At 44.2% G+C, this 144,179-nt stretch overlaps 1 protein-coding gene across 1 annotated transcript; it reads left to right on the top strand.

The window, feature by feature from the left end:
- The first annotated feature begins 66,393 nt into the window (after nucleotides 1-66,393).
- On the top strand, nucleotides 66,394-103,507 carry FBXO32 (F-box protein 32). Its single transcript, XM_055431681.2, has 9 exons — nucleotides 66,394-66,866; nucleotides 72,898-73,010; nucleotides 73,845-73,894; nucleotides 74,949-75,041; nucleotides 88,576-88,669; nucleotides 89,496-89,680; nucleotides 96,187-96,369; nucleotides 97,404-97,547; nucleotides 98,190-103,507. Exons 1-9 carry the CDS (start codon nucleotides 66,751-66,753, stop codon nucleotides 98,277-98,279), a joined length of 1,068 nt encoding a protein of 355 aa, XP_055287656.1. The 5' UTR covers nucleotides 66,394-66,750; the 3' UTR covers nucleotides 98,280-103,507.
- The last annotated feature ends 40,672 nt before the right edge of the window (nucleotides 103,508-144,179 follow it).

Here is a 144,179-nt window from a genome sequence, read left to right as displayed (position 1 = left end):
ACCTCTCAGTCACAGGAAAAGAGAGAACAAGAAGGTCCTGCACCAGGGAGTCTGTTGAAAGATCTGCAGTTTGGATTCAAAACAGAGGGGTCTGGAAGATGCTGGGAAAGTACGTACTTGTACAGTTTTCAGTCCAGATATTTGCAGAATTATGAAGAGGGCTTCTAAAAATGACTTGTCTCTCTCCTATCTCTGGCTTGGTCCAATTAAATGAGTCTCTGTAGGTAGGATATCCTAAGTGACGCTAGTGGTAAAGAATCTCCCTGCCAATGCAGGAGACACAAGAGACATGGGTTTGAACCCTGGGTCAGGAAGATCCCTTGGAGAAGGAAATGGCTACCCACTCCAGTATTCTTGCCTGGACAATCCCATTGGCAGAGGAGCCTGGCAGGTTCATAGGGTTTGCAAAGAGTCGGACCCGACTAAAGCGACTTAGCACGTGGGTAGGGCCCAGACACTGGTATTTTGGGGATTTCAGGGTTATCTTTTTCTTGGTTGTACTATGCAACTTGCAGGCAGTTTGTAGGATTTTAGTCCCCCAATTAGGGATTGAACCCAAGCCCTCAGCAGTGAGACCGAGGAGTCCCAACTGCTGGACCACTAGGGAATTATCAGGCACTGATATTTTAGAAAGCTCCCCAGATAGTCTAGGGTGCTGTCACTTGACTTCGAGTATCACCTCCACAAGGAATCCTCTTGCCTCACCATCCAGGCAGGACCCTGGGTTCCCAGCCCCCTCAAGTGGGTTCTGCAGCCTCATCACTTCTCCTACCCCCACCCCCTTAGCACTGCCTTCTCTTCTCACACACCTGCTCCTGTTACACACATGTACGAATATACACACACTCATAAACACTCACACTAACACAGACTCTCACACACAGGGACCCACAGAACAAAATGCTCAGCAAGTCCACGTGAGTCGTAAGAGGTTCTTGGGTGGGAGTTCTTCTCTTAACTACACTGTGAGCTTCTGGAAGTAACTGCGTCTTCGCACCATGTGAGGGTCCCCACAGCATCTAGCAGAGTCCCAGGCTCCAGGAACTTTAAGCGCTAAATGTCCAAAGGGTCCACTGATCCGTTTAGCCAAGACTATCAGTGGACAATTCACCTCCCTGAGCCCAAGACTTGGTATCCTGAAGTAGAGTCACACAGCTACTGAATATTCCATACCATACCCTGGGTTTGCATTTTGGCTCCAATACTTATGAACTCTGTGACCTTGAGCTCAACCTGTTCTCTAGGCCTTAGCTTCTGTAGCAGCCAAATGACAATAAGAATGGCAATCCACTCTTTGCTGGTAAATCCCATGGACAGAGGAGTTTCGTAGGCTACAGTCCATGGGGTCACAAAGAGTCGGACATGACTTAGTGACTAAATGACAATAATTTTTTAGAGTAGTTTTGGACTCACAGCAAAATTGATCAGAAAACATAGACAGTTCCCTCCTCCCCACAGACTCTCCTGTTATGAATGTTTCCCAACAAAGTAGTACATTCATAATAATTAATTAATTTTTGACATATGATTATCACCCAAAGTTCATAAATTGTGTTACAGTCTGCTTTCGCTGTTACATACTACTACCCACATCACAGCTTGTTAGATAATACTACAATCAAAGTACTTTGCAACTACATGCATGCTAAGTCGCTTCAATCATGTCCAACTCTTTCCAACCCCATGGACTATAATCCACCAGGCTCCTCTGTCCATGGGATTCTCCAGGCAAGAATACTGGAGTAGGTTGCCGTGTCTTTCTCCAGGGGACCTTCCTGATCCAGGGATCAAATCCACATCTCTTGTATAAGCAGGCGGGTTCTTTACCACTAGCGCCACCAAAGTGTCTCGCAGAAAGAAAACACTCAATGAATGTTTCGATGAATGGTTTCAATAGTCACACCTACAGACCAAAGTTTGCTCTGAAATGATCCTTAAAACCCAACTTGAGTGTGTGTAGCATCTTCTCTAAACAGGGACAACAGCAGAAATGGTCTCCAGATGGTACAGTGCCCAGTGCTGGTGTCCTAGCTGGGTGACTGTAGCTTGGGCTCTGACTATTTTCAGTGGGTAGCTTATAACAGCTACCCAGGAAGGGTAGATCCATGGCTCCTCTGTTTCATTCTTCCCCTGTAAGGGAGTACAGAGCAAGTGGCAAAAATGTTTGTGATTAATCCTAGAAACTGGGCCAGTCTCACAGATGCTGGGCTTCCCTGATGGCTCAGCTGGCAAAGGAACCTCCTGCAGTGCAGGAGACACAAGAGATGCAGGTCCAATTCCTGGGTTGGGAAGACTCCCAGGAGAAGAAAATGGCAACCCACTCCAGTTTTCTTGCCTGGAAAATTCCATGGACAGAGGAGCCTGGTGGGCTACAGTCCATGGGGTCACAAAGAGTCAGACTGAGCAATTAAGCACACATGCATGCTTAATCAGCCACAAGGCCTACGGGGGGGAGGGTTTAAGTGTGAATGACCTCAGAATCACTGGCAGAACTTGTTACATGGACAAGGGGTGGGTTTCACAGTCAGAGACTGATTCCAGAGGTCTGACTCAGTGATTCTTCCAAACAACAGTCCAGGTGATTCTGGAGCAGGTAATTCAGATAACTGTTGAAGAGACATGGATCTCATAGGGTAATCAAGACAGAGGAAATGAAGGGGGTTGTGGAGGAATGTGGTTCTGGTGTCAGACACTTCAAGTTTGAATCAGTTACCTAATCTGTGAGTCCTAGTTTTGTCATTTGTAAGAGTAATAAAACCCATTTTGCAGGATTATTATGAGTGTCAAATGCCTGGCATTCCCACATGGGAATCTATAAGATGGGAAGAGGAGGCCAGTCGGGAAAATACTTAAAAGTATCAGTCTTCAGAATCCAGGTGCAGGATGTGTCTTGAAGACACGTGGGCTGTTTCCAGGCTTCTCTCTAGTTGTGGCAAGGGTTTAATTGTGCCACAGCATGTGAGATCTTATTTCGCCCAAACAGCAATTGTACCTGTGCCCCCCTGCACTGGATTCTTAACCACTGGATCACCAAGTAAGTCCCTCTTCTTGTGTTTTTTTAAGATGGTACATATAGGAAGGGGGCTTCCCTGGTGACTCAGTGGTAAAGAACCTGCCTGCCAATGCAGGGGACACAGGTTCGATCTCTGGGTCTGGAAGATCCCCTGGAGAAGGGCATGGCTACCCATTCCAGTATTCTTGCCTGGAGAATCCCATGGACAGAGCAGCCTGGTGGGCCACAGTCCATAGGGTCACAAAGAGTCTAACACAACTGAGCATGAACATAGGTATATATGACAATGAACATGTGCTATGAAGGGAATCATCCAGAATGAAGAAGAAAACGTGATGGTGCAGAAGGAAGAGGAAATAATTGGGAAAGCAAAGTGCTAGAGACGGTGGTGGGAGCTGCACTCAGTGTGTTGTGATTGCAAGGCTCAGTCTTGCCAGGGAGCAAGGACCACAGAGGGCTGGAGCAGAGGGAACAATTGTTGGGAGCTTTGTAGAGTTGGCAATGAAAGGAAGAGGAAGCTTTCTTCTAATTGTTTCTGTTTTCTCTGTGAAAATGAGGATGCGGGAGGAGATGGGAGAGATTGGAGATTGGTGAAATCACCCTTTGGGAGAGTGGGACAAAAATTGACCAGAGAAATAAAGTGGAAAGGCTGTGTGTGTCTGAGAGCCCTCTTAAAAATGATGGTCCCCAATTTGAAGTGAGGTTACTCAACATTACTGAGTGCTTTTCTCCAGCCTTATTCAGCTCACTTGGTGTACAAGTCAAGAAGAGGAGTCGAGGTGGACTCCTGCCATCTAACAGAGGGAGAGAGGGCAAGGGCTGATTGACGCAGCGATCACAGATTCTAAGCTGAGCAAGAAAGTACGTGCAAACAAGCACACGTCACGTTCACCATCACCGCCATCTTCAGCTGGCAGATCAGTTGTTACTTTCACTAGTGTTTTAAAGCTACGAAATAGAATTTACTACAAGATATAGCATTTTATTTGCTTTTAAAACTTATTTTTAATATCTATAAAGATATGAAAGACCTTGGGAAAACTGGATTTTTTTTAATCTGTCATGATATACTCCTGGTTTTTTGGGGTGTTGTTTTTTTTGACAGAGTACATAAGATATAGGAAAGCCTGGGAACGACTTTCTCATGCAGTCTTTACCCACATAAGGGTCCGTTTCCAAGGAACCACGTGGTCTGCTGATGAACAACTCAGGTAGCAGCGGGAGGCAGATCTGGCCTCCAAGCCACTTTCGATCACTGACTGACTCTAGCCAGGTCCCTTCACTTTTTCACCCCAGTCTTCTCAGTCATGTAATCAGGAAATAGTAGCATGTACCTCCTAGAACTGCAATAAGGATTAAGTAAGAAAATCCATGTAAAGTGCCTAGCAAAGTGCCTGGTATATACCAAGCATTCAGTAAATGATAATCCTATTCCTCTATTAGATACTGACTTTCCCAGTCTCCCTTGTGCCTAAGAATGTCTATTTGACCTTGTTATGGCTTATGAGAGATTAAGAGAAGTCATCTAAGAGGCTTCTGAATTTTTTTTTTTTTGGTTTCCTATAAAGGAGGCAGGCATGATATAATACACACGAGTCCCCAACCTTCGATGCACACACACACAGAGAGACATTTTCTTTTATCTTTCTTCCTTGAATTGAGATGAAATGCTTGGAGTTGTGGTAGCTATTTTGTGACCATGAAGTGATAAACATGAAGACAACAGTCAAAAGCTAAAGACAGAAAAGCTGAAATGAAGAATTGACCCTAGATCCTTGATAAGACCATAGAGCTGATGAACCAACCTTAGAATGCTCTCCTCCAGAGTTCTTAAGTGAGATAATAAATGCTTGAGTATTTAAGCCACTATTAATTAATTGCCACAGGACTTCCCTGATGGTCCATGGCTTAGATTCTGAACTCCAAATGCAGGGAGAGAGGTTCCATCCCTGGTCAGGGACCTAGATCCCACATGCTGCAACCAAGAGTTTGCATGCTGCAACTAGGAGTTCTCATGCCACAACTAAAGATACCAAATGTAGCAACAAAGATCAAAGGTCTCGCGTGCTGCAACTAAGAACCAGCATAGCCAAATAAATAAATATTTTTTAAAAATTAAAAAATCAATTGTCACTCACAGCCTAAAACATCCCTAACTGATTCAATAATGTTGTCTATTAGCATTTATTCCAAGCTCCCATCATTGGTCTTTTTTTGACTTGGAGCAGGGAGCCACATCTCTGAGTACCAACCGGCATTATGAGAGGCAGTGCTTTAGACCAGGTCATCCACAGTAATGTTGAGCTCCCCTATTATTTTCCATATAGTCCTCCTCTACAAAGGATCCAGTGATAGCTTACAGTGACTGATCTCAGATTCGTCACCTCCAAAGAGGATTTAGCTTCGGGACCAGGGACCAGGTTTGATCACTCAAGAGCTTTTGTATAGCAGAGTTTTATTAAAGTATAAAAGGGACAGAGAAAGCTTCTGACATAGACATCAGAAGGGGGACGGAGGGTGTCCCACTCGCTAGCCTTAGCAAGGCCTTATATACTTTTACCAGACCCACTCCCACAACATGTATCTTAAGATAACAAGATTAGTCAGAAGGTTCTTGTTAAGGAGAAACATGTCCTTGAGCAAGTTACATTGCTATATTGACTAAGACAAAACAATGCAGAAAAAACATTTGTCCTTTCCTTCTCCTTGAGAACCCCAGACCCCTGTCTCTTTCTCAAGGGCCGCGGACTGCTTATCAACCTACCTAAGGATGAGCTTTCTCACCAGTACAATCAGCAAATGAGGGGCTCTTAGCCTTGCATGACTCAAAAATGCGTCTCAGAGATTCCTCCTTGTGATACCATATTTGTAGGCCCCCTGGACCAATCCCAAGTTTCATGTGTCTCATATGTCATATTAATACTGTTCTCACTATTCTGGGTCATTTCCTGGGTATTCCACTCTGCTTCAGTGGAAAAACTTCTAATTCTGAGAACCAGGTTCCACAACTGCCCACGAGGGCAGAGAGAGGGGAACATGTGAGCAAGCACTTGGAAATTTAGCACAGTGCTTACTTAGCACAAGGGCTGGTCACAGTGGTCTCTCAATGAAAGGCCACTGTTATTACCATGATCATGACCATTACCTGTATACAACACAGCGGTTGTCACTTCTAAATTCAGCTCCTCCACAAAGGGATAGACAAGCCCTGTCCTTCCAAGTCCACCCACCCTCTGTGACTTAGAGATCAGGACTTCTGAGGTGGTGTGTTCCCAGGGCGGGCGGGGAACCCCAGGTGCAGGGACCTGATAGGTTACATGAAGAAAGAGGCGGGACTTAGACTGACCATTCAGAAGATGAGTCAGAGCCATGGTGAAGAATCACACCCTATCTTCCCAACCTGGGCTGGAAGTCAAGATGAATTTTGCATTATTCATCACCCAACAAGTATTTATTGAGGTACATGGCAAGTGCTCAAAATTGTACTGTAAAATTCCCCTGGAAAACAAGGGAGACAGTGAGATATATCCTGCAGAGGGGATTTATGGCTTGATTAAAGGCATTCATTCCAGGAAAATATCCTCAGGTCTCAGCCATTCACTTTCCCGGAATCCTAACGGAGGTACTAAGCTGGAAGATCCCCAAAGATACACACCAAGCTTCCAATGTACTCTCCTCTAACACATACACTGCAGCTCTGTAAACAAGCCAATCCAAGGCAACTAAATGATGATGTGGTGGGACTCCCCTTTATTTGGTGCCAAAGCAATAAGCAACCTCCTTGTGCACTGGTCTCTGCTCTGCCCCAGTGGGGAAACACCCCAGTCAGGGAAGTAGTGTGAGAGAGCAGGACCACAGCCAGGACACCTGCATCTCCACTGGCAAACCACCCCACCACCTCCACCACTGAATTGCTGCACAACTGCAGGCAGATCACAGAGCCTCCCTGGACCGCCATCTCCCATCTCCTTATGTGCCAAGTGAAGGGGCTGAAATCAATGACTTCTGTGATGGTTATTTTCACATGTCAATGTGGCTAGGCCATGGTGCCCAGGTATGTAGTCAAACATTATTCTGGATGTTTATGTGAGGGTGTTTTGGGTGATACTAACATTTAATCTGTGGACTTCGATAAAAAACAAACGTATGGATACCAAGGCAGGGAGGGGAGTATGGAATGGATTGGGAAGTGATTGGGATTGACTATATATACTGTTATGTATAAAATAGGGCTTCCCAGGTGGCACAATGGACTTCAAATAAAGCAGATTCACTTCCCCCAAGCAAGAGGGAATTCTGCCAGCAAATGGTCTTTGGATTCAAACTCATCTCTTCCTGGGTCTCCAGCCTGCCAGCTTACCCTGCAGATTTATTTTATACTCTTTCTGAGCCTCCATAATTATAGGAGCCAATTCTTTTTTTAAAGTATATATGTGTGTGTCTATATTATATATAATATGTAAATGTATGAATGTGTGGTTGGTTGTTGGTTGTTTCTCTAGAGAACCGTAACTAATACACTCCCCCAAACTCTTTTCTAGTTCTAAGATGCTGGAGTCTGGCTGGTGGCAGAGGGGAAGGTGGAGGCCCATTTCTCAGGCTGTGGCTCCCCAGGGCAGGGATGTCAAAATGATCAGGACAATGTCCTCTTTCAGGAGGACTTATGCAATAGGCCTCCTCGGCACAGCAATAAATACCAGTAGTTCCAGAACTGGGACACTACGTACTGTGGGGTATGGACAGAGATAAATTGATATGAATGCAGCCAAGAGGAATCCAAGATGGGATGTTAGGCAGCCCACCGGGTTTGCCAGCGGCTGTCAGGGTCTCCCCAGGTACTCGCTGCATTATGACACTGTTACCCCAGAGGCAGGAAGCAAGGTTTTTTGGTGTTGTTGTTTTTTTTACTGTGATGGATGAGGTGTTGCTGTACAGCAGAGTGTCTGCTGCAGAGTAGACAAAGAGCCTGCCTCTGCGAGACAGAACTGGGGGAAGGAAGAGGGAGGGAGAGCAGACTGATACTGAAACCCATCTGAAGACCACAGCATCAGAAGCACCTGCCGCACACCAGCTGTCATCTGGATGCTCTGGGACTGTTTCGTGGCTCTTTAACAACTCCAGGCAGATCCCCGCCATGGCTCTCAGAACTGGAGAGGCCCACAGGTGGGAGAAGGCAGCTCACTCTCAAGCTCCACTGCAGTCTCTTCTTCCTCCTTAAGTCCTGTGTGTCCTGTGTTCCATCCAAGGCCCTCTTCTCTTCCAGTCTACACCCTTCCATGTTGTCCCAAAACTTCACCCCTGTTTGGATGAACCCCAAGTCCAGACATCCAGCCTTCCTGTGCTCCTGTGCTCCTGATCAGAGTTCCCGGAGAATGCATCAGTCATGAACACAAAGACAGTCACCTCCTGTTCTCTGCAATGTCCCCAGCGCCTGGGACAGCTTCTGGACCATAATCAGTGGTTAATAAGTATCTGTTTGTTAATCTATGAACTGATGAATGAACTGCACATAGTCACGTGGAGACATCTCTACTTGGGCTGTCCTGGACTCAGCGTGTATAAAACCAAACACTTGATTTTCCCTCAAAACCTGGGATTGTCATTTTGATGGCTCTCTCCACCACCCATTTTCTTGCTAAGACCTGAAATCTGGGCATCACTTGAATCTCCTTTGCTCTCTTCAGTTCAGTTCAGTCGCTCAGTCGTGCCTGACTCTTTGCGACCCCATGAATCACAGCACGCCAGGCCTCCCTGTCCATCACCAACTCCCGGAGTTCACTCAAACTCATGTTCATCGAGTCGGTGATGACATCCAGCCATCTCATTCTCTGTTGCCCCCTGTCTCCTCCTGCCCCCAGTCCCTCCTAGCATCAGAGTCTTTTCCAGTGAGTCAACTCATCGCATGAGGTGGCCAAAGTATTGCAGTTTCAGCTTTAGCATCAGTCCTTCCAATGAACACCCAGGATTGTTCTCCTTTAGAATGGACTGGTTGGATCTCCTTGCAGTCCAAGGGACTCTCAAGAGTCTTCTCCAGCACCACAGTTCAAAAGCATCAATTCTTTGGCGCTCAGCTTTCTTCACAGTTCAACTCTCAAATCCATACATGACCACGGGAAAAACCATAGCCTTGACTAGATGGACCTTGGTTGGCAAAGTAATGTCTCTGCTTTTTAATACGCTATCTAGGTTGGTCATAACTTTCCTTCCAAGAAGTAAGTGTCTTTTAATTTCATGGCTCAATATGCCAGCAAATTTGGAAAACTCAGCAGTGGAAACAGGACTGGAAAAGGTCAGTCTTCATTCCAATCCCAAAGAAAGGCAATGCCAAGGAATTCTCAAACTACCGCACAATTGCACTCATCTCACACACTAGTAAAGTCATGCTCAAAATTCTCCAAGCCAGGCTTCAGCAATATGTGAACCGTGAGCTTCCAGATGTTCAAGCAGGTTTTAGAAAAGGCAGAGGCACCAGAGATCAAATTGCCAACATCCGCTGGATCAAGGAGAAAGCAAGAGAGTTCCAGAAAAACATCTATTTCTGCTTCATTGGCTATGCCAAGGACTTTGACTGTGTGGATCACAATAAACTGTGAAAATTTGCTCTCTTATCACCTTCCAATTTCAATGATTCTCCAAGTTCTAATCTTCTTAATATCTCTTACGTGTTCAGTTTTCTCTTCCTTCACCTAGAATGAGGAAGAAGGCACCATCATTCCTTTTGTAGTATAGTCATCTGTTGACCTTTCTGCTTCAGCGATCAGACATGTAACAGCAAAGCCCTAAAGTTCTGACATTTATCTGTATGCATGAAGGGGCAGTGGTAGAGGAGGTAGTTCCCAGAATCTAAATACTCCCTTCTTATTTGCGGAAAATCCTCCACTAAGTGGGAGATGGTGAAAGGCCGGGCCTCTGACTCCCCCCAACAAAAGTCAAGGGAGCCATCGTTCCCTCCCTGCATTCATGATCACATGACTTGGCCCCAACCAATCAGAGGCCTCCTCTCCGGGAATAAAAATCTGGTGGGAGGAAAGCAAAGAGGTAGGTTCACTCAGAACTTTTCCGTGCTCCAGCCTTTGTGGGGGCTGTCCCAGCAGGGTGGTGCTGGCGGTGAGTCCTAACCAGCAGACTGCCCCTGGGGTAAGCCCTGGGCTATGTTCTCTGCAGCCTGGCTCCCTTGGCCCTGCCTGCTGCCCAATTCCTGCTCTCCATCACTCTGAGAAGTGAGCAGTAGCCTTCTGACACATTCCTCTTATTAGTAAGTTTACTAGAATCAGTTTCTGGGCTATACCTAAGAACTCTGACTACCAAACCTGGTGTTACCTGCCCTTAACTCCAGCATCTAACAGAGTGCTTGGTTGTTGTTGCTGTTGTTTAGTGGCTCAGTCGTGTCCAACTCTTTGTGACTGCATGAACTGTATCCCACCAGGCTCCTCTGTCCATGCTATTTCCCAGGCAAGAATACTGGAATGGGTTGCTATTTCCTTCTCCAGGGGATCTTCCCCACCCAGGGAATGAACCCATGTCTCCTTCATTGGCAGGTGGATTCTTTACCACCGAGCCACCAGGGAAGCCCAGAGTGCCTGGCAGCTAACAGGTAATGCGTTAGGGATGAATTAAAAGAGGAGGAAAGGAAGCAAGGGAAGGAAGGGAGAGAGAGGAAGAAAAGACAGCCATTCTTATTCATTTTTGACCCTTGGCAATTAGGTGAGCTTGGAAGCAGGGAGAGAAAGGTTGGGAAATTATGGACCACTCTGTATATGAGCTTCAGTGGGATTTGTGCTGTTTGTTTGTTTTGCTGTTTTATTTTGTTGGGTTATGTTCTGTTTTGTTTTTCAGCACTAGAATTCTCCTCTCTCTTCACTGGCTGCATCTGGGAGTCCTTAGGAAGTGTGAGAAAATGTACCATCCCAAATTCTGAGAAATCACTAGCATTCAACAACCTCCAGGCAATAAGTTGACAACCAAGTAAACAGTGACTCCAATATGACTCCCTGAGCAGGGAAAGCAAGGCATAGAAGGAGTAGAACCTGTGTGATTATGGAAGGAGAGGAGAGAGCTGAGATTCTGGGAAGGCACATAAATAGAGCTTATAAAATTCCCACACTTTATAAAAACCAGCTGAGAGTGTAAATAAGTTTTCCAAAAATCATTCTGGCATTCCCTTGGACCCAGTAATTACATATCTAAGCACCTATCTTAATGAAGCAATCAGAAATATGGACACGTGTATCACAACTACTGAAGCCCAGGCACCATAAATCTGTGCTCTGCAACGAGAAAAGCCACCGCAATGAGAAGCCCGTGCTCCACAACTAGAGCGTAGCCCCCTCTTGCAGCACCTGGAGAAAGCCCAAGAGCAGCACCATGGCCCAGAGCAGCCATAAATAAAATAAAATCAAAGCAAAATATGGACAACAGGGAATTCTCTGGTGGTCCAGTGGTTAAGACTCCATGCTTTCAACGCTGGGGGCATGGGTTCAATCCCTGTCTGGGAACTAAGATCCCACATGCCACAGGGTCAAAAAATAAAAAGAAATATGGGTAGCTTTTTATGTATAAGAATCATCATGTTAATATTATTTATAACTGGAAAAACAACACTAAAGAAATAGTTGAGTAATACATGTCTCTTTGATACAATGGAACATTAGGCAGGCATTAAAACTAATATTCACAAAGGGGTATTAAAGGTTACAAGAAAATGTGGTGACAATGTTATATGAAAAAGACATGGGAAAGGAGCATCTCTTCAGTAAATGGTGTTAGGAAAACTAGACATCCATGTGCAAAAGAATGAAATTAGACCACCATCTCATACCATACACAAAAATCAACTTAAAATGGATTAAAGACTTGAATGTAATACCTGAAACCATAAAACTCAGAGAAGAAAACATAAATGACAATCTCCTTGATATAAATCTTGGTGATGATTTTTTTGGATTTGATACTGAAAGCCCAGGCAACGAAAGCAAAAATAAACAAGTAGGACTACATTAAAGTAACAAGCTTCTGCACAGCAAAGAAGCCATTAACAAAATGAAAGAGCAAATGGGAGAAAATATTTGGAAGTCATATATCTGATACGGGGTTAATAAACGACGCTTGCTCCATGGCAGAGAAACTTCGACCAACTGAGACAGCTTATTAAGAAGCAGAGACATTACTTTGCCGACAAAGGTCCATCTGGTCAAAGATATGGTTTTTCCAGTAGTCATGTACGGATGTGAGAGTTGGACCATTAAGAAAGCTGAGCACCGAAGAATTGATGTTTTTGAATTGTGGTGATGGGGAAGACTCTTGAGAGTCCCTTGGACAGCAAGAAGATCCAATCAGTCAATCCTAAAGGAAATCAGTCCTGAATATTCATTGGAAGTACTGATGCTGAAGCTGAAGCTCCAATACTTTGGTCACCTGATGTGAAGAACTGACTCATTGGAAAAGACCCTGATGCTGGGAAAGATTGAAGGCAGGAGGAGAAGGGGACAACAGAGGATGAGATGGTTGGATGGCATCACTGATTCAATGGACATGAGTTTGAGCAGGCTCTGGGAGATGGTGATGGACAGGGAGGCCTAGCGTGCTGCAGTCCATGCGGTCGCAGAGAGTCGAACACGACTGAGTGACTGGACTGAACTGATCCAAAATATATAAAGAACTCATACAACTCAATAGCAAAAACAAATAATCCCATTTTAAAATGGAAAGAGAATAGACATTTTCCAAAGACATACAGATGGCCAATAGACACATGAAAAGGTGCTCAGTGTCACTAATCATTGGAGAAATGCAAGGCAAAACAACACTGAAATCACTTCACGTCTACTGGAATGGCCATTATCAAAAAGACAAGAAATAACAAGCGCTGGCAAGGATTTAGAGTAAAGAAATCACTTGCGCACTGTTAGTGGGAATGTAAATTGGTGCAGCTGCTGTGGAAAGCAGTGTGGAGATTCCTCAAAAACACTAAAAACAGGACTACTATATGACCCAGTAATTCCATTTCTGGGTGTTTATCCAAAGCAAACAAAAACAGTAACTCAAAAAGATAAATGTACCCCCCTGTTCACTGCAGCATTATTTACAAAACCAAGACATGGAAGCCACCAAAGTGTTTATCATTGGAGATGAATAGGTGAAGAAAATGTGCTATATGTTTATAATGGAATATTATTCAGCCATAAAAAGAAGGTTCAGTTCAGTTCAGTCGCTCAGTCGTGTCCGACTCTTTGCGATCCCATGAATCACAGCACGCCAGGCCTCCCTGTCCATCACCAACTCCCGGAGTTCACTCAAACTCATGTCCATCGAGTTGGTGATGCCATCCAGCCATCTCATTCTCTGTCATCCCCTTCTCTTCCCGCCCCCAACCTCTCCCAGCATCAGAGTCTTTTCCAGTGAGTCAACTCATCGCATGAGGTGGGCAAAGTATTGCAGTTTCAGCTTTAGCATCAGTCCTTCCAATGAACACCCAGGATTGATCTCCTTTAGAATGGACTGGTTGGATCTCCTTGCAGTCCAAGGGACTCTCAAGAGTCTTCTCCAGCACCACAGTTCAAAAGCATCAATTCTTCGGCGCTCAGCTTTCTTCACAGTCCAACTCTCACATCCATACATGACCACAGGAAAACATAGCCTTGACTAGACAGATCTTTGTTGACAAAGTAATGTCTCTGCTTTTTAATATGCTGTCTAGGTTGGTCATAACTTTCCTTCCAAGGAGTAAGCGTCTTTTAATTTCATGGCTGCAATCAGCATCTGCAGTGATTTTGGAGCCCAAAAAGATAAAGTCTGACACTGTTTCCACTGTTTCCCCATCTATTTCCCATGAAGTGATAGGACCAGATGCCATGATCTTTGTTTTCTGAATGTTGAGCTTCAAGCCAACCTTTTCACTCTCCTCTTTCACCTTCCTCAAGAGACTTCCTAGTTCCTCTTCACTTTCTGCCATAAGGGTAGTGTCATCTGCATATCTGAGGTTATTGATATTTCTCCCAGCAATCTTGATTCCAGTTTGTGCTTCTTCCAGCCCAGTGTTCCTCATGATGTACTCTGCATATAAGTTAAATAAGCAGAGTGACAATATACAGCCTTGACGTACTCCTTTTCCTATTTGGAACCAGTCTGTTGTTCCATGTCCAGTTCTAACTGTTGCTTCCTGACCCTCATACAGGTTTCTCAAGAGGCAGGTCAGGTGGTCTGGTATGCCCATAGTATTGCCATTTGCAACAACATGGATGAAACTTGAGGACATTGTGCTAAGTGAAATAAGTGAGATGGAAACAGACAAATACTGTATGGTCTTACTCACATGTGAAATGAGAAAAAAAAAAAAAAAACTAAACTCATCAATAGAGAAGAGATTGGTAGTTACCAGAGATGAGGGTGGGGAGCAAAATGAATGAACGTTGTCAAAAAGTACAAGCTTTTAGTTATAAAGTAAATGTCAGGGGGCTTTAATGTGCAGCATGCTGACTATAGTAATATTGTGTTGCATATTTCAAAGCTGTTAAGAGTATAGATCTTAAAAGTTCTCATTCTATAAAAAAAAATTGTAACCATGTATGGTGATGGCTGTTAACTAGGCTGATTGTGTTCATTGTTTCACAATATATACAAATGTCTAATCATCACAGTGTACACCTGAAATTAATATAATAGTATATGTCAATTATGTCTCAACTTTTAAAGTAATAAGATACAATTTAATAAAGAAAAATGCATGCAAAATAATGAATAGAGCAAGGTCACAAACAAAGAAAAATACCTATATGAGAACAAAGACTGAGAAGAAATGATCAAAATGTTATCAGGGGTTGTCTCTACATAATGGAATTATGTAACTTTCTATAGTTCTCTACAGTGGGTCAATATTAATTTGTTGATCAAGAAAAAGGAAATACAGTAAAATGCTGGAGTTAAAAATGATGAAAATTAGATCACCAATGCTATATTTTGTTTTCTCATTTTTCATTATTTTATCTATTTATTTAATTAATTTTATGTGTGGCTGCACTGGGTGTCTGGTGCTGTGCACGGGCTTCCTCTGGTTGCAGCGAGCAGGAGCTCCTCTCTATTTGCAGTGCACGGGCTTCTCGCTATGGCTTCTCTTGTTGCTGAGCACAAGCTCTGGAACACAGGCTCAGCAGTTGTGGTACATGGGCTTAGTTGCCCTGTGGCATGTGGGATCTTTCTGGACCAAGGATCAAACCCATGTCCCCCAAGTTGGCAGGTGGATTCCCAACCACTGGACCCCCCAGGGAAGTCCCCATGTTTTGCATTTAATTCAGAGCTTTTGGGTTGATTCTGAGGCTAAAGAAGCCCCACCTCCTCCCCAATCACCTGCCACCTGCCACCTTCCTCTCAGGTGAAGTTTGAAAGAAAGTTTCTGCCATCTCCTGGCACATAGTTCCTTCCTTTCCCATCATGATTCTAGTCCGTTTCTCTCACCGCAACTTCACCCCCACCTTCTCAGATCTTTAGTACGGATTCATCAACCTGGTCCACGGGTGACGCTTCTTCTAAGGAGCTACTCTCTCAGGTAGGTATGTCTCTAAAAGGATGTGACAAAATAACTCATTTTCAGTGACTAGGACGTGTGGCCTGTGTCACAACCATCCACCACTTGAAAGCTTTGGGAGGACAACCCATGACTTAGCAAGACTCATCAGTTCCACCTAGACCGTCTGTCTGAACTCTGAGGAGTCGCTACAGGTTTATTCACTCATAGGTCCAGCACCTTAGCACATCTAACGCGGAGAGACAGTTATGCACATCCTGTCACAGAATTAATATATTTCCTCATCAAATACACAGTTGCTCTTTACTCAGTTTAATATCACAACCTTTGTATTAATCCCAGTTTCTTCTTGCAACAGCATATTCTTCTTGCAATAAATGTTAGAACAAAGCTTGTATAATTAAATACCCTTGTCACTAAACTATTATACAGCCAAGTTCAACTACTCATCAGAGCTGCTCCCGCTTGTTCTGAAATTGTACATAAAATAGACTGTTAAGTGTTAATCGCCTCAGTAAAAATAACATTTATAATATAATAGCAATGGCTCATTATGTGCCAAGCACTGTACCGAACTCATAATATCCTTTAATGTTCACAAGAACCCACACAGAAACTGAGACACAGAGAGGCTGAATAACTTGCCCCAAATCACACAACTAATAATAGTGGAGCTGGGCAGTCTTTCTCAGAGCACCCTATGCGTTCTCCTCCTCTTTCACGATTCTATCCCATCACCCTATCTGTGTCTCCAAAAGAGAGATAGTTCCTAACATCCCCAACAAACAGCACTCTTGAACTTCTGCTTTTGGTATCCTAAGATTCTCTCTGTTTTGCAACTCAAAATTAACTGTTCTAAAACCTCACACCTTCAGGTCTCCAGTGTTTTCATTTTTTCAACTTAAGTATCCATCTCATTTTCTAATGTTATTCTTATGCATTATTTTTAGCGTTTTTAGAAAGTTTTTTAAGTGCTGAATACCCTCTCTTAAAATGTTTTTAAATTTTAAAAAGCCTACCTAGAGGAAGCAGACTAGAATCATTCTAGAAGTTGGGTACATGGTCAAGTAAATATTATTTTAATAAATGGGAAAAAAATTAATGAAGCCAAGAATATGCATGGTGGAATTTGGTTTGTTGGCAGCAGTCTACTAAAGAAGATATTTTGGAGTTATCTTCCAGGGAAAGCAAAACAAATTAAACAGAAACTAGTGCTCTTGCCACTTTTTCAGGCTCAGGAAATGGGAACCCATGGAAATTTCTACCTAATGATTTGACCGGCCAGGAATTTGCCCTGTCTGCTTTCAAAGGGTTGTCCTCCGAGGTCTGGTTGTGATAAAAGTGGCAACCATCAAGAAGTGACTCCGAAAAGAGAAGAATGAGACAGGAAAAGAGAGGTAGTAGGTCATGTGACTGCTAAATTTCAACTGCAATTGTAAGATGCCAAGAACTATTGTCCAATTGATAAGATATCATAAGTCAGAAAATAAACATGTGACAACATTTAGGTTTATGGTTGTAACCATAATGTTAATTTATAAAAGTTAACATTTGAAGATGGGTGAATGTGCACCTCTAAGAAGTGGGGTGGTGAGGTCAGGAGAGAGCAAAAAGCTTTTTTATCTCACATATACCTTCTGTATGATTTGAAATCTTAAACAAGGAATAGGTATTGCTATTGTTCTTCAGTAGCTCAGTTGTGTCCGACTCTTAGCCACCCCATGGACTGCAGCACACCAGGCTTCCCTGTCCTTCCCTATCTCCCAGAGTTTGCTCAGACTCATGTCTGTTGAGTTGATAATGTTATCCAACCATCTCATCCTCTGCTGCTCCCTTCTCCTGCTGTCAATTCTTCCCAGCATCAGGGTCTTTTATTGTTGATATAATAGAAAAATAAATTGACCAAAAATTACAATAATGTATATACACATATAATATATCTATGAAGGAAATGGCAACCCACTCCAGTGTTCTTGCCTGGAGAATCCCAGGAACGGGGGAGCCTGGTGGGCTGCCGTCTATGGGGTCGCACAGAGTCAGACACGACTGAAGCGACTTCACTTTCACTTTTCACTTTCATGCACTGGAGAAGGAAATGGCAACCCACTCCAGTGTTCTTGCCTGGAGAATCCCAGGGATGGGGGAGCCTGGTGGGCTGCCGTCTATGGGGTCGCACAGAGTCGGACACGACTGAAGTGACTTAGCAGTAGCAGCATATATGTGTATCCGTTCCGTTCCGTTCCGTCGCTCAGTCGTGTCCGACTCTCTGCGACCCCGTGAACTGTAGCCTACCAGGCTTCCCCGTCCATGGGATTCTCCAGGCAAGAATACTGGAGTGGGTTACCATTTCCTTCTCCAGGGTATCTTCCCAACCCAGGGATCGAACCCGGGTCTCCCGCATTGGAGGCAGATGCTTTAACCTCTGAGCCACCAGGGAAGCCCATATATGTGTATACATGTGCATATATGCATGGAAACATTCCTACCATGAATATATGCATATGTGTGCATTTACATACATCTTTTCAAATATACTTTTTCCTTAGGGTGGTTTGTGAAGCTCATATGGGTACCTATTTTCACTTCATCAACTTCTGTATGCTTTCCAAAAAAAATGAGTGACTCAAAACTTTTAGTCAAAGATCCTTCTATTTAGATAAAGAAATAAAAACACACTTTCCGCTGACATTTACAGAGAAGCTACGATTACCAGAAGGCAAGGTGCTAGGCGTCGAGATGCAGGGATGAATAACTCCAAGGGTTTCTGATTAAGACGAAGGTAAAAAGTGCAAATGGCTAACCATGATGATAACACAAATGCAGTAAGTGGTAGAACTGAAGGAAAGAGCTCAAGAACTCCAGATGATGCCAAAAAGAACATCAGTCACAGGTACGAGCTCTTCCTTGGTGGAGAGGGGAAGTGTCTGGAAGGCAGAGAGTTTGCAGTTACTTCCACTTGTCCAGAAGTTTGGGAGCTGAAAGACACCCACCTCAGTTCTCCCCATTTGTCATCCTGCTTCAGTCAGGTCAAGGCCAAAGCAGAAGCCAGGATCCAGACACAAAGAAATCCTTTCCCTCCCTCTGCCTCTCTGCAGCCGGTTTATCTTTGGAGCCAGGAAACTAGAAGACTTTCTGACTCTCCCTAGAGCCTAGGTCCCCGGAACTCTGGACCGACAAGTGAGTCTTACTCTTTTCCAGGAACTGAGGGCTTCTGAAAACAAGAGGCATACAGACCACCCCGTGCTTATGAGAAGTTGTGGAACCCTCCCTAGTAACCACTGACGTAGCAATCTGGTGCTTCCATTGTTTGCTCATCAGATGGGCAGAATTTTCAAAGACTGGGCAAATTTATGTTGTTGAGGGTGCAAGATAAAGGACACACCCATTCATTGCTGGTTAGGGTAGAAACTGGCTTAACCTCTTGGAAGGGCAGGTGGAAGCAACTCCATTAAGTTCACATGCAAACCCACAACTGACAACCCCACAAGGACATCTTTGCAGAAAGATATATGGACAAAATTCTACCACGGACGCTTGTAATAGCAGAACACTGTAAACAACTGAAACGACAGCCAATGAAGATATAGTTAAATTGATGGCAACATATCTATCTTAGGGAATACCATGTGCAACAATTAAAAACAATAAGGCAGATCTCTGTGTCTTGTCACAGGTAGGATGACAAGCAAAGAATGCAAGCATCATGTACAGGATGTGATCTGACCTGTATTTTTAAAAATATATGTGTTAGTGTGAATTCAAGTGTCAGAGAAAGTGTCCCTTGTTATCTAAAATTTTATTACACGTATTCATATTTCACTTACTGAATTTTTATAGTGAAAGAAAAATAAGAATATTTTAAAATTCCTATTTCACTTATTGAATTTTGCAAAGTAAAAGAAAGAGTATTTTAAAATATGACAAGAGAAAGTGGAAAGAATTTTTTTTCTCTTTTTTTTGCTGTGCCATGTGGCATATGGGATCTCCCCTGACCAGGGATTGTTCCCCCTGCATTGGGAGTGTGGAGTCTTAACCAGTGAACTGCTGGGGAAGTCCCAAGAATTTTTAAGTCCAAGGAGACCAGTGGGCTGCCCAGAACTCTAAGTGGTGAATTCAGCACGGTCCAGGTGTCGGTCTTCGGCCCAACAGGCTAAGTAGACTTTGCTATACCAGACCTGAGAGTGGTTTAACCTCCCAGCAGCAAATTCAAAGTAGCTAAGCTTAGCGGTGATCCATGGAGAAACATGGACTTGTCATCTACAGCGAGGTGTCTCAACCTCCGCACTGCTGACTTTGGGGGCGGGATGACTGCTGTGTGTGGCAGTGACATCATGACACATGCAGCAGCATTCCTGGCCTCTGTTCTCCAGATGCCAGTATCACATCTCTTCCCCAGCTATGACAACCAAAAATGTCTTAGATGGTACCAAACGTCCCCTGAGGGGGTGTTGCCAGAATTGTCCCCAGTTGAGAGCCACTGATTTACAGTGAGAAATGTAACTGCCAGGAAAGCCAGATGCTGCTCTGCAGGAAAATGACAAGGGCAACCAAACTACAACGGAAGGTTGCTAGGAGAGCAGGAAGTCAGGACAAAGGCAGTTAAAAAAAAAAAAGAAACTATGATTTAAATATCTGATGACTTTGACATGGGAGAGCCTCACACTCTCCAGAGGAATCTCTGTCTCTGGACAGTTACCTTGGTTGGGCACTGCGAGCTCTTTCCCCTCTGACCCACACTAACGAATGGTTCCCCTTCGATCAGCACTTTTATCCCCCCAGAGAACCAATGTGGTCCATTGTGTGAACGCTCCTTAAACAGACCCATGACCTTGAATGATGCAGGAGGGTAAACCCATAGAAGCAGGTGACCTCTGAGGGCAACAGAGCTCCAAATGCCCCACCACAATTGCATCCTTGCTTTGAAACTGTTTCATCTTAAAACTCCATGTGAGTTTGCAACTATACTTCAATTAAAACATAAATCTAGGTAAGAATCTGAGAAAAAAGACTATGTGATTTTGCCTTCTGCTCTGCCTTACATGCATATTTTTATTTTAACAAAAAGCAAATACATTTCCCAAATCCTAAATAGTAAACTTTGGGACATCATGTTGCCGACGAAGGTCAGTATAGTCAAAGCTATGGTTTTTCCAGTAGTCGTGTACAGATGTGAGAGTTGAACCATAAAAAAGCCTGAACACCAAATAATTGATGCTTTCAAACTGTGGTGGTGAAGACTCTTGAGAGTCCCTTGGACTGCAAGGAGATCAAACCAGTCAATCCTGAATATTTACTGGAAGGACAGATGCTGAAGCTCCAATACTTTGGCCACTTGATGCAAAGAGCTGACATTGGGAAAGACCCTGAAGCTGGGAAAGATTGAGAGCAGGAGGAGAAGGGTGCATCAGAGGATGAGATGGTTGGATGGCATCCGATGCAATGGACATGAGCTTCAGCAAACTCTGGAAGATAGTGAAGGACAGAGAAGCCTAGTCACTGCAGTTCATGGGTTGCAGAATCAGACTCAACGTAGCGACTGAACAGCAACAACAAACTTGGGAAGCTACATAAGTTTCTCCTGTGGCTTCATGCTTTCCCAGGCACCTGCCAAGGTATAAAGGATAGACAACTTCCTGCTCTTCCCTCATCTCATCCAAGGAGAATATTTCCATGAGCTTGAAAAAGGTTCAAAGTTGCTTGGGGAATCTTCTTTCCTGAGGGCACCTTGTGCATCTATCTGACTTCCACAAGTATACTGTTTACACTCCCAGGTCCAAGGAAAACCCTTTCATGGTCACCTGCACTGAGTAGCTCACAGCCTCTGCAGCAGCTGAGCTCCAACAGCAACACAGACAAGAAAATGACGTGCTAAGCTTTCTCTCTCTCCAGTAGAATTCTAGTTAAGACAAATGCTGTATGATTTCATTCATCTGTGAATATTTAAAATTTTTTAAATAAAATGTTTAAAAGCTAAATGAACAAACCAAACCATACAAAAATGAACACATAGATGCGAAGAACAGAGCAGTGGTTATCAGAGGGGAACAGGGATGGGGGAAAGAAAAAAGTGGTTAAAGAGGGTCAGTTGTATGGTGACAGAAACTAAACCTTGATGAGCATGCTATAGTCTATGTGGAAGTTAAAATATAATATTGTACACATCAAACATATAAAATGTTATAAACCAATTTTTTTTTTAAAAAAAGACAACCAAGTGACTCATTATAAGCAACATTGTTTCTTGAGATTTTTTTTTTTTTTGGTAGAAATTTCTCTTAGCAAGGAAGAAATTGGGGTGGGGAGGATGGTACATGGGAGGCTCTATTTCGAAATCAGACTTCCTTGTAATTTTATTTTCTCTTATCTGAGGGATTTCGTGTTTTAATGCGGGGTCAGAGGGCAGATTAAATATATTTCAATCATGGCTCATTTAAAGCTTGTGTCAAGACTGACTTTTGCAGGAGATGGAGCACTCATGGTTGACGAAAAACCACAGGAGGGGAGCTGCTCAGGAAATGCTGAGTTCCTTCTGTCTGTTCTCAGGTCACAGTGTTGGACCCTGCAGTCTGGGACAGGTCTAAGATGTTCTGAGACAAACACTTTTGAGGTTTCAGTCATGACTTCATCAACCTCACTTTAGTATCATTTGGAAGCCTACATTTTTTTTTCTTGTTCCCATCTCTCCTCATCCAATCCCTTCTTTATTTATATGCCATAAATACAGAATCTGAGAAAGGACAGAACTAGTCACATCCGTTTCCTCTGATTCTTCCCAGAACTGGGATGGAGTTTCATGTTTTGCTGTTGCCTCCCTTGCCAATTCCATATGTGATTTTGATGTACTTTCATCGTTAATAATTTCTTGGTAGAACAAGATTTTCTGTTTTTATAATTTCCCTGAAAAATAGCTAAGAGAAATGGGCCTTGGATCTTTACCTTTTCTTCCCTTCAGAAAGACTCAAATCTCCATCCTCTTATTCTCGTCAGTAATTGGAAACCCTCTTGAAAGTTAGCTTTGTGGAGAGATAAGCAAGACATTGGTTCCTGCAATTTCTAGGCCCATGGAAAAAAAAAACTCAGCCACACCAGGGACTATTTACACAGACAGAAGGCAGAGAGAGATGAGAAGCATAGTTCTGCAAAAATGGGTTTCATGTTAAGAAAAGTAAGGACCAGCATGAATTAGGCAGTATGTCAGAGCAGAAAAGTAATCCAGTCCACTTCAGCCTAGAAGGAGAAATCAGACCAAAAGAAGGCCACAGTGGGATTTCCCAGGGGTGCAGGTTTGATCCTTGGCTGGAGAGCGAAGATCTCACATGCCTCCTGACCAAAAAGCCAAAACATAAAACAGAAGCAATATTGTAATAAATTCAACAAAGACTTTTTTAAAAATGGTCCACATCAAAAACAAGGTCATACCAGGATGGGACCAGAAACATCTGAGGATTAAGGATGTCTGTTTTGGACACAGACAACTTGGGTTTGAACCAGCTCTGCCACTGTATTAACTACAATTGCTCAGGCTCTCTCTGCTTTGATTTCTCATATGTGGAATGGTGACAATAGTGCTGCTTCATCCAACGAGTGTTTATGAATAGCTGGTGTACAGCAGGCACTCTTCTAGATGCTGGGTGGTGGGGAGGGGACAACAGAAGGCAAAACGTTCGTGATCACTGCTCTTGGGAGTTTACAGCCCAGGCAGGAGTGATGAGAACACAGAACAACAGAGGATGATTTCTGTAACAAATGCTATAAAGAGAAGCAAACAGGATGACGTGACAGAAATTGGTGAGAGAAAAAGGGCAGTGAAACACTAGAAAACCAGCTGACTGATGGATGAAGGGTGGAAACAAACCAGCCACGATGAGGAGAAGCACATTCAGGCAGAACCTGCTTCAGAGGGCATTTCATAAGGACGCAGTGAGATAAAGTGTGGAAAATCTTAGTGCAGCACCAGACACAACAAATGGAAGTTACTCAACAAACGGAGGCAACCATTGTGATTCAGAGGACTTGGGGAAATTCCCAGAGTCAGGGCATGAGGAAACTGGGTGAGGGAATGGAAAGGACATCAGGGAGGAAAGCGAAGCCGGAGGGTTGACGGTATATCCTCAACCACACAGGCCCCATGGAACAGAGGAGTCGTGGGAGGCCTGGGAAGGACACCACGACAAGCTGCAGAGCTCAGGCCCCATCGAGAAGGAGCAGCTGGGACGCACTCCACTTCCCTCAGTTACCCTGATCCCTGGGACTTGTCCTTCTGGTCTGCACACAGCAGGACTCTCAGCTCACCCTACCCATGCACCTCCCCACCTATACCTGGGAGGCCTCTGTCCTTTCTGGTCTGGATGCTTGGGCAGGAGGTAGGCAAACAGGTCAGACAGCACCTGTCTAATCTCCTGTTTTATAGATAAGGAAGCTGGGGTCCAGAGAGGTGATAAGATTCTAATGGGAAACACAGCTCCTCTCTCAAACCTGACTACAGCTTGTGCCTCCCTCAGTCAAGGAGGTTGTCTTTTTCCACCTCGGCTCTCCCTGTGTCTGTCCTGTAGCTCAAGAGGTGGCATGAACAGAGCAGCATAGAGATGGGGGTCACCTGCCCTGCCAACCCACCCTGGTTATCCATGAGGTCACTGATGCCACAGCGAACTATCCCCCACACCCAGAGAATGAAGCTCCAGTGCACCTAGTTTTCAGAACTGTGAGAAGAATCTTCTGGCAGGTCATAGGGATGGAGAGGAGACCATGATATAATCAACATCGAGGGCACTGGTTGAGCAGGCCATGTACCTAGCAGGGCAGGACGGTGGGGACCAGCCCTAAAAAACAGATATGGTCAAAGGAACAATTCAATCATCCAAACAGTATCAGTGGTACAGCCTCAAACACAGAGCTGCAGGGACTTCCCTGGTGGTCCAGTGGTTAAGAATCCACCTTCCAATACAGAGAAGGCAGGTTCAAACCCTGGTTGGGCAACTAAGATCCCACATGCAGCAGGGCAACTAAGCCCAGGCATCAAAACTAGAGGAGCCCCCGCGCTGCAATGATGAGCTGGCACACCACAATAAAGACCCGGCGCAGCCAAAATTTTTAAATTAGGAAAAAAAACACAAAACTGCAGAAGGTAAGAGAAATAGTGACATCCCCTTCCATTTGAAAACTTCTTTCTGGTCCCACCCAGATGGCTTACAGAGGAGACAACCACAGCCCAAGGAGGTTAACTCAGATGTTGTGATCCCCCATGCCCTGCTCTCATGAAGTCAAAGCCCATCATACTGGAGTACACCTTCCATGGATGAGGAACACAAGGTTCCCATCCATGAAACCATGAGGCGACAGCACCACACACACAGGCCCACCCCAAGAGGACCTGCTGGTCAGGGCTCCGGACTTCTGAACCACTTATACTTCCTGGATGACACCACGCACTTTTCATCTGCAGACTTTGCAAATACTCTTTCCTTTGCCTGAAATCCTATTCCTCACGTCTCTCCCCAACATGAACCTCATTCACCTGGCTAAATCTTATTTATTTTGTCACAACGTAAATATCACCTCCTCCAGGAAGTCTTCAGGCTTCCCTGATAGCTCAGATGGTAAAGAATCCATCTACAATGCAAGAGACCTGGGTTCAATTCCCAGGTCAGGAAGACCCCTGGAGAAAGGAATGGCAACCCACTCCAGTATTCTTGCCTGGAGAATCCCCATGGACAGAGGAGCCTGGCAGGCTACAGTTCATGGGGTCGCAAAGAGTCGGACATGACTGAGTAATTAACACAACCACAAGCAACCAGGAGGTCTTCTCTGACACTCATGGTTGGTCCCGCATCCATGTGCCTCCCTGGTACTTGATGCCTCTGAGAACACTCAGCAACCACACTGTCCTGTAATGGCTTGACTGTGTTTCTGTTGCATTATGTTACACTACATTCCATGATGGCACAGGCTCCGTCGTATTTGCTGGTATATCCCCTGGCCTCGACAAGCGCTTGGCCGGTTGTCATCTAGAGAATCATAAACAAGGGCAGAGCCCTGCCCTCTCAGGGCTCACAGTGTGGAAGCTCACAGCCCAGGATGTTTATTCCACAGCACACTCACCCTGAGAGCCCCAGGCCTCTTATGGCTGTCTCACTCCCTCTTTTAGGAATGTCTACCCTCCCTCATCGTCAACAACTCCATGTTAGTCAGATGGGATCTGGATAATGGCAACCGGCTCCAGAGCCAGCCAGCTCCTTGCTGCAGACTGGGCACCAGTCCATCTGATTTTCTCCCCTCCGCTGGCATGAGAGGCCCAAAGGCAGCCAGAAAATCAGCCTTGGGACTATTTGGCCTTTCCAGGCCCTTGGGATTAGAGTATGAAACTCTGGTCCAGGGAGACAAGCTAACCACCGTTTCCCCTGTTGATTTGTGGGACCTCCTTGCGTTCATTTAGCTGCCTGGACCCACTAGTTTCTCTCTCTCTCATTCTCCCAGTCTTATCACCATTTGTAGATTAACTTTTATTTTTGGTGGCAAGTCTATGTATAGGCTACGGTGCACCTTTTGGGGTGTCTGCTGGGTCAGGAAGATCCCCTGGAGAAGGAAATAGCAACCCACTCCAGTATTCTTGCCTGGAGAATCCCTTGGCCAGAGGACCCTGGCAGGCTATAATCCACAGGTTCTCAAAGAGTTGGAAATGACTGAAGCAACTTAGCACGCACACACGCTGTTTATATGACTCCTTAAGCTCAGAAGGTAAAGAATCTGCCTGAAATGTGGGAGAACCAGGTTCAATCCCTGGGTCAGAAAGGTTCCGTGGAGTCGGAAATGGCAACCTACTCCAGCATGTTTGCCTGGGAAATCCCATGGACAGAGAAGCCTGGTGGGCTACAGTCCATGAGGTCGCAGAGTCAGACACGACTGAGCGATTGAGCACACACACATTGTTAAGGGGAGTGCTGAAAACGCACACCTCTCCCCACCCCAAAAAAGGAGAGTGATGAACAGTCTGAAGCATGGCCTAGGTTCATTAACGCAGAGAAAAGAGCTCAAATACCAGGGATAATAAGCAGAGGGAAGGCTAAGAAAGAAAAGGAGCAAAGACAGCTGCGTGGGGGTAGAACGAAGAACAATTCCCTTTGGTTACCTAGACACAGAACACCAGGAACATGGGAGGCAGAAAGCCAAACAAGGGTATCCCCAAAGTCTTGCATGAAAGCCAGAGAAAGGTGTGTGCCAGTGGATGCAGCAGTGGTGTGCTGGCCAACGTTTAACAACCACGCTCGGGGGAAAGCCCTGGTCGCGGCATGTGCCCATTTCTGGGGTGTAAATACTCCCAGCATGGCTGATTTCAAGTTACCAGTAGCAGAGCTGGGAAGAAATGCTCACAATTCGCACTCTTGAACCAGCCCTAACATACCCCTGGCCAGCCAGGTAACCTGAGTGGGTTTTGCAGTCTGGGGCATCCAGGAACCCTACGTGCTTAACATTCACACTTTATCTTTGCCATATATGTCAATAATAATTAATAACACTATCTGTGAATTAACATTCTACATGTGGGAGGTGGGGGGAAAGTCGTTTGTACTCTACCCTCCCTGCCTCCCCAGGAACTTGAATCCCAAAGAGGATGTGTCTGGACAGCTGGAGAAGCTACCAAAAGTCATGGAGAATATTTGGGCAGGGAGGAGAGATGAGGTTGCTGGTGTTGACAGTGGAACTTTGGAAAAAGAACGAAGATGCTTAAAAGGGGAATTCTTTTTAAGTTTTGCTTTGTAGTATGCATTATCATCCTCCAGATTTCCCTCAAGTAATCTTGAGTAAAGTCTGCATTTTTTTTCACTAAAACTTTTGGAATTCAATTTGATTTGAGGAGGGATCCAGTAAGGTGCTGAGTTTGGTCTCAGGGTGGGTACAGAGCGAGAGAAGGGGCTGCCCAAAGGGGCCCAGTCACATTAAGAGCAGATGGAAAATAACAGTAGTAACACATAACAATAACATAATAACACCAACACTGCTTGCTGAGCACCAACCACATCTGGCTCTGCTCCACTCGCTTTATGAATATTAACATATTTCATCTCAAACATCCCTGTGTGGTAGGAACTCTACAGATTAGCAACTGGTTTGAACCCAAACAGGCTGGTAGCAAAGCCCAAGCTCAATTGATTATTATACTTCCTCTCTGGGTAGTATATGGAACACAGTGTATATCTTAATTTTTTTATTCATTCTACTCTTTTTTAGAACAGGAGAAATATTAATAACCTCAGATATGCAGATGACACCACCCTTAATGCAGAAAGAGAAGAGGAACTAAAGAGCCTCTTGATGAAAAGGAAAGAGGAGAGTGAAAAAGTTTGCTTAAAATTCAACATTCAAAAACCTAAGATTATGGCATCTGGTCCCATCACTTCATGGCAAATAGATGGGGAAATAATGGAAACAGGGACAGACTTCATTTTCTTGAGCTCCAAAATCACTGGAGATGGTGACTGCAGTCATGAAATTAAAAGACACTTGCTGCTTGGAAGAAAAGCTATGACAAAAATAGTCAGCATGTTAAAAAACAGAGATGTTACTTTGCCAACAAAGGTCCATCTAGTCAAAGCTATGGTTTTTCCAGTAGTCATGTATGGATGTGAGAGTTGGACCACAAACAAAGCTGAGCACCAAAGAATTGATGCTTTTGAATTATGGTGTTAGAGAAAATTCTTGAGAGTCCCTTGGATTTCAAGGAGATCAAACCAGTCAATCCTAAAAGAAACCTAACTTGAATATTTGTTGGAAAGACTGATGCTGAAACCGAAGCTCCAATCCTTTGGCCACCTGATGCGAAGAACTGACTCACTGGAAAAGACCCTGATGCTGGGAAAGATTAAAAGCAAAAGAAGAAGGGGACGACAGAAGATGAGATGGTTGGATGGCATCACCAACTCGATGGACAAGAGTTTGAGCAAACTCCGGGAGCTGGTGATGGTCAGGGAAGCCTGGCGTGCTGCAGTCCATGGGGTCACAAAGAGTTGGACACGACTGAGTAACTGAACTGAACTCTTTTTTATTGAAGAATAGTTTATTACAATATTAGTTTCAGGTGTACAACATAGTGGTTCAGTATTTCTGTAGATTATACTCCATTTAAAGTTATTATAAAATATTGACTATATGCCATACAGTGTATCTTTTTAGAGAAATTGTCTATATTTCAATACAGAACACCTTAGAGCTCTGTGGTTAGGATGTTTGATCAGATATTCCCAGGAGAGGGACTTCTCTGGTGGTCCAGTGGCTGAGACTCTGTGCTCCTAATGCTGGGGGTCCAGGTCAATCCCTGGTCAGGGACCTGGATCCCACATGCCACAGTCAAGAGTTCACATGCGGCTATTAAATATCCCACATGCTGTGGTAAAAATTGAGGGTCCCATGTGCCACAACTAACAGCCGGCACAGCCAAATTAAAAGAAAAAAAAAATATATATATATATATATTCCCAGGAAAGCTAGAAACCTAATGTACCTTTTGGTAAGCATTCCTTTGAAGAGAAAATGAGAGTCTTACATGGACTGTAAGGGAGAGAGGGGGTTTTGGTCATCAATCACAGAGCTGGATATTGTCTCTCTGAGGTTCCTGAAATCACTGCAGAAATGCATTGTGCAGCAGCTGCATACAATTCCATTCAACAGACATTATTAAGCACCCTTTGAGGGCTACTCTGTGCATCGCACCCAGCCAGAGGGGCGGGCCCAGGAGCGGAGTGGAGAGCAGGTACACCCTCACCTCTGTGACGGGACAGGGACGTGGGTGTGTGAGAGGCAACTAGGTGAGTGAGGCTCAGCATGTGAGGCAGACATCATGAGAAACTTCGCGGGATGATAAAGCCCGGGCTCGTCTTTGAGGGATTCCAGTAGGGTACAGGTGAAGGGAGAGGGAGGCCGTTCCAGCAAAGCGGGGAAAAGCCCGAAAAGTGCAGGGGTGGCACAGGCAAAGGAAAGAGTGGGACCACGAACCTGAGGAGGAAGCCTCAGTCATGGAAATCAGATGCTGTTCTCCAGAGTTCACAGTCTTCTGCACGTTATTATTATCTTTTAATTGAAATGTTCTTAATTTTTTTTTTGTTTTTTTGGCTATGCCACTCAGCATGTGGTATCTTAGCTCCCCAACCAGGGATCGAACTCTCGTCCCCTGCCTTGGAAACTCAGAGTCCTAACCACTAGACCACCAAGGAAGTCCCTCTCCACATGATTTTATAATTTAGCTAAGAGATTAAAGTTATCATGAAAGCCTAAAAGATCAACAGGACTATGTTCATCCTGACCAAATAAAGAGCACCCTAAAATGGAATGAAACATAATAACACTTCCACTAACCTTAACTCATGATAATGAATAATGAACCAGCTGGTCAAGGCTTAAAATTTCCAAGGCAGAGCAGAGTTACTGTGTGCAGGTCAGTTTCTAAGTACCTCCAGCCCTTTCCCCTGCTCCTCCCTCTCAATTTTTCCATCCTTCCCCCAGTTCAGATCTTAAAGCCCCACAACTCTGAATTCCTTCCCTCTGGTCCTTTCTAGGTTGAACTTTCCTGATCGTGTCTTTTCTATCAAAAAATCATGTCTTTCCTATCTTCTGTGTTCCAGGCCCTTGCAGTCTGAGATAGCCCTAACTGGAGCCCAGGTGATAATAAGAGATCATAAAAATTATGGTCTTCAACTGGGAAAATATTGGCTTTAGAATCAAAAGTGCAGGAAATGGGAGAATGTCAGACCATGAAGAGAGATCAGGGCAGGGTCTTCTAATTCCTTTCAAATCATACCCAATAGGAGACTCTCTATTCTACCTACAGGGCTGGCACTGTTTGGGGAAATTGCTTTAGGAAACCAACAGCCAGATTTCATAAAAGAAAAGATAGCCCATGGCTGCAGAGTGTCCTCTCTACCTCTGGGTCCCTGTTTTCCTTCCACCTCCTCCCCCCGCCGAGGAAACACAGAGATGTTTTTGGAATGTAATTCTAGATAACTCAGGCTATCTATCAAATTACATTTCATCTGGCAATCCAGACCGGCTGGATGAGCCAGCATAAAAAGAGACCAGAGGTGGGGGAGGGAGGAAAAAGCCATGGGGAAGAGCAGGGGAAAAAAGAAGGTGATGACAAGAGGAGCTTATAGAAGCAAAGACCTGGAAATCTGGACCCAGCAGGTTCAGCTTCTGAGCCCGGTGTCCATCTGAAGGCCAAGGGCACTGCCAACAGTCCTATGGGCATCTCCAGCATTTCCTAATTGCCTTGGCCAGAGTCCACTGCAACTCATATCTCTGGACATTTCAGTGTTTACAGAGCCCTTCCCAGATAGACAGCCTCCCCATGGCCCTGTGACAAAGACTACTGCTATTAATATACCCATTGTACAGATAAATAAATTGAGGCTGAGCAATCCAATGATTCACCCAAGTTTGCTCAGTGAGTGAGAAGGGAAACTAGGACTCCATTCCAGCTCCTCTCATTCAAGAGCTCCCACCTTCTCCTCCTTCTCCACTACTGTAATGACTACCTAGAATTTCTACAGATTCTATTTAGCTGATGTCCTCAGATCGACTATGAACCAGTACCTGGTAGTAGCCAGTGTCATAGGAAATATAGAAAAGAGGGGGTAGAGAACTGTCCTCTTCCCTCAAGTTACAAGACTGGGAGATTTTGAAATAATGGTAAACAGCCTTCTGGCCACTGTGCTTTCAAACACAACCTCTCCTTCAGAACTTTGCCCTAAAGTCACTCATTCAATAAATGTTTATTGAGTACCTGCTCTGTGCCAGGCCCTTCCTAGGTGCTGAGGTTACAATGGGGACCGTTAAGGCCATTGCTCTATATGGATGTGAGAGGTGGACCATAAAGAATGCTTAGTGCCAAAGAATTGATGTTTTCAAACTGTGGTGCTTCAGGAGACTCTTGAGAGTCACTTGGAGAGCCAAGAAATCAAGCCAGTCAATCATAAAACAAATCAACCCTGAATATTCATTGAAAGGACGGATGCTGAAGCTGAAGCTCCAATAATTTGGCCACCTGATGCGAAGAGTCAACTCATCAGAAAAGACCCTGATGCTGGGAAAAATTGAAGGCAGGAGGAGAAGGAGGCAACAGACAATGAGATAGTTGAATGGCATCACTGACTCAATGGACATGAGTTTTAGCAAACTCCGGGAGATAGTGAAAAACAGGGAAGCCTGGCGTGCTGCAGTCCATAGGGTTGCAAAGAGTGTGACAAGACTTAGTGACTGAACAACAACTCATGAAGATTAGATTCTAATGGCAAGGGACAAGTAAGAAACCAAGAAAATAAATAAGTGTGTGCCAAAAGAAAAACAGATGCAAATAGAGCTTCTCTTGGACAAAAACAAGTTCAGATCGTATGAATGTCAGGCTGAGTTTCACAAATCAGCCTCCAATCTTCTAAATTAATACCAAGTTGGTTCTCTATTTACCAGATCCTATAAAAATAAGCCTCCTTATTACAAAACCACAGAAAACACCATGTGAGAGCCCCGGTCAAAAGTCAAACTGGGAAAGACAGCTGCAAGACCCAGGGAAAGATGTTGCTGCTGATAAACCACAGCCTCATCTTCAAGGCAGGAATAGATGTGAAGCCTGAGAAAAGGGCAGATTCGTTCACGCTGGAATGATCTGGGAAGATGACATTATCATTATGTCTTCAGGGTCGAATTGGAGACTCTTGTATATCAAAATTAAATTATTCGCTTACAGTATCACACACAAAGACTTCAACTTCCAGGATGTCCAGATGTGTTTGTTCACATGTGACTTTTATATTTCAAAAGATAATAGCTTCAGAAAGTAGCCAAGCCCACCCCATAGAGTGGGGCATTTGACACACACTGTGCTTGTTTGGCAATTAAACACACACTGTCCATGAACTTGAACCGCTGTCTTGCGTTGTTCATAATCTCTTCCAGGGTTGGACTTCTCATGCAGTGATGATTCATCTCTACCAGCTGGGATTTATAGGGATCACCTCTCACCCTTGGGGCTTCCCAGGTGGCTCACTGCAATGCAGGAGATACAGGCAGACCCGAGTTCAATTCCTGGGTCAGGAAGATCCCCTGGAGAAGGGCACCCCAATATTCCTGCCTGGAGAATCCCATGGACAGAGAAGCCTGGCGGGTTACAGTCCATGGAGTGGCAGAGTCAGACACGACTGAAGCGACCTCTCACCCTTGCACTGTTTTAACCTTGCGCTATAATATAGCCTTCATTTAGTCCACAATGTGTCAAATTCCTATTATGTGCTGGGCACTGCATTAGACATTGGGGAGGGTAGACTTCTGGGAGATGTAGTCGATAGAGACAAACATTAGCCATCACCCAAATGAGTCTATAGTTAGATATTACAGACTGGGACAAGCAAAAGGAAGGGAAAGAATTCAATCCAATGAGAATGGATCACATTTAGGAAATATGATCTGGACTGGAGGGAAGGAAAGGATTCCCTATGAAAGTGGCACTGGAGCTGAGAAGGAGAGCAGAGGAAGAAGGCAGGAAGGTCCTGGGTGGGAGGAGCAGCGGGTCAACACGCGCACTGTGTGAACGTTTGCATGGTTGACAAACTGGACCACAGCAACAGGACCGGGAGCTAGAAGGGAGCAAGGCAAGAGACTTGGATGGATCTTTGCAGAACTTTCCTTAAAAGCAAGGAGAAGCCCTTAAGGTGTATGATGTGTCATAGGGTTTGCACGTCAAAAAGGTCTCCTACCTACTAGGTGGAGCATTCTCTAAACACTGGATTATACATCCTTAAGAGTAAAACTGTTTTATGTAATTTTATGGGTTGTACATTTGTATATTCATATATATTGTATAGTTTGTGTACATTATCAAACATACAAATATAGACGTTTTTAAAGGGAACTAAGAGTTTTCAAAGTCTTGTCTTGGCAAAATGCTGGTAATTGTTGAAGCGGAGTAGTAGGTACATGTTTTCAGTGTATGCTTGAAAATAAGCACAAAGAAAAGATTTTCTTGAAAATTATGATGATGACTATGTATTATCATTAATTAATATCTCAAAGCACAATGTACACTTAGGGTGAGGTTTGTTACCAACAACAATAGATGTTTGCCCATATTTTATTTTGGACATGCTGTGGGGTAGGTGAGATCTTAGTTCCCCTAGTAGGGAGCAAAACTTTGCCCCTTGCATTGGAAGCACAGACTCTTAACCGCTGGGCTGCCAGGGAAGTCCCTTCATGTGATGTTTTTGACCACTCTGAATTCGGGGGCCAACTTGGTGTCTGACTTGATTAGATCCAAAGACTTGATCATTGTCATTACAAGTTCAAGGAGATGTAATGGCTCAGCCACTAGCCTTTCACTCCCCCTTGCTTGCTTTAGGTATTCAATCTACAGCTATGAGGCAGGAATCTTTTTAAGTTTCTTGTCCATATTTTGAAAGCTCATTTAATTAAAGTTACTTAATGGAATCCATAAATGGCTTCTCCTGGAGAAGATACAAAATGTAGCACGTTCTAAGACACTGGGACAAATGGGCAAGGGAACCTGAATAGACTTTGCCAAAGATGGCATACAGATGCCAACAGGCACATGAAAAGATGCTCAGCTTCACAAATCAGGAAAGTCAAGTCAGAACCACAGTGAGAGATCACCTCACACCTGTTAGGATAGCTATGATCAGAAAAATGAACAGTAACAATGGTTGGTGAGGATGCAGAGAAAAGGAAACCCTCGTACACCACTTGTGGGAATGCAAATTTGTACAGTCACTATGAAAAACAGTATGGAGTTTCCTCAGTAAATTTAAAAACTACCATGTGTTCCAGCAACTCTACTTCTGGAATATATCCAGAAGTATATCCAAATGAAATGAATTCAGGATCTCAAAGAGGTATCTGCACCCCATGTTCACTGAAGCTTTATTCCCTATAACCACGATATGGAAAAACTTAAATGCCCACTGATGGATGAATGGGTGAAAAAGTGTGACACCCTTATTACAACGGAATAGTAGTCAGCCTTGTTTTTAAAAAGGAGGAAATCCTGCCATTTGCAACAACATTAATGGACCTAGAAGAATTGTGTTAAGTGAAATAAACCAGATGCAGAAAGACAAATATTGCATGATCTCACTTATATATGGAATCTAAATAGTCAGTCATAGAAATAGTTGAAGGGTGGTTACCAGGAGCTAGAGAACAGAGAGAGGTTGGTCAAGGGAACAAAGTTTCAGTGACGCAAGATGAATCAGTTCTAGAGATCCCATCTATACAACAATGTGACTATAGAATATTATACAGTACACTTGAAATTGCTAAGAGGGTACATTTTAAGGGTTCTCACCACAAAAAAAAGGTAGCCTAATGAGATGATGGGTATGTTAATTAGCTGATTATTGTTAATTAGCTAATCACCGAACTGTACACATTAAATATGTACAACTTGTAATCATCAGTAAATCTGGAAAAAAAAACCAACAAGCAGAAAACCATGAGGGCATCCTTGAGCCCTGCCATGTTCTGGAGCCTCCAGTATGCCTGTCAAACCAAACTCTCAAGACTGTCTGGTACAAGGATTGGGGCAAGGAGCCCGGGTAAAGACACTTGTTGAATATAAGTAAAATGTTATTCCTAATATTAATTTTAAAAAGTTCTAGTATTTTCTGCATGCACCCCAATGGATCACATGGCACGCAAAGTTTTGGAGACTCTGCACTAAAGACTAGACAAGAAGGATCCAGTCAGGACAGAGAGGAGGCCACCTCAGTATGGAATGGAGTGAGGATGGGGTGACAATGGCAATAATGGAGGATAAAGTTGGATTCAAGAGATATTTATAAGCATGCCAATGCCAGATTAAAACAGGGATGGAGCAGAAGAAGGACACAGAAACACTTCTGGGTTTCTGTCTAGCACAGAGTTGTACCTTGTACAAAAATGTATATTGATCCAAATGCTGAATTAAATTAACACAGTGTCATAAAACTGAAACTTATTCACATTACTTAAATGAGGTATTCATTACTTACAAAACAAACACTCACAGACTTCAAGAATGAACTTACAGTTGCCAGGGGAAAGGATTAGGGTAGGGGATAGTTAGGGAACTGGGGATCAACTTGTACACTGCTGCTATATTTAAAATGGACAGCCAACAAGGTCCTACTGTATAGCACAGAGAACTCTGCTCAAAGTTATATGGAAGCCTGGATGGGAGGGGAGTTTGGGGAGAAAGGGTACATGTATACGTACGACTGAGTCCCTCTGCTGTCTGCCTGAAACTATCACGTTGTTAATCAGCTGTACCCCAATAGGAAACAAAAAGCTTTCAAAATAAATAAATAAATGGGTTGTTCCTACTAATAGTGCTAACATAATACTTTCTCTGTTTGGGTTTTTTAATAGTTCTAGAAAGTGCACCAGGTTTCCACTTAGCTAATCTCACTTGTGGGAAGCTTTTGATTTTGAACCCAGAGTTCAGGCAGAGTGTAGGAGATGACAGTGGACAAGCTGCACATTCAAGCCTGTGCAGTGCAGCTCGCATCCTGGGCACCTTGGCTCGGGTGAGAGGTCAGCCGTAGCCAGAACGAGCTTCCCCAACAGAAAGTTCCATGTGAGGCCATATCATAGTCAGGATGACAGGGACAGGCTATAGGCTGAGCCACAGGTATGGGCCGAGCAAACCACCACCTCCTCTAGTTTAACCGGAGCGGCTCCAGGAAGCTCAAGCCCCAAAGGCCGCTTCTCTTTCCTATTCACCTGGCATCACTACCTGAGAGTCCCTCCTCAGAAATGAATTCCTCTCACTGAGTATCAGCTCCGAGCCATTCTGAGAGCAGTGAAACATTATCATTGACCCTTCATATGAGTGGGTTTATCAGATCGCTTTTCTCAGTGGCAAGAAAAGCCCCGTTTCACAAGAACACTGTATGTATGAGTTTGAACAAGTTCCAGAAGTTGGTGATAGACAGGAAAGCTGGGTGTGCTGCAGTCCATGGGGTTGCAAAGAGTTGGACATGACTGGGCGACTGAACTGAACTGAACTGCATGTATGGCAGAGCACAGAAATTAGCATGCAAGATGCCCCACAAATACAACATCTTGCAGCGTCCTTGCCGCATTCCCAGGCTGCAGAGGATAGGCAGACAGAGGTACCCCTTTCCTCCTCACAAGCCAGTTCCCCCACCTAGGGAGATGATGCTGTTCTAGAATACAGAACAATAATGATACTATAGTTAAACTTTTACTATAGTAAAAGTTCTAATTTACTAAGTAATTATGTGTACCAGGCCCATGGGGAAAGCACTTTACAGCTAAAATCCCTTTTATGTTTTACCGTAAATCCACAAGGTAGCTAACTATGATTGCCTGTACTTAATAGATGGGTAAAGATCAGAGAGGCTAAACAGTTGTGTAACGATGAAGCCAAGATCGTATTCACGATAGCAGCATGTTGCAGATTAAAGAAAACTGCACCAAAAATCAAGAGACTTGAGTTTGAAATCCAGCTTTCCCGGTCAAGAGCTACGTGACCTCGGGTGACCTCAGAGTCTCGGTTTCCTCTTCTGTAAGATGAAGAACCAATGACCTCCAGGGTGCATGCAGTTCGGACATCCCATGAATCTACTGAGACATAACCCTCCGTCCTCCAAGGCCTCCTATCCAAATACACGCTGTGTCTTGAAGGCAGTTTAATTAGCCACTCTGTGTGCCAGCTCAGAGGAGCAGACAATATTCAGAGAGCGGCCAGGAGTTAACAACAGTTGTCTTTCTTCAACTTTTAAATTAAACTGAAAAAAAAAAAAAAAAAGCTACTCTAGTGCTAATAAGATCAATGCCTGGGCATTCAGCAGGTTGGATGGAAAATATCAACCTGCTGAGTGGACAGGCCAATGGGAGGCAGGCTGGCATGTCACAGTTTGTGTTCCTGTAACCAGGGATGGGAGGCTTAGGGCTTCAGCTGTTCCATCAGCTGTGACCTGTTCATGTTTCTCAACTCTCAGAGCTACCCTGCCTCAGGCAGAATTACTTTCCACAAAGACATATGACAGGTGGCCTCGGGTCCCCACATAGCCCCCAGGAAAGCCACGGTGACCAGGCCTTGCCGCAAACAACTTTTCAGAAGAGTAAGTGCCTTCCTTTATAATCCAGAGGAGCCTTCGTCCAGGACCTACCTCTTGCTGATTCATCTCACGTCAATCTTGATCATCCCACGTGAAGTTCATGAATAAGCTACACCTGGAGCTGGTCATGAATCTCAGCTTTGCCATTTATTAAGAACACCTGGGTTGAAATGCCAGCTTTGCCATTTACTAAAAACATCACTTGACACCTCCAAGCCTCAGCCTCCTCACCAGAAAAACTGGGATTAGAGTACTTTACAGGGTCATTGACAATATTAAGATTTTACTTATATGGGAACAGGTCTAGCCCAGGAGTCACATACATTAAGCACTCAATAAGTATTTGTTAAATCTCAACCATAAGTTGTAAGTCTCCAAGCCTGAAAGAGGAAAGTTAAAGAGTGTATGTTGCTGCTGCTGCTGCTAAGTCACTTCAGTCGTGTCCAACTCTGTGCGACCCCATAGACGGCAGCCTACCAGGCTCCCCTGTCCCTGGGATTCTCCAGGCAAGAACACTGGAATGGGTTGCCATTTCCTTCTCCAATGTGTGAAAGTGAAAAGTGAAAGTGAAGTCACTCAGTCATGTCCGACTCATAGAGATCCCATGGACTGCAGCCTACCAGGCTCCTCCATCCATGGGATTTTCTAGGCAAGAGTACTGGAGTGGCTTGCCATTGCCTTCTCCGAAAAAGTGTATGTTATTCAGGGGAAAATGATTACAGAATTCTGTGGCCCTCAAAAGCCAATGGAGGGACTTCCCTGGAGATCCAGTGGTTTAGACTCTGTCTTTCAATGCAGGGGGTACAGGGACCTAAGATCCCACATGCCTCAGGGCCAATAAGCCAAAACATAAAACAGAAGCAATATTGTAACAAATGCAATAAAGACTTTTTTAAATATGGTCTACATCCAAAAAACCTTTCTTTAAAAAAGGACACTGGAAATTTAATTCCATTTATTCTGCAAGTCTTTACTTGCTGAATATGCTAACTATGTATTGGACACAGGTATCAAGGACACAGAAAAGAACAAGACACACAAGAACTTGTTCCCATGGAATTTATTTACTGTGAGCTATTTGGAATTTTCTGAAGTTTAAATCTACTTGGGGACCACAGTATCCTATTGAGCTATTAGGCCCTTAAGGAAAATCCAGTGTCCAGCCTCCACACTTGGCCTCAGCAGAGGGCTCTTGCGACACTCTTCATGGTGGCCCTATCACAGAGCACATTCCCAGGCTGGAAGAACTATGACTCTGACCCAGTGTGACATTTCTTTTATCCTCGGGTACCCTTTCTGTTGGCCTAAGTGGACAGGCCGCATGGTGAGTATGACACAGCCTCTCTTCCCCCCAGTATGTACTTCAAGATGTGACTAGATGATCCATGAGGAAAGAGGTCTTTGTCTTCACAAGTTTGGGAAACAATGCCTTAAACCAAGTTCAACAGGTTTCTTAGCTGCAGGCCTTATCAGAGCCTTTAGTAAGCTGAGAGTTACAGTATGCAGCCTTTGACCTAAGCTCTGCTTTGACCATGGAACACTTCTTTATTCCAGAGTATATGGTAAATCTGGCCTTTCCTGACACACATTTTCAGACACTCTGGTCAGGAGCCCTGAATTCTGCCGCCGACTCACTCTATGGTCTCAAGCAGGGCAGGGCACCTCCCTAGATCTTAGATTCCTCATCCAGAAAACGTGTCTGTGTGTTCAAGATGGGGCAGGAAGGTGCTGAGGAGGAGAGCAGAAGCTGGACCACATCACCTCAAAGGTCCCTTTCAGCAGGACCAGCTCATGATCTGCAGGGTCACCAAGTGCCCTGGTGTACTAGCTGGCTCATGACTCTGAGTGTTGGCCCACGGGTTCCAGTGGCCCCTCAACACTCAGCACCCCTGGGTTTCACTGTGACATATTCTTCTTCACTCCAATCACTGTTCCTACTTCCCTTCAGTTCTATTAGTGTAGTGTAGTGAGAATCACTCAGCTGTGTCCGACTCTTTGCAATCCCATGGACTATCGCCCACCAGGCTCCTCTGTCCATGGGCTTCTCCAGGCAAGAATACTGGAGTGGGTTGCCATTTCCTTCTCCAGATGATCTTCCCAACCCAGGGATCGAACTCTGGTCTTCTACATTGCAGGCAAATTCTTTACCGTCTGAGCCACCAGCTTAATGGTCAGTTCTATTAATGGCCTCTTTATTCTATAGCCCACTAGTTCTTGAAAGAATTGCTCAAAAGCTTGTGTTAGCAGTCAGGTGGGGCCTTGACGATGCTTCAGGATCGGTGAGAGTCAGTCCTATCCCATCTGAACAATTTCCAGAGGACCTGGGGAAATCTATGCAAACAGTATGAGCTAATACTCTATACTGAAGTGGATAGTCTTCCCCTTCTACAGAGGATCTTTCCAACCCAGGGATTGAACCCAGGTCTCCTGCATTGCAAGCAGATTCTTTACCAGCTGAGCCACAAGGGAAGCCCTTAACATGATCAACCATGTGCAAATCAATGTCTATATTATTTCTGAATCTATATCTATCTACCTATGTATAGATACAGATATATCTATATATATACAGATACCTAGATAAATACAGATGTATATGTTTATATACAGAGTTTCCCTGGTGACTCAGATGGTAGAGAATCTGCCTGCAATACAGAAGACCCAGGTTAAATCCCTGGGTCAGGAAGACCCATTGGAGAAGCGAATGGCAACTCACTCCAGTATTCTTGCCTGAAGACTTCCATGAACAGAGGAACCTGGCGGGCTATAGTCCATAGAGTCGCAAAGAGTCGGACACAACTGAGCGGCTAACACTTTCACTTTCAGACATCTATATCTATTTATTTATTTATCTATCTATATCACCCATCAAGAAACAGAGAGAAGAGAGCCTAGAAAAAAATCCAATAAAATATTAGCAATGGTTTTCTCTGGGTCGTGGATGATGTGGGACTACTATTTTCATACTTAAACTTTTCTATATTTTCCAAATGTTCATCAATTAGCATATATATTTCTATGATGCAATGAAACTAGCTCTTCCCCCCTTTTTAAAAAGTTACTTAGTACAGATCTGGGTTTGAAAGAAACCATCCAGCAGATTCTGTCAGATTGCCCCAGCTAGAGTCCTCCACGTTCCTTCTCCCATTACCTTGGCTTGTTTCCCTGATTCCTAATCTCAACACCAACTCCCAAGCACAGTTTTTAATAGCTCCCCGACTGAGCTCCTGGCATTTCCATGTGACCTCTGGCTCTCAGTTTATGCAGGCCGCAAGGTCCCAGAGTAGCCACATATATTTGTGCAGGCTGTCCACTGCACAACTCCAGTGTTTACAATTACATAGATGACAACATGGATGGCCCCTCCTGAGTTGTGCAGTGCACAGTCCATTTAACCTTACACGGCGGCCCTGCCTGATGCCCTGAACCATTACTCACAATCATGTAAACATTTGCAGTGAAGTGCTATGCAGAATACAGCATAGCTGGATCTGGGAGGCAGCCACCTAATGTATCAGAGCATGGGCTCTGAAATCCAACAGCCTTCTTTATACACTGAGTGGCCTCAGACAAATTGTTAAACTTCTCTGGCAGATCAGCTTCAGTTCCTTTACCTGTAAAGTGAGCACCAGTACTTATCCCCCAGTGAGGGGGGATTCAAACTGAGGATTCAATGCAGTTAAAATATAAAGCACGTAATCAGTTTTCTGTCCCATGGTAAGTGCTCAATAAATGTTAATTACTGGAAGTATGATTTGCTCTGAAGTCACACACAGACACCTAGAGACAAGCTCTTCAATGCTAATTAAAACTTGCATTCTTATTACCTCCATGTGGGTAGGATGGGGGTGGCGGTGGGGGAGCCAGGGTAAAGATGAGTTCCTTGGGGCCAGAACTGGATCATGGGTGCTCACGAAGGTGTTGATGGCAGGGGAGGTGCCCACTGTGGAGGAGGTAAGCCTTCTTGTCTGCCCAGCATCTCTGAAGGACACCCTTTTCCTACGTGCAGCCAGGTGGTTCACATGGGCTGGCTCCCAGCCTCTGAGGTTCAGACAGCGCTAATCAGAATGCTCCTAGGTGGAACGTTGCTTCAGGAAATGGGCAGCTAACCCAAGCCAGGTCAATCGTGTCATTCCTGGTACTTAGACTGGAATTTGAGGAATGATGCTCTTCTTTTTTTTCTCAGATAATCGACTCAGAGGACAATGGAAGCTGGGAGGGGCCAATGGCTATCTTCGTCACTGATGAGAAAAGCTGCCTGGTGTTGAAGCCAGTGCAGAGATGAGCAAGAATGTATAATGGGGCGAGGTGGGTGGGGTGGGGAAGAGACAGAGAGGCACAGGGGACCTCAAGTCATGCCCACAACCCAAGAGCCATCCATGGACCTTCAATGCTCCTGAACCAAAACATTCCCTCTGCGCTTTTCTTTTTCCTTAAGCTGATCTGAGTTTGCAGCCAAGTGCCTTGGCTAATATGCTCAAGAAATATACCTGTTGGGGCAAGTCACAAATTACCAGAGCCCTGGAACGTCTCCTGCATCCCAGCTCTTCAACACTTGGACGCTAAGAAAATGAGCAGGACCCAGGAGGCCCTCCAGGTTCTCTGTGCCCTAACAGACCCTCAAACACCTGGCCTCTCTCGGCCTAGCTCAGCCCAAAGGCATGTAGACTTTGCCAAGTCATTTGCTCTGCCTGGGAAACCCCCATGCAACCAGGGGCCCTTCCTGGTCCCTTGACTTCTCTTTTCTTTCTGCATCTGCTGGGAATGCTAACAAACAGTCTGGCAGGAACCAGAGACAGGCATAGCTCCTGCAGGGCATCCATATGGAAATCCGTGGCTGCAGAAGAAAGAGGGAAAGGACCACTTTCTTTCTCTGAGTGATAGCTGTGAGGACCTGTAGTTCATTCCTTTCTCCCACAGCCCCATCCCATGCACAGCTTTCCTGGCCTGAGTCCCTCCCCACCATCCAGCTCTTGGCTCAGCTCCAAGCAAAAGACACTCCTGTAAATGTAACCTGGGGACTTCCCTGGTGGTCCAGTGATTGAGAATCTGCCCTACAATACAGGGGACTTGGATTCTATCCCTGGTCCGACAACTAAGATTCCACATGCGTACATACCACAACTACTGCGCCCATGTGCCTCGGACAGAAGCCCATGTGCCACAACTAACACCCATGCAGTCAAATAAATAATGCATACAATAAATACTCAAACACAACCAGAAGCAGGGAACCCAGCATGGAGGAGGAGTTTAGAAGAAACAGCCATCCCCAACCAGCTGAGGCCAGAATTAGAGCCCTTCTGAGTTGCCACAGGAGCAAGGGAACTGAAGAGGTTTACAAAGCACCTGTGGAACTGCTTTGCTATTATAAGTGTCTCATTTCAAAATTCCCTGCCAATAGCATGCCTGGTTGGCTCATGGAAGCAGCCGTGAGCATCCCCTCTCAGGTTTAAACATCTATTAATACCAGCCCTCCTTACCTTTCCCCAGGTAGATGGGGCAGGAGAGCTATCAGACCCATCTGGGTTTTGGTGTCATTAAAGAAATCGGCACCCTCCTAGGTCATCCATTAAATGAGAAATTAATCCTCATAATCTTGACTTGTACTTTGACTAAAATTGCGTGTGAAGTCATCATAATCACTGCCACAATCATTGCTTCCCCTGTAACAGACAGTGCACTAAACCTAACGACAACCTACCAGGAGGTTTGTTATCCCCGCTTTACAAGTTAGTTGCCCAGGAACTTGCTTACTAGAAGGTATGTGCCCCCAGAAGAGCTCAATCCCAATGAATTAATTAATTAATTAAATTTACTGAGAGATTAACTCAAACAGCTGTCAACCTCCAACAGACGTGTTCATCCCTGCTCCCCATGAAGCGCCACCACCTTTATTTATATTCTTCCATGTGACTTGGTTCCGAGAAAAGTCACATGGTGACACATCAGTTGAAGACCACTGGAGTTTTACAAAGACTCAGTTCTTCAAGAGAAAGAAGGTTGGGGATTAAATTCTGGCTCTGCCACTTAACTAGCTGTGCACCTTTGAATAAGTTAACTCACCAAGCTGAGCTTCAGTTTGGCCATATGAAAAATGGAGCTCAGAATTCCTATCTCTCTGGGGTTGTGTAAGGATTTGAGACATTTGTAAAGTGCCTCACAGTGAGTACAAAGAAAGTGCCTGGTTTTATTAGTAGTTAGGTACTATAATTGGTTGATCTGGAGCAGAGTGATGGGCTTGATGAATGGGAGGATGGTGAGAGCAGAGAACCCACTGAAAGAAGCCCCAGGAGAGGGGGCTGATAGGGACTGATGGCCAGTGGGATGGAAGTCACCAGACAGCAAGGTGCAAGGGACAGAGAGGTTGAAGAGTAAACCAGAAACTGTGCAAGAAGTGAGTGCCACGGAAGACAAATAGCTCCATGGTCGCCGTGCCAAGGACGCCATGGCCCAGAGCCCAAGAGTTGGCTGGAGGCAGAACCCCCACAGGACCTCCCTTACAGAAAGACCACTTGTCTAGATACTGAGTAAAATCAAGGCCCTTGAATCGACTTCCTGTGCAAAGGGGTGGAGTCTCGAGAAATTTCACTTGCTCACTTGCTCTTCTATCAACAGATAAACAGCTCCTCTGTCTCCCCCTACCTCTTCCCCACATCGCTCTCCCGGAGGCTGAGTGGAAACACTCCCCAGAGCCTCCTCTCTCTGCAAAGAAAAGGGAAGGAGACTTTTAAAAAGCAAATATTCAGCTTCATAAACATGTCATAAATCTATAACCAGTTCTCCACGTTCTTCGGTTTTTATGCGGTGCCTCTAATATCAATCTACCCCTTGACTTTGAGCCCACATTTTTGGGTCCAGGTTTCTAGGAAGTGGCTGTTCACAGGAGATTTTATTGCCGTTTATTACTTTTGTATGGACAGGGCAGTTGCTTCTTTTTTATTTATCTCCAAGAAAAATGCATTCCTTGTGGCACTCAGACAAAACATGATATTAGATATATTTTTTCTTTTTTAGAAGAAGTTGCTTCTACTTCTGGTAAGAGATTGTCTAATCTGGATCTCCCAGAGGCTGCTTGCCTTCATGGTTTCAGGGTGGTTCTCCCTGCGTGGAAACCTACATCTATTTCCTTCTCTCAGAACAAATGTGCTTGAGACAAGCACCTCCTGATGCCCAGCAAGCTCCTTACAAATTCTATCCATAAATAGGCATAAACCACCAAACGAGAGGGAAGCCAACTTGATTAACCAGTATTCAATCAACTGGAACTCTTGGTTAACCAGAACTTTGAACTTGACTTCAAAGGAAAAGACTAAGAACATGGAGGAAAGAAGCTAACACTAGAGAGTTAGCTTTAGAAACAACCCCCTTCCATGGGACTTCCCTGCCGGTCCAGTGGTTAAGACTTCGCCTTGCAATGCAGGCGGTGAAGATTTGATCCCAGGTCAGGGATACCTGCCTTGTGGCCAAAAGAACAAAACATAAAACAAATAATATTGTATCAAATTCAATAAAGACTTTTTAAATGGTCCACATCAGAAAAGAAATCCCATTCCAGTAGCTGTGATTATTAATATTATATTATTACTACTTATACTATCTGGAGAAGGAAATGGCAATCCACTGCAGTATTCTTGCCTGGGAAATCCCATGGACAGAGGAGCCCAGTGGGCCCCAGTCCACCATTTACAAAGAGTCAGACACGACTGAGCGACTAACATTAATATTATAGCCAGTATTTACCAGGAGCTCACGGGGTGCCAGATACCAGGCTACGTAGTGCACACGTACTGTCTAACTCCATTGTAACAACCCTTGAAGAAGTACCCTCTTCATCCCCATTTTACAGATAGAAAGCTGAGGCTCAGCGTGGTTAAATTACTTGCCCAGTCACACAAGACTGCCCTCAAACCCAGGACTCTGATCCTAGAATCCACAAGCTTAACTATTCTAGGAAATGAGTAAATTCAGTTCCAATATCTACACCTCTTAGTAAAGCTAAAAACAGCCCATTGCCACCCTCTTTTTACAATCAAGGAAATGGATGTCCCCCAAAAAAGGAAGCCTGTAGGCACCCAGCCAGCCTGTAGGCACCGACAGAGCCAGGCTATGAAACAAGTTCAGCCCTCAGGACAGTACCCCAAGGCTACGTGTTCACAAAGATGGCACAGGGACTTCCCTGGTGGTCCAGTGGTTACACTTGATGTCCCACTGCAGGGGGTGACTTGAAACTGATGATGTTTCTCCCATTTCACAAGTGATGAGACTGAGGTACAAAGAGATTAAGCACTTGTTCAGGGTGTGCTAAATTTATGTACTGTGTATAAAACTGATTCCACATATATTTCCTTATTTGATGCCATAGCAAACTTCTGATTCACAAATATTTCATTTAATTTTTGATTAATGTATTTTTTGCTACACCACATGGCTTGTGGGATTTTAGTTCCTCACCTAGGGATCAGACCTGGGCCCCCTGCCATGGAAACATGGAGTCCTAACCACTGAATGGCCAGGGGAGTCCCAAGTATTTTCTTATTTTTATCACTTCCATTTTAGAGATGGAGAACTGAAGTTTGTGTTGGCCCTGAGCAAGCACTGTACCTCTTCCAGCCTTATTTCTGTAAAATGGTCAGGGTGAACCAGACTCTCTCTGAATTCTCCCTGCTCCAACCCCCAGCTGGAATATCCAAAGTGATAAAGAGAAACGGCCTTGTTCTGTGGAATGTCCTTCCCCTACGTCTGGCAAAGCTGAAGTCTCTTGGCTTTAATACAGGGAGGTTGGCACCTGCACAGTGGTTGTGAGCAACTATGCAGCTTAATTATCCGTGCGCCCAAGGGCAGCGGAGAGGAGTGCGTTTTTACACTGATCTAATCAAAGCCCAAGAAGGCTGAGCGCCGAAGAACTGATGCCTTTGAACTGTGGTGCTGGAGAAGACTCTTGACAGTCCCTTAGACAGCAAGGAGATCCAACCAGTCCATCCTAAAGGAAATCAACCCTGAATATTCATTGATGCTGAAACTGAAGTTCCAATAGTTTGGCCAACTCATCAGAAAAGACCTTGATGCTGGGAAAGATTGAAGGCACGAGGAGAAGGCGGTGACAGAGAAAGAGACGGTTGGATGGCATCACTGACTAAATGGACATGACTTTGAACAAACTCCAGGAGATAGTGAAGGACAGTGAAGCCTGGCATGCTGCAGTCCATGGGGTCACTAAGAGTTGGACACAACTGAGCAACTGAACAACAACAAATCAAATCCTGCTTCACTCAGCCTGAAGCCTCTAGGATCTTGTCACAATTCTGTTTAATGAACACCTGATGGATGGTCTGGGGCTGGCTTCCCCTGATGTGATGTTGAGGAAATGACGTGGGGAGTTCATCCATGAAAAGTCCTGGGGACATCACCCCAGGGAAGAGCCATATGGGAGACAGACACAGCCACCAGGCCATGTCTCTCAAGGTCAAAGCAGCAGGGGAACTCCCCAATCACATGGCAAGATCAGAAGCTGAAGCCCTAGTGTTTTTCTGGGTATTTTTGTTTTGTTTTTTCTTTTCTTTTCTTAAGGCACTCACTACAGTTTACATTTAAAAGGGCACTGTGTTCTGGCAGGATTTGCTTTTAAAATAAAAGGTAGGGAATAGATAAGAAATTAACAGACCTCTTGAGTACATGACGACCTGTCGAAGTTTTGACACCTGACATTTGGAGAGTGGGGAGTAGATGAGAAATAACACAGTAAGCTTTTCACTGACTCAAAAGGTTCAGAGAACTGGGCATTTTGTCAGAAGCTATCAAACAACTACAATGTATTTAATTTGGAGAGACCTAGCTTTCCACCTTTTGGAGAAGAAAATGGCAACCCACTCCAGTGTTCTTGCCTGGAGAATCCCAGGGACAGGAGAGCCTGGTGGGCTGCCATCTATGGGGTCGCACAGAGTCGGACACGACTGAAGTGACTTAGCAGCAGCAGCAGCAGCAGCTTTCCACCTACTATTGGAATTTTTTTTAATATGTTTTTTCTATCCAATTCTAAATCTTCCTATCCTGGAGAATTCCCCACTGAGAGTTCCAGGGTAAGACAGAGCCCATCTTCACTATAGAAGCCTAAAAGATACTCACTTTCTCAGCTTCCCTTGCAGCTAAGTCACATTCAATCAGCTGGGTCCATGAGCTTTCAGTCAGAAACTGGTGGTGCAAAGAAGTAAGGTTAAGAGAAAAGCATTCTGGTAAGGCCAGTAGCAGAGCAGCAGTGTCTGATATCCAGAGACAGTGATGATGACTGCAGTGCACAGGAAGTTTGCTCTGCTCAGGGGAGATCTCAGTAGTGTTCTTACTAGGTTGCTTCTCAGGCATGATTTTGGCCTTAGTCCTGGCTGCCTCCCTTTGTTCCATCTCATTTTCTAAACCTGTGTCTTCCTATAATTCTATGAGCTCCCCAATAGTCTGCCAATAAACTGTTTTTCTTCTTAAATCAGCCGGAGTTGATTTCTGTTGTTTATAATTAGGAACTCTGATGGATGTACTAGTTATGTGACTTGGACAAGTTACTTAATCTCTCAGACCCTCAGCTTTTCCATCTGTAAAATAGGGATCATACTCCTATGTCTTTCATTTATTCACTCAGCAAATATGTAATTACTGAAAATCTGCTAGGATCTAGGCACTATCTAGCTCTCCTACACTCATAGACTTAGAGTCTGATGGGAAAGACAGAGATTAACAAGTTTTCTTGTTAATCTAATAATTTAACAGAAATAATTTATTACTGTTGTGGAAGATTTTATGAAAAATTCATGGAAGCCTAATTTATAAAAGCCCCCAAACAAACCAAATGTCTGTCAACTCGTGAATGGAGAAACAAAATGTGGTATATCCATACAATCGAATATTATTCAGCCACGAAAGAACTGAAGTATTGATATACACCAAAACATGTGTAAACCTTGAAAACATTATCCTAAATGAAAGAAGGCAAGCTGCAAAAGACTACGTATTGTATTATTTCATTTACATGAAACATCCAGAACAGGCAGAAAGTAGATTGTTGGTCTCCGGGGGCTGGGGATCCAGGAGGGGAGATCGAGGGTGATTGTGAAAGGTGACAGTTTTCATTTGGGGTGATAAAAATGTTCCAGAATTATATAGGTTATCAGTGGTGATGGTTGCACAAATCTGTGACTCTACTAAGAACTACTGAATTGTATAGTTCAAAAGGGTGAGTTTTAGAGTAGGTGAACTGATCTCTAAAGAGGGCTCTCACTCCTATTCCACTCCTCACCTCTGTCTTCCCTTTGTGCCCTATCCTCTTTCTCTCCAAATGCAAATAGTTCTTCTCAACACTGCTGAGAAAGAGAAGGCTTTGCTATTCCCAGATGCACAGGCTTCTAGCTTAGCAGCCCCATAAGAAACAAATGGCCTTGCTCTCTCCAGGTCCCTTGAAATCAGTTCTTGAAAGACGCTGATGGGCTCTGCTTAGGTCACATGACCAGGGATAGGGTAATCGCTGGGGGTGGGGGCAGGGATCAGTAACCGGCTTAGCCGGGTTACCTCAACTCCTGCGGTGGGAGGTGGGCTCTGTGATTATCAGCCCCACCAGAACCCGCATAAAGGGGGAGGTTGTCCCCCAAAGGAAAGGAGTAGCTGTTACCGAAAGAGGTGGGGATGGGATGGTGTGCTTGACCATCTGTCCCACTTCACCAAGATCACTACAGAAACGAAGTCTATTCTCTGGGTGCCAGAAAAACCTCCCTAGACACAGCTAAGACCTAAAGAATGAGTACAACTAGTGAGATAAAATCCATACCTGAGGAAGAATGTTACAGGTGGAGATAACAAATCACGGGTCATAGTACAGTTGAGTCTTGAACAACACAGGTTTGAACTGGGCGGGTAGAACTGCAGGTAAAAAGGCCAACTATGAAACCTTGTATCATCCTGCTCCATTCCGCCTGGGATGTGAACCATTCCTTCATGCAGCGTATTCCATCCCTTAGTTCCCTAGTAGCTGTCTGGGTATCATCAGACTGACTGTCATGGTACTGCATGCTTGTGTTCCACTGACACTTATTTTACTTAATAATGGCCCCACACCCTGGCACGTTACTGATGGGGTGCACATTGATTAAGCTTCTCTGGATGGCAGTTGGACAATCACTGTGAAATTTAAAATTCCTACACTTTTTGACTTGGAAATTATCATCCCAGGAACCTAACCAACAAATATTTTGGTAAGTGGGGAAAAGGTGTGTATTCAGGTTAATTACCATGACATGGTCAGATCAAAGGATTGGAAACCAGCTGCCAGTGGGGTGTCAGTGAACTAGATTATAATGTTTCCACAATAGGATAAGACTTGCTCAAGGAATAAAGGGCTTCACCTCCCTGGTGGCTCAGTGGTAAAGAATCTTCCTGCCACGCAGGAGCCGCAAGCTCAATCCCTGAGTTGGGAAGATCCCCTGGAGGAGGAAATGGCAACCCACTCCAGTATTATTGCTTGGAGAATTCCATGGACAGAGGAGCCTGGTGGGCCACAGTCCATGGGGTTGCAAAGAATCAGGACACAACTGAGTGACTTTCACTTTACTTTGTCCAGTGAAGTGAGGTTTGTCCTTCAAATGTTACCTCTTTTATGGAACCATCCATGATTTCCCCATAAAAGAACATGTCCCTTCCTCCAACTGTGCCCCTTGACTATTTTGCACACATGTACCATACATGATGTTTTATTACAATGGGTCTGTCTCCCCAAATGATCTTCATAATCTCAAACATTTATTAAGCATCAACTATGTGCTTCAGTTCAGTTCAGTTCAGTCGCTCAGTCGTGTCCAACTCTCCACGACCCCATGAATCACACCAGGCCTCCCTGTCCATCACCAACTCCCAGGGTTCACTCAAACTCATGTCCATCGAGTTGGTGATGCCATCCAGCCATCCCATTCTCTGTCGTCCCATTCTCCTCCTGCCCCCAATCCACCCCCAGCATCAGAGTCTTTTCCAGTGAGTCAACTCGTCTCATGAGGTGGCCAAAGTATTGCAGTTTCAGCTTTAGCATCAGTCCTTCCAATGAACACCCAGTTTTGATCTCCTTTAGAATGGACTGGTTGGATCTCCTTGCAGTCCAAGGGACTCTCAAGAGTCTTCTCCAGCACCACAGTTCAAAAGCATCAATTCTTTGGTGATCAGCTTTCTTCACAGTCCAACTCTCACATGACCACTGGAAAAACCATAGCCTTGACTAGATGGACCTTGGTTGGCAAAGTAACGTCTCTGCTCTTTAATATACTATCTAGGTTGGTCATAACTTTCCTTCCAAGGAGTAAGCGTCTTTTAATTTCATGGCTGCAATCAGCATCTGCAGTGATTTTGGAGCCCCCCCAAAAAAGTCTGACACTGTTTCCCCATCTATTTCCCATGAAGTGATGAGACCAGATGCCATGATCTTAGTTTTCAGAATGTTGAGCTTTAAGCCAACTTTTTCACTCTCTTCTTTCACTTTCATCAAGAGGCTTTTTAGTTCTTCTTCACTTTCTGCCATAAGGGTGGTGTCATCTGCATATCTGAGGTTATTGATATTTCTCCCGGCAATCTGGATTCCAGCTTGTGCTTCTTCCAGCCCAGCGTTCCTCATGATGTACTCTGCATATAAGTTAAATAAGCAGGGTGACAATATACAGCCTTAACATACGCCTTTTCCTCTTTGGAACCAGTCTGTTGTTCCATGTCCAGTTCTAACTGTTGCTTCCTGACCTGCATACAGGTTTCTCAAGAGGCAGGTCCGGTGGTCTGGTATTCCCATCTCTTTCAGAATTTTCCATAGTTTATTGTGATCCACACAGTCAAAGGCTTTGGCATAGTCAATGAAGCAGAAATAGATGTTTTTCTAGAACTCTCTTGTTTTCTCCATGATCCAGCAAATTTTGGCAATTTGATCTCTGGTGCCTCTGCCTTTTCTAAAACCAGCTTGAACATCTGGAAGTTCACGGTTCACATATTGCTGAAGCCTGGCTTGGAGAATTTTGAGCATGACTTTACTAGCGTGTGAGATGAGTGCAATTGTGCGGTAGTTTGAGCATTCTTTGGCATTGCCTTTCTTTGGGATTGGAATGAAAACTGAACTTTTCCAGTCCTGTGGCCACTGCTGAGTTTTCCAAATTTGCTGGCATATTGAGTGCAGCACTTTCACAGCACCATCTTTCAGGATTTGAAATAGATCCACTGGAATTCCATCATCTCCACTAGCTTTGTTCCTAGTGATGCTTTCTAAGGTCCACTGGACTTCACATTCCAAGATGTCTGGCTCCAGGTGAGTGATCACACCATTGTGATTATCTTGTTCGTGAAGATCTTTTTTGTACAGTTCTTCTGTGTATTCTTGCCACCTCTTCTTAATATGAGTTTTGGTGCACCACAAATGTCTCATTTAACTTTCACAAGAACTCCACATGGGTCCCTAGACGACAAGTGTTATTACTGCAGAGATCATCTGAGTATATTTTGGGGGGTTTTTTGTTTGACTTCAGGGTTTTTAATTCCACCTTGCTTTAGCTTTTGTTTTGTATGCTTTGGAGCATTTCTTTCTTTTCCGTGAATTTTCTTCAGTCTTATTCTTCCAGTGCCTAGCATTGGCACATAGCAACAAATAATTTTTAAATGAATAAATGTTAGTATCACTTTCACCAATAAAGACACTCAAAAGTAAAGACTTGATTGAACTTGCCCATGGCTCTCTCACTGTGCCCAACTGTGCTGGTGATTGAAGACAATCCCTCATTCATCTTTGTTTCACCAGTGGCAGGACTTTAAGGGGCATTCAATAAGTACCACATAAAATCTTGGAGAAGGAATAAGTGAGTGTTTGGTCACTGCATATCCCATAGGATTATAACTTGATGACAATGGATCAAAAAAAGTAGAGTAACAGCTAAATTCTACCACAAGTCTATAGAAATCAACTTTCTTGTTTATGACATAGAAATGATGTAACTCACCATAAGGAATACTAGGAAGAAAATGCGTACATCTATGCAGTGAACAGACTCATGGTTGCCAAGGGGAAGGGAGGAGGGGAGGGAAGGATGGCTATTTGGGATTAGTCGATGTAAACTATTATATTTATAATAGAATGAATAAGCAACAAGGAACTACTGCCTAACACAAGGAACTATATTCAGTATCCTCCAATAGACCATAATGGAAAAGAATATTTTAAAAATGAATGTCTATGTGTATATAACTGAGTCACTGCTGAATAGTGGAGATTGGCAACACTGTAAATCAACTATACTTCAATTTAAAAAACAAAATTTAAAAGAAAGAAAATATGTCTGCCTAACTTTCTTAGGTAAAAGAGACTTTAAAATAGCCCTTCTCCTCCTCTTATTTTGTATGATTCCTGGCATGGCTGCATGTAAATCAAACATTTGTAGATCAAATTTATTTAAATATTGTAGAAACTCTTTTTCAAGAAACACTACTGGGAAAATGAAGACTGCTTCAATAAAATGAAAACATTCTGCTTCAATGAAATGAAATCAGCTCCCAATTTGTATCACACTTGGGCCCAGCAGGTTACAAAACTCTGCTCCAATGGTTAAACATAAGAGGTTTTAATGAAGGCATAAGTTACAGAGGTGTGGATAGAGTTAAGGGAGCTTTCAAGAGACAAGGGCAGCAGGAAGCTGTTGTTACCTCTGGGTCTTCAAGGGCAAGGGGAGAAAAGCAATTCTGCAGAATCCAATGAGAACTGAAATCAGGGCAGAGGAGCTGCCTGGCAGGAACCAAAGTCATAGAAGACTTGGGCCAAAGGTGCCGAAGCAAAGAGGAAGAAATACTCTGACCTCTCTCCTCCCACCCTCGAATTTTTTTGCCCATAACTCCCATTGACCAAACCCAGATGGAAACCAGAGGGAAAGGGAGTCCAGATGAGGTGGTCTATAGGGCTCAGCCCTAGGTCTAGAATGTGTGCATGTGTGCTAAAGTCACCCTAGTTGTGTCCAACTCTTCACAACCCTATGGACTGTAGCCCACCAGGCTCCTCTGTCCATGGGATTCTCCAGGCAAAAATAACTGGAGTGGGTTCCCATGTCCTCCTCTAGGGGATCTTCCCCACCCAGGGATCGAAGCTGGGTCTCTTATGTCTCCTGCATTTGCATGCAGGTTCTTTACCACTAGTGCCAGCTGGGAAGCCCCTAGGTCTAGAGAAGGACAGAAAATGATTGTGGGGAAGGGAAAGGGAGAGATGCTGAGAGTCGCCCGCCTGGGCCACCCCGTTGCATCCACCCAGCATCCGTCCTGTCTTTCACTCAGATGAAGAAACTCTTATCCTCAACATTATTGAGACACCAAGTCTCACAAACTGCCTTGTCACGGAAAGGAGATCTCAGAACAGTCACATTCTCACCTGGAACCTAACTTGTAACACACCCTTTACTAGAGGTAGCAGAAAGACAAGCAGCAAAAGGAAATTGTACTTGATTAGATAAGACACCTACAGCAACTACCATCCACTCCTCAGCTGCTGATCAAGGAACCGAAATCAACAACCAAACTTCCTTTTTTCCATCACCCAATCCACCTTCTCCCCACTCTCTGCACTGCAGAGGACTGAAGTTTTGTTTACTTGATAGATGAGTCAACCTTTTATTTCCCTAGGATTGGAGCCCTTAGTGACCCAATATTTACTGGGTTGTCATGGTTTTTCACTAACCATTATTACTGTATGTGAGAGCACTAAGAAGTGACCCAGTGAGTCTTCTGGGCTCTGGATGTGGTTTTTTTCTTGGCTTTGTTGGGTGGCAGTAACCTAATTTTCCTTGATAATGAGGATCAATCAATCTCTCCAGCCAACACAGTAACCTTCCAACTGCTGTTGGTCCAGGGGCATGGTGGTGATGGTTTAGTCGTTAAGTCATGTCTGACTCTTGTGACCATGGTTTAGTCGTTAAGTCATGTCTGACCCTTGCGACCACATGTGCTATAGCCCGCCGGGCTCCTCTGTCCATGGAACTCTCTAGGCAAGAATACTGGAGAAGGTTGGAATGCCCTCCTCCAGGGGATCTTCCCGACCCAGGAATCAAATCCACCTCTCCTGCTTTGACAGGCAAATTCTTTACTACTAGCACCACCTGGGAAGCCAATGAGGAGCCTCAAATGGCAGGGACACTTTCAGCTTCAGCTCTAATGGAACTATGTCTGTGGTCCCTGTAGGAACCAGGACCTCCAAACCCACCAACCCAAGATCTCAGGGATGGAAAGCCCCAAAACACTCTAAGTACATTGTTAGGTGTAATAATCTAATAGCAAGATGAAGGTACTCCCACCTCCCCCTGGGTTCCAAGACCTTGTATCCTGAATCTGGTGGAACACTATATTTACTCTATTTCTTCGGACAGGAGACTCAAACATTTAGGACATTATTTCCCAGCAATCTTTCGGTCATTCTATGATTCTATCAAGCTAATGAGTGATGGGCCACACAGTCATATCAGCTAATTTTGTCAACAAGAGGCCAGTGCTATATTTCCTCTGCTGTAAAGTGAGTTTCTTGGTTATTTAGGGGTGAGATGGTATAGGACACCAAGACAATTGAGGCTCCCTCCCCGAGTCCATGTAGCAGCTGTGTTACAAACCAGTCAGCTATGGTCTCAACTCTCCTTTACATGGAAGAAGAAATTTTCTTCCTAAGGTCTAGTATCCTACTCTCTGTTTTATTCTTCCTGTTGGTTCCATGTAAACTTCAGGAGGCAGAATGGTGTCATAGGAAGAGCATAAGTTTTGGGGTCAAAAGACCCAGATTCAGATCCCAACTCAGCCTCTTATAAGCTGTGCAAGTCTAACTATGCAGTTTCTTTGTGAATAAAATCAGGATATTACACTTACATTGCAATTTTCAGGGTGAATTAAATTAATATAGATTAAAAGTCAGGCACACAATACACATTCAATAAACGTTCCTCCCTCTCTTCTGTCTTCAAGCTAAATCCCACACCTGAAACATCAATTTTAGAAGTTGTTTATAACAAAATGTATACCTTAAGGAAACTTATAAAATATCACCCACTGAATTTTCTCTGCCTCAGTCTTGCTGCCCTGATGATGCACATGGCATGGATTTACAAGAAAAACCTACAGCTTTCGGCTTTTAAATTCTTCATCTTTTTCTTTCACACATGGCCAGCTCAGCGTTCTTCTCTGTCTCAATGTTTCTAAATCTGCCAGTTTTGTGCAAACCAAAATCCCCTGTCTGGGCTTGAGTCCAGTTTTCTCAGCAGATGATTTCTTTTGGTAAGCCCTAATACTTACAAATCATCCTCTGGTCTAACTCAACCCTTGGCCCCAGTTTATACGTAAGCACATGAGACTACAGGGCTTAAAGGAGTGCAGGGTGGAGGGGAGGCTGTGTGCGTTCTAGACCCAGTGTTAGAATACCTTTCCTACATGGGAGTTCCATACTGTCAAGATTGTTGTTTGCAAGCAACAGAAATCAACCCTGTTAATTTCTCTTGAGCATAAAGATTTTTATTGGAAGACTATCAGGGTCCATAGCATCAGCAAGAGACTGAAGAAACAGGTGTGGAAAATAGGTGGGACCCAAGAGAGCCCAAGGACTGTAGCAAAGCTGCTGCAGCACCCCCTCCAGTGATGCTGGCCAGGAATGTCTTCCAACAAGAAACCACCAACTTCCTTCCATCGTTCTCCTGGGAGTGTTTGTAATCTGTCAAGTCTAAGTCACATGTCTGTCCCTGGCCCGACCACAGCAGGGAGCGAGAAAATCTGGTCCCCTCAGGTTCTATATTTGGAAATAAGCACTACCTCCCACCAAGACACAGTGGGGTACACCCCTCAAATCAGGATGCTAGCAGGAGGGTGCTACTAACCAGATGGTAAACACATACACACAACGAATTTTCAACACACATGCATTCACTTGGTTTTAGGCATTTTATAATTCTTGGCTTATTTGTTTAAAAGAAAGTTTGTTAGAAATTATTTGTAGTGAGAAATAGCGCTATATATATTTGCAACATTTTTCACAGCCTGTGAAAAGGGAGCTTCTCGTTCTATGGTTCAAGGCTGTGCGCTGCAACCAATGGCAGAGAAGAGCCATGTCAGATGGACCAGAGAGGGGAGGGCAAAAGAGAAGAGCCCTCTGGATGTTGTTCCAAAGAGAGTTCCTGCCTCCTTCTGGGCAGGTCTGGGCAAGTAGGAAAAGGTCTTTCCAGCAACACAGGCAACCTCCCCTACCCACCCCCAGAGAGAGAAAACACAGAGTTTGTTCTGTTCTGGACTTTAAACCAATGAAAGTGAGGCCTCACTCAAACAATGAGACTCTAGTCTTCAGCCTCCCATCCAAGCATTCACTCTTCCTTTTACCTAGGCTAGAATCTTGAAAGCCCTCCTCAGCACTTCCGTCTTCATCCTTTGCACCTAATCGATTGCCAAACCCTGCAGGGTTTGCCTCCTACACGCATCTCAAGTCCAGCCCTCCTCCTGGCCGCAGCTGCTGCTCTCCTGGCTCTGATGCTCATCAGCTGCTGCCTGAAGACATCCTCCTAATGTGCCCCCTGTCCCCTGTGCATGTGCTCCTCCATTAATCCCTCTGACACCCAAGAGATACGTACCTACAGCACCATCGACCATGAGATTGCCCTGCTGACAGCTCTGCCCTGGCTCCGACCGCTTAGAGCAAGCCCAGGCTTTCCAACAAGCCTCACTGAGCGCTCTGCCGTGTCCCCCCACCCCGCCCCAAGCTCTCCATGCCCAGCTCTCCTCACTCCCTGCTTCACAGTCTGAACTTTGCTGCACCGAGGGCACTCCCCTCCTCTTGTCATAGGTCTGTCTCCTCCACCGACGTAGCCACCCCACTCCCATGTTTATCTCCTTTTGCTTCATCAGCTCTTTGCTATTGTTTAGTTGCTAAGTCATGTCCAACTCTTTGGTGACCCCATGGACTGTAGCCCGCCAGGCTCCTGTCCATGGGATTTCCCAGGCAAGAATACTGGAGTGGGTTGCCATTCCCTGCTGCAGGGGATCTTCCCAAGCCAGGGATCAAACTTGCATCTCCTGCCCTGGCAGGTGGATTCTTTACCACTGAGCCACTAGGGAATTCCCACATCAGTTCTTACTCATCTTTTAAGATTCAGGCCAGGAGCAACTGCAGGAAGCCTCGCCTGACTGTCCCAGGTTGGCTTCGGTGCTTTATCCCTCCCTGTGGATGTCCCAACGACTTCCATGCAAACCTCAATCACTGCACATATCACACAGTTTTAGGTGTGTATTTTTATGTGTCTCTTTTTCCCTATGGCCTATACACCCTCTGAGAGTAAATGGTCATCTCTGTGTTCTCTAAGCTGTTTTAGATAGAAAAGGACCAGGAACATAGCAAAGGTGTGATATGTCCTTGCTGAGACAATGAATGAATGCCATTCTATAATAAATTCTACAGCCTGTAAGATGTTAAAAACAGAAGATAACCACTCCTTTTACTTAGTTGATAGAAGAAACAATCTAATTTACATACAATCTCTTTAATAAACACACCATTTGAAAAATGCATTTAAAAAAGCATTTAGCAAAAGCTTTTATGGAATACCATTTTTAGCAAAGCAGATGTTTAAAAGACTAAATTATTTCTTAAATTACTATCAACAGTAAATCCTGGTTGAAAATATTATGTCTCTTAAGGGACTGAATTTCTCAGGCAGTAGTCAAAATGGGAAAGATGAACATTCTGTACTTCTTTTAAAATTAACTTCTTCTTCCTGAAATGAATGAACTGTTGTTTAAAAGAAATCATGGGTTCATTTTAATCGAATCACCTGAGGCAAACGGTAAAATGGTTTTCAGTTCAGAGACCACAGTTCTAGGCTATGACTTAGAAATTCAATTGTACATACATAGAGACCTCCTAAGCACCAGGCATCGGGCACACATCAGAGAAGAAAATTCACTTATAGACTTTGGTTTTCTGGGGAAAACCATGGCCAAGACAGGCAGAGATAGACAACTGACCCAAGAAAAAGCACAGCAGAGAATTGTTTTACTATTTCCCAATGAAAATTTGTAATGATATTGATCACCCTTCAACCAATGATGTCATAGAATTGTATAACCATGTCTGTTCCACGCATGTGTATATAACTGTGAAAACTGAACACCAAACAGGTTAAGTGACTTCTCCAGGACTTGACAAATCAGTAGCTGACTCATATGAGGAAACACACTCACCATAATTCATAAACCCCTTCTCCAATCACTAGGGTTGACAAGTCCAAACATGCAGTGATTACAATTTGTCAAAATACAACAAGCTGTACATCTGCATTCTATCTGATGGTCAAGTAAGGACTTACAAGGCACTTGATTTCTCAAATCTGCTGTTTCTCCAGGAGCCTAACTTTGAAGAGGAGTCTCTTTAAGGGTTCAAATACCTGTGACCATTTCTCTTCTATTCTTTGGACCAAACTCACTGATGAAACTCTTGATAAAATCCAGTCATTGGAATGTGCAAAGCAAAGGTTTGCTTTTTTCAAATTTTGCTTTTCTCAGGGACAGTGGTCAGTATGGAAAGGTTAATGGAATATTCTAACCCCATTGGCTTGGTATCATGTTTCTCAGTTCCTAGGACTGCTACTAACTAGTTCTGTGTTCCTGAGTGAGTCTCTTTTCTTGGAAGTGGATGAGGTAACCTCTAAAAGTTGGTTCTGATTTTTATAAGCAGGCTTTCAGGTAAGTGGTTAACATAGCCGAGCATTAGTCTCTTTAGCCAGGTCATTAGATTCTTCATCTTCATCTGGATTCACGGAATAAATCACATACCTCACAAAGTTATGTGAACATGAGTGCTGATAAGCAAGTAAACCACAAGACACAAAGCCTAGGCAAACTTTAGTTTGTGTGGAGAAGACTCTTGAGAGTCCCTTGGACTGCAAGGAGATCCAACCAGTCCATCCTAAAGGAGATCAATCCTGGGTGTTCATTGGAAGGACTGATGCTAAAGCTGAAATTCCAATACTTTGGCCACCTCATGCGACGAGTTGACTCACTGGAAAAGACTCTGATGCTGGGAAAGGTTGGGGGCGGGAGGAGAAGGGGACGACGGAGAATGAGATGGCTGGATGGCATCACCGACTCTGTGGACATGAGTTTGAGTGAACTCCGGGAGTTGGTGATGGACAGGGAGGCCTGGCGTGCTGTGATTCATGGGGTCGCGGAGAGTCGGACACGACTGAGCGACTGAACTGACTGACTGACTTTTGCATTGGAGAAATCTCAGAACTTAGATTTGCTACTCAACCATTCAAGATACTATGTGAAGAATTATAGACAGTTTTAACCAATTTTAAGCACTCATACTGTATTTAAAGCTTTATATCCATTACAAATGTAACATAAAACTTTAATATAACAAAATTTAACATTCACATATTTTAAATCTGTGGATTTTTAAAAGACACTAGAAGTCTGGGCTATTGGTGTAAATATTACAGTTTTATTTATTGCCCTATATTATACAAAAGTTAGTGGTTTTGTCTCCAAATCCTTTCTGCTACTTATCAAGAGAAAAAAAATTTTCATTAAAGCTGACCTATAAAAGAAGGATTATAGCAAAATGTCCTTGACCCTCTCTCAGAAACAGAACCAAGCCCCCATTTGAGGAATAGCAAATGATTCTCATTAAAGTAATGAGAATATTTGCAGTGACATGTGTCTGACCAACTTTAATTTTGTTGGCAGGACTCCTGGCAGCCAGAGACCCAGAAATAACACACAGCTGGCAGTTCCTGCTCAAACACACCTAGCAGACATATTTCACACTGTTTCAAGGATGCCCTACCCTAGACAGCCAAGGCACAAGGTCATATGCAAATTTCTGTGGCATTAAACATACATTCCTCGTGACAACACTAGCAGGTTGAAAATACACTAACTCCTCCTTTATAAAATTTACACTAACTTGAACAGGCTGAGCCAACAGACTTGTTGATTCCAGCCCCCGCCCAACCCAACAAGCTATTTTTAACTCACAATTACTGCTGATAAGTATTTTTTACACACACAAAAACACCCTTTTAGAAAGAGAAACTATGAAAAATCAAAATATCATTACATTTCAGTGAAAAGAAGTCAGTTCCTCGGCCAAAGCTATAAAAAGATGTCATTTTGAATTAGAAACATATTTATCATATTTATTATACTTACCAAGTTTTTCACAGTTCTCTCTACAAACAATTTCTCTAAACAGCCTTACATGGTAGTAATCAGGCTACAACTGTGCCAGGTTTAACTTTGAAAATGCAGTCTTTGGAACAGAATAAGAACCACTTCCAGAGTTCAAGTGCAATAAATAATTGCTAACAATATGTAAACTATCATTTCATTGTACAGTTTGCTCCGACACATTGTCTTATATCTGGAAATTAGCCGAGTGAGCTGTGCTCCATGTCCTCAGCACATAAAATTTGGTGGGGAAATGGCATAAATGGACTTAAGCAAATTTTGCAAGAAAATAATAATAACTACTACTGATGTTAGCACTATTATATGTACTTTATACACATTACTTCAATAAATCCTCACAGCACCCTCTGAGGAAGGTACTGTCACCATTCCCATTTCACAAATGAGGAAGGAGTAGCACAGAGAGGTTAAGTAACTGGCCCAAGGTCACACAGCCATTTCAGGAGGGAACTATGATTTGAATCCAGTCAATCTGGCTCTAGTTGGAATTGAAGTTAGATCTGGGAACCAGCCTGGGTTCCACCACATACTAGCTGGGTTATCCCAGGCAGGCTATTTAACTCTTTCGAGCCTCAGTTTCCTCATCTATAAAATGGGAATAATAGTACCTAGCTCACAGGCTTTTGTGAGGATTGTTAAACAGGTTTACATTTGTGAAGCTCTTGACACTATCTTCAATATGGCTAGTATCGGCCATCAAGGTAACAAGCACATGAAAACATCATTTTGAGGGAAGCCACCACCTTGTCTATTTGCCTCACCAACTGGTAAGGCATAGTTGTTGGAGAATTTAGATATGCAGGGCAGGACTAGGGAATGTTTCTCTCCCACCTCCCTATTCTGTCATGTCCTTAGAAATAATAAGGTGTCAGCAGGTAAAGACATGGCACTACCAGCATCCCAGAGTTAGCTCAACATTCACTGTGTTATTTATGGTTTATCTGTTATGTCCCAAGCACTATGCTAGGCACTGTGATGACACAGCCCTGCCAACAAGGAGCTCCCAGCCCCATAGGGGAGAGACACAGATAAACAACCGAATACCCAGCATGTGATCTGGTCAGTCTGTTGCACAAAGCTGTTCAGCAGAGGCAGAGGCTCAATATCTGTGCAGTGGATCTGAGCCATGGTATCTGCATTGTGTGAACCGCTCAAGCCCCCAGGCCATGCTGGTCCTTCCCAGACTGGGCCTTGGAAATTCTCAGAGTATCCTTCTGCTTCTATATCTTGAGTCCACAGGCATCACACCGACATTTTGTCTTTGTGGTTCTCAACTGCTCAGTCATGATAAGGATTCCAACTCCACAGCCTTTGCAGAGTCAAGGTAATTGGTCTAGACACGGCCGAGTATTTTATCTTGAAGGGCTCAGCATTACAAGGCTTCCTGGTTAGAAACCATGTGTTGGAAAAAGTGTCAAGTTGGATTTTTAATGATGTGGGAAATCTAAAGCAGTCACTCAGACATTAGTGATGGCAGAGCTAAATATGATAGTCACAGGAGGAGAAAGCCTAAGGACTAGAGACAAACACAGAAGCTTCCTGAGATCAGTTCTTAGCCAAAAAGTCAAGGACCCCAAAATCGTGATTTCCTACTTGTGCTTAAATTTTTTAAGTTAAAACTTCCATAGAGTTTTATCTACTCAACCCTAGTCAGCAACTGACACAAGAATTCTATGTAATAAAAGACCACAATAATCACAGTGGCATTCAAAAATAAATATTTATTTCTTGCTACCATATCTGTGGACAAGTGGGGTGTCTGCTCCATGTGTTGCATCCTAGGACCAAGGCTTGTGAAACAGTGGCTACTCCGAGTATTTTCTTGCCATTGTTTTGGTAAAAGTACAAGAACACAAGCCCAAACAGACAAACACACACATGATATCCTCTGCTCACATCACATCCACTGGCATCCCATTGGCCAAAGCAAACTACATGGCCAAGGTCAGTGTTAAGAATAAGGGAAGTACTGAGTTTATATTACAAAGCTACAATAATCAAAACGGCATGATACTAGCGCAGTAACAGACACATTGATCAATGGAACAGTATAGAGATCCCAGAAATAAACCTATGCCCCTATGGTCAATTAATCTACAAATTAAAAGCAGCAATAATATACACTGGAAAAAAGACAGTCTTTTCAATAATAAGTGGTGCTGGGAAAAGTGGATAGCCACATGTAAAAGGAAGAGATTAGAACATTTTCTCATATCATACACAAAAACAAGTTCAAAATTAGAGACATGAATGTAAACTCTGAAACCATAAAACTCCTAGAGGGGAGCATGGACAGAACACTCTTTGACATAAATGGTAGCAAGATTATTTGTATCTATCTCCTAAGGCAAAAGTAATAAAAGCAAAAATAAACAAATGAGACCTAATTAAACTTAAAAACTTGTTCCCAGCAAAGAAAATCATCAACAAAATGAAGAGACAACCTACTGAATGAGAGAAAATAATTGCAAATGATACTGTTGACAAGGAGTTAATACCCAGATTATGTAAACAGCTTACACAACTCAAATATCAGAAAAACAATGTGATTTAAAAAAAAAAACAGGCAGAAGATCTGAGTAGACATTTTTCCAAAGAAGACATACAGATAGTTAACAGGCACATGAAAAGATACTCAACATCACTAATTATTAGAGAAATGAAAATAAAAGCAAAAATAAGATATCACTCACACCTATCAGAACGGCTATTATCAAAAAGTCTACAAAGAACAAATGTTGATGACACTATGGATGTAGGCTGTTAGTGGGGATGTAAACTAGTACAGCCACTGTGGAAAACAGTATGGAAGTTCCTCAAAAAACCAAAAATAAGAGTTCCCGTATGATCCAGCAATCCCACTCCTGGCAATACATCCAAAATAAATGAAAACACTAATTCAAAAACATACATGCACCCCAATGTTCATAGCAGCCCTATTTACAATAGTCAAAATATGGAAGCAACAGAAGTGTCCATCAGCAGACAAATGGATAAAGAAAGTGTGGTGTATATACACAATGGAATACTACTCAGTCATTAAAAAGGAACAAAAATCTGCCATTTGCAGCTATGTGGATGGACCTAGAAAATAGTATACTAGTGAAATTAGTCAGACAGAGAAAGACAAATATTTTATGTTATCATCTATATGTGGAATCTAAAAATTAAAAATGAATATCTATAGCAAAACAGAAACAGACAAAACAGAGGGAACAAAGTAATGGATAATAGTGGGGGGAGGGGCAAGATAGGCTAGAGGATTAAGAGATAGAAACAACTATGTACAAAATAGATATGCAACAAGGATATATTGTACAGCACAGGGAACTATAGCCATTATTTTGTAATAACTTTAAGTGGAGCATAATCTATAAAAATACTGAATCATTATGCTCTACACCTGAAACTAATATAATATTGTAAGTCAACTATATTTCAACTTTTAAAAAAGAATCAGGGAATTACATATTACTAAGAGGCCGTGTGCCATGTGAGTGCATTATACAACCAAAGGGCAAAGAACCGGTAACAATAATCCCATTTAAAATACTTTCTAAACAATCCTGAAAGGTAGATATTTATAGGCTCGATTCTTCCCTGACAGCTGAGAAAACTGAGCCTCCAGAATTTGTCATTCATCCAGGTCAGACAGACAATATGTTGCTCTAGCAGAATTAGAATTCAAATCTTCCGTCTTCTGTAGTTTCTACAGAGCTAGAGCCCCCTGATGTGTAACTAGCATGCATCTTTAATAATCACATCCCTTAATTATGCTCCCTTGCAGGTATCAGTTCTCTCCAACAAAGGCCAAACCCAACACTATCTCATCTATGAGCCAGATCATAGTGACTATCATTTGTTTGGGACCTTCTGCAGTGTTTTTACAAGCTATTTTTACTATTACTACACTAATAAATTATTTATGGTGGAAAACCTGAATCAGAAAACTCTGGCTACTTGAAAACAGACTTTATTAAAAACATCTCCTTTCCCCTCCAACATGTACCCTTCCCAAGACACACACAATGTGTCTACTCTGAGTCTTAAAGATGGCAGAGTTGGTGGCTGCAGAGGAGGGACTGTGGAGGTATCAAGGAATCAAGTGGAAGCCAACTCTTGAGCATGGAGATTTTACTCTGCTGTGACCACTCTTTGCAATCCAATTACCAGATGGAACAGATCATAAGGCACCTTAACTAGAAGTCATGAAGAGCAAGATGATAGCCTGATGTCAGCAGCCTCCCATATGCATTCACCGCATTCACCCACTCATACGATTACAGAAGGCCTTCCCCAAGCCTAGCAAAGTGCTGGAAATGGGATGCTCCGCAAACAAGACGCTGGAGCTACCCCGGAGTTTACATTCTGCAGAGTGGTACCTTATCACCAAAAAGCAAACAGGGCGATTTCAGATTGTACAGTGGGTTGTGAAGAAGCAAGCCTTGTGACCCTGGCTAAGTCACAGGCCTAACCTTTCTCAGGGGCTGGATCGCTGCCAGACTGGTCCCCCTGCTCGCGGTTAGGAAGACTAGGTGAATAAACTGAGGTCTGTGAGGGTCTAGGACTCTGGGGGCATTGCCTCCTCACTGTGGGCTTTGACCGAACTTCCTTCAGCCCCCATCAGTCGAGCGGAGGGGCTTTCTGGAAACTCTTACCAAAACGAAAACAAAACTCCTGACCTGACTCTTCCCGGAGGAGGGCCTAACAGCCCAGAGGATACCAAACAGCAAGGAAGGGGAAGGGGCTTAGCGGTTCTTCAGAACAAAAGCGCAGGCCTCGGCGCCCTAGAGGGAGGCTCGGGCAGTGAGCGGAGCTGGGACATGTCTAACCTGCTCCCCGATTGCGCTGTGCTGGGCCGGGCGCCGCAGCAGCCAGAGTCGGGTAGGGGACGGTCCCTGCTCTCCACTCCCACCGCGCGGGGACCAGCCGCCGCCCGGCCTCCTCCTCCTTCCTTTGCCACCCGGGGGACAGGTCTGACAGCAGACACTTCAACAGTTCGAGAGCAGAGGGAGGTGGAGGACAGTCCCTCCTCCCCATCCCCGCCTCGCGGCGGATCCCCTCCTCTGCCGTGGAGATCGGGGTCTAGGCAGTGAGAGAGGCCAGGAGGCTGCGCCCTGCTCCCCGGCTCCGGGCCGTGCAGTGCCGGGTCGGCTCCCCCAAGGCCGCTCGGAACCGCGGGGCTCGACTGTGACAGCTCGGGGCTGGGAGGCGGGGAGCCTGCTTTCTCCCCACCCCCGCTCCGCAGCGATCCAGACGCCGCCCGGGCCTAGTCCTCCCCGCACCGCGCCAGGCCGGGAGCTGCAGGAGGACGGGGCGCAGTTTCCCCGAGCACCCGGCCTAGCGCTCGAGCCGCTGCAGCTGCGCCCTTTACGTGCGGGAAGGGAGTGCAGAAGGGCCCGGGGCGGAGGGGCAGTGGGAGCCCCGGTCCCGCAGCGCGGCTTCAAGTTTCCAGCGGCGAGCGGTTGTGCAACAGCCAGAGGAGCTGGAGCCGCGGGCGCCTCGGAAAACAAGTCGAGCCTATAAACAAAGCCACGTGGCCTCCGGGCTGGGGGGGCCGGGCTAAGAGCAGGCGGCTCTTCCGGCAACAAAGAGCCGCGGCCGGCGGCCCAGGATAAATACGGCGGCCCGGCCCGCAGCGCTGCACTGCAGCGAGCGTCGCGCGCCCCACTACCCTCCACCGTGCGTTCCGAGAGCGCGGGCACCTCGTTCCGCACCCCCGATCCCGCGGCCGCTCCCTCACCAGCCCCCAAGCACCCCCAGCCGCCGCCAGGGCAGGCGCGCCCCCGAAGCCGCCGGGCAGGTCCCCGTCCATCAGTCCGTGGCGTCCATCCGTCGCATCCCTCGGCAGTGCCATGCCATTCCTCGGGCAGGACTGGCGGTCCCCCGGGCAGAGTTGGGTGAAGACGGCGGATGGCTGGAAACGCTTCCTGGACGAGAAGAGCGGCAGCTTCGTGAGCGACCTCGGCAGGTGAGGGGGTCATCACCAACTTCAGCTGCGGTGGACAGACTCGGGCTGGCCTCTCGGAGTGGGGGTCGGGTGAATGGGACGCAGGCAGGCCGAAACAGGGTGAGGAGGAAGCCCCGGACCAGAAGGATGGAAGTGAATTTTCCCGGGTTTCTGCGGAGATGTCGCCAGAGCACGGGTGTTTGGTTTTTCTTATTGTTCAAGGTCAGAGTCTCCAAGTGGGCACGTCTTACAGAATCCTGGTCCCGCTGAGAAACTGATCTTATCCCCAAATGCTAAAACTTAGACCCAACTTCAGGGGTCCACTGCCTTAAAGGACACCAGCGTCGTGCGATTTGCATGGAGGGTGGGCGCGGGGTGGGGGGGGGGGTGAGCGCCAGCGAGTGGGCCGCATGACCTTCACCCTGGGGTGGACCCTGGGGTGGCGGGGCTCTGAGCACAAGTCTGAGACGGGATTGGACACGGGTCCCGCCCGCCGCGCCTCCAGGCTCTTCCCACGCACAGGCGACCACAGAGTGGGCAGGGAAGATGAGTAACCAGGAAGGGGCGACCAGATGGTCCCTGGGGCATCCGTGCAGGCGGAGCGACGGTAAAGACCCGAGGAGGCAGAGCTGCGGAGGAGGGGAGGGAGGCGGGCTGAGAACCCCGCAAGCCCTCGGCCTGTGGGAGGACCGCGGCTTTGCACCTGTTTCCTCAGTGGCCCTTTCCGTCATTTTCTTTGTATAGTGAGTGCGCCCCCATTTCAAGTGATGCCCATCCCCTGCAGAAAGTCCACCTGGCTTGGGTGAGCCTCTGGAGTCAAGTTCCACCTGAACTGTCAGTGTGGTGGAAAATCTGAGTTTCCGAAGAGCCTGATGCTCCCCTCCCCCCACACTGTTTAATAACACAGAAGCAGCGACTAAGGAGTTAGATGGCCTGGAGTCTGTCCGTCCTTATCACCACAGTTGATATCCACATCGCTGCCATTTGGCCCAGAGGGGATCAGTGCAACCTGCTCACCCTTGGGTGACTTTACCCGTGGCCTTTGGTGAAAACCACTGCTCCCCACCCCCAGCCCTTACACTGACTTCGGTGGATAATCCTGTACCAGGGCCAGCTTCTCACTCGCATTTACCAGTGGTTGTTTGGCTGAGCCCCTGGCACTCAATTTTACAAAAACTATCAAGGAAATATGGTTATTTCAGCGTCCTGGCCTCCAGAAACCCGCACCTGTTTGTGATTTGTGAAGCATCACTTTTTGTTTTCCAGTGGGAAAAAATAAAAGTAATTAATCTTGGGGGTCTGCCAGGGAAGACAAGAGCACATTGACCTTTACTTTAAGGTTGTCCCTGGGGAGTTTGGGGAGCACTCTAAAGAAATCTTACTTATGGAAACTCAGAAAATTTACAGAAAAATAAAAAGACAAACTGCTGTCTCTAGACTCTTTTAGGGACTCTAGTTGCCTATTTGGCCTAAATTTTTCTCCCTGGACTAAAAGCTTCTTTTTACTATAGTAGAATGGAAGCTTCTTTCCTTTCTTCCTTCCTTCCTCCTCATTCCTAAGAAGTGAGGATCTAATATTTTGGACTTTACTTTGAGGTGACAGTTTGGATTCTTCCTAGGGAGGTGCAGCCATGGTCTGCTTATCTGTGTCCCAGCGGCTCACCCAGATACAAGCGTAGGATGTTCCTCAGTGGGAGACAGACCAGTGGGCTCAGCAGGAGAGTTTCCAAAGCAGAGGCCCTGCTTGGCATAAACACTCACACTGAATCTGCTCTGGGAGATAAGCTGGTGTCACTCCTATTTAGAATAGCGGTGCCTCTCTCTCCATAGTAGGGGAGACCTGGAGACAGGTTTACCTTACCACGAAAGTTTACCCTTAGCTTCCCACCCTCCCTTCTTGAACCTCCCTCTTTCCTCCCTTTTCAGGCCATCTGAGCTAGAACTGCCACCCTACCACCATCATCACAAATGGTGATCCATTTAGTGACCACTTGGGGCTCTTGGACGAGTCAGATTTGAGGACTCATTTGGTAGCTCCTAGCAAAGCAGCTGCCTGTTTGTTTGCAGAGTATTTTTTCCCCCAGCAATTGTAAACAATCCCTTCCCTACTTCACATGAGAAGTCTGCCAATTTCTTCAAAGCCGTTGGCCTTCTGAGACCCGGGTTTGCAGGCTCAAATATCCCTCCTGTTTTCAGTCCTGGTGATGTTGCCCTGTGATGTCAGGTTTGGGCTGCCAGCCTGCCTACTCAGGTGAAGCTGAATGCCTCTCCTGTTAGAAAACAAAAGGCAAGCCCTTTTGAAAGAGAGGGAGGGGGGTGGATGTGCAACCGAGGCCTGCGAAAGAGGCCTCAGGCACTTAGTCTGATTCCACCTCCCATTCTGTGAGCTGCCTGGACAAGAGTGGGGGCGGGAGGGGGGGTGGGCAGCGGGGGTGAGGGTGCCCTTGGTGTGTTGCAGCCTGGGGACCATGGTGTTTTTTGTGTGTGGACCACAGCTTCTCTGCCCAGAGCACCTTCTCTGGACCCTGCTGGCCATTTTCTCTGTGTCCCAGGCCCTGTCTTCTTCCAGCAGCAGAATGTTCCAAAACCCCATCACAGCTAAGTGCCCTGAACTGAGATCAAGGGAGGATTTCAGATAAGCTTCAAGGAGGGCACCTTGTGAAAAAGTTGAAACTACCTAAGAGGAATGGCAAGTGTTACATTTGGGCAGATGAAAAAAATTCAAGGAAAGAGTTCAGCAGGAATTACAGTGATCCAAGAAGGCTTCAAGGAACTGGTGGTTGAGCCACCTCGCAAGCAGTCCTGCTCACCAATAACCCCCAGCCCTGCCCCGCCCCACCCCCCAGATGAGTAATCTCAGCTCCCTGAGCCTGGGCCACTCTTCTGCAAGCCTGCAGTGGTGCCTCAGAAAACTCCAAAAGTACAGCTAAGGCTGAACCAGGAAGCAGGAAGTTTACCCTGGTGCCCTGGATGCACAAATAAAAATAAGCAAATAAAATAGTGAATAAGCAAATAAAATAATAGTTAAGATTTTTATGAGCACTTACTGTGTACAAGGCAGTGTTCTCAGGGCTTCATACACTAGGCTGTTTGTTTTGCCACAACAATGGGGTTCTCGCCCTGTGAGTGACAATTTGGGTATATATTGGAGCAAATTAGCCTAGAACTCTCATTGGCCTTAGTCTACAACTGAGCCCTTAGGAGCAGGCCACAGCTTTTTCCAAATGGTCTATTACAAATGAAATGAGAAGTAGGACTTCTTTTTTTTTCTTCTTCCCTCCCTTTGTCTCTGCTGCCAAATACACTTATTTTGAAATCTTTCATTTTTTCTAAAGTTGTCTTTAAGTATCTTGGTATGTGTGTGATGACAGTACAGGGCTGGAAGAGGTCTTTTTTTCCTTATTCTAGGCCTGTGCCTATGAAAATCAAGATTAGTTAGAACTGACTATAAAATAGCAACTTACTGCTTACTATTGCATTTAATGAAGAAGACAGCCTTTTTAAATGGTTTTGCTTATTAAAAAAAAAAAAGTCGTGGTTCCTAAATGATGATGGCTTTTCTTGTTCAAAATTTCAGTTGCAATTTTCCATTGGCTTTGCATTTTCTTGAAATGGACATAATTGAACTCTTAAAATAGCCTCTAACTGAATATATTATTGCTTAAAAGAAAACATATAAGCAGGCAACACAAATAAACCCCACAGTCCTTCCTTCCAGGCCCTGCCTCTGAAGTCCAAAACCTAAGTGAAAAGTGCAGGGTTTCTCTTTGGTTAAAGCTTTTCTACATTCTCCAATGGGAGAGCATCATCAATTATGTCAAATTCTTCTTAAACTAGCTTTAGAAATGAGTCACTTGGGCTTAAAGCAGGTTATTGTTATTTCTGTGAGGAAAGCAAGTGCTCAAATTCCTTTGAGGAATGTTTTCAATTGGAAAAGAATAAGATGAAGATAAATATTTAACATTGCTAAGGAATGGTCACAATCTATGGCCCAGGCTCCGAAAACGCTCTGCTAAACCTTCAATGTGTGATTGAGAATAAGACCGCTTCATTTTGGGGTGCGCTCTGTGTGGAATTCAGGCTGTAGGTGTCTGCTCATGGTGCAAGTGTGTTTCCTTTAAAAATAAGTCAGTGTGATATTTTTACACAAAATGGCCTCAACTTTGTTTTCTAAAGCTGTTCTCAGCTTTGGTACATCATGGACCAGTCAAGTGACTTTTCCTTTTCCTCCCTTCTCCTCGGCGTTGACAGAAATTTCTTAAATTAGCTCTAAGGACTCCGAATTCTGCTTTCCGTTTCTTCTGCCCCTCTTATCCTGCTGAACTTGGCACAGGGCAGCTGACTGCTCAGTGGTTTTGTGCCCCTAGAGCTGTGCAAGCAAATACACACTCACGTGTGATACAAAGCCAGGCCCAAAACATTCACCCTGGGCTCAGTAAGACTTAGTGTTCCCTAAGACAGGGCACTTCTACAGTAAACCCGCTGAAACCTCAAAGTATCCTGTATCCCAGAATGAGAAGGAGAGGGCTAATGATATTAGGAAGTTCAATAAATGGTATTAAGCTTGGCCTTCTGAGGGAAGATTAACAAATGACTGATTATCCATCAAGCCTATCCCTCTGGGTCCAGAAACACTGAGTACATTGTTGGTGCTGTCACGTGTAAGCATGTTAGCAAGATACTTATTGTACTTATTGAAGAACTGGAGAGATCATTGTACTGATAGTAATAGGATACTGGAAATTGTTTTTCAACCCCTCTTTTCTCTTTTACATAATACTCATAACATGGAGAAGTGCAGGTGTACCTCATCTTATCCAACAGATGTTGGTCCAAACAGGATATAAATCAAATCATATATTAAATTCAGCAAAAGAATTCAGAAAATTAAAGGGTTCTAATATATGGTTGATGTAAGAAAAAAAAAAAAACCTAGTTTACTGGTTGACATTATAAATCTTGCCTGAAAAAAATAAAAATCCCGCCTGGCATATGCATACCTTATGGGAGTTGTGAAGTAGGGGTAGCGGGATCTTTTCATTGTATCTTCTCAATAGTTCTCCTGCATTTCTTCTGCCGAAACTCTTTGGAGATTTACTCTCAAGTCCCTTTACATAATAGAACTCCATCAGCCCCCCAAAGACAGCTAAGCTTACTGAAGGAAATATGCCCCAACCCAAGCTGAAACTGTACATTGTTTAGTGACCTGTGAATTGGCCAGTTCTGTCTTTTCAGCCCTAATAGATGTGTGAATTGTAAAGTCAGCTTGTTTCATTTAGGACTCAAGGTCTTCACCTCACAACATGATGCCTAGTGTCAGTCAAGGAATGATATGAAACCTAAACAACTAACACTATACGCTGAACACCTCCTAGAAATACAGTCTATAAGTCAGACTTCTGTAAATGTTTTAAAGACATGAGGGGAGCATGCTAGTTAAAAGCAGCTTGGGATGGGGAGAGAGATGGGAGGAAGATTCAAAAGGGAGGGGACACCTGTATACCTATGGCTGATTCATGTTGATGTTTGACAGAAAACAACAAAATTCTGTAAAGCAATTATCCTTCAATTTAAAAATAAATAGGTCAAAGATATGGTATGTGAATCATATCTCCATAAAGCTATTTTTTAAAAAGCAGCTTGAGGTGGATGATTTTTGCAAAATGAAAATATTGTATATTATAGTGATACCAGTAGCCCTTCCACTTCCTCCCTCCCCACCCATTCATAATTTCTGCTTAAAATAATGTTGCTGTACCCTGGGTGGCTCTTAAAGAGTGCAGAGCTATGTATCTAATACAATGGCAAACACTGTTGGGCGTTCAGAACGAGTAGAAGTCCCCATCCCTGTCTTCCATAGAGACGTGACACTATTTCTTCCTAAAAGAAGCAAGTCTGGGCCTGTGCAGACTTCTTTCGAGTGATTATTTTACTGCTTTGTTTGAGGAGCACATATGATTGAGTTTTATAACTGCAGTGAGTTATTTATGGAAACAGCTCATGTTAAAGTACAACTGTTACAGCTCATCCCCTCCCGTCTTGTTATTCCTAGTTACTGCAGCAAGGAAGTATACAATAAGGAGAATCTTTTCAACAGCCTGAACTATGACGTTGCAGCCAAGAAGAGAAAGAAAGACATGCTGAATAGCAAAACCAAAACTCAGTGTAAGCCGTTTGTTTTGAACTTAAGAAAGAAAGCTGTCTGTAGATCGTTTTGATTGGTTCTTGGGGCGGGAATCACACCTCACATGTTTGGCATTGGCTTTCACATTGACTGTGTCATTGACAGAGGTCACAGGGATCTTTGCACTCAGAAACCTGGTTGTGCATTTTATGAGTGAGATTAATGTATTCTTTATAGTTGTGTTTATAAGTCAGTTGCTAGTTGGGGTGTTTCTTCCCGGCTTGTCACTTATATTTGACATAGTTAGTTTAGTTATTATTCAGTGATATGGTCAGCTGAACCACCAGTGTGTGCTTTCATTTGGAACTGGGTTTTGAGGCTTTGAATGTAATTTTTTTCCCCCTCTTTCCTTGTATAAATACTAGTAACAGTTCTAGATGCTGGATGTATGAACAGAGAGTTTAAATTTCTGTTAATAAGTAGGAATTACAGATCTTTAGTTGATTCCATCTGTACTGCATGGCTTCTTCATGTTATCTGTTTTATTTCTACTCTTTATGGCGTTGTTTAACTTGTAGGCTTGGCATTTAACACAAACTTGTATTTGGGTATTAGATTTTTTTCTTTAATTTGGAGCTTTGGTATACTCGATCTGAGTATCAAAGACTTGAAATGCCTTCAACAAAGTAAATTATAACTCTGGTATTTATACACTGCAGAAATTAGGCATTTGTATCCCCTTAGACTGTCAGTAGAGTCTTTGTATTTTCTGTCAAAACTTTTTAACATTTTGGAATAAATGAAAAATAAATGCAAAATCTTGGGCATGTTTTAAATTTTAAAGCTATGGGGTTTTTGTTTGTTTGTCTTTTTAGATTTCCACCAAGAAAAATGGATCTATGTTCACAAAGGAAGTACTAAAGAGGTGAGCACTCATCTGTTTGTTAAGGAGAACGCTTAGTTTTACACCTGCCCTAGGAGAGTATAGGACTGTCTCCTTGGGTGTGGGTGGTGGTAGCTTGCAGCCGACTACCTAGCCAACCATCAGAGTTTGGGGCTACAGAGATAGAGGCAAAAGTCACTGGGTGGACTCCCCAGTCGTTCAGTGAGATGATGACTGTAAAGTGCTTTATGGAGGTGAATATTCCCATCTCAAATGTACTGTTATAAAGTTCCAGCCTTTCCCTCAGGACAGTGCATCCCTTTTGTTCTAACATCACTTTTAGACTTCAACTCGGTTCATTTTAGCCCTGGAGGTTTATTTACTAAATACAGCAGAAGTTTTTGTGCCTGCCTGGTGCAACACTGCACAAACAAGATGCAAAAGAGAACACGACGTTATAATATCTAAATTTGCATGGCAGATTGATAGAATTTCTATCACTGTCAGAGACCTTGGAAAACTAGTTCCCTCTGTGATTTGAGGCCCTGAGGTGGGGACAGTGATATACCCGAGACCACCCAGGTACTAGGAGTAGAGCTGGGGCTGTGAGTCAGCGTTTTCCACCATCAGTGCCTTGTGCATTCACAGGGGAAAGACCAAAACTTCTCTGACTCCTTCGTGAAGCCTTAAAAACGCTTCTGATGATCACAGTGAGAAAAGCCCTAGAGACGTGAGGCAGGGTGGCAGCAGAGCTAACACACGCGGGGTTAATTCTCCCCCCAGAAGTGTGTTCCCGTGATCAACATACATCACATATCCATCTCCCAACCCTTCCTCAACAAGCAAGTGCATGCGGAGGACAAGGCCCCACAGGGTACACGTCATGACTTCAGTCACTGACTAAAGCAACTGCCTGCTGAACCACCCATCTTTGTGGCTCACGGGGGTGAGGGGTAGGGGGGTTGTGTTTCCCAGAAAGAGCTGATCATGGTGCAGGAAAGGAGCAGGTTACCTGAGACAGCCACCCAGCTGGTCGGCAGAGTCCCGGCAGATCATTCTAGAATGTGACCTCTGCACCCCCTGTTTTCACATTCAGCGCCATGGATATTGCACTCTGGGGGAAGCTTTCAACAGGCTGGACTTCTCAACTGCCATTCTGGATTCCAGAAGATTTAACTACGTTGTACGGGTAAGTCTCTGTAGATTACCCAGACTCTCAAGTTGAAGTGTCTCTTTAGCTTGTCTTGAAGTAGCCCCCACCCCCACCCCTGCATGATAAGAATAAAAGTAACTTTTTGGGACCCTGGGCACCTTGAGGAAAGCAGAAAATGGACTCCTCAACTTCCCCCTCCCAGATGGGCTTCCGGTTCCATATGGACCCTGTTAGGACGTCCCTGTGATTGGCGCCCCCAGACAGGGACCACCATAATCCCTCACATGAGCCACGGGGCAGGCAGCAGGGGCTCCGGCAGCAACATTAGCCAAAGAGAATTTAGCCGAAAACAAGTTGTAAAGCACCTTGGCTTGTTTTTAAAAATTTACGCCCCTCTGGTCTTTCTCACTGGCCTTCCTCCTTGCCCAACTTTAGCTGACTCTGAGTGAACTTAAGACATTTTTGGTTTAAGCCTCAAAGCTGGGTGTTCAGGCACATTGGAACCTTGTTTCCCTAACTCCCTTCTCCCACCCCTCCACTGCCACGTGATGACAGGTTCACTGCAGGCCTGAAACTACCTGCTTGGGTCAGTTTCTTCCTATTTTAAACCCTGCGTTGGGGAAAAAAAATTAATGAGCTTTAGCAAAATATTAATGACGAAGGTAGTAAAACAAGTTAAGCCTAACTATGACCTTCAAGTCAAGGATTCTTTTTAATTGCTCAGCGGCTGTTTTTACCCCTAAGCTCCCGTGTGTTGTCAGCAGTTCCATCCAGGAGGTAGCAGCTGTTTGGGTTTTAGGATCAGAAGTAGGAGGCAGTTTACCCTCTATGGGTGTTGGTCGGTCGGGTTTTTATTTTCTTTTTCCTGAGTTGTTGTGCTTCTCAGTGCTGTGTCAATGAGTCAGATGATTGCAAAGGCTCAGCCAGAGCGATGACATTCAAGCCCCCTTGAGGCCTGGATCGTTCACCTGTCATCTGGGCAGATACAGGCCTGGCTGTCCCAACTGACCTGATTTTAAAACACACAAACACACAGGCCTCTTATAGGTTAGAAGCTCTGAGCTGAGCACACACACAGACACACACACACAGAGACCTTTTGTAGGTTAGAAGCTCTGAGCTGAGCCCATGATCAGATCTGTCTGCTCTTCAGATGGACCCTTATTCCAGACCAAAAGGGATAACCAATGGAGACCTTCCTGATGAAATGTTCATGTCACTCAGTGTGACTCTGCTGACTCTGGGAGGTCATTTCGGCCCACAGCTCAGCGCAGGCTGGTTGGAGTCAGGCCCAGGAAGACCTAAGAAGGTGAATAGTTTCCAGTCTCCCAGATCTGATGTCTTGATCCCAAACTGATCAGCGTATGGTTAATTTTTAGATGGTTCTCCTTTCTACCTATTCTCCTTTTCCCAAGAAATAAGATAAAGCAAAGGATCAAAGGAGTTGAATTGTGGAGATCTATTTCAAGCAATTGTGTTCACTAATACCTCTTAGCCTTCCATTAACCGTGTAAAGTGTAGGTACTTTTATTCTCTGTTTACATAAACAGAGAGGTACAGAGAAGTAAAATGACCTGTCCAAGATCACAAAGCTACCCAAATCTGAAACCGGCAATTGAAGTACACACTCTTTAGCTGCTACAAGGAGGAGCTCCACGTAAGCAAAGGCCTGAAAGTGAAATGGCCTGCGGTCAGATCTCAGCTCCACTTCTTTCACGTTGTTTCACCCTTACGTTCCCAAATGTAAGAAGGACTTAGAATAACCTAACTTCACGGAGTAGCTGTGAAACTCAATAACATACATGGAAATTTTCTGCAGACCGGAATATGTTAGTCAAAGTCAGCTACTAATATTTGTTATTACCTACCTATCAAAATTACTGTTTATAAGAGTCAACTCTAATTGATCACACAAGGCAATTTTATTTCTGGGAATTCAATTAATATTTTTGATTATAATGACAAGATTTTATAATTGGTAAGCTTTTCCAGACTTAATTTTTAGACTAGTTGACTATTAAATCTTGTGTGTTTAAAAAATTATTGTTTATTCTCCTGGAAAGACCTTTTCAATTCGGTTGATTTTAAAAAAAAAAAAATGTTTTTCTACTTAAAAAAAAAATACCTGGGGAATCATGCCCTTTGCTCTTGATTAAAACTCAGCATGAAGAACTTGTGTCTAACAGTATGAGCACAATCTCCTAATCTTGAAGTTAAAGAAACTATTAAATGCTTTCTGTTATTAGGTTCAGAAAGAGGGTGGAAATATCTATTTTGGAAAGAATCATCTTTTTTTCCTCTTCACTGTTAGAGTCCTCTGTAATTTGAGAAATGTTATTTTTATAAAGAGCTTAAAACATTTTAATGATAGGCACCACATTTTGAGGGTTTTCTTCTAAGGAACTTAAGACACTTAAGTTGTTCTCAAATAGTCTTCTTATCCTTAAAGCAACTTTGCAAAGTAGCTTGCCAGTGTTTTATCCTCATCTTACTGCTTTGGCCTAATGGTTTCTTAATACTACAATGATTTCTCAGTACCAGAAGAATCAACTTTGAAGCCTTCAAATTTGTTTAACCTCTTTAAAGACAAAGTACATTTTTAAAAATGTATTGTGTTCATACTGGCTGTCAATCTCCATAAAAGAGACAGGCAGAGAGAATGAAAAAGATGGCCAGCACTCCTATCTCAATGTTATGATTTTTATCAGATAGCATGAAAATTTTGTGGAACTTTAGGAATCAGAAATTTGATGATAAATTGGAGAGGTTTTTCTATAACCTCTGTACCTTTGTTTAATTGGCTTTAGGCTACACTCATTGCCTCTACCCACTTCTCCCCATACCACCAATGGCTTAAACACAGTTTTAACTGTGGCTTTTAAAGATGGTTTAAAATCTCTAAAAGCAGCAACTTACCCACTTATGAAAGGTCACTTTTTCGAAAATGGGTTTACACCATGCCTCAAGACCAACACATTTTGGAAATTCCCCTGGGGAGCCGGTGAAGATTCCAGGAGATGGGCCAATGGTGGGGTTAGAACTGTAACCAGGAAAACACAAGCGCTGATTAACCCATCCAGGGCACAGAAAGTCCAGCAAAGTAGGTCTTCAGAAGATACACAGTTGCACATTAGAATCACCTGTGAAGCTTTTTTCTCTAGGAAGCCCACCTCTAGGGCATTTGAGTTCATCAGCTGAAGGTGGTACCCTGGCATTGCTACTTAAGTTTAGCCACTGGTTGATGCTAGTGTGTTTTCAAGTTTGCCAACCAGCCCAGAAACCACTTGGGAGCCCAACTTATATTTTACATCATAAGTTTTTAAAAAGACACACTGAGGCATGAGTGCAAGAGAGGGCTTTAACACTTTAATGCCAGAATGATCTTTGGTCCTCCCAGCTCTCTCTATGGCATGAGAATGTGGCCAAGTACCTGGTAACTCTAGATGCTATCTTTAGACCAGGAAGAACCTTGAATAGCAATTTCCTGACCTTAATCCTGAAGGGGATTCCCAGGTGGCAGTGGTGCTAGTGGTAAAGAACCCACCTGACAATGCAGGAGACATAAGAAATGCAGGTTCAGTCCTTGGGTTGGAAAGATCCCCTGGAGGAGGGCATGGCAACCCACTCCAGTATTCTTGCCTGGAGAATCCCATGGACAGAGGAGCCTGGCAGGCTGTAGTCCATAGGGATACACAGAGTCGGACACAACTGAAGCAATTTAGCATGCATGCATACATGACCTTAATGAATTGCCCCTTGTGTGCAAGAGTTGGGGAAGGACCAACAAAAAGTTTGCAACCACACTCTGTTCCTCTGCCACAGAGAACATCCACAACCTAAACCGATGCACATTTTCATTTTTTTCTGCATTACAGTCCATTTGAATGTTTCCAGCAAGTTACTGAGTTCTTACCACCCCCTAAAAATCTTTTTCCAAAACATGTTTTAGTTTAAGTTGACTGGCGGTTTGGCAAACGAAAGGCTGAAATATGGCACGATGATAACTCAAATTTAAACCCAATGCCTTCAATTAAAGGGCGTGCTGTTGCCAAGCCCCTGGTGGGTCATGATGTGTGCAGGCAGCTGGGCCCTGCACCGGGTCCCTCTGCCCAAGTGACCTTGGATTAATCTGGTGGTGTACAGCCTTCCTTTGCTTAAAGTTCAAGTCCTGCCCCCTGGGTCTTAAAACTGGTGGTATCTTTTTCCTTCAAGACTGAGAAACCGAGATGGAGGGAAGGAGGCCAGCTCTCCCAATGGCAACAAAATCAAAGGAGCAGAGCCCTAAGCCCATTTGAAAATGATGGCGGAAGTGGGTGGGAACTGGGAGAATCCACTATAGGGTATTAGCAGTGAGGGTCCCGAGCTAATCTTAAAGTGAATGCTGATTAGGGTGCTGGCAATTTTACCAAACTGTGCTGCGTCTCAGAATTCCTAGCTTTCTCAGTCGTCCTAAGCATTTAGGCAAGGAGATCGTGCAATTTCTAGGTGCCCTCAGAAGTGGGGGACACTCATAGACCTTGAGGGTATGACCACGGAATTGGAGGAGTACATGCAGAAGTAGGGGGCTACCTGAAGAAGTGGGGGTACCCACATGATGATAAAAGTTAGAGTACTTGCAGAATAGGGGGTACCCACTGAAGTGGGGGCACCCCCAAAAATGGAGGAAGGCTGAAAGACCAGAACAGTGGTGTTTTTTACCATGGACACCTGACAGTACATTAATAATTTAAGCACATATTCTCAATTTATATATATTCATAAATTCATGTGTAAATCATATACAGATGCATGCATGCATGCTCAGTTGCTTCAGTCATGTACAATTCTTTGCTCCCCTGTGGACCAGAGCCCACCAGGCTCCTCTATTCCCGGGATTCTCCTAGCAAGAATACTGGAGTGGATTCATGCCTTCCTCCTGGGGATTTTTCCCAACCCAGGGAGTGAGCCCATGTCTCCTGCATCTCCTGCATTGCAGGTGGATTCTTTATCCACTGAGCCACCTGGGAAGCCCCATATACCTCTAAACGGTGCTAATAATGGTACCTCCTGCCCTGTTGCTACAAAATTAAATTGAGTTTAATCCCTTGAAATGCCTTTGAACAGTCTCTTGTTGCTGTGACTATTGTCATCCCTAGGATGGTAATTAGGCATTAGAAAATACATGAAAATAGAAATTAAACATGAAATAAAATATAGAGATTGACTTTTTTATGATTTTTCTACCTGATTTTCTTTCACATCCCACTTTGGAGATGGAGAAACACTGGAGGCAGATTCTTGGAAGAGGTTGAACCTGAGAGTCTCCTTCCTTGAAGGAAGGCCAGGATTTGGCCAGGTGGAGAGACAGTAGAAGGCTTTGCAGAGACAAATGGCATGAGCCCCAAACTGGAGATGGAAAAAAGAGAAATGGAGAGTGATTGTGGGCCAGGGGCCACAGGCAGTGTGACAGTGAACCTGGTAACAGTCCTAGGGTGGGAGTGAAGAGGTGAGTAGACAGGGAGCCTGATTTCAGCAGGCTCATTGTGGCAAACAGAGGTGCTCAGATCGATGCAACAGGGAACACTCTAAGTTCAGAATTTTCTGGGATAGAAGACAGAGAGGCAAGTTGCTCTCAGCTGAGAATACAATTGATTTGTATAAACTTGGCCCTCAGTTAGAGAGATGTTTCACTTGCAAATAATATTTACCCAATCTTGACATGCCTGGAGATTATTAATGTAGCCAAAATGCTCCCTCTTCCAACCTGTCAGTGTTCAGGCTCAAAGTCAGGACAAAACTTTCCAGGTTCTAATCTAGGTTGTCCATTGAATAAATAAGGGTCTTGGAAGTACATAGAGGCACTGCCTGATATAACCAAAGATTTATTGCAGAAGACATAATTTCCCTATGGGCACCCAGCTTGGGTACTGAGCATGGGAGAAGCGGCAGGGGCTTCTCCAAGCTTCTTAAAGTTTTTTCCTACCTTTGAGAATCCTTTGGCAGGTTTTCTAACCAGACATGCATGTCCTTTAAACCTCAGTGCCTACTGTCATAGGAAAAGGAGGAACTTAGGGATGAATTACATTTTTAACAATATTCTATGCAAGACAGAGTATGTTTGGGTATGCATGCTGCTTGGCTAACCTCAGACCAACAAGGCAAGTAGCTGCTCTTTCTGTTTGTGCTTCTGAAGCCCCAGCTGCCTAGTGTTCCTTTAAATCTCAGCTGCTTGCCTTCCTGGAAAGTGTTAGTGACGTGTTTGCATTATAAGCAATGCATCAGTCTGGGAACAGACCCCATATGAATGCCAGTCTGACAGTCCATACCATCTACTGTTGATCATGTCATTTGGCCCCCCTGAGCCCCCTTTTCTATAGCAGGAGGGAATATGCATAAACTGTTGTCCCCAGGGCCCCTCTAGCTATACCTCTCCTTGAGTCTAAAAGACAGATGTGTTAAATATATATATATAGTTGAGTGCCTGCCATGTGCCAGGTTGGGGTAGTTGTTGTCAGTCACTAAGTTGTGTCCAACTCCCTGCAACCCAGTGAACTACAGCACCCCAGGCTTCCCTGTCCTTCACTATCTCCATGCGTTTGCTCAAACTCCTGTCCATTGAGTCAGTGATGCCATCCATCCGTCTCATCCTCTGTTGCCCGCTTCTCCTTTTGCCTTCAATCTTTCCCAGCATCAGGGTCTTTTCTAATGAGCCAGCTCTTTGTATCAGGTGGCAAAGTATTGGAGCTTCAGCATCAGTCCTTTCAGTGAGTATTCAGGGTCGATTTCCTTTAGGATTGACTGGTTTGATCTCCTTGCCGTCCAAGGGACTCTCAAGAGTCTTCTCCAGCGGGTTGGGGCAGAGTGGTAAACAAAACAACCCTTTCTGTCTTGAGGTTTCTCTTCTGATTAGACAGTCAGCAAGCAAGTAAGCAAGATCACTCAGACGTGCGCAAATGGAATGATGAATGATGAAACCACAGTAAGACCTGGGGTCCAGAAAGGGCCTCTGAGCTCTCAGCAGGCATCATCGTAACCGAGACCTGAGTGGAGCTGCCCGTGAAGATGTGGCCGGGACAGAGCCTGGGAGGCGGGAACGAGCTAGGAGCTGGTTCAGGGAACCAGAGGCGGCTGTGGCGCCAGAGCAGAGTGAGCCGGGGAAGGACTGGGCGCGGTGACGCTTGACAGGGAGTGAGCACCAGGTCAGGGAGGACCCAGCCAGTCCTGGTCAGGAGGCTGGATCTTTTTCTAAGGGCCAAGGGAAGGCATTTGAGGGTTTCGCGGAGAGAAGTGACTTGAGCAAATTTATTTTTAAAAGTCTTGAATGCTATGATGAACCAAACGGAAGAGACAATAGAACCCTACTTTTTCTGCAGGCAAAGTGAGCTATGAGGGCAGTCTCTTTTCTGCCCATCCATCTTCCACACACCCCTTCAAGCTGTGGTTGGCATCCATGCTGATACTGGCTGTAGGATGTTGCTTGCAACTAGATTTTTCTTCTCAGTGTGTCTAAGACGAGCATGAGTCAAAGCCGAAGGGCAGGATGTGGTTTCGGCACGCGGTAACCACCAACCCTTCCTCCAGGAGCCCAAAACTGGTCCTGTTACTGCACAGCTAGTCACTGAGGATCCTACTGGATCCCCAGGCAGCCCCGCGGTAATGATAGCCTGGAATTAGAACCCTCTTCTCACCCCCACCCCGCCCTGTCTCTCTTTAAACACGGCCACAAATTACTGGCACCTGGACTAAAATTTGCCCAGCAGAAAACAAACAGTCATTTGCAAATAGTCCCTTTTCCTCTGCTTTTTCTCTTGTGGCCAAAGGCAAAGAATCCAACTGGCTAAGTCATCTTGGTAAATAAATTGCTAGATACAGCTCTATATTCCTAGGCACACAGCTCCCTTGACACAAGTAAAATTAATCAATTCTGTCCTCCTTGCTACTAGCTTCATACAGTACTGGTCCTGGATCTGTAGAATTATACTGACGTGGAAAGTAGACCTATGTGATTTACCTAAAGCTATTGGCTTCCCTGATAGCTCAGTTGGTAAAGAATCCGCCTGCAATGCAGGAGACCCTGGTTTGATTCCTGGGTTGGGAAGATCTGCTGGGGAAGGGATAGGCTACCCACTCCAGTATTCTTGGGTTTCCCTTGTGGCTCAACTGGTAAAGAATCTGCCAGCAATGTGGGAGACCTGGGTTTGATCCCAGGGTTGGGACCATCCCCTGGAGAAGGGAAAGGCTACTCACTCCAGTATTCTTGCCTGGAGAATTCCATGGACTGTATAGTCCATGGGGTCACAAAGAGTCAGACATGACTGAGCAACTTTCACACATACACAGATTGCCTTATCACGACTGAGCACCTAACACATACCATACACAAATGTGTTGTTTGGAGAAGGGCGTGGCAACCCGCTCCAGTATTCTTGCCTGGAGAATCACATGGATGGAGGAGCCTGGTGGGCTACTGTCCATGGGGTCACAAAGAGTCGGACATGACAGAGCAAATAACACACACAAACATGTTATTAACCCTTTCTGGATATTATTTGTTCCTTAATGTTACAAGCTGATTACCTATCACAGGGTAATATTGATATAAGGTTTTCAGACTCTGTTTCCTAGACCATAGCAATACATGATATCACTACTATTTTTAAAGTTTGGCCCTAGATGCAAATTTGATTAGCCTTAAGAAACTGAAGTCCTTAAACTATCAGAAAAACCTGTTCTCAGGACTTCCCTGGCAGTCCAGTGGTTAAGACTCAGCGCTTCCACTTCAAGAGGCACAGGTTCAGTCCCTGGTCGGGGAACTAAAATCCCACATGCCACCTGGCATAGCCAAAAAGTTAAAGAAATAAACAAATATGTTCTCTGTTAGACATATCTGGGCCCAAGTTCTGGGTCCTCCACTTGCTACAGCTGTATGTCTTTAGATGAGTGGCATAATTTCTCAGGGCCACAGAATCCTCTTTTGACTAGTGTTGAACCCACTTCATTGGGTTGCCATTGAAGGTGAAATAAGATCACACATGTAAAGTACTGAGCACAGTCACTGGCATTTGGTAACCACCCGTTAGTGTTAACAAAATAAGACTTCATGGTAGATGCAACTATGTGAGTCACAGAATGTATCAACATTAACTTTTATCATCAGACAAGAAGCTATTAAATGTATCAGAACTATAATAAAAATGACAGAAGGGACTCTGAGAATTTGAAAGAATTTAAGCATTTGGTTGACAATATATAAAATTGAAATACAGCAATTCTAAAGGTCTTTAAACCAGCTGTACTTTACCCTACTAATTCACTATGCCTTCCCTGGCAGTAATTTTACCTAGTAATATTCTCTGTGCTATGATAAAAACAAATGATAATAATTTATTGAGTATATTTTTGGTATCAGGCACTGTTCTAAGTGCTTTATGGATGCATTTAATCTTCACAGCAATTCTAAAGAAGGTACTGTTACCGTGTACATTTTAAAGCTAGGGAATCAGAGGCCAGCAGTTTGGCTCTAGAGCCCTCACTCTTGAACTCTGTGATAAATATATATCAAACTCTATACTCTATCAGAAATTGACAGACTGTAGCCCAAGAAGCCGAATCTGCCTCCCATGTCTGTTTTTATAAATAAAGTTTTATTGGAACACAGCCACACCTATTCATTTACATACTGTCCAGGGCTGCTTTTGTACTATCATTGCTGAGTTAAGTAGTTGCAATAGAGACTTTATGGCTCTCAAAGGCAAAAATATTTACTATCTATCCCTTTACAGAAAAAGCTTTATGGAAATGATAACCCTTGATAATCAACTTTAAACTTCACTAAAATATTGGGATGTGGAAGGGAAAGAAATAATACATAATGATGCCCTGTATTTGGTTTCTATATACTGATCTTATTTAATTCTCATTACAGCCCTGTGAAGTAGGTAATCTTTTTTTTTAAGTTATTTATTTATTTTTGGTTGCTCTGGATCTTTGTTGCTGCATACAAGCTTTCTCTAGTTGCGGAAAGAGGGGCTACTTTCTAGTTGCACTGTGCAGGCTTCCCATTGCAGTAGCTTCTCTTGTTGCAGAGCACAGGCTCTAGGCTCCCGGGCTTCAGTAGTTGTGGCACATGGGCTTAGTTGCTCTGAGGCTTGTGGGATTTTCCTGAACTAAGGATTGAACCCGTATCCCCTACATTGGCAGGCAGATTCTTAACTGCTGGGCCACCAGGGAAGTCCCAGGTAGTCTTTTTTCTTTTTTATGTCCACTTCAGAAATGAAGAAACTGAGGTGCTGGAAGGTAAAATGACTTACATCACAAACTAGACGGTAACCGCCCCCCGCCCCCGAGTCTAGGGATAGTGTGTCTTAATCCATGTCACCTACCACAACACTAGAACAGAATTGACATGCAGAAAACACTTGCTAAGTGATTGACAGCTGCAAAGGTCACCCAGCTAGAGCATCCGGTCTCCTTCTATTCCAGGGTTCTCGCGTGACCCCGAGGCTGCCTGGCAGTGAAAAGAAGGACTTTCTTTTGACACAGGAATAAACAGAGGGTGGTTGACATGTTATTCTTCTGCCAATTGACTGATTTTTGCTGCTCTATCTTGCTGCTTTTCCTTAGTCAAAGATCATCTCAGTCAGGCCAAAGGGTTTTTCTTGTTTCCCCTCAAATGCACAGTCATAGCCTTGAGAATTTTGTGTTCTTGGGATTGGTGCAATTTTAGACAAGATTGAAGCTGACGTCCTCGTGAGATGGCAGTCACATGGAATGGGGCTTTTGGATGGATTTCAGGCAGAGTTCTGCCTACCCTCCTCCTGCCCTACCTCCTACCCCGTGATGAGTCATGGCTCACAGCCGACTGCCCTTCCCAGAGCCACCTCAAGACTGGTGTTTTCTTTCATCTTGCTTTGTGCTGGTCATGTGAGGCTTAGGGTATTAATAGACCGTGGTCTTGGCCTTCTGAATGTTGTTGTTGGTCAGGGAGATAAATGAAAAGTTTGGCCAGTCCCTTTGTGCCATTTTCCACTCCTCTCTTGACTGTCATGTATTGGTTGGTGACCGAGCTGAACTGGACATGCAGAGGACATCTAGTCTGGTCACCCCCCGGGGACACGGCCTCTGCTGATGTGTTGACTTCTTTCCTCTCCTCATGGGCATTTGGTCAGTTCCTGACATCCAGCCTTGGATCTCCAGTACGGATCTTAGCAAACCAGCCTTTCTTCACCATCCTCCCCCAGCCCAAAGATGGCATCTCTCCCAGCACGTGTGAGAGATACCTAAGCTAGGCAGGGAAGGATTGGGGGTCTTGTTGTTGATGTTGTTCAGTCACCAAGTCGTGTCTGACTCTTTATGACCCCATGGACTACGGCACACCAGGCCTCCGTGTTCCTCACCACCTCCTGGAATTCACCCAAGTTCAAGTCCATTGAGTTGGTGATGCCATCCAACCATCTTATCCTCTGCCGCCCTCCTCTCCTTTTGCCCTCAGTCTTTCCCATGATCAGGGTCTTTCCCAATGAGTTGGCTCTTAGCATCAGGTGGTCCGAGTATATTTTTAACTTCGAGCAAAATTATTTTCAGAAAATTAAAAGTCTGTGCATGGTTCGACAGGCTCATAAGGAGCTTCATGGGGACAAAATTTTTAAACAAATGCCTTGGAAGCAGAGGTTCTTTGAATTGCCTGGGGCTTTGATCCAAAAGTTTCAATTCTTCTCTGCAGCCCAATTTTTTAAATGTCACTTTGCTAGTTCCCTCAGCCTAGATTCCAGCACCCAGCACAGTGTCATAGTTGGTGATTACTGACCTGAAGTGAAGTTGGGCTGGGGCCTGGCCCGGGAGATGAAACTTCTTCGGAAAGTTTCCTAGGAGCAGAGACTCAAGCTTTAACATAAAGGGGAGTCTTGGTTCTCTAAATCTAATTGACTGGCTGTGAGACTAGTCAGTTTTCCTTTGCCTGGTGGGGTTCCGGGTGCAATTAATTACTTTCCCTTTATATTGACCTCTTTTGTTCACTAACTGTGAAAACATGAAGTGTGTTAAGAAGATCCTGCTGATCCCTTTCATTCTTTGTGTTATAGTTGGTGAAGTTCAGTCTCTCGAACCTCATTTTGCTCATTTGTTAACTGGGTTGAACTGTATGATCACTGAGACCCCATTTCAGTCTAAATTTTCATTTTTTTCAATGACAAAATTTTTTATTTAAAAAAAAATTTTGCCATATCTGGAAGAATTTTGCTTTTGAAGGAAAGAATGATTATGCTGAGGGTACACAAACTTAAATTATTATTTTTGTTTCTTTTTGTTTAGTGATGACATGGGTGGTGGGAATGGACCATACTCCCACAATAAACCAACCAACTTCTATTTTCTACCTAATTTATGCCAAGTACTCTGCTAAGGGCTTTATGTGTGTTTCCTCATTTAACACTCTCACCAATCTTGAAGACTCTAGTGTTACAAGTACAGATGAAGAAACTTGGGGCACCAAGAACTTCAGGAATTTGCCCAGAGTCACAGAGCTAATAAGTGATCAAAACAAGACTTGCACATAATTTTAAGAACTATGAGGATCCTAACCTCTAGGTAGAAAGATATGTATACACTCTACATCCCTGAAAGTCTCTTTTCCTGTTACTAGCTTCTTTCTTTTTTTTCACTCTACAAGTTTTTATTAGAATTTTACTATGTCATATATATATATTTTTTTATTTTATATTGGAGTATAGCCAATTATGGGGCTTCCCCAGTAGCTCAGTGGTAAAGAATCCGCTTGCAATGCAAGAGCCGCAGGAGATGTGTGTTTAATCCCTAGGTCAGGAAGATCCCCTGGAAAAGGGCATGACAACCCACTCCAGTATTCCTGCCTGGAGCATCCCATCAAAAGAGGATCCTGGTGGGCTACAGTCCACAGAGTCACCAAAGAGTCAGACGCGACTGAAGCAACTTAACACACATGTACACACATAGTCAATTAAAAATATTGTGACAGTTTCAGGTGGACAGCAGAGGGATTCAGTCATGCACTGGCATCTTTCTACAAAGTGTTAAGCATGATGAAAGATTCTAATTAATGGACATGTTTATTGAACACTGCATAAGCAGGAGATATCTGGATAAAAATTGCCACTTCCTTGAAAAGTACACATCACTGCTGAACTTGAGCTTTTTGGTGCCTTGAGAGCAGTCCTAGCCAATGGGGAGAAGTTCAAGTCAGGGTAGAACTCCCTCTGGGAGTGATTATATAGAACTCCTACATCACAGGTCATGGGAGGTTTTGTTCCCCTTGGAAAACCTCAGCTTCACTTGTTGAAGTAGGACAATTAGAATGAATTAGCCCTGACTGAAGCCAAGCTCTTTATATTTAAAAGAAAAAAAGCAATTAAATATTCAGCCTGATGCGAGGTTTTGAATTACCCCCATTTGTCTTTCACTCGGAGCATCTGCTTTTTATTGCATTGTGGCCCTGTCTGCCATTTATCTCTCCCCGTCAATCCATATCTACGTGTCTGTCACGTGACTCAAAAGTGAAGATTAAAGGAGAAAAATATCTCTGTAGTCTAAGCCTTGCAACTTCTATTTTTATCCACAGCTGTTGGAACTGATAGCAAAGTCACAGCTCACATCCCTGAGTGGCATCGCCCAGAAGAACTTCATGAACATTTTGGAAAAAGTGGTCCTGAAAGGTGAGCTCTTTCCCACTCTCTCACCCCTTTTTATAGGCCTGGGGCCGGGCAGATGGATTTTCCAATGCAGTGGACATGTCACTGGATTTAAGGGAATGTGAGTGGATGGAAATGAATGACTCCAGATGCATTTCATGGGTGCCAGATTCCAGGTGAGAAAGGAGGGCCATCCGTGAGCATGACAAAGGGTGAGACAGTCACCATCCTGTCCTTGTATTGGGATCTGCCTCTCAGGCTTCTCAGTGGAGGCACATGTCCCACCCTTGGCTACCAAACCTCTAGATTCCACATTCCTAGAAAAGTGAGCAGGGTGCAAGGCAGGACAGATTCACAGACTCTCTGAGCTAGAAAAAGCTTGACGTCTCTGGCTCCACTGACTCATTGTATATATGAGAGAAAGAGTGGTTTATCCACAATCACACAAAGAGGCAGCCAGACTGGATGGGAATCCAAGTTCCTGACCCCTAGACCCACGCTTCCACCACTGATCATCTGAAAGACACATCACTGCTGGGCAAGAGACACTACTTTCAGATCACGTGAGCCCATGGAGCTGGCGGGACCAGTGAAAAGAGAAACAGTCTTTGTAGAAAATGGAGAGAAGAGAACAAAGAGGGACCTAGATAATGGAAACTCTACCCCATACCCTCGAGTGCAGAAGCTTAGCCAAGTGTAGAATAAACACCAGTGAGAAAGAAGACCATCTCCCCCGTGGGTGTACCAGGGTAACATGAGCATGGTAGAGCAGAAGAAAGGACCACTTGTAAAATTATGGAGTGTTCTAGTCTCATAAACTCTTCCTACTGTTTTTCTTCCCCCACTCAAGTCCTTGAAGACCAGCAAAACATTAGACTAATAAGGGAACTCCTGCAGACCCTCTACACATCCTTATGTACACTGGTCCAAAGAGTCGGCAAGTCTGTGCTGGTGGGGAACATCAACATGTGGGTGTATCGGATGGAGACGATCCTGCACTGGCAGCAGCAGCTGAATAACATCCAAATCACCCGGGTAAGCGGGAACCCCCCAGCTTCCTCCCAGCAGGAACAACCCCGCTGCAGTCAGTTCCTCTGCCAAGACGATGGGCAGCCTCACCAGGACTTTAAACCCGCTCTGGTGATGGAAGAGTCTAGACGGCTCTGCTCGGGTGCTGTGTCTTGGGTGCCGAGGGTGGGCTGGGGACTTTCTGATTAAGGGAGGGTGGGAAGAACTTGGAAGAGCAGGATCAAAGCACGTGGAGGATGACAGCCAATGGAAAGGTGGGAAAAACTGGAAACTTGATCTTTGGATCAGATGTTGGCTGTCCCACTGAAATCTTCAGTGGGATCTGGAGATTTCTGCCCATTTCCTCTTAAAGTACAAGTTCGTTTATAGCTTTAAGATGCTGCCTGGAATACAAAGGAGCTATGATGGTGGTGGCTTGGAGAACTGGTGGTACCAGCCTTTTAAAAGTCTAGTTCCAGTTATTAACTGGAAGGAAAGGAAGCCTTTGAGTAAAGACTGTAAACATACAGATGGGGAAAGAGATGGGCAAGTCTCTCAAGGCAAAGAAATAAACCAAAACCCCCCACATTTCCAGCTAAACTACTACTAGTAGTTTCTTCTGTCTTTTAAAACATAAGCTGGCCCCCTTGCTCTTGTGCTCTTGAGAGTGAGCAGAAGGACCAAGACACACGAAAAATGTGAGAAAGATGTTGGTGTAATCTCTCAAGGCTCCCTAATGGACAGACACACTTAGGCCACTCAAGTAGCACTTGGATGACTTATCTAATCACTCACCACGGCTGTTTTAAGTGGTTCCGGGACCCAGGCTGATAAAGTTAGGGTCTGCCTCGTCTCTTGAGAATGAAACATTTAAAAAAAAAACTTCTTTGACCTCTTTTAAGTGATTCACTATATGAAGCTTGCAAAATGCAGTGTCCTTGACTTTACAGTTAATAACCTTTCTGTGTCTTGGGGTTTTTTTAAACTCAGAAACAGAGGGAATAATTAGAAACCTCAGAGTTCTATGACTTCCTTAGAATTACATAGGCTGCACTACACACACACACACACACACACACACACACACACACACACACTCCATAGATACCAGTGATACCTAATCAATTATATAAATGAGCAAATCCCATTAGTATCAAGGGCATCTTCCCTCCAATAACTTGGAACACCTGTTTAGATGGTCCCACTTGCCCAGAACTTGCCTCTGTTCTCTCTGTTTCCCTCACAGGAGCCGCCCCCTCCCTTGGCCACATCTGCCCACTGTCATGCATCTACTCTCCCCAAAGCCCCCCTTAGTTGATCTACAGACTCTCTTGGGAGGTACCCATTGTAGTTGCTGTTACCCTTCATGGAGTGAGGGGCGAAGAGGGATCAGAGAAGCCCGGTGACTTTCCCAAGTAACACAGCAGTCAGGCCAGAGCTGAGGTCAGAACCCTGAGCTTCTTATTCCTAAAATGGCAAAGCTTTTTAGCATCAGTGGTTTCCAAAATTTTTTCAATCCAGCTTTCTTCCAACTATGTATTCAGTGATTCAGCTTTTTGCAAACCTTTTAAATCCAATGAAATCTCCCACAGGATGGATCAGACCCTGAAATTCATCTCAGTCTCCCCTCTGCTCATGGCACCTCAGCCAGGCCAAGCTGTTGTCAGCTTGGTCCTACCTCGGGGCTTTGAAGATAGCTACTGCTTCTGACCATCCAGTCTGTTGAAGCCTCAGTCATCTTACTGTCCTCAGAGCTGCTATTATGAACTGAACTTATCTCATACATATATTCACCTTCCTGTCTCATCCACTGGCTTATAAAGTCTACAAAGAAAGGACAGTACCATCTAGCTCCCTGCTCTGTTTCCTGTCCCTGGATCAAAGCAGGTGGCAGTCAGTAGACATTAGTTGAATGAATGAATGATTGAAGGCAACTCTCCTCCCTACACCTACCTAAAGAACTTGCTCAGTGTTCAGAGGAATACAGTTGCAAAATACTGCCCTGTATTACAGATGAGGGTGAAAATTTACCAACTGCAAGATCTGGGGATAGGTATTCAGCATCTCTGTGCCTCACTTCTCTCATTTGGGAGATAGGAGCAATCATGCCTATCTCATAGCCCTGGTATGACATTTAATAAGTTAATACATAGAAAGCACTTAGAGCAGAGTCTGACATGTAGTATTGTAAGTGCATCAGCTATTATTATTGTTATGAGGGGCTCACTCTGTGGCACTCTTCAAAGTCCTCTGATGTATTAATTAACTCATCTAGTGACTAATTGTAAGGAGGGGTCATTATAAAATTAATATTAACTGGCCGCTGTGCTCAGTACTTCCAGGCATTGTCTCATGAGAAAAATCAGACTGAGTGGTTAAGAATAATCTGGCCGGGGCCTCCCCACAAGTAAGATGTGGGCTGAACCCAGGCCTGTCTGCAGAGGCTTAAGATGCCCATCAGTCTCTGCTGCCTCACACCCTCCTTCCCAACCCTCCATGGCTCTGAGCTATAATTTGATAGCAGTGCTGGGAACCCACGGAGCTCTGAAGTGCTTTTCACAGAAATGCCCACATCTCCAGAAGAAAGAAAAATGGACAGAGAGAGAGGGAAAGTGGGGGTGGGCAGAAGAAAAGTTAGTCGCTCAGTTGTGTCCGACTCTGTGGCCCCAGGGACTGTAGCCCACCAGGCTCCTCTGATCGTGCAGTTCTCCAGGCAAGAATACTGGAGTGGTGTTGCCAGAGGCTCTTCCTGACCCAGGGATCGAACCTGGGTCTCCTGCATTGCAGGCAGATTCTTTACCATCTGAGCCACCAGGGAAGCCCAAGGGACTTAATTACTTCCGTGTGAACTGTATTTTAAAACTTTTTAACAGTTCGGACCAAATAGAAGTATGCTATTACGTGAAAATGTTAAGGTGACATTTACAGTCATTGTTTCCTGTTTGCCAGAGTTCTATCAGTATCCCCCCAGCACATAATCTTGTTTTCTTCCAGAATTTCCCATCTCATTCTATGGAGCCAATTTTTATTGGCAAAATAATTAATATAATAAATAATAAAGGAGAAAAACGAAGAGAACTGGCTTGCGGGGGGAGCAGGGGGAATCACACAGAATCACAGTGTGCTGTGAGCAAGGCAGAATTTGGAAGCGTGGGGTGGGGGGGCAGGGAAGGCAGGGTGAATATAAAAGGATCTTTAGCCAAACACTTGATAAGGGGGAGCAAGAATGACTTCTTTTTCTTTCATATGTTTATTTTCAAATACAAGAAGGTACACAAGCAGTTAATCATTTATCAGGAGTAAAGGCTCAGCATGGGGTCTGGGCAAGGATTTTGGAAAAGTTCAGGTTTGAAAATTGGAGAGTGAATTTGCCAAGTGGACTTTAATAGGAGTTCATGTAATAATTGGCCTGGGAGTTTTAACCAAAAAAGTAGATGCTTTGAAGTGCTGGAAACAAAAAGAAAATCTCATGGCAGTTTTATTGGCTCATATGATCAGCCGCAGATGATAAATGACAAATAGGTCTAGGACCTTCTACGGTCCAACAAAGTCCTGAATTCTGCAAACAATTGAAAGTTCAGCCCAGCAGCCTGAACAATATAAATTGTCAAGTCAAAGATACATCTGACGGGTTAGGAGGCTGATGTTACTCCAAGTCTGAGATGGTTGGAGCTGGAGGGGATCCTCAGAGACTTCTAAGCCTGCTCATTTTGGACACAAAGGAAGTAGGAAAGAAAGTGTTAGTCGCTCAGTCATGTCTGACCCTTTGCGACCCCATGGACTATAGCCTGCCAGGCTCCTCTGTCCATGGAATTCTCCAGGCCATGGAGTGGGTTGCTATTCCCTTCTCCAGGGGATCTTCCCCACCCAGGGATCGAACCTGTGTCTCCTGCATTGCAGGCAGTTTCTTTACCAAACGTACAGAAATTGAGACCCAGATTTCCCATGGGATCTCAATCTGCTGCTTCTCCATCCCATGTTCCTCCCACGCCACCTCCTGTTCTCCATCATCCAACGTCCCAAGGCACCCTTGACTGCCCATCCTCCCTCTGCATGCCTGTCTTGCTTTGCAAAGACACGGCAGGGCAAGGAAGGGGGGAATTGCTGACACTGTGTGTCCCCCTGGAATCCTGTGTGTTCCAGCCTTGACATGCCTCATACAGAGTTTAGTTAGCTAAAATTTCACGGAGGGAACTCAATACCCATTCCCAGGATATTTTCCCCTGAGCTAAGGAAAGGTTTCTTCATCCTGTTTGTTTGGTTTTTTTTTTTTTCCCCTCTTGTGACCTCCAGAGGTGATAGAACACTGAGCTAAAAATGTCACTAGTTCAAGTTCAAGAGCTCACCCAGGACTAGCATGGGAAGGACAAAGAACCACAGTCTTGGTCTCGAGCGATTTGTGCTGACTTCTTATCCAGATGGCAGAAGCTAGTTGCTGTTCAAGAAATAGCAACAAGTACTACTGAGTACCTTCTGTGCAGATAGTTCCCATCGCACTTGGTGCTTGGCTCCTTGGTGGCATTTAACCTTTGTTCTCCAATGATTTGCTTGTGTTTCTGGGTCTCTCGCCCTTGCAGCAACTCCAGTGCCAGAGGAGTGTTTGTGTGCTAGACTAGCCTGCAAGAGTTACAGGCTTAGACCTTGGCTTCAAGGATCTAGGTCTGGATAGGCTAACATAAGCTCGTCCAAATTTAAACAATAAAGGGCTTAAATATAAATGCAAGGATATAATAGAAGAAGCTTCTGGAGAAGCTCACCATTAATTGCCAATGTGTTCTCCACAGATCAGTAGTTTTCAAAATGTTCCATGGAGCCTAAGGTTCAATAGAGATGCCTGAACAGATGGATCTTTAGGCTGAAAGATTCTTTGACCAGCCCTTCCCAAAGTGTGCATACATGTGTATACACACACACACACACACACACACACTCGTACAGAGTCTTTCTGTTGTGGTTGTTTTAACCTGTTTAATTTTTTATTTTCATCATTCCACAAATATTTTTTGAGTGCCTACTATATGCTAGCACACTTCTAGACTCTTCTAGACATAGCAGTGAAAGAACACAAAAATTTCTGCCTCTGTGGAGCTTATATCCTAGCAGGAATGTTCCATTAAGCTTTCTTTTGGAGATGGGTTCTGAAAGAGGGGATTTCCTTGGTGTTCCAGTGGTTAAGACTCCAGATTCCCAGTGTAGGGGGCTTGGGTTCCATCCCTGGTCAGGAAACTTAAGATCCTGCATGCCCCTTGGTGCAGCCAAAAAAGACAATGGTATCTGAAAGAGATCATAGGAATTCTAGGAAGATGCAGTGCCTAAGACTTGAGGGAGACACAAAAGCAGTTTTCAGAGGAGGTGAGTTTGAACAGGGGTTTCCCAGGTGATGCTCCTGGTTTAAAAAAAAAAAAAAAAAAACCTGCCAATGCAAGTAGGCTTAAGAGACACAGGTTTGATCCCTGGGTTGGGAAGATCCCCTGGAGGAGGAGGGCATGGCAACCTACTCCAGTATTCTTGCCTGGAGAATCCCCATGGACAGAGGAGCCTTGTGGGCTATAGTCTATAGGGTTGCAAAGAATTGGACACAACTGAAGCGACTTAGCTTGCACAAGTTTGAACTTAATCTGAGAAGAGTCACTTGTAGACGAGCAGAGGCCTGGACAGAGCGACAGCCTTGTGTGCTGTGTTTGTGGGCCAGTGAGAAAGCCTGTTTTGAGGGATCAGTGGTCACAAGGAGGCAGGCCATGAGATCTGAGGCTGGGCGGTGCCCTGCCAGGGCAGTGAGTCCTTCAGGACTATTGTAATCGAGTAAAGCACAGGAATCCAACTCTTGCTATTAGGAGAATCTTTCCAGGCAGCGCTAGTGGTAGTGAACCCAGATGCCAATGCAGGAGATATTAGAGATTCAGGTTCCATCCCTGGAGAAGGGTGTGGTAACCCACTCCAGTATTCTTGCCTTGAGAATCTCATGGACAGAAGAGTCTGGTGAGCTACAGTCCTTAGAGTTGCAAAGAGGTAGCTACAACTGAAGCAACTTAGCACTTCACAGTAAAAGTGTAAATCAGTGAAGGAAATTAAGAGGTACGAGCCTGCAGTCATAAAACAAATGAGCCACTGGGGCTGTAATATACAATATAAGGAATATGGTCAATCATATTGTAATAGCTTTATATGGGGACACACGGTTACTAGACTTACTGGATGATCATTTCATAACACACACAAATATCAAATCACTATGTAGTACACCTGAAACCAACAGGACAGTGTATGTCAACTACCTTTCCTTTTTTTTTTTTAAGCATAAAGTTTTGTGCAACTTAGGAAAATTTCTCTGGCACCATTGGCCAGAGCTGCTCCAGGCTGTTCTTTGTGCATCTCGGTCATGGGTCCTGTCTTGTACTCAGGGCAGGGAGAATGGCTGCTCCAATCAATAAAGCAGCTTGAGGCTGGAGGGCAAGGGGACAGCTGCATCCTTGGAGGGTGTCACCTGGTGCCTGGCTGCTCTCCGCAACTTAACACCGTCCTTCTCCCCGCAGCCTGCCTTCAAGGGCCTCACCTTCACAGACCTGCCTTTGTGCTTACAACTGAATATCATGCAAAGGCTGAGTGACGGGAGAGACCTGGTTAGCCTGGGCCAGGTGGCCCCTGACCTGCACGTGCTCAGCGAGGACCGGCTCTTATGGAAGAAGCTCTGCCAGTACCACTTCTCCGAGCGGCAGGTTGGTGTGGCCCAGCTGCCGTTCCTTCCTTCTCTCCCACTCTGCCCGCCACCCTGCCAAACTTCCTTGGCGTCTTTCTCAAACCCACCCTGGGGGACTCCCTAGTTTGACTAGAAAACAGTCCGAAGAGTTTCTAAATAATACTTGTGAGATTTTTTTTTATGTGATTCAAGACGGAAAAAACAAACCTTATATTTTTAACCCATTCCCATTTTAAAGCTTGCTCTGAAAACAATTCATAAATTGTCAATAACCCTTCTTTTCTATAACAAAATAACTTACATTTTTATGACATTTTACAGCTAAAGGATTTTCCTGATGTTATTTCATTTTATGTTGATAACCCAGGGAAAGGTAGCCCTGGAGTTGGAAATGGCAACTCCACTCCAGTATTCTCACCTGGGAAATCCCACAGACAGAGGAGCCTGGTGGGCTGCAAGTCCATGGGGCTTCAGCAAGTCGAACACAACTGAGCACATTATGCCCACTCTAAACAGACGGAGGGACTGAAGTCACAAGTGGCTAAATGACATATCCAAATTAGTGGCATGCTCTCCAGGTGAAGAAAATGGCCTTGGATTTGAATTTGGGTCTTCGGACACCAGCTCTAAGCCTTTTTCCCCTCCACACACTGCCTTGGATTTTTTTTCTCCCCCAGCTTCTTTATATAGAAATGTGAGTTCAACAGGGTCTGTTCACAAAGCCACTAATATTTAGATATAAAATATAGCCACTGTGCCAAATAGTCACTGCATCTCCCTGGAAATAATCACTCAAGTCTGTAGCAGGGAAAAGATTGAAGTTGTTTATGGCGATCACCTAAACTTTCAACATCAGGAGATGTCACCAGCCACCTGTTTCTTTTAAAGACTGGTTGAAAGCTCTTGTTTCTTTCACTGGGTAGAGATCAGAAGCTACATTTTTATATCTCTGCTACTTTTTCCCTGGCTATCATCAGGGTATAGATGAAAAAGGTGGGGAAAAGGGGCAGGAGCAGAACCTTTCAGAACAATTTTTATGTGTTTGATACTTAGATCCGCAAGCGATTAATCTTGTCTGACAAAGGACAGCTGGATTGGAAGAAGATGTATTTTAAACTTGTGCGATGCTACCCACGGAAAGAGCAGTATGGAGACACCCTTCAACTCTGCAGACACTGCCACATTCTTTCCTGGAAGGTACGTGTCTCAGAGGTGGTGGCCACACACCTCCAAGCCCAGCCCCTAAGAGCCAATGACACCGCACTGTGTTGCCAAATGCTTTCCTGCTCTTTCACTATTGTAGCCCCCAAATGAAGGTGAAGGTAAGACTGATGCAGGCTCTGGGGAGAGAAACTTAAGACTTTCATTTCCTTTACCCCATTGTGTCAACTTTCCCTGCAGCGCCCCCAAATTCCTCCATCTCTCTGTGCACAGGTACACACACACACACACACACACACACACACACACACAGCACTCTTTAGTTTTTGCATAACACAGGGTATTCTTGAGAGAGGAATGTTGTTTTGAGGTTGGGCAATGCCTTAGGATAGGACTTCCCTGGCGGCTCAGTGTTAGAGAATCCACCTGCCAATGCAGGAGACATGATTCGATCCCTGGGTCAGGAAGATCCTCTGGAGAAGGAAATGGCAACCCACTCCTGTATTCTTGCCGAGAGAATCCGATGGACAAAGGAGCCTGATGGGCTATAGTCCATGGGGTCCAAACGAGTCAGACACGACTGAGTGACTGAACAGCGGCAGCAGCAATTCCTTAGGGTACCACAAGTCAATGGGATGCTGTGGAGAATGCCCACCTAACCGTGATGTTCCTTTCCAGGGCACCGATCACCCGTGCACAGCCAATAACCCAGAGAGCTGTTCCGTTTCGCTTTCACCCCAGGACTTTATCAACTTGTTCAAGTTCTGAATCCCAGCACAAGACAGCACTTCAGAAGGGTTCCCTTGATGATTGCATGGTTGGGAATCCAGAGTTTGGACACTTCATTTGTAAATAGTGTACCTGTTCAACATTGGCTCAAAACTTCTGAGATAAGGGACACTGGAGGGGAGAGAGACAGCTGCTGGCTGGAAGTTTAAGCGTATGGACTTCTCATTAGAATTGGTATGGAAAACAGAAATCCTGTAAATAAACTTTTTTTCCTAACGATTTGCCAGCAAGACTATAAGGCAGGAATTCTATTTCATCGGTGAAAATGGAATTCTCTTGAAGTTCACTGCAGCTCCTTGACAGTTCCCTAGAGTTGTGGAAGAGAAGGCAAAACTCAAGTACAAAACAGAACACTCTTTGTTTACAATGTGAACATTTGTTGGGGAAAAAAAAAATAGGAAGAAAAACTGCATGTGAGAAACCCCTGGGCTTTGGGTTTTGATTTGGGGTTTGTTTGGCAAAGGCAATGGAAGCACCACTCATCTTAAAGCCACAGGGGCATAGATAGGGCCTTATCTTCCGAAGACACCGCACAATAGTCTACCTCGGAAAGCTGCAGCACTCGCTCTGACAAACCGCATGGTCCAGTAGATGGTCTCTGTCTGTTTTGTGTCTTCATCAAAAGTGAAACAGGAAGAGAGATTGGAGGCATCCTTCCTCATGCTCCAGGCTTCCCTTTTAGACGAATGGGACACTCTTTGGGGTTTCTTCTCTTCGAGAACAAACCCCAAAGCATGTATGCCTTTTTCCCTTTCACGTTGTAGGTTATTTCGTGCAACATAAGGCCAGTTAAAAGCAGTCCCAGAGGAAATCCTGCTGCAGGAAAGATGGAATGAGTCACCCAATAGCCATGAAGATTTTCTTATTCCTGTTTAACCTCTTGACTTGTCTGGGCTTCCTAGGGTATTTTGATGGATAAGCCTGTCTCTGGGGACTGTTTGGAGCCAGAGGCCTGATAAAGACTTGTAGAACAGGTTTTACGTATCGGCTGCTGTTTTTCTTGATGGGTGATGAGTTTTCTTTACATCCAGCACCGAAATTTAGTCAACCTGAGCTAGGGCTTCTTACGAGGTTGATAAAGCCTGGTGTTTTAGCCAGACAGGGAATGGATGGAGGTACTTTGAGTTCAACCCCAGGGGAACCTGCTAGACAAATACCAACAGGTAGTTATATGTGGAAGAAGGAAATCTCAGGACTTAAGGAGTCAATATTCCTGGGGGATAGTGGGGAATGTTTTTGTTTTTTACCTTTTATAGAACTTTGCTTTTCTACAACAGTGTATATATTTTTGCAATTGTATTTGCTTTCCTTTTTTTTTGTATGTAAAGTGGGCACTCTCCATGATCTTGGCCAATGAGTGAAGCAGAAATAGGAACTTGGCCCACATTTGTGTTGAGCAACAGTGTATTCTTAGGGATTGAATTGGGGGTGACCTGAAATGAGGAGAGATGGTTAAGGACGTACAGAAACAAGCCAAGGGACCAGCTAGTGATGAGGAGCCCCTCGTGCCCTTCTCTCCAAGCACAACCCAAGTGCCAGTATCTGGAGAAGAGCTTGACCACTAGTTGATGTTCCTCACTGTACAAGGTCTGTGCCTATGGGTTTCTCAATATCTTTTTTTCATCATCATCCCCCCAAGAAGAAAAAGGTAAATTGTATTTCAATTTTGAGGGAAAGTAAAATATTAAAGAATAAGATCATGTTGGTTAAGGTGGAGCTTTGGAGGGTCACAAACCACTGTGACACCTCACAGGATCCCAGCCACCCCAGTCAAGGTCACGTGGAGAATGCAGGTCCAGACTGTGGGATCAAAGGCTCTTTCTGCCCTAATTCAGGCAGGTTCTCTCCAGGGTCTCAGCCTCCTTAAAGGTGTGAGTGGAGCTGAGACTGGTGTTGCAGTGAGGGCTCTGGAACCTTTGACTCGGGCAGATTGGGGCATTCATGGCCTTTCACGTCTTCCCCCCAACTCACGTTCTCAGCGCCTTCGTGCTGATGGGCTAAATGAGACTCCCCAGCACCTCCCGGCTCACAGTTCCAGACATGTCGCCTGCTTTGACTGTCAGCACGGAACTGGGGAACCAGCGCCACTTGGACTGTCTGAGGGGCTCAAGACCACACCGCAGGCCCCTGGCAGTAAGAATACCTATGCAAAACAACCCTAGCACAAGGGACAGGCGTGCAGTTTTCTGAAACATTTACCCAGATCGTGACTCCAAACTCCCCATCTCCTTTGACCTCGCTGGAGGTGGTGTGGACAGAGTCAAGGGAAATTTTTAAGGGAAAAAAAAGAAACCAATACTTGTGCTTCCCTTTCTTTGGAGGAGGAGAATAAGGAAAGAAATGGCAGGTGGCGAGGGAGAGGGGAAGGAATAGAAGTGGTGTGTCTTTGATGCTATGGTTTGTGCAAGGGCGGGCGGGGACAAGGAGCACAGCAGTATGAGCATCTCTGCTGGTGACACGGAGCACCTCTGAAGTGTGGCCAGAGCCTCTCGTATAAGTAAAACCAAAAAGTTTAAAAGAAAATGCTTGTTCCCTGGGCACTGATTGTCTATAGAATTTCTTTTGGCAAACCCTCCCAGGACAACCTGACCTAAAAAACAAAAAACAAAGACTCTCTGTCTCAGAACTGCTGGCCTAAAAAGCTAGAAGGGACATGACAGTGGAAAGTGCTGGAAAAGATAGAATGCTGTACTGTCTTTGCTGTACCTACCTATCCCCACCGCGACTCTGGAAAAGAGGATTCAAAATTGATGTTGAATATGAGAGTAGTCTGGACTTCCAGAGAAGGAAAGAATTTTTGTCCAGGACAGTAGAAGCTCATCCACACGAGTGCAATGATTTGTTTCAATGCAAACATTTCTGAACAACAATCCTAGAGTTTCTTGAGAAGAAGGAACAGCGTTTGAGGAAAGGAGAATATGTGAAGCTTATGTAGGACTCAATTTATAGCAAGATCCAGACATTTTAAAGCAGATCACATTATGACTCAACACTGTTACTTTTAGCAGATGGACCAGTCATGTGGGAGGATGGCGGCAGAAACTACAATGTGAAAACATCTCCAGTTTTGAGATCAAAAGGGTCAGTTGTGAGATGACCTCTGTTTAGCCATGATCCATTTTATATTGAAGTAGATCAGAGGAAATATTTCAGATGGGCTGGATTTACACTGCAAAACTGTCAAGGCAAGAACAGGCTTTACTTGGCAATGATGAAGGAAGGTGACAAGTGTGATTACCTTATTGCCACAGTTCTCTCTTCAAAAACTGTTTGGGAGCTTGCAATTAACAGAGGCTCCTTGTTTCCATTGTTTCTATGTGGGAGAAGAGAAGGGGCTTGGAATCTGATTTGTCTAAACAAGTGGTGTGATTTGCAAGAAGTTCAGTCATTTCAACAGTATATCATGCTTAGTGTTCAATACAATGTTTATCATAAAATATGCACCTGAGTTTATATATTTCTGCCAGGCTGTAGGGCAATTACGTCTTGCTATGCAAACACTATTTTATGTGTGAATTTTTTTAACTGTAATTTTATGTGTGAATTTTTTAAACTAAACTCTATCATCATTTTCCATGTTGACATCTGTTGTTTTTTGTGTTTTTTTGTTTTAATCTGTTTCCAACTCTCAGAGTCTGTGAACCATCCCTCTGACTGGATGCTGGCCTAAAATCCTATTAGTGTTTAAACAGACCTCAGAAACACCCGAACCTCTAGGCAAATGCAGAGATGGGGCTCTTTGATATAGCTTGGGCCCTTGATGTCTTCAACAAACAAGATCATAATTCCTTTCAACTCCACGTTTTCTGTAGACGCTTTCTTCTCTGTTTTGTTAAGGAATCAAGTCTCGTGGTTTTTCAGAGGAAGGAAACTCCTCTCCTAGACTTTAGTGCTGGGAGGAAGGTTAGTGATGGTGGAGTCTGGCATTCCTTCTGCCTTTCCAGATGAGGTAGTGGGTCCAGAATATTTGGGAGACATGCCTCAACCCAGCTGGTGGTCAGCAGTGATCCTGAGTATAAACTTGGGACTTTGTGAACCTTGACTTTGTGTCCCCTACCCCAGCACCTTTTGTTGTGGCTGGACACACGTGACACCAGAGCTGATTCCTCTCAAGACTTTCACGTTGGTGGTCCAGTGTTAGGTGTCTGGCTGTTACTTTTTAAAAACATTTGAAGTCCCTGATTCTTCCTGGAGAAGTTAAGGAGCCTCTTAATGTTTTTACAGAACTCTGACTCTGCTGTGGGTACGGCATACTAGTGAGTACAACCTGCTTGCCATAAAGTTAGCAGCCTATGTTGACAAATTCATTTTTCCCTAGGTACTCAGATTTTAATTGTAAAGGTGGCCCCTGAGACAGAGGACCACTGAGCACCTGGATTGCTTTCTAGAAACTGAGATTCTAATGGTAACCAAGCAGGTGTTTCCTCTCCCCTTAGACTAAGAGGTACATTTACCCCATCCCTTCCATCTCCTGGTCCTGTGGTACCTGCTGTGAGACCCAATGAACTTCTACCGGTGGAAGGTCACTCTCTGCTAAACCTCACAAGCAAAGGGAGATTAGTCCACGAGGCGGCAAGGAGCAAGGCACCAGGATATTCATGACTTTGTCTGCTAGACATTTTTCAAAGTATCCTTGAACTCAGCAAACAAAGTTTTCAGAGAGAGCTCTCAAAATTCAGGCCCTGCTCTATTTGGCCAAAAATGGATGGCTGCTTCAAAACTCTGAACGGCTTGAAACTCCATCTGCTGCACCATTACTTCTGGAGTTTGAACATGACTTTTTCTGTCTTTGAGTATAGAAATGTTTATTTAATTAATGATATACAAGGCTGTTAAACAGAAGGCGCCAAGCTGTGCTCTGCACTTGAGAACACTTGGCGCCATCTTTATTCTGCCGATACTGCCAATCATCCTGGCTAGAGGAGGTGTATGTGCAAGTCCACATCCTAAGCTTAGAAGCTTTCAAGTACTTTTTTAATGAAAACTGCTATAGGGGATTGAACATTTTAACTAAAAGTATAAGGTTAGACCAATTACACGCAGAGATGTTTATTTAATATTGTGTGAACTGAGTCCTTCTGTATAAATTATTTGCACTCTCTTCTTGCATGATGAACGGATTTTTTTATAGTTGTTTGTACCAGACGGTGGCATATTTTTGTAAAATTTTTTGACACTGAATTGCAATAAATGTTTTTCCAACAACACACACTGGTGCATTTTTGGTGCGTGTCAATTCAAGTTGGTTTTTTATCAAACTGAGTATGTTTACCTTTTGCTGAGTGAGGCTTATATTCCTTCTCTCAGAAACTTAACGGTGTAAAATTTTCTAGGAATACACAGAAAACTAAATTTGCTGCTGAGTACTAACCTGAATCAGAAATACAGTATTATGCTTAAATGGGATATTCCTGCTTACTGTTCATAAAATAGAATGCTTAGGGAATAATGAACTTTAAAGTCAGTATTAATTTACTCATCAACAGACATCTATTGAGCAGCTACTCCATGATAGACTCTGTGCAAGGCATTGGGCATAAGATGGTGAACAAGACAGATGGAGTCTATATCTTAATGGAATTTAGATTCTAGTGGGAAAGAAAAAAGTTGTTGTTCAGTCGCTCAGTCATGTCCAACTCCATGTAACCCCATGGACTGCAGCACACCAGGCTACGCTGTCCTTCACCATCTCCTTGAGTTTGCTCAAACTCATGTCCATTGAGTCGGTGATGCCATCCAACTGTCACATCCTCTGTCGTCCCCTTCTCCTCCTGCCCTCAATCTTTCCCAGCATCAGGGTCTTTTCCAATGAGTCAGTTCTTCACATCATGTGGCCAAAGTATTGGAGCTTCAGCTTCAGCATCAATCCTTCCAATGAATATTCAGGGTTGATTTCCTTTAGGAGTGACTGGTTTGATTTCCTTGCTGTCCAAGTAGGGGACAAAAAAATAAGTAGGGGACAAATTTAATTTGTAATAAGTGCTATGAAGGGAAAACAGCAAGGGGCTAAGGTGCAGAATAACAAGGTGTGGGGCGGAAATGGGCCGTCTGAGGAAGTGATGTTGAAAGATGAGAAGAGCTGGCTTCAGAAGACGGGGGCACAAGCATCCCAGAAAGGGGAAACAGCCTGTGCAAGGTCATGGTCCTGTCACTCACATGCAGTGTGACTCTTGTCATCTAACCCTTTTCTGTGTCAATTTCCTCAACTCTGTTGATAATAAATCTATTTCTTATGGCTATGAGGGTTAAGTGAGATATAAAGTGCCCAGAGCTGGGCACATAATATGAGCTCAATAAATGTTAGCAGCTATGATTCCCTAAGCAACGAGAGAAGGAGGTTGGGAACTGCACTGCGTTCCCAGTTAGTTCTGTGTGCTTGCTCCAGTGACTAACTCGGGGGTGACTGATTTACTCGACACATGTACTCTGGAACATGCCCTGATCCTGACACTGACTCTCCATCAGAAATCGACTTAAAAGGCACCTGAGAATAATTAGAATTTTTTTAAAACTCCCAACAGGATCAGAAAATCTCACCATTCCCTACACATGCCATGCAGTCTTCTTTCAGGCCATTCTACCTTACTACAGCGCTCTTCCCAGCCCCTCTGTCTGAGAATTATCCATTGCCTCTTAGGGCCATTTCCTAGCTGCAGCTTTCTCCAACTGAGTAAATCTCATCTTCTGGTATCACTTTCTTGGCTTTCCTGGTGGTTCCGATGGTAAAGAATCTGCCTACAATGCAGGAGACACGGGTTTGACCTCTGGGTCAGGCCTGGAGAAGGGAATGGCAATCCACTCCAGTATTCTTGCCTGGAGAATTCCATGGACAGAGGAGCCTGGAGGGCCACAGTCCATGGGGTCACAAAGAGTCGGACAGGACTCAGTGACTAATACTATATTTTCTGTTACACTGTTATCTTACTTGTACCTAGCATAGTGCCTGGGCCAAATGAAAGAATAAATCCACACATACATTCACAAAATGCTTCTGAAAGTCTCACTTAGGACCACAGACTGACCCTGGACTAGAATAAGTATCAGCCTGAGTTTATGTGCATAGACCTATTTATTTATAGCATCTTGGTTACAAATTAATGGTAGTTGAAAGAGTAACAACTGTGGAGACCTAGTGTTCATTAAAGTTTGAATTCAAGTAAATATAAGTCTAGTAAATTTTCATATGAAATAAGAGGGCCTTTTATTATTCTTTGAGAAACTCACATTGAACAGACTAAAAAAAGTTCCTTTGACAAACGATAAAAATTCTTTTAAACGTTTTAAAACTGCAATTATAACTCTAATGCATTTGCTTTTTTTTAAAGTAAGCACTTCAAATACTTGCTCACAGAAGCTTCAATCCTAATAAGCAAAACATTCCCAGGTTAATTAATAACTTATAAGTTTAGTACGTTAAACATAAATATATCTCAAATTCTCTCAAAGAAAAACTTAGTGAAATTATCATACCTTTCCATTAAAAATCATATCTTACACTAATAGCTTATTTTAAAATGGAAAGCATAAAGCTACTATGGTGAGCGGATAATGGTCCCCCAGAGCCAAGGAACGAGATCAAAGTCTATAACCTGGAAAAGGCGAGGATTAAGCATCCACCCCTGGAGCCTACGGACTTCCCAGGTGGCTCAGTCGGCAAAGCATCTGCCTACAATGCGGGAGACCTGAGTTCGATCCCTGGGTTGGGAAGATCTCCTGGAGAAGGAAATGGAAACCCACTCCAGTTCTTGCCTGGAAAATCCCATGGACAGTGAGCTACAGTCCATGGAGTCACAAAGAGTCGAACACAACTGAGCGACTTCACTTCCTGGAGCCTACAGAAGGGAACCTCACTCTGCTGACACCTTGACCTTGGCCCAGAGAGACCTGTGTCAGCCTTCTGGCCTTCTAATGAATTTGTGTTGTCTTAAGCCACTGAGTTTGTGGTAACTTGTTACAGCCACACAGGAAGCTAAGACAGAACGTAGCAGACACTCTAGCTCTGCCCCTTCAGATAAATTCCCACTCATCCTTCTGCTCCATGTCCCCCGTCCCCCACTGAGTGGGAAATCTGTCTGCCATGAAAAGCACAGCCTAAGTCAGCACCCAGTCACTCTGGCCACCCTGATACATGAACCTGTGAAAGCTGGACCAGAGGGCTCCGCCTGTTGGGGCAGGTGTGAAGCTGCCTCCTTCCCACTCTACACAGGCTTCACTGAGGCTGACGCCAAACACGCTTCTGCCCGAGAAGCATCACAGAGACCCAGCATTTCAAATTCTCTCCAATAAGCCATGTTTATGAAGCAGCAGTGTCCTGGCACTGGAGCAGCCCATCAGAACTGTGAGCTCAGGGACTTCCCTGGTGGTCCAATGCCTGAGACTCAGCTCCCAAAGCAGGGGCCCAGGTTCCATCCGTGGTCAGGGAACTAGATGCTACAACTAAGAGTCTTCACACCACAGCTAAAGAGCCCGTGGACCACAGCTGAGGCCTGGTGCAGCCAAATAAATAAAATGTTAAATACTTATTCAGTTCAGTTGCTCAGTCGTGTCCGACTCTTGGTGACCCCACGGACTGCAGCACACCAGGCTTCCCTGTCCCTCACCCACTGCCAGAGCTTGCTCCTCGTGTCCTTCGAGTCAGTGATGCCATCCAACCATCTCATCCTCTGTCATTCCCTTCTCCTTCTGCCTTCAATGTTTCCCAGCATCAGGGTCTTTTCCAATGAGCTTCAGCTTCAGCATCAGTCCTTCCAATGAGAGTGAAAAGTTAGCTTAAAATTCAACATTCAGAAAACTAAAATCAAGGCAGCTGGTCCCATCACTTCATGTCAAATAGATGGAGAAACAGTGACAGATTTTATTTTCTTGGGCTCCAAAATCACTGCAGATGGTGACTGCAGCGATGAAATTAAAAAGACACTTGCTCCTTAGAAGAAAAGCTATGACCAACCTAGACAGCATATTAAAAAGCAGAGACATTACTTTGTCAACAAAGGTCCGTCTAATCAAGGCTATGGTTTTTCCAGTAGTCATGTATGGATGTGAGAGTCGGACTATAAAGAAAGCTGAGCACCAAAGAATTGATGCTTTTGAAACGTGGTGTTGGATAAGACTCTTGAGAGTCCCTTGGACTACAAGGAGATCCAACCAGTCCATCCTAAAGAAGATCAGTCCTGAATATTCATTGTAAGATCTGATGCTGAAACTCCAATACTTTGGCCACCTGATGTAAAGAGCTGACTTATTTGAAAAGACCCTGATGCTGGGAAAGATTGAAGGCAGGAGAAGGGGATGACAGAAGATGAGATGGCTGGATGGCATCACCGACTCAATGGACATGAGTTTCAGTAAACTCCAGGAGTTGGCAATAGACAGGGAGGCCTGGCATGCTGCATTCCATGGGATCGCAAAGAGTCAGACACGAATGAGCAACTGAACCGAACTGAATGATTATTCAGGACTGGTTTGAAGAAAACCGAAAAACAAGGGTCACATGAGTTTTGAATGAATAAGTAAATCTGTATAGATAGATTTTAAAGAACAAAATATTTTACATATCTATTAATATATCTGGGGGAGGGGTTACCATCTATAGAGAGAGATGGAGAGAGAGAGACCAATACCTCCTATTGGTTCTAACCCTCTGGAGAACCCTAAAAAATAACGAGCTCCTAGAAAGAGAACAAGGGCAAGGCAAGTCTAGAGGAAGGCTTCAGAGGACAAGAGGGAAAACCCAGAGGAGAGCGGAATCTAGTGGCTACCAGAGGCAGTTAGCCAGCTACCACATCCTGAAAATCATATTTGGCAAATGCCAAAGAGCACAAGGGAATAGTCACTCTTAACCCACGAAAGAGCATTTGAGTGACTCTCTGGTCTCTGTACTTTTAAACTGCTGCTGCTGCTGCTAAGTTGCTTCAGTCGTGTCCGACTCTGTGCGACCCCACAGACGGAAGACCACCAGGCGCCGCCGTCCCTGGGATTCCCCAGGCAAGAACACCGGAGTGGGTTGCCACCTTCTTCAGTTCAGTTCAGTTCAGTCGCTCAGTCGTGTCCGACTCTCCGCGACCCCATGAATCACAGCACGCCAGGCCTCCCTGTCCATCACCAACTCCCGGAGTTCACTCAAAATCATGTCCACAGAGTCGGTGATGCCATCAAGCCATCTCATTCTTGGTCATCCCCTTCTCCTCCCGCCCCCAACCTTTCCTAGCATCAGAGTCTTTTCCAGTGAGTCAACTCGTCGCATGAGGTGGCCAAAGTATTGCAGTTTCAGCTTTAGCGTAAGTCCTTCCAATGAACACCCAGGATTGATCTCCTTTAGAATGGACTGGTTTCTTTGCAAGAAACTAGGAAACTGCAATACAGAAGTTGCGATCTGTCACAGCACACTGATCAACTTTGGGTTCCACTGGCCTCCACCCCTCATTGGGACCAAAGTGCCTTGGGTACTGAATGATGTCTGATGGATGGATGGAAAGGACCACTGTCAACCCAGTCATTAAACATCTTTAAGGTTTTTGTGCTAGTTGTTCTCTGCTTGACCCTGAAGATACATTCTCTGCTTCTCTGCCCAGCTCAGTGCCCTAGGAGGCTGACCGCAAAGGGCCCTACATCCCCCAGACTCTCTTGCCAGTTGGCATCTGGTTGAGTTTGTCCAATAGGAGGTGCTGGCAGAGACCAGAGCAGAGAAAGAGTTCAGTGTCCTTCCTGCCTGCTCTCTCCTGGCTGGTCCCTGGTCGCTGGTCCCTGGCAGAAACTGTATCCCTCCTCCTTACAGTTCCAGCCATCCCTAGGATTCTCTCCAAACCTGGGAGAAGTAATTCTCATTGTTGTTCATCTCTGGGGGCCTCAGCATCTTCTGTGTTCTCTTAATCCTGCCCACACCTGTCTGAGTAATTCCTTTGATTAAATGACACAGATTATTCCCTGGCAGAAGATAATTGCTTGACGTCTCACTCTTTAATAGAAAAATCAATAGTAGTTTTTGGCTTTTTTTCTTCCAGCATCTCACTTCGGAGACTACTGGTTTAAAGAACTGTTCTGACAATTGAGTCAAATCACTTTTCCTGAATCGTATGAAAGGAAGCCTGAGATTTCCATCACTCTTTGCTCATGCCAACAAGCACAAACTGAAAAGAGGTGGACTCGCAGATGAGCCCTGAACAGCCAGTCAGCAGAGCCGGCTTCTCCTCGGGGCACCGGCACAGCTGGGCCTAACCTGAGGGAAGCCACGTCCAAGCTCTGACTCAGTTTCCTCATCTGTAATAGGAAGGAAGGTGGGTTGGTTTAGCTATCTCTAGGTCCCTTTTATTTCATATAATTTTTTGTGATTTTAGGAAATCATTTATTAGTTCAGATGCAACTAGTTTATTGTGTCTTTTCGTTTTATTTCTTGCTTCTTCAACGGTCTCTCCATCCCCTCTCCAACTTCCACAGCAGACATTTACACACCCTCCACCAGTTAGAATTTTTCTTGGATGAAAATCCTTTCAATTTTATAAACTCCTGGGTAATAAGAAATGAGAAAGCCCAGATGCAACATCAATAATAAACTGAATCCTACTCTTGGCCAAGTGCTTTCAAATGTATTATTCTTTTGAACTGTCATAGCAGCCCTGTAAGGGAGATACTAGTATTGAATATTATCCTCACTTCACAAGTGTGGAAACTGGGGAGGCTCAGAGAAATTAGATGATGTGTCCAAAATCACACAGTCTGGTAGGCTGGAAATGGCTCATGAGAGCTGAGCTGAATGCATTCACCTTTTTTCAACTTCACATTCAGTAGCATGTTAGTAACTTACCATCACCCATAGTGGCAATATTTCCATCTCAGAAATCAGCAAGAACTATAAATCAGAACTTTTGTTTCTTATTTGGAGAGCTGATTCTTTTAAACATTTACTGTCACACACTTTGGTCACACAGTTCCTAAACCACAGAGATAGGTTCTAAGCTCAAATCTGACCCTAAACCTGCTGTCCTTTTACGACTCTGCAGTTCCTTTTGCCACACAGTGCCTAGTACTATACCATGTGAAGAGTCTTTGTGAAATATTTCCTGCACCAGGTTCCCAAGGTCCCTAGGCTAAACCTTCATTAGCCTTGACATCCAAATGGTCTTTTAGAGGGAGATTTGCCAACAAGTAACTGAAAAACTTCTTGGCTTGTGCTCACAGCCTTGCCCCAGTAGACGAGAAAAGATTATACACAGAGTATAGCCCTGGGTCCGTTTCCCTCCTGTTTGTGAACACAGCTCCATCCTCCCCTCTCCCAATTAACGTCTGCCCCTCTTTCTAGTCAGGCATTTCACAGCTCTGAAGTGCTTTGACATGAATGTGATTATGAAACTATAATTGATTTACAATAATGCGCTAGTTTCTGGTGTACAGCAAAGGGATTCCGTTATATATAAATATTTATGTGTTATTTTTCAGATTCTTTTCCATTATAGATTATTAAAATGTATTGAATATATAGTTTCCTGTGCTATGCAGTAAATCTTTATTGTTATCTATTTTACATATAGGGGTGTGTATCTGTTAATCCCGTGCTCCTAATTTATCCTTCCCCCTTGCTTCCCCTTTAATAACCATAAGCTTATTTTCTATGTCTGTGTTTCTGTTTTGTAAGTAAATTCAGTTGTATTGTTAGTAAGTGATATCATATGATATTTGTCATTCTTCGTCTGATTTACATCACTTAGAATGATAATCTCTAGGCCCACTCATGTTGCTGCAAATGGCAGTATTTTATTCTTCTGTGGTTTTTGTTGTCATTTAGTCGTGTCCAGCTCCAGTATATTTGCCTGGGAAATCCCATGGACCAAGGAGGCTGACAGGCTACAATCCATGGAGTCACAAAGAGTCAGACACAACTTAGTGAGTAAACAACAACAACACAATGTCACGTAAGGTTAAAGTATACTACATAATGATTTGATACATTGGATGTTATGATTTTTTGTAACACCTTATGGAAAAATATTAACAAACCTTTTGGTCAACCCAATTTATTGTTACATGATGCCAACAAAGGTCCGTCTAGTCAAGGCTATGGTTTTTCCCGTGGTCATGTATGGATGTGAGAGTTGGACTGTGAAGAAAGCTGAGCGCCGAAGAATTGATGCTTTTGAACTATGGTGTTGGAGAAGACTCTTGAGAGTCCCTTGGACTGCAAGGAGATCCAACCAGTCCATTCTAAAGGAGATCAATCCTGGGTGTTCATTGGAAGGACTGATGCTAAAGCTGAAATTCCAATACTTTGGCCACCTCATGCGACGAGTTGACTCACTGGAAAAGACTCTGATGCTGGGAAAGGTTGGGGGCGGGAGGAGAAGGGGACGACCAAGAATGAGATGGCTGGATGGCATCACCGACTCTGTGGACATGAGTTTGAGTGAACTCCGGGAGTTGGTGATGGACAGGGAGGCGTGGCGTGCTGTGATTCATGGGGTCGCGGAGAGTCGGACACGACTGAGTGACTGAACTGAACTGAACTGAACTGATACCACAATTAGGTTAGTTAACACCTTCATCAAAAAAAGTTGGCTTAAACATCATCATGAAAAAGTTGGCTTAAAACTCAACATTCAGAAAACTAAGATCATGGCATCTGGTCCCATCACTTCATGGCAAATAGATGGGGAAAGAATGGAAACAGAGACAGACTTTATTTTTTGGGCTCCAAAATCACTGCAGATGGTGACTGCAGACATGAAATTAAAAGACGCTTGCTCTTTGGAAGAAAAGCTATGACCTAGACAGCATATTAAAAAGCAGAGACATTACTTTGTCAACAAAGTTCTGTCTAGTCAAAGCTATGATTTTTCCAGTAGTCACATATGGATGTGAGAGTTGGACTATAAAGAAAGCTGAGTGCTGAAGAATTGATGCTTTTGAACTGTGGCGCTGGAGAAAACTCTTGAGAGTCCCTTAGACTGCAAACAGATCCAACCAGTCAGTCCTAAAGGAAATCAGTCCTGAATATTCATTGAAAGGACTGATGCTGAAACTGAAATTCTAATACTTTGCCCACCTGATGCAAAGAACTGACTCATTAGAAAAGACCCTGAAGCTGGGAAAAATTGAAGGCAGGAGGAGAAGGGGATGACAGAGGATGAGATGGTTGGATGGCATCACTGACTCAATGGACATGAGTTTGAGCAAGCTCTGGGAGTTGGTAATGGACAGGGAAGCCTGACATGCTGTGGTCCATGGGGTTGCAAAGAGTTGGACACAACTGAGCGACTGAACTGAACTGAACACGTTCATCACCTGATGTGATTACCATTTTAGATGTCTGTGGTGAAAACATTTAAGATTGACTCTCTGAGCAACTTTCAAGTATCTAATACATTGTTAACTCAGGCTATACCCCAGAATTTATTCATCTTACAACTGGAGGTCTGTATCATTTACCCAACAGTTCTCCATTTCTTCCAGCTCCCAGCTCCTGTCTGTTTCTGTGAGTCTGGCTGTTCTAGACTCCACACGTGAGTGAGATTATCTAGCATGTGTCTTTCTCTGTCCACTTATTTTACTCACATAATATTAGTGTGCTCAAGGTCCATCAACATTGTCACCAATGCCAAGATTTTCTTTTTCTTTTCATGGCTGAATAATATTCCATTACATATTTTTAGTATAGGATATTAAAATATATTTTTTATATAATGTATATATTTATCTGTATTATTTTGTTTTTCAGTCACTGTGTCATGTCTAACTTTGTGACCCCATGGACTGCAGCATGCCAGGCTTCCCTGTCCTTCACCATCTCCCGGAGCTTGCTCAAACTTGTGTCCATTGAATCAGTGATGCACCCAACCATCTCATCCTCTGTCATCCCCTTCTCCTCCTGCCTTCAATCTTTCCCGCCATCAGGGTATGTTCCAATGAGTCAGCTCTTTGCATCAGGTGGCCAAAGTATTGGAGCTTCAGCTTATATATTATATATAATATAACATATGTATACATATATTTATATATCACATATTCTTTATCCATTCATCTGCCAATGGACATTTAGTTTGCTTCCCTGTCTTGGCTATGGTGAACAACAAAGTGGCGATGAAGTCCCAGGACTTGAGATAAGACCCAGTGCAAAGGGCAAATGGCACTGAGTATTCTGACCTTGTAAATTCAACAGCTGGAGCCAGCCACCACCCTGAAGGGCTTATGGAGAGGTCAGAATCAGCTGGATTCCCTCCACCCTCTGAGTCAGTGTAACAGGAAGAGTGAAGAGAGGGGAGAACAGTGCTCATAGGAAGAGCCCATATCCTCCCTCACTCCCCCAGCGGGACTCCAGGAGAATCATTCATAAAGTCCAGGAGTTCCAATGATCTAGAAGACCGGCATTTCATTCCCTGCTTGCAGCTGTTAACTGGGGCGGGGGAAGACAGACTTGGAGAGGACACTGGCTTGGGAGAGGGAGGGGTAGCGAGGCACCTTACAACGTCCCCAGAGGCACACAAGGGCGTGCACATTTCCCCAGGGTGGAGAGGACACTAAGAAGGTAACTGGGCTTGAGCCATCTTCTCGGCACCTCATTAAAAGAGGATCCCCTATGTATTACGTTAACCTTAAAAATGCATTCCAGTATATAGTAGGTACAAACAAACACTGTGATTCCATTTATATGAGGTACCTAGGATAATGAGGGACAGAGAGGCCTGGCATTCTGCAGTCCATGGGGTCGCAAAGAGTCAGACACATGTTAGCGGTGGAACGACAATGACAAAGAATAGTCAAATTCATAGAGTCAGATCCCAGCCTCTTCGCGAAAAAAAAAAAAAATCACAGTCAGAAAGCACATTGGTAGATGCCAGGGGCTGAGGGGTGGAGGGTGGGAAGGGGGAATGGGGACTTAGAGTTTAATGGGGACAGAGTTTCAGTTTAGGAAGGTGAAAAACTCCAGAGATGTATGATGGTGAGAGTCTCACAACAATGTGAATGTCCTGAGTGTCATGGAACTGTACAGTTAAACATGGTCAAAATAGTATGTTTTATATTATGTGACTTCTACCACAATAAAATACAAGGGACTCTCAAGAGTCTTCTCCAGCACCACAGTTCAAAAGCATCAATTCTTCGGCAATCAGCTTTCTTCACAATCCAATTCTCACACCCATACATGACCACTGGGAGAGCCAACCAGTCCCTTCTAAAGGAGATCAATCCTGGGTGTTCACTGGAAGGACTGATGCTAAAGCTGAAACTGCAATACTTTGGCCACCTCATGCGACGAGTTGACTCACTGGAAAAGACTCTGATGCTAGGAAAGGTTGGGGGCGGGAAGAGAAGGGGACGACGGAGAATGAGATGGCTGGATGGCATCACCGACTCGATGGACATGAGTTTGAGTGAACTCTGGGAGTTGGTGATGGACAGGGAGGCCTGGCGTGCTGTGATTCATGGGGTCGCAAAGAGTCGGACACAACTGAGCAACTGAACTGACTACTGACCACAATAAAAAAAAAAAATTTTAAAAGGGGTGTCCCCCAGGTCAGTGGCCCCAGCAGCCACGGAAGAGGCAGGAACTAAAGTAGGGTCAGGGGAAGAGGTTGCAACTGGAGGCAGCTCTCCAGTTGGGAAGTGTGTCGGGAGGGAGAGATTCCCAAAGGGGCTGCAAAGGACCGGCCCTTACACACCAAGGAAGACCCAGCCTTGAGCACCCGCCCCAGAGAGAGAACTGACTACCAAGCAGCTTGGAGAGACAGCAAGAGCCCGTGTAGAGAGAACGGAAACCACACCCTGGACTGCCAAGTAAGGCAAATGTCCCCCTGATGTCACCCTCCTACGGCCCACCCACACCTAAGCTCCAGGAGGAGAGACAGCCACAAGGAAGCCAGCAGGGACTGCAGTCACAGCTGCACTGGCCGGGAGGGGAGGAGATCTGCGGCGGAAACCAGGGAGAGACGCTATAAAATAAAGCAGGCTGAAGCCCAGTTCTGGAATGAAACTGCTAATAACCACCGGGAAATGAAAACCGCATAGTTTGGCCTGAAGGTCATCTAGGGAGCTGTTCCCATGAAGCTTCGGAAAGAACCATATAGCAACGGTTGGGAGCCAATACTGAAAAAATATGTATTTTCATTTTGATGCCCCAAACTGACACTTCCCACTAAGCTCCTTCCAATTTATTTAACATTATTACTATGTGTCTGGTACTAGATCTATGATAAATTGGGAGATTGGGATTGACATATACACACTATGTATAAAGTGGGTAACTAACGAGAACCTTGCCCAGGGGGAAAAAATAAAGACAGCTAGAGTTATCATCGGAGAAGGCAATGGCAAGCCACTCCAGTACTATTGCCTAGAAAAATCCCATGGATGGAGGAGCCTGGTGGGCTGCAGTCCGTGGGGTCGCTAAGGGTCGGACACGACTGAGCGACTTCACTTTCACTTTTCACTTTCACACATTGGAGAAGGAAATGGCAACCCACTCCAGTGTTCTTGCCTGGAGAATCCCAGGGATGGGGAAGCCTGGTGGGCTTCCATCTATGGGGTCACACAGAGTTGGACACGACTGAAGTGACTTAGCAGCAGCAGAGTTATCATATTTGAGGAGCCCACGTATTTATGGAGGAGAGCCAGGCATATAAACCAATAATTTTAATACTCTACAACCAGGTTTATATGAGGTTCGGCAGAGACACAAGAATATTTATACCAAATAGACTTTTCTATGTTTCAGTTTCCTCATCTATAAAACAGGAATAATAACAGCATCTACTTATAGGATGGCTGGTTGGATAGAGAGCTGATCTATGTAGAAAAGTACCTGGCACAGAGTAAGCAGAACACTTTTGCTAGTATTCAATATTTCTAGCTGTGGTTATTTTTGGTACTTGTATATTGAATAGCAAGGCACTGTTCTAAGCATGTGAAACGGTTGATTATCTCAACAATTCTATGGAATAGGCACTACTTATTAGCCCCCCTTTATAGACAGAACTGAAGTACAGGAGGATAAGCAGCTTGGCCAGGGACACACAGTGGAACTGGCATTCAAACCTGGGCTGTCTAAATCCAGAGCACACACTCACTTGGCTGGGCACTTCCGGGAACGCAGAGGCGAAAGCCCTTTTTTCCAAAACAGCAACCGATAAAATATAAGTCCTAAAATAACTTGCAACAAAAAAAAGAAGTCTGGCTCTGGACTCTTTGAAAACACCCGCACACATGTTTCAATCCAATTTTAAAGGCAAAAATCATGGTGGAGTCCCGGATGTGCAGACATGAATTCACTGGATGATGTGGCCGGGGTCCCTCCTGGTGCCCCTGCCATCAATCCCACCTCTGGCTCTGCTTGGGGAAGCAGCGTCCTGCCCCTCGGCCTGCTTCGACTTGAGTGCCATTCCCTCCAAAGGGGAATTCAGGTCCTCAAAGTGTAGCCTGGACGAGCTATGTTGCTCTCAGTGTTTATGTAACCATGACGAGAGATGCCAGTACTGGGTAATGACAGGCTTGTAGGCCTGTCACTGGGGAAAGAAAACACGGGTAAGAGCTCCATCTGCCTGTGAAGTCCAAACTTGTCTGAAAGCCCAAGAAAGCACCATGAAAAGGAATCAACAGACCAAATCCCCTAGCACCCCCATTCAAAACATCCTTTTTTTAATTAAATAGACGGAATTTGGCTGCCCCCAAACTGAGCATGACTGTGAAGTTGTAAATGACATCATCTCATCTGGATACTGTTTTGTTAAAATGGAGAGGCTCCTATAAAGTTCCCAGCCACAAAACCCGCCCCTCAACATGTTCTTTAATCAAGAACAGTAAAAGAGTTCAACTTAAGAAGTAATTTTTTTTTTAAAGAAGTTCATTAACCCATGCTATGCATCAGGATTGCAGATATCAAAATCTTGCTTCTCTTTTACACTCTAAATTATGAGCTCATGTCTGCTGTTCCCATGGGGGGTTAGTGGTCCCAGCTTTCAATTCTAGGGCCTTCCATCAATCCTAAAATTAACATTCTTTCCATTTTTTATATCTTTGAATTCAGGCTGCATCTTAACAATCCATGGCATCTTAGATATAATGAAACACAGACTTATGATTGAAACACATGTAGCCCATCAAGTCTACTTTTAAATTCCTCCCTGGTCATCCCCTCCTCTTCTTCTCTAGCGCCTTCCCCCAACTAGGGCCCTCAGCATCCCTTGCCTGGAAGTTTACAAGAGGTGCTTAGCCTGTCTCCCCATCTCCAGCCTGAACCCCTCCAGCATACCCACTTTGCTGCCCGAGAGGTCTTTCTAGAACACATTATCTAATCCCACCACTTCCCTGTTTATGATTATTCAATAGGTAATCGTTGAATCTGGATAACAGGTCAATGAAGATTCTTTTTGCTATTGTTTCTAATTTGGGGAAGGTGTCTTAGTCTCAGGCTGCCACAACAAAATAAAACAGACTGGGGCCTTTAACAACAATTTATTTTTTCACAGTTCCAGAGGCTGGAGGGTCCCAGATCAAGGTCGAGCAGGGTCTAGTTTCTGGTAAGAACTCTCTTAGACCTGCAGACGTCCATTTTCTTGCTGTGGCCTCACATGATGGACAGCTGACCTCATTTAATCTTAATGTCCTTCTAAAGACCCTGTCTCCAAATACAGTCACGTTGGGAGTTACAGCTTCAACATGTGAATTTTAGGAGGGAATGCAATTCAGTCCATAGGAGTATATTTGAAAACATATATAATAAAATGTATAATACATCAATGAGGATGTCCCAGACTATTACAATGGCTACCTCAGGGTGGGCGGGGGGGGAGTGGGGAACTGATTTGGATGGACCCAGAAGAGAGTAATAAAAAGGACTTTCACTCTTTAACTGTAAAATTATTCTTGCTTGTTCCAAAGTATGGCAAGAGTTACTTTTGTCATTTTTATAATAATTTTTCAAATTATTCCGAAGCTTCCCATTAACACTCATCTAATACTCAGGCTCAGTGTCATGGCAGCAGGGTTGGTGATAATATAGTCCGTGCACCCCCTAAAGCCACATTCAGTGGCATACATGTCTTCTGCCCCAGGTCCTCGAAATTACAGGCAGCTCCCTAAACTAGCCATCTCTTTCATGCCTCTGTTGAGAATTCTTCCCACTGTCTGGAATGCCCTTCCCTGTTCCATAAACTCCAACTCTCCCTACAAGACCCAGCTCCAATGTGACCTCTTCTATAAAGACTTCTTTGAGCATCTCCTCCCAATTCCTAAGGCACCATGTCCATGGTCCCATCACAGCCCCGATCTCATCATATTATAAATATTTGTTGGCAGAGTTGTCCCTCCCAATAAGCTAAATCTTTGAAAATCTGTATTATTATTCATTCACTTTTGTATCCACCATGCATAGTTCAGTGGCTGCCAAATCATAGTAGTTTATTACATGTATGCAGTATAATTAACTAACGAAATAGATTTTTCTGTTCATACCCACCTGTGTTTGGTAAATTTAATTCCAGTCACAATCCAGCTGACCCGAAGTGGAACTGGGTAAGCTTTTGGAGGAGGTAGTTTTAAGACTAACAAAAAGTCTGCTTTCACATCATATGTAGCTAGTGAATCTACAGTCAGTTTGTCCAAAACAGAAAAAAATCTGTCTAAGGCACTTGTTGTTCCTTATAATCTCTTGGGACATATTTTTTTTTAACATTTTATTTTATATTGAAGCATAGCCAATTAATAATGTTGTGATAGTTTCAGGTGGACAGCAAAGGGATGGAGCCATACGTATGCATGCATCCCTTCTCCCTCTGGGAGCTTATTTTTAAAAGAAAACAGATTTTCAGTCCTCACTCTGACCAACTAAATGAGAATCCCCAAGTCTATAAAAGCTTAAAACACCCTGGGAATGCTGATGAAGTTGGTCCAAGGATAGGTGCTTTGAGACTTCCATTTTAGGAGAAAACAGGAAAAAGTCTGGGGTAAATTCACTCACGATACTGCAATGTCAAGCAGCTTTTTCCTCTTATATTTATAATAAATGGTGGATTAACTTTAATTCATATCATTTGCTTTGAAAACTTGCTGCATCCCTCTGACGGGTGAATTAGATATTAGAAACAGGTGCATTGACATCCTTAATCTGCACTATAAAGGTGTGAGGCAAAACCAAAGATGCTTTTGAAGGCTGCGCTAGGGAGAACTCACTAAAGAAAGGGCTGAGAAGAGCCAAGGCAGCATGCCAAACGTCCTGCTTTATTATAGGCTCCAGATGAAGAGCAAACCACTCAGCTTGGCAGCCTGCGCTGTGCTGGACATTTTCTCTCTGCTGCTCCAGATTCACCCTCCTCTCCCCTCCACCCTCTTTGTCACCTAAAAGGCTGGCCCGTGTGAACGGCATCTGTGGATCTCTCACCTGTGGCTTCTGGTTAGATCCAGCCAATGGAAAGAAAACAAAGAGCTCTGGAGGGTGAGGCAGGGTGGAAGGCAGATTACTTATTCCTGCCAGCACCTCCCTGCTGTAATTAGGGACCACAAGCCTAGAGGTGAAAAGCAACACAAATTTCTCATTTTGCAGTTCTGTAGGTCAGAAGTCTAGAATGGGTTGGCAGCACTAGTTCCTTCTGAAGGTTCTCAGGGAGAATCCGTGTCTTTGCCTTTTCCAGTTCTCTAGAAACAAGCCTCTAGAGCTGCTTGCTTTCCTAGGCTCTTGGCCCCATGTCACTCTGACCTCTGCTTCCACCATCACATCTCTTTTTCTGTCTCTGACTATCCACCCTCCCTCCTAAGGAATGCTTGGTCCCAGTCACCACTATCTTTTGTACAGACAATCCTGACAGCATTCTTTCCTTCATATTTATTTTTATTTATTTATCTGTTTGGCTGTGCCAGGTCTTAGTTGCGGCACATGGAATCTTCTAGTTATGGCCTGTGGGATCTAGTTTTGAAAGGTTGTTGCTGACCCACGAAAAGATGCCAGGATTCTTGGCCTCCGGAGGAGAAGAATGCAAGCTGGGGCCAGAGATGAGGCTTGATTGCTCAGAGCTTTTGTGTAATAAAGTTTTATTAAAGTATAAAGGAGATAGAGAAAGCTTCTGACATAGGCATCACAAGGGGGCAGAAAGAGTACCCCCATGCTAGTTTTTTAGCTGGATGTTATATAGTCACTAGCAGTCTGTTAATGAAAGAAAGGAATGTCTTAAAACTCAGAATGGCACCAGGCCCCTCATCCATAAGATGTATTTTGGGATAATTCTTGGCACCAGATGAGTCATTCTGGGCCATAAAACGATTGACTTGAATCTTGTAGAAGGGCAGATTACTATACAAATAGTTTCGTTTACATAGATTAGGGGAACAGTGTCTGAGTATAACATAATGGTTTGTCAAGTCAAGGTTCTGCCTAATGGCTCAGAAACCTCCATTTAAATTTGTATAGAGAAGGGGAAAAATAAATATATCAGTAGTTTGTTTCCTCCTGCCGCTTAAGAGAGAGTGAAAAAATGTCTGACACTTGCAGCCTATTTCCTCCGTTTGGAGACCCCGGCCTTCCTGCCTGTTATCCTCTCAGTTTCCTGACAGGGTTCGAACCTGGCCCTCTGTATTGGGGGTGCTGATTCTTAGCCACTAGACTACCAGGGAAGTCCCCTCAACAGCATTCCCATTCTGTCTACTTCATTCTCCACGCAGCAGCAGATCAGATAATGTCACTTGTCTATTTAGGACCCTTTGGTGGGTTCCTATTACACTTAGAATAAAACTGAATTTCTTACCAAGGGCTGGTAAGGCCCTCCATGACCTGTCCTGACCATCTTTCTGGCCTCATCTGACCCCACTCTCCTTGTTCTGCTCCAGCCACACACACTCTCTTTCAAACTCTTGAACTTGTCAAGTTCTTCCCCCACCCACTCACCAAAACCTTTGTATTATTTCTTCTTTCCAGGCTCTTTTCTATCATCGGGGCTTAAATGTCACCTGGTCAAAGAAGTCTTCCTTTCCTTCCCATGCAATGTAAGATCTGAGCTTCCTTCCCCATCCCAATTCCATTATTCTATATCTCAACCTTTCCACTATTTCCTTGGTGGTGCCTATTACAATTTGTAATGATTCCACGTGCTTGTTTTTTAATGTATTCTCTACTAGATTGTAAATCCATGAGCACAAGGATTCTGTCTTACCTAATAGTGTATCCCTACCACTTTTGAGTGGGACAAAGTGAAAATGATAGTTGTTCAGTCTATGTAGCATTTGTTGTATGTGGTATGCGGCCATTCCTTAGACTCTGATAAACAACAGCTAATAAAGTCAAAAGTGTAGACTTTATTGCTGTGTGAGCCAGTTTTCTTTACTTGTTTTCAAAGGCTCAAACCTGACCAGCTGTTGCCATCATTGTATCTCCAGCCCCATGGTAATGTTGCAGCTAATACATTAAATACAAATCCTTACCATTACTATTCAATACACTCAGTTCAACAGCTTACAAGCACTACACACTGTGTATCTTACAAGGAGCAGGCGTGGGGGTGTCATCATCCACTTGTAATGAAAAGTCGCGTTATTTTACTTAAACAAATAATAGCAGGAATTAGTTTTGATGCATATTAAAGGACATAAGTGGTATGGACCTAACAAAAGCAAAAGATATTAAGAAGAGGTGGCAAGAATACACAGGAGAACTGTACAAAAAAGATCTCATGACCCAGATAATCACGATGGTGTAATCACTCACCTAGAGCCAGACATCCTGGAATGTGAAGTCAAGTGGGCCTTAGAAAGCATCACTATAAACAAAGCTGGTGGAGGTGATGGAATTCCAGTGGAGCTATTTCAAATCCTGAAGGATGATGCTGTGAAAGTGCGGCACTCAATATGCCAGCAAATTTGGAAAACTCAGCAGTGGCCACAGGACTGGAAAATGTTAATTTTCATTCCAATCCCAAAGAAAGGCAATGCCAAAGAATGCTCAAACTACCGCACAATCGCACTCATCTCACACGCTAGTAAAGTCATACTCAAAATTCTCCAAGCCAGGCTGCAGCAATATGTGAACCGTGAACTTCCAGATGTTCAAGCAGGTTTTAGAAAAGGCAGAGGCACCAGAGATCAAATTGCCAACTTCTGCTGGATCATGGAAAAAGCAAGAGAGTTCCAGAAAAACATCTATTTCTGCTTTATTGACTATGCCAAAGCCTTTGACTGTGTGGATCACAATAAACTAGAAAATTGTGAAAGAGATGGGAATACCAGACCACCTGACCTACCTCTTGAGAAACCTATATGCAGGTCAGGAAGCAACAGTTAGAACTGGACATGGAACAACAGACTGGTTCCAAATAGGAAAAGGAGTACATCAAGGCTGTATATTGTCACCCTGCTTATTTAACTTATATGCAGAGTACATCATGAGGAACGCTGGGCTGGAAGAAGCACACACTGGAATCAAGATTGCCAGAAGAAATAACAATAACCTCAGATATGCAGATGACACCACCCTTATGGCAGAAAGTGCAGAGGAACTAAAGAGCCTCTTGATGAAAGTGAAAGAGGAGAGTGAAAAAGTTGGCTTGAAGCTCAACATTCAGAAAACTAAGATCATGGCATCTGGTCCCATCACTTCATGGGAAATAGATGGGGAAACAGTGGAAACAGTGTCAGACTTTATTTTTTTGGGCTCCAAAATCACTGCGGATGCTGATTGCAGCCATGAAATTAAAAGATGCTTGCTCCTTAGAAGGAAAGTTATGACCAACCTAGATAGTATATTAAAAAGCAGAGACATTACTTTGCCAACCAAGGTCTGTATAGTCAAGGCTATGGTTTTTCCCGTGGTCATGTATGGATGTGAGAGTTGCACTGTGAAGAAAGCTGAGTGTCGAAGAATTGAGGCTTTTGAACTGTGGTGTTGGAGAAGACTCTTGAGAGTCCCTTGGACTGCAAGGAGATCCAACCAGTCCATTCTAAAGGAGATCAATCCTGGGTATTCATTGGAAGGACTGATGCTAAAGCTGAAACTCCAATACTTTGGCCACCTCATGCGAAGAGTTGACTCATTGGAAAAGACCCTGATGCTGGGAGGGATTGGGCTCAGGAGGAGAAGGGGACGACAGAGGATGAGATGGCTGGATGGCATCACTGACTCGATGGACATGAGTTTCAGTAAACTCCGGGAGTTGGTGATGGAGAGGGAGGCCTGGCGTGCTGTGATTCATGGGGTCTCACAGTCAGACACAACTGAGCGACTGAACTGAACTGAATGAGGGGCCAGAAACCATGACAAATTTACGTACATCATCTCATTTAATTGTCAAAACAGCCCTAAACAGTATAGAATACCAATACATAGGTTATAGAATCATATTTGCTGCTAAGTCACTTCAGTCGTGTCCAATTCTGTGCAACCCCATAGACGGCAGCCCACCAGGCTCCCCCTTCCCTGGGATTCTCCAGGCAAGAACACTGGAGTGGGTTGCCATTTCCTTCTCCAATGCATGAAAAGTGAAAGTGAAGTCGCTCAGTCATGTCCGACTCTTCGCGACCCCATGGACTGCAGCCTACCAGGCCCCTCCGTCCGTGGGATTTTCCACGCAAGAGTACTGGAGTGGGGTGCCATTGCCTTCTCCTAGAATCGTATTTATTTGGCTTCAAATGCCAGTCCTGCCTCCTTTGTTGTTTCGTTGCCAAGTCGTGTCTGACTCTTTGTGACCCTATGGACTGTAGACTGCCAGGCTCCTCTGTCCATGGGATTTCTCAGGCAGGAATACTGGAATGGGTTGCTGTTTCCTTCTCCAGGGAATGTTCCCAACCCAGGAATCAAACCTGCGGTGCAGGAGAACTCTTTACCACTGAGCCACCAGGAAAGCCTTCTGCTATTCTTACGAAGTTCCTGAACTTCTCTGTGCTTCCATTTTTTCACGGGTAAAGTGGGGGTAATAGTAGTAACCATATTTTATTAGGGTCATTGAGAGGATTAAATGAGATCATGTATGTGATGTGCATGGCACATAGAAAGCATTCCATGGATACCATCTGCTGCTTCTTCTCACTTGTCCTTCTGGGGGGCACTGTATGTCCTACAGCGTCACAGGGTGCATCCATCACAGAGGGAGTTAGCCAGGCTGAGTTCCTGCCCTTCAGAAGCACACCATCCGAGACAGCTGGGAACACACAGAATTCAGAAGAGAGCAAACACGGTCCTCCAAATGGCTGTGTTCATTTTATGGGCCAAGCCCAGTAAACCCATGTTCCCATTTCCTTTTCCACCAAAATAGCTCTCTCTGCTCCCTGAAGAGGGCTTGGATTATTATAGTTCCTTAAATGCCCTGAAATCCTCAAGAGAGAAGGAATGTTTTTCTAAAGCAGGCAGAGCTTGGAGCTAGAAGACAAAAGGTTAAATTCTCTTAAGCTACAACAATGTAACTCATTTCCTGTTTTTCTCAACTGTCTAGACACAGATCTCATAAGCATTAGCCATGAATCCCACCATCAGGTTAAAAATAGAAGGTTTAAATATGAAATGCTGTGGTGGGGGAAAGATTGTAGGTTTCTACCTTCATCCACAAAATGACTACTTTGAAACGGGATGTTTCGTCTTTGCTGTTAGTTTTTCCATAAGTTCTATTGAGCTGTATTTCAGTGGCAGAAATAGAGAATATACTTTTTCTAAAGAACATATTTGCCCCTTGAAAAGCAAATGCAATTTTCCCCATGGATTTTAAAAGCTATTTGAAGACATACCTTATAGCAGCTTCTCTTAACAAGGAATGTGGTCACACAACTTCAAAAATTACGTGTTATTGTGCAGACCAACATTTAGTCCCAGATATATTTATACAACAAAAATCACATTAAATTTGACGTATTTTCTTCTTCTTTTATATCTTCTGCTTCCATAAAGTGGTCTGACAAGTATTTTGTTTATATCATATAATTTTTCTGGAAAACATATTTTTTAAAAACTCCTTTAAGAATCCCTGGGCAGTGTTGCATAAGTGTGGGGGATCTACCATGACACGCTTCCCAAATTTATTGTACCACAGAGCCCTTTCATCATGATAAGCCTATTCTGCTGCTGCTGCTAAGTCACTTCAACCACAGAGCCCTTTCATCATGATAAGCCTATTCTGCTGCTGCTGCTAAGTCACTTCAGTCGTGTCCGACTATGTGTGACCCCATAGATGGAAGCCCACCAGGCTCCCCCATCCCTGGTATTCTCCAGGCAAGAACACTGGAGTGGGTTGCCATTTCCTTCTCCAATGTGTGAAAGTGAAAAGTGAAAGTGAAGTCGCTCAGTTGTGTCTGACCCTTAGCGACCCCACGGACTGCAGCCTACCAGGCTCCTCCATCCATGGGATTTTCTAGGCAATAGTACTGGAGTGGCTTGCCATTGCCTTCTCCGGATAAGCCTATTAACCCTTCCCAAAACAGTATTCCATGGAATACCAGTTTAGGAAACATGAATTGGATACCTCTATGATTTTTTTTTTTCTGTTCTCAGAATTATATGAGGTTAGGTCCCTTTTCTAATAACCTCGGCTATGTGAATCATAACATAAAATTGAAAGTAAACAAGTACCATTGACTCTGCAATATTGTAATATTCTCCTTATTTGGGGCAGACAAATAGAAGCCTGCCTTGTAGATACTCCTGCAGTTTCTTTAGAGTGAATGTATTCATTATGGCTTTTAATATTTATATAGGGAATTCCCTTATGGTCCAGTGCTTAGAACTCCGTACTTCTGGGGGCATGGGTTCCATCTATTCAGGAGACTAAGACACCACAAGCCAGCAGCTCAATCCAAAAAGAAATCTATACAGATTCACTGAAATAAAACGATGTGTGTGTGTTAGTAAACATAAACATATTTCCTAGCTCTGTCCACTGAGAGGACCTAGAAGCAATGATACCCCAGCAGCAATGAGCACACCCACCGCCAAGACCATAGTTTCTAAATCCATTCTCCAATAAAAGGAACGAGTGCTCTGGGGGAGACAAAAGGGGGGTTGGGGCAAGGAAATGCAGGACGAGCCTAGAAAAAGAAGGCAGTGCCAATAATAACGAATGATGGAGCATGTTAATAGAATACAGAAGCCAACCTAATTAAGCTCCTCATGGGAAAGCTGGGACAATGTGATCATAATAATGACAGTATTAGATTATAACCCACAGAATAAAATAAATATGTATTAGCTCATTCTAATACAAATAAGTGAAAGAAAAAGAACAACTTTTCTTTACAGAGGAATTCCAATTAACAAATACAGGTATGAAGGAAACAGAAAATCTCCAGGAAGCAAACACCACATTAATAATTGTTTCTGGCAAAAACATCTGCATAGATACTAAAACTAGTGTGCAAAAGTATGACAAAAAGGATATATTCATGGTCTCAAAGTATCTCCCCAAGATATTTGTTAGCTGCAAGAGGAAAAACAGTAACTTAAATTCAAGAAACCTGACAGATACTACTTTAACCAAGAGGTCAAGGTTAACAACACCAGTTATAAAATACACTGGCATTGTGTACCTCCTGAAATGGTCCATGGAGAAAGATATGGCATTACTTCTGAGGAATCCTTGCTAAACTGCATTACCTCAATTTAATCAAATAAAACACAGACAAGCCCAAACTAAAGGACATTCCACAAAGTAACTGATGAGTTCTCTTCAAAAGGGTTGATATCATGAAACACAATTTTTAAAAAATCTAAGTTAGAGAAGACTAAGCTAGTCTTCCCATAAAGTCCCTGCATTGCAATAGGAAACTGGAAACTTAAACAGGAAAACAAGCAATTTCAAGTAAGATCTGTAGTTTACTTAATAGTATTGAATCGATCTTAATTTCTTGGTTTTGATCATCTGACTGTGGTTAATTAAGATGTTAACATTAGGGACTTCCTGGTGGCTCAGTGATAAAGAATCCACCTGCCAATGATGTTAACATTAGGGGCTTCCTGGTGGCCCAGTGCTAAAGAATCCACCTGCCAATGATGTTAACATTAGGGGCTTCTCTAGTGGCTCAGTAATAAAGAATCCACCTGCCAATGCAGAACACACAGGTTCGATATCCCCACCCCGAAGATCCTACATGCCACAGAGCAGCTAAGCCCTTGCCCCACAATTACTGAGCCTGGGCCCTAGAGCCTGGGAGCCATAACTACTGAGCCCACGTGCCACAACTACTGAAGCCTGAACATCCTAGAGTCCATGCTCTGCAACAAAGAGAAGCCACAACAATGAGAAGCCTGCACCCCACAACGAAGAGTAGTCCCTGCTCACCACAACTAGAGAAAAGCTCGCACTGCAATGAAGACCCAGCACAGCCAAAAATAAATGAAAAAAAATTTTAAGATGTTAAAATTAGGGAAAACTAGTGAAGCACATCGGAGAAGGCAATGGCAACCTACTCCAGTACTCTTGCCTGCAGAATCCCATGGACGGAGGAGCCCAGTGGGCTGCAGTCCGTGGGGTTGCGAAGAGTCGGATACGACTGAGCGACTTCACTTTCATTTTTAACTTTCCTGCATTGGAGAAGGAAATGGCAACCCACTCCAGTGTTCTTGCCTGGAGAATCCCAGGGATGGCAGAGCCTAGTGGGCTGCCGTCTATGGGGTTGCAGAGAGTCGGACACGACTGAAGCGACTTAGCAGCAGCAGCAGCAGCAGTGAAGCACATATATGAATTCTCTGTACTATTTTTGTTAACTTTAAGTCTAAAATTAGTTGACATTTTTTAAAAGTTAAAAAAATAGATTCATTAGCCAAGTATTTATAACTCAGTGCTTGTGAAAACCAATGAGATTAATAATGCTAATAGCAATAATAGCAATGTGATAATTTTTTTAAAGTTTTCACTTCCTGACCATCTTTAATGTACCAGGAGTTGCAATGGGAGCTTGTCTGTGCTCTTTCTGTGTATGTGTCTGTGTGTATGTGTGCGTTTTCCTTTAACCTTCACAATGTAAGATGAAGTTAAGCAACATGGCCAAAGTAATATTACTGGTCAGTGGCAAGAGCTATGACATCAACTTACGCTGTAACTCAGCAAAAACAATGAAAGTAAATTACTTACCATTTGAAAGAGGCTAAATTGAGCAACCTAAAATTACAGTCTATGCTGAATATCTATACTACACTATTTCTGTTTCTTGTTCATCTGAGACTTATCAAAAATATAAATTAATCAATACCCTACATGAGTAATGTCCCCTTTTCTCCCTGAAAAGTTGTGTATAAAAATTCCTTAGAGTTGCAGGCATGCCTTGGAAGCTTTTGCCAAGCTTTCTCACACTGATTTTACTGAATACTCACAACCACCAAATGAGATGTGTCATTTTTGCTATTTTATAAACAAAAAGAAAACTAAATCTCCAAGAGACAGAGATTTTGTTTTCCCCACACATCATCCCATCCCTCCGCCCAACAGGCAACAGCTCCAGTCATTTCTGGCCATCAAAATTAAGATCAACTAACATCCAAGGTGTCCTTGAATGAGAAAATATGTAATGAAAGTCCAGGAGTGGTGACTGGTGAAGGGGCAAGCCAATGGGAAGGATGAAGACATTTTGGCTAAATAATAGTTTTAAAATGTGCTTCTAAACTCAGATCAGTCACTTTCTGTAACCTGGACAAGTTATTCTTTCTGCCTCTTTCTCCTCAACTGAAAAAAAAAGAATTGTAGTAAGTGTAGTGGGGTGTCCCCCTAAATTTATGCCCATTCACAACTTTAGAATGTGACCTTATTTGGAAATAGATTTACTAAAGATCAAGATTGCCAGGAGAAATATCAATAACCTCAGAAATGAAGGTAACACCACCCTTATGGCAGAAAGTGAAGAGGAACTAAAAAGCCTATTGATGAAAGTGAAAGAGGAGAGTGAAAAGGTTGGCTTGAAGCTCAACATTAGAAAACAAAGATCATGGCATCTGGTCCCATCACTTCATGGGAAATAGATGGGGAAACAGTGGAAACAGTGTCAGACTTTATTTTTGGGGGCTCCAAAATCACTGCAGATGCTGATTGCAGCCATGAAATTAAAAGACGCTTACTCCTTGGAAGGAAAGTTATGACCAACCTACATAGTATATTAAAAAGAAAAGCCATTACTTTGCCAACAAAGGTCCACCTAATCAAGGCTATGGTTTTTCCAGTGGTCATGTATGGATGTGAGAGTTGGACTGTGAAGAAAGCTGAGTGCCGAAGAATTGATGTTTTTGAACTGTGGTGCTGGAGAAGACTCTTGAGAGTCCCTTGGACTGCAAGGAGATCCAACCAGTCCATTCTAGAGGAGATCAATCCTGGGTGTTCATTGGAAGGACTGATGCTAAAGCTGAAACTCCAATACTTTGGCCACCTCATGCGAAGAGTTGACTCACTGGAAAAGACTCTGATGCTGGGAGGGACTGGGGGCAGGAGGAGATGGGGACAACAGAGAATGAGATGGCTGGATGGCATCACCGACTCGATGGAGGTGAGTATGAGTGAACTCCAGGAGTTGGTGATGGACAGGGATGCCTGGAGTGCTGTGATTCATGGGGTCGCAAAGAGTCAGACACGACTGAGCAACTGAACTGAACTGAAAGATGTAAATAGTTTATTTAAGGTGAGGTCATACTGGAATAGGGTGGGCCCTTAACCCGACTGACTAGCGTCCATATAAGAAGAGGAAGTAGAAACATGCAGGGAAATGACAACAATCTGACTTGGGAGACAGAGACTGAGCGATGCATCTACAAGCCAAGGAACCTAGAAAAGGCAAGAAAAGATTCTCCCCTACCAGTTTCAGAGGGAGTGTGGCCCTGATGACACCTTGATTTCAGACTTCAAGCTTCCCGAACTGCTAGAATTCGCATCTGTTGTTTTAAGCCACTGAGTTTGGGGTACTTTGTGATGCAAGCAGTCTTAGGAAATGTGTGTTGCTGTTGTTGTTCATTTGCTAAGTGCATGTCCAACTCTTTTGCAACCCCATGGACTGTAGCCTGCAAGTCTCCTCTGTCCATAGTATTTCCCAGGTGAGAACACTGGAGTGGGCTGTCATTTCCTTCTCCAGGAGGTCTTCCTGGACCAGGGATCGAACCTGTGTCTCTTGCACTGGCCAGTGGATTCATTACCACTGAGCCACCGGGGAAGTCCAGGAAATGTATACAATTGCTTTATCAAGGCTGTTTAAAAAGAGGGTGTTCCTGCCATAGGAAAGTTTATGTTACAAAATAGAGTCAAATAAGTATACTTGTAAGTATCGGTGCTGACTATTCACTATTGACATATACTCTCCTCCATTTCCCACCCTTCATGCAGCATGGAGCGCTGATCCCAGAAGACTGTAGTGTACAGGCTCCTCTGCCCTTGAATTCTGGTTGAGTTTGACCAGTGGGTGACAACAGCTGGGAACTGGAGGCTAGAAGTCTGGATACTTCTCACCCTCTCCCTGCCTTGCATTCTGGCTGTGTTTTCCTCTCTCTACCACTACAGCTCCTTCTAGGCACCATGCCCAACTCCCAACCACCATCTGCAGCTTTGAGACCCACAGTACAATTTCTTCCCCTTGCTCCTTCATCCCTTGGGGGTTCCCTCTGCTTCCAATCCCAAAGAGCCTCAACATCCCTATTGGTTCCCTCTATCCCTGCCTATTACAGACTGCATGTTTATGCCCTACCCCTAAGACCTATGTTGAAGCTCTAACCCACAAGGTGATGGTGTTTGGTGGTGGGGCATCTGGGAAGTAATCAGGTATAGATGAGGTCATGAGGGTGGGGCCCCCGTGGTGGGATGAGTGCCCTTTTAAGACAGAAAAAGAGACCAGCGCTCTCGCTCTCTATGTGAGGAGAAAGAGGGCAGCCATCTGCAAGCCAAGAAAAACACCTTGACCAAGGCTCTAGTCTTGGATCTCCCAGCCTCCAGAGCTATGAGAAATAAGTACCTGCTTTTTAAGTCACCTGACCTGTGACATTTTTATAGAAGTTCCAGCTAGTACACTGACTCACCTGGGTAAACATTAAATCCTCTTTAAAATCCTGGCTGAGTATACTTTAGATTTTCCTTCCAAAACCTTGACTAACAGAATTGCCATGTTATGAAACCAGATATAAACCTGGCCAATGCTGGATAGTGTCACAGTGACACATACCTACAGTTTTCCCTTCTGGGCGCTGGATTTTTTTTTAATTATTGTATTAGCTGCAAGGGTCCATTCAGGTCTATCCAATCTAGAAAATTACCTTTATTAATAGAAGTGCTTTAACTCTGGGCTCTAGAAAGACCGGAAAATAATGCACTAAAAGTGATGACACTATTGTAAATCAGTGTATGGGTGTATATCAATAAAATAAAATTTTAAGTGATTTGACCCAAAACTCTACAAAATACATTCCTAATTCTCCTCAAAACTGTCAGAGTCATAAAAAACAAAGAAAAATTGAGAAACTGTCACAGACCAGAGAAGACTAAAGAGACACAACGACTGAACGCAACGTGGTGGTGCCCTAAATTGAACTGCAGACGAGAAAAGGACATTAACGGAGTGAGTCTTGATATCCAAATAAAGCCTGAAGTTTAGTTAATGGTAATGTACTAATGATTGGGTTTTAGACGCGACGCGAGAGACGCCGCCCCCGGCGGCGCAGACGCCACGCGAGAGACGCCGGCCCCGGCGGCGCAGACGCCACGCGAGAGACGCCGGCCCCGGCGGCGCAGACGCCACGCGAGAGACGCCGGCCCCGGCGGCGCAGACGCCACGCGAGAGACGCCGGCCCCGGCGGCGCAGACGCCACGCGAGAGACGCCGGCCCCGGCGGCGCAGACGCCACGCGAGAGACGCCGGCCCCGGCGGCGCAGACGCCACGCGAGAGACGCCGGCCCCGGCGGCGCAGACGCCACGCGAGAGACGCCGGCCCCGGCGGCGCAGACGCCACGCGAGAGACGCCGGCCCCGGCGGCGCAGACGCCACGCGAGAGACGCCGGCCCCGGCGCAACGAACCACGCAAAGAGGCGCGGCCGTGAGGAGCTACCCCACGCCTGAGGCCAGGGCTGGCGGCTGAGAGGAGCTACCCCACGTCCAACAGGCGGTGGCTGCCCGGGCGCAGGAGGGCCGAGAGGAGCTACTCCGTGTTCAAGGTCAGGAGGGGCGACCCTGAGGAGATACCCCTCGTCCAAGGTAAGGTACAGCGGCTGCACTTTGCTGGAGCGGCTGTGAAGAGATTTTCCACGACCAAGGTAAGAGAAACCCAAATAAGACTGTAGGTATTGCGAAGGGGCATCAGAGGGCAGACACACTGAAATCATAATCACAGGAAACTAGCCGATCTGATCACATGGACCAGAGCCGAATGTGGTCCACTGGAGAAGGGAATGGCAAACCACTTCAGTATACTTGCCTTGAGAACCCCATGAACAGTAACAAAGGGCAAAATGATAGGATACTGAATGAGGAATTCCCCAGGTCGGTAGGTGCCCAGGATGCTACTGGAGCTCAGTGGAGAAATAACTATAGAAGGAATAAAGGGATGGAGCAAAAGCAAAACCAATACCCAGTTGTGGATGTGACCAATGATAGAAACAAGGTCCGGTGCTGTAAAGAGCAATATTGCATAGGAACCTGGAATGTTAGGTCCATGAATCAAGGCAAATTGGAAGTGGTCAAACAGGAGATGGCAACAGTGAACGTCGACATTCTAGGAATCAGTGAATTAAAATGGACTGGAATGGGTGAATTTAACTCGGATGACCATTATATCTACTACTGTGGGCAGGAATCCCTTAGAAGAAATGGAGTAGCCATCATGGTCAACAAAAGAGTCCGAAATGCTGTACTTGGATGCAATCTTAAAAATGACAGGATGATTTCTGTTCGTTTCCAAGGCAAACCATTCAGTATTACAGTAATCCAGGCCTATGCCCCAACCAGTAATGCTGAAGAAGCCGAAGTTAATCGGTTCTATGAAGACCTACAAGACCTTTTAGAACTAACACCCAAAAAAGATGTCCTTTTCATTCTAGGGGACTGGAATGCAAAAGTAGGAAGTCAAGAAACACCTGGAGTAACTGGCAAATTTGGCCTTGGAGCACGGAATGAAGCAGGGCAAAGGCTAATAGAGTTTTGTCAAGAGAATGCACTGGTCATAGCAAACACCCTCTTCCAACAACACAAGAGAAGACTCTACACATGGACATCACCAGATGGTCAACACCGAAATCAGATTGATTATATTCTTTGCAACCAAAGATGGAGAAGCTGTATACAGTTAGCGAAAACAAGACCAGGAGCTGACTGTGGCTCAGATCATGAACTCCTTATTGCGAAGTTCAGACTTAAATTGAAGAAAGTAGGGAAAACCACTAGACCATTCAAATATGACCTCAATCAAATCCCTTATGATTATGCAGTGGAAGTGAGAAATAGATTTAAGGGACTAGATCTGATTGATAGAGTGCCTGATGAACTCTGGACAGAGGTTCGTGACATTGTACAGGAGACAGGGACCAAGACCATCCCCATGGAAAAGAAATGCAAAAGAGCGAAATGGCTGTCTGAGGAGGCCTTACAAATAGCTGTAAAAAGAAGAGAGGCGAAAAGCAAAGGAGAAAAGGAAAGATATAAGCATCTGAATGCAGAGTTCCAAAGAATAGCAAGGAGAGATAAGAAAGCCTTCCTCAGCGATCAATGCAAAGAAATAGAGGAAAACAACAGAATAGGAAAAACAAGAGAGCTCTTCAAGAAAATTAGAGATTCCAAGGGAACATTTCATGCAAAGATGGGCTCGATAAAGGACAGAAATGGTATGGACCTAACAGAAGCAGAAGATATTAAGAAGAGGTGGCAGGAATACACAGAAGAACTGTACAAAAAAGATCTTCACGACCAAGATAGTCACGATAATGTGATCACTGACCTAGAGCCAGACATCTTGGAATGTGAAGTCAAGTGGGCCTTAGAAAGCATCACTACGAACAAAGCTAGTGGAGGTGATGGAATTCCAGTTGAGCTATTTCAAGTCTTGAAAGATGATGCTGTGAAAGTGCTGCACTCAATATGCCAGCAGATTTGGAAAACTCAGCAGTGGCCACAGGACTGGAAGAGGTCAGTCTTCATTCCAATCCCAAAGAAAGGCAATGCCAAAGAATGCTCAAACTACCGCACAATTGCACTCATCTCACACGCTAGTAAAGTCATGCTCAAAATTCTCCAAGCCAGGCTTCAGCAGTATGTAAACCGTGAACTTCCAGATGTTCAAGCAGGTTTTAGAAAAGGCAGAGGCACCAGAGATCAAATTGCCAACATCCGCTGGATCATGGAAAAAGCAAGAGAGTTTCAGAAAAACATCTATTTCTGCTTCATTGACTATGCCAAAGCCTTTGACTGTGTGGATCACAATAAACTGTGGAACATTCTGAAAGAGATGGGAATCCCAGACCACCTGACCTGCCTCTTGAGAAACCTGTATGCAGGTCAGGAAGCAACAGTTAGAACTGGACATGGAACAACAGACTGGTTCCAAATAGGAAAAGGTGTACGTCAAGGTTGTATATTGTCACCTTGCTTATTTAACTTATATGCAGAGTACATCATGAGGAACACTGGGCTGGAAGAAGCAAAAGCTGGAATCAAGATTGCTGGGAGAAATATCAATAACCTCAGATATGCAGATGACCCTACCCTTATGGCAGAAAGTGAAGAGGAACTCAAAAGCCTCTTGATGAAAGTGAAAGAGGAGAGTGAAAAGGTTGGCTTGAAGCTCAACATTCAGAAAACAAAGATCATGGCATCTGGTCCCATCACTTCATGGGAAATAGATGGAAAAACAGTGGAAACAGTGTCAGACTTTGTTTTTTTTGGGCTCCAAAATCACTGCAGATGCTGATTGCAGCCATGAAATTAAAAGACGCTTGCTCCTTGGAAGGAAAGTTATGACCAACCTTGATAGTATATTAAAAAGCAGAGACATTACTTTGCCGACCAAGGTCCGTCTAGTCAAGGCAATGGTTTTTCCCGTGGTCATGTATGGATGTGAGAGTTGGACTGTGAAGAAAGCTGATCGCCGAAGAATCGATGCTTTTGAACTGTGGTGTTGGAGAAGACTCCTGCGAGTTCCTTGTACCGCAAGGAGATCCAACCAGTCCATTCTAAGGGAGATCAATCCTGGGTGTTCATTGGAGGGACTGATGCTAAAGCTGAAACTCCAATACTTTGGCCACCTCATGAGACGAGTTGACTCACTGGAAAAGACTCTGATGCTGGGAAAGGTTGGGGGCGGGAGGAGAAGGGGACGACGGAGAATGAGATGGCTGGATGGCATCACCAACTCTGTGGACATGAGTTTGAGTGTACTCCGGGAGTTGGTGATGGACAGGGAGGCCTGGCGTGCTGTGATTCATGGGGTCGCGGAGAGTCGGACACGACTGAGCGACTGAACTGAACTGAATGTACTAATGCTGGTTTCTTGGTTTTGACAGAAGTACCATATAACGGTACCACGGAAAATGGGCTTCCCCAGTGGCTCAGCAGTAAAGAATCTGCCTGCAGCGCAGGAGCTGCAGGAGACGCAGAATCGATCCCTGGGTGGGAAAGATCCCCTGGAGGAGGAAATGGCAACTCACGCCAGTATTCTTGCCTGGAGAATCCCACGTACAGAGGAGCCTGGCGAGCTACAGTCCATAGTGTCACAAAGTGTCGGACACGACTGAAGTGACTTAGCATGCACTTAGCATGCATGATAATGCAAAATGTTAACATCAGGGGAAACTGAAACTGGGAAAGGGATATATGGGAACATTGCAACTGTTCTGTAAATCCAAGATATTCCAAAGTGAAAGTTTATTTTAAACAAAAAAGTGACTGGACCTATATTACAAGTGGAAACTAAATACAGGTTAAGAGACAGCAAACTTAAGCATTAATAATTTGTTTACAATAGTGAAGATAACAAACTGAGTTTCTTATATAAACTTGATACTCCTCTCCAAAGATACTGAAAACCTTTCATCATACAGAGCTGAGAGAAGGTGTACTAGGAGAACAAGCAATGCAAAAGAGATTTCAATTCATATATGCACACCTACCCCATTTGGAAGAAATAAAACACCTGCCAAATAACCGCAAAACAAAGCATTATGCTAACTCACACACGATCACCGTTGTCCAGCCCAAATGAGAGTGCTATTGAATGTCTCAATCTGCTAGTCTGTGGCTTGCAGAAGCAATATCTCTTTCACCCTATTTCCTGTGTGTCTTGAATGGAACATTAGGTTATTGAAATGACAGAAATTTTGGTTTCAACTAGAGTGGGATGTGTCTGGGGAGACCCTAAGAAATAGCCCTACGGAAAGCAGCTTCAGATGGAACACAGACTCCTTCAGACATCTGGACAAAAGCCCCAGCCTTTAGGGCCTCATCCCTTTCATTCTCTGAGCAAAATGTGTCAGTTTCACTAGGTATGAGCCCTTAACAAAGAGCAGCGGGCATGAAGGTGATCTGGGGCCTTGGTAAGAACAAGCTCACATGGGCTCTTAAGAACATGGACAGCATCTCACAGTCTCTTTTACCTCTTCAAATTCCTAGCAGAGGGAGGGCAGGCACACACATTTTTCTTGATGCTGCTAATGGAAAATGAGATTCTATACAGAAAAACACATAGCAAGGACTGGTCTCTTATGCACAACTGTGTTCCCTTGGCCTGGTTAATGCCTATATAGTAGACACTCAGTAATCAATAATTTGGTGAATTAGATTGTCAATCAACTTTCCCTTTGGTACTGATGACAACTTAAGAAAAGGTGTTACTAGATCTCCATCCAATGGTCTCGAGTTTTATTCACATTTTTGTGTTTTTTATGTGGATCTCACCACCTCATTCAAAAAGTCATTATTTGTCCCCAAGTCTATTTTACAAAACATTCTGTGATCTGGTTATTATTCATATGTTTCCATCAATTAAAAAATAACAACAATTGATGATTTTTGACAAGGTTGCTAATGAGTTCAGTTCAGTCCCTCAGTCGTGTCCAACTTTGCGACCCCATGAACTGCAGCACACAAGGCCTCCCTGTCCATCACCAGCTCCTGGAGCTTGCTCAAACTCATGTCCATCGAGTTGATGATGCCATCCAACCATCTCATTCCCTCTCATCCCCTTCTCCTGCCTTCAGTCTTTCCCAGCATCAGGGTCTTTTCCAATGAGTCAGTTCTTCGCATCAGGTGCCCAAAGTACTGGAGATTCACATCAGTCCTTCCAGTGAATATTCAGGACTGATTTCTTTACGATTGACTGGTTAGATCTCCTTGCAGTCCAAGGGACTCTCAAGAGTCTTCTCCAATACCACAGTTCAAAAGCATCAATTCTTCAGCTCTCAGCCTTCTTTATGGTACAACTCTCACATCCATACATGACTACTGGAAAACCCATAGCTTTGACTAGACAGAACTTTGTCGACAAAGTAATGTCTCTGCTTTTTAATATGCTGTCTAGGTTGGTCATACCTTTTCTTTCAAAGAGCAAGTGTCTTTTAATTTCATGGCTGCAGTCACCAGATGCAGTGATTTTGGAGCCCAAGAAAATAAAGTCTGTCACTGTTTCCATTGTTTCCCCATCTATTTGCCATGAAGTGATGGAACCAGATGCCATGATTTTAGTTTTTTGAATGTTGAGTTTTAAGCCAGGTTTTTCATTCTTCTCTTCCACTTTCATCAAGAGGCTCTTCAATTCCTCTTTACTTTCTGCCATAAGGGTGGTGTCATCTGCATATCTGAGGTTATTGATATTTCTCCCTGCAATCTTGATTTCAGCTTGTGCTTCATCCAGCCTGGCATTTTGCATGATGTACTCTGCATAGACATTAAATAAGCAGGTGACATTATACAGCCTTGATGTACTCCTTTCCCAATTTGGAACCAGTCCGTTGGTTCTAAATTGTTGCTTCTAACTGTTGCTTCTTGACCTGCATACAGATTTCTTAGGAGGCAGGTAAGGTGGTCTGGTATTCCCATCTCTTCAAGAATTTTTCACAGTTTGTTGTGGAAAAGGAAAGAAGAGTTTCTTCAATAAATGGTGTTGAGGAAAGTAGATATCCACAGGGAAAAGAGTGAAGTTAGAACCTTATCTTACACCATGCACAAAAATTAACTGAAAATGGATTGAAGATCTAAAAAATGAAAACTATAAAATTCCTAGAAGAAAACACAGGGGCAAAGCTTTATGACACTGGACTCGACACTGACTTCTTGAGTATGACACCAAAAGCACAGGTGAGAAAAACAAAAGCAGACAAATGAGACTACATCAAACTTTAAAATTATGTGCATGAAAAGACAGAATCAGTAGAGTGAGAAGTCAGCCTATGGAATGAGAGAAAATGTTTGCAAATCATGTATCTGATAAGGAGTTAATATCCAGAGTATATGATTATTTTTTATTTCAAACATGAAATAGCATTTAAACATCATTATGCTAACAATCTAATGGTACTAAACTTCCACGTATTATCTGGTGGGAATGTCAGTTGGCACAAAACTTTAGAAAAGCAATTTGGAAATATGCTTTGAGAATCATAAAAATATCCATGCCCATGCCGTAAAAATATCCAAACCTCACTTCAAGGAATTTGCTCGAAAGAAATTATACTATAAAAGAAAAAAATGGCTTATGTATAAAAGATGTTTACTTCCAAGTTATTTATGTAACTGCTGGCAGACATAATCAAAATATATTTTGTTTTTCTCCCACCATCCCTCTAAAATGAACTCATTTGGAGACAGGGGCAGTAGGAGGAAGAAAGGAGCTTGTCCTTGACTTTAGATGACAACTATTGCTGGACCTTGTCTGCTCTGGCCACTTCCAAGTAATGACAGTTTGATGCCACATCAAGTCACAAACATGGTCTTAATAGAGTAATTCAATGTGTCAGGTCATTATATTAATCAGTAATTCAGTTTCGTCCCAACACTTTCTACCCCCATTCCCAGATAGAGCCAGCAGTTCAATGCGAGGTGGAGGGGAGGAGGGGGTCTCCTAGCAATTTCTTCTCACTTCCACTACTCTGTAGCATTTCCTCCCCCACTCACTAGCTGCTGTTTTGGATCCCACGTCAAAGTGACAGAGGTAAATGGTTATGTCTGGAAATACTTTAATTGGCTTGTGACTGGCACTGTCGTAAGTTCACTGGACTTTGAAGCTATAAACTGCTTCTTGCTTGTGCACTTTTTCATGGGATCTTTGGAGATCTCCATCTCTGGGGACCTCTCCAGTTTTAATTCTCAGGACAAGGGAGAAGTATGAAGCATTCCATCCCAGCTGCCCTTACCCACTGCACCCCTGGTTCCCTGACAATCCTTTCTGTTCAAACTTCATCATTTGAGTTGCTCTCACCCGCTGAGAAAGTCCAATGGGCAGGACTTAAATGACTTCTACTGGGAATGTATAAACTACATATAGGTATATGATTAAATATTACTAAGATATAAAAAATAAAGAACTATTGATACAAGCAACAACATGGCTAGAACTCAAGGCTGTTATTTCTGCTGGTGAAAAAAGCCAATCTCAAAAGTTTACATACTGCATGATCCTACTATGTAACACTCTTGAAATGATAAAGTTATAGTGATGGAGACTAGATCAGTGATTGCCAGGAATAGGGTTGGCGGAAGGGTCTGACCAAAAAGATGTAGGGTGAAAGAGCTTCTTACTAGTAAATCAGTATCCTGATTGTGATGGTGATACACAAATCAAATATCTGTACTTGTGATTAAACTTCCACCTCCTTGGCAGTCTAATGGTTACGATTTTGCTTTCCAGTGCAGAGGTGGGTGGTTTCAATCCCTGGTCAGGAAGCTAAGACCCCACATACTTCAGGGGCCAAAAAAACAAAACATAAAGCAGAAGTAATATTATAACAGATTCAATAAAAGACTCTGGTCCACATCAAAAAAATTTTTTAATTGCATAGTAACACACACACACATACAAGTGCATGTGAAAAAGGATGAAAACCAAAAAAGTCTGTAGTTTAGTTATAGCCTTGTATCCATGTCAATTTCCTAGTTTTGAAAATACAATTATCACTGGGGAAAACTGGGAGAAGAGCACATGGGAATTCTCTGTTTTATTTTTACAATTTTCTGTAAGTCTTAGAGGCTTTTTTAAAAAAAATATATATATATATATATTTTTTTTTTTTTTTAATAGCGCTAGCCTAGTTCTCTCTCAAGTGACTCACATTTGAGTCCTAGGAAACCCTCTCTCATCCTTTGCTCCAACAAACCCTGGGAGGGCAGGACCAAACGCCACCTTCTGTGTCCCCTGCCACAGGCCACCCAACTGGTTTTCTTTGTCTCCAATTATAGAAAAAAGTACTTCAAGTTCAATGTGTGGACCTGAGGAGGCCCCCATCAATACTTTCAGAAAAGGAGGTAGAGCCCCGGCCTTTCCTCTGTGGATGGAGGGAGGAGTCCCAGCATGCAATTCTCTCTCCACCTCCTCCCACCCTCCTCCCGTCTCCCCACACACACCTGTGTATTCAGTCTGGCTACAGGAATCTAGGCCTTACATGACAGAGTCATGAGAATTCCCGTGGTGTAGTGGATGCTGTGGTCTCTGCCCACAGGACCGAGGCCCTCATTTTCACCCTGAGTCTCTTTGAAAATTGATCTAAGCTAACTACCTCACCCAAGGTCATGGCCACTTCCCAGGGGTAAGCCACATCCAATGACTGGTCCCTGGAGAGGTAAAAAGACCCAATCTCCTCGCCCCAGTACAGAACAATTCTACAAGATGATCTCAGCTCCAGAGCCAGTGGAGGGCCGGCTTAGGCCTTTGTAGTGACTGCGTTGAAGTTCAACTCTTCCTTCAGCACAGTCCCACTTCCTCTATTCCTCCATAGGTGTTGATCTCCAGCACTCTCAATAAACCTCCTGTACAAAAATCTCCATCAGGGAACCTGCTCTGTGACACTTGACAAATTCCATATATGATTATCAGTCTTACATAATTGCAATCTGATACCTATTGAATTGGTACCTGAGTCAAAATTGAGAAAGGAAAAGTCCCACATGACACCATGTTATGCTTCTAACAGGAATAACTGAAGAAAAATTTATTAATAAATCACAGCAAATCAACTTCATGGAACAGCAAATAGGAAAAATCATGAACATTTTTACACCAAAATATTTCAGAAAAATGACTATTGTCTAGGACTAAGGGAATACAAAATTGACTCTGTATCAAAAGTAGAAAAAGAGGGACTTCCCTGGTGGTCCAGTGGTGAAGACTCCATGCACTCCCAGTGCAGGGGGCCCAGGTTCAATCCCTGATCAGGGAACTAGACTCCACACGCTGCAGCTGAGAGTTCGCATGCTGCAACTAAAGACCCCACATACTGCAATGAAAATCGAAGATCCCACATGCCACGTCTAAGACCTGGTGCAGCCAAATAAACAAACATATTTTATGGGGGGGGGGGAACAGAAAAATTTTACAAAAGAAAAAGCTATAAAAGTCATCTTGGCAATATTTGGAAAAATCTGGATATAGATTATGTTACATATAGATTACGTGGTTTCATCAATATTAATTTCTTGGACATAATAATAACAATATTGGGATTAGGGAGAAAACTGTCTTTGTTCTTAGGAAATCCTATTAAGAGAGAAATTCTTTCTTGCAAAGAACAAGAACTCACTCCCTGTAGCGATCTTATTCCCATTACTGTGCCAAATGCTCCCCCTTGTGTACCAAGAGAGCAGACTGCATTCATCAGAATGCATGTTAAAACTCCCCAGGACAACTGGAAAGCAAAGCTCCATGAAGAGTAGAGAAGGCAGTCAAAGTGTGGCACACTTTCATGCACTCTCTCCCAGCCCCCAACCAATGGTGTGGTTCCCATTCCCCAGGTTGTGCCCCATAAGGTCAAAATCTGAGTTTCAGTTCTGATGGAGGGAGCACATGGTTGGCCAAGGGGTGGGGAGGAGGGTACTTCAGCCTGTGAAGGTCGTGGGCTCCAGAGTCAAATAGCCCAGGGGCTAAATCCCACTCAGTCTTACTTAGCTGAGTGACCTCTTTGAGTGTCAGCTTCGTCATCTGTGAGCCAGGGATGAGAGTCGTACCTATCAAAGGGTACCTGGGAGAATTAACTGAGATAATACAGCCCAAGACACAGCCTAGGGCTTGGTCCATGATTTATCAAGTATTAGGAATTCCTTGGAGAAGGAAATGGCAACCCACTCCAGTGTTCTTGCCTGGAGAATCCCAGGGATGGCGGAGCCTGGTGGGCTGCCGTCTATGGGATCACACAGAGTCGGACACGACTAAAGCGACTTAGCAGCAGCAACAGGAATTCCTTGGCAGACCAGTGGTTAGGACTCAGCACTTTCACTGCCAGGGACCGGAGTTCAAAGCCTGCTTGGGGAGTTAAGATGCCTCAAACCACGTGGGGTGGCAAAAAAAAAAAAACAGATTTAAAGCTCAGTAAGTATTAATCATTTATTATGATCTGACCTCTTCTTGAGGAGGCTTCTAAGAGAGATCCTTAGAAGACCTACTGCCTTGTAGAGCATCATTTGAAAAATACTGCCTCGAGTATCTGATTTGTAGAATTTATTCTTGGGTAGAATCCATCCTATGTTTTTTCTACAAAGCTATCATCTTATATTAAAAACAAAATATAGGGCCTCCCTGGAGAGAGTGGTAAAGAATCAGCCTGCCAATGCAAGAGACATGGATTCGATCCCTGATCCGGGAAGATCCCACGTGCTGCGGAGCAACTAAGCCACAACCACTGAGCCTGTGCTCTGGAACCAGGGAGCCACAACTACTGAGCCCACCTGACACAATTACTGAAGCCCGTGCACCTGAGAGCCTGTGCTACACAACAAGAAAAGCCCACACACTGCAGCTCACGAGTAGTCCCCGATCGCTGCAATTAGAGAAAAGCAACGGAGACCAAACACAGCCGAAAATCAAATAAATAAAGTGCTTTAAAATAAACAAGAGAAAGCCAAAACCCTCCTTCAGAGATTCATACACTGAAAAGGATGGTTTCATTAGGGATAACTTTCCTCCTTAGTGATTTCCAAGGAAATGGATTTTTGAGTTCTCTACCAAGTTTTCTGCTCACCATTGTTTCTCCTCTGGATCTTCTGCCTGACAGCCTAACCATGGTCTCCTTTAAGGCAGGTCACTCTTGAGCCCCACGACAAGATGCCTGGAGGCTCTCATTCATGCTCCCGTGTCACGTGCCCAAGTGCCTATGCCTCCTCCTCCTTTTGCTCCATCTCTTCCTTTCAACAAATCCTCACTGAGCATCTGTCTCTGAAAAACACAAGTCTTGTTGGTCTTGGGTACTAAATTATCCAGACCATACTTCCTGCCTTTTATGAGTTTATACTGGTGTCTAATAGTCCAGACTCTAGTAGGAAAGCCAAACATGTAAAAAGATCCAGGGAGACATTACAGTGAATACAAAGACTGGTTAGTATCAGAGAACATCAGGAGCCCACTGGGTTTAGGAGAGCTGAATTAAAATCCTAAATTTCCTACAGACTGGATTTGTGAGTTTGAACAAGTGAACTAACCTCTCTGGGCTTCCCTGGTGGTTCAGTTGGTAAAGAATCTGCCTACAATGAGGGAGACCTGAGTTCCATCCCTGGATTGGGAAGATCCCCTGGAGAAGGAAATGGCAACTCACTATACTATTTTTGCCAGAAAAATCCCATGGACAGAGGAGCCTGGAGGGCTACAGTCCATGGGGTCACAAAGAGTCGGACATGACTAAGCGACCTCGACATACCATCTTTCAACTGTCTTAGGTTGGGTTCCCCCAAAGCAGGAACTGAGATGGGGGCTGCCGTACAGGTGGTTTATCTGAGAGGTGATCCTAGCAAGCAGCGGCCCGAAGTGGAGAGGTGAGGTAGGAGAGGCAAAGGGGCAGGTTACTGTGAAGGCAATGAGCAG

This window comes from Moschus berezovskii, chromosome 16 (assembly GCF_049115385.1).
Source record: "Moschus berezovskii isolate FMDL1 chromosome 16, NW_MosBer_1.0, whole genome shotgun sequence".
Classification (NCBI taxonomy): Eukaryota; Metazoa; Chordata; class Mammalia; order Artiodactyla; family Moschidae; genus Moschus; species Moschus berezovskii.
The sequence above is the reverse complement of the archived record's forward strand: the minus strand, read 5'-3'. Positions and strand labels throughout refer to the sequence as shown.

Coding starts and splice junctions, on each gene's coding strand:
- FBXO32 (XM_055431681.2), top strand. CDS start 66,751: ATGCCATTCCTCGGGCAGGACTGGCGGTCCCCCGGGCAGAGTTGGGTG. Junction 73,011..73,844: donor TAGCAAAACCAAAACTCAGT/GTAAGCCGTTTG, acceptor TTGTCTTTTTAG/ATTTCCACCAAGAAAAATGG. Junction 88,670..89,495: donor GGAAAAAGTGGTCCTGAAAG/GTGAGCTCTTTC, acceptor CCCCCACTCAAG/TCCTTGAAGACCAGCAAAAC.